Source organism: Mustela erminea, chromosome 18 (assembly GCF_009829155.1).
Source record: "Mustela erminea isolate mMusErm1 chromosome 18, mMusErm1.Pri, whole genome shotgun sequence".
Lineage (NCBI taxonomy): Eukaryota > Metazoa > Chordata > Mammalia > Carnivora > Mustelidae > Mustela > Mustela erminea.
Genome location: NC_045631.1, coordinates 6,305,743 through 6,427,638, shown reverse-complemented (window position 1 = coordinate 6,427,638; position 121,896 = coordinate 6,305,743). Strand labels below are relative to the sequence as shown.

Below are 121,896 nucleotides of genomic sequence, written 5' to 3'. Positions count from 1 at the left end.
GCATCGCTGCTGTTGAGAAACACAGTTAGAACCGAGTGTGGGTGAGGACACGGAGCAACGGGAACTCGTGTTTCAGGCAGAGGGAACTCGGTACAAGCACTTCAGAAACTGTTTCGCGTTATCTGCTAAGGCGTGGCCGTAGGCATACCCCATGCCCCAGTCATTTCCCATTTCTACAGAAATGTGCACCTGTTTGCAACAAAAGGTAGGCGCTAGAATGCATCCGCAAAATTTCTGATAGTCAACAATTGGAAACGATGGAAATGCCCATTAACGTAGAGTGGATAGGGACACCTGGGTGGCGCAGTCCTTAGAGCCTCGGCCCTTGATCTCTGGGTCCTGAGTCCTAGCCCCACGTGGGGTACAGCAATTTCTTCAATAAATAAAGTTAAAAAAATCAAAAGGAGCTCCTAAGTGGCTCAGTTATGAAGCATCTGCCTTTGGCTCAGGTTATGACCCCAGGAGCCTGGGGTGGAGCGCTGCTTTGTGGGGGATGGTGCACCTGCTCAGTGGAAAGTCTGCTTCTCCCTCTGCCCCTCCCCCACGGCTCATACACATGCTCTCTCTCAAATTTGTAAATAAAATCTTTTAAAAAAATAAAAAAAAAAACAAGCCAATAGAGCAGAGAAATGAAAGGTGATACACTCAGGTAGTAGAAAGCTATATGACAAGGAGAATGAATGCATTCACCCAACAGTGGGTAAAAACACAGACGAACCTCACCAGAAAACAATAACAACAAAAAGTGCTGAGTAGGAAAAGGCAGCTTTGGAAGAGTACTTTTCATTTGATTCCATTTATAAAAGCTCAAAACCAGGAAAAAACAAATTGATGGTAACAGAAGTCAGGAGAGTGGGTGCGGGCCCAGGGGGAGAAAGGTGTGCTAGGAAGAGGTCAGTTTGTCAGCCTGACCCCTGCAGCCCGTCAGCTGAACAATGAAGAGAGGTGAGAGTGGACAGGGGTTCTAGATCCTTCAGGTGGCTTATATTTAAGGGGTCTATAGTCCTGGTTTTCCTGGGACAGTCTTTGATATGCCCGTTGTCTGGCCTTCTGTTGGATAGAGCATTTGTCCCAACAAAAGCCTTCTGATCTAGACGATAAGTTTTAGGGTCATCCCTGCTGGACCCTGTCTCCACCCGACCCGGTTCCCCTTGGGAAGTGTCCGTGTGAACCCTTATCTATGTGGCGTGCCACAGAAGCACAGAGAGCTCGAATCCTGTCCTGGGCTTGGAACAACAGGAAGGACAGAGGATTCAGCACGCCAATCTGAACGGGGCCACGTTACTCAAAGAACCCCAGTGTCCCCCTGGAGACGCCCAAGCTGACTTTTTTAGCCCGGAGGTCCCTTGGCTGAGCATAACACCAAGGAAGCAAGACCACACTTTCTGAGGAGCCCTTTAGGCTGACACCAATAAGAAGTGGAAAGTCCCTAGACTTCCCTCTCGGTAGCCGTGGCTCTAATTCTCTGACCCGGGTGCTAGGAAGCACATCGGTCCATCTCAAACAACCCACGTTGGTTGAAACAAGATCCTCTTGTCTCAAAGGATATACACTGGTGTTCCATTTTTAGAACAAAAGCCAGGAACGGTGGGTCCTTCTTTCCGTTACTAGATAAAGGGCATTTCTTGACATTTGGAGCTGACGTGAGCTTTAGAATGTTAAAGGGGACTTGCTATAATCTAGGCATATGGGGAGTCAAGATTTCCACGTAGAGCCAGAACTGGAGGACGGTGGCTCACCGCCACGTAATGATAACCACGGATATTCACTTATAAGGCTGCTGGTGATGAGGACAAGGTGATTCTATTACTAGTAGTACTAGGGATGGTTACTTTTCTGTGTCAGTTGGACTGGAGGAAGGGATGCCCGCATCGTGGGTGAAACATTGTTTCGGGGTGTCTGTGAGGTTATTTCTGGAAGAGATGGCCTCTGAATCAGTAGACTGTGCAAACAAGGACCATACACACCAATGTGGTTGGATGCCATCCCGTTGGTGGCGGACCCAAACAGAACAATAAGCGGAGAAGGAAGGGGGATTCTCTCTCTCTTCTTGGGCTGGGCCGTCCGATTTCGGCAATCCTACGTCGGAGCTCCTGGCTCTCGGGCCAACCTCAATCTCTTATATCCTCCGAATATGGTAAATTCTCATTCATGTTCAAACCTTTGTCTAGGCTGTTCCCTCTGCCTGGAATGCATGCAATCCTTTTGCTGGGCCAACTGCTCTATCCAAGTGGTCTCCTTTGGAGAGTCCTTGACCATTCTCCCTACCTAAGATTTTATGAAACACCCTTCATCTGACCCCTACTACACGGGCATCCTATGCCCTTACTCCCACGTAAGCACTTACCAGACGATGTTGTCCTTCCTTACCTGTCTCCATCTCCAGCTGACAGCATTCTTGAAAGTGGGGTTTGCATGTTGGAAATCTACGGTTCGTGCCTCTTCAACACCTGTTCTCTCTTTTGCTAATAGCAGCTCCATGTTCCCATAGAAAGATCTCACTTTCTCTACTGTCAGTCCATGAGCTTCAAATGATCCCACTCCACTGCTCAGGGGTGGATGGGGGAATCCAGACCCTGTGAGAGGATGTGTACCTCATTCTCATGGCCGCAGAGATGGGGTCCAGGATGGGCCCACTGACAGACAGAGGGAGCGGTGAGATTTCTGCTGTGACTTAGGAATGCGAAACTCTCTTTTGCTGGAATTGGTTGCCTGAAGGATGTACAACTGGGGCTTCTCACCAGCGTGCCCTTCTTGCTTCTACATGGGGAGAGCCCACCAGAACGTTGAGTGGAGGAGGAAAGGCAGAGCCATAGCATTAAGCAAGATCGAATCTAAACGAGGGTGTGGGATCCCCCTCCCAGGGCTCCTTTCACGACAGCTCAGCTCCTGCACATGGTTTACACACTCACTGGTGGGGCACTGGCAGGAATGAATTGAGAGAAAATCAAACAAAGACTGAGTCTTGCTTGGGGAAGTCTACGCATATCTTTGATGCCCAATGGCTTCCGCGTTACTATTTACCTTGCTCAGTTGCTAAACTGATGAAAACGAGGGGTTGGCTGAGAGGCGTGTGTATATACCTTTATAACACATTTGGGACAGGAGGGTCTGTGCCTTTTCACAAAAGTCTCCGTCATTTTGATGTTGTCAGTACAAGTGAGATGCATACTGTTTGAGATCAGGGGCTTCGGAGATAAAGCATCTGACAGCTGGCTCTGTATGTTTCAGACGCAGAATCTTAGGCAATGGACTGAACCTCTCTGAGCCTCAGTTTCTTCATACATAAAATGGGAATAACAGTAGTCTCATGGTGCCGTTGCGAGAACGCACGAGACAGCACCGGTGAAAGGCGTGGAACGGGACCTGGTGTACCATACAGTCGGGGCGGGGGGTGAAAGAAAGCTCACGTCTTTTTCAAAATAAACATTTTATTTAAAAATATATTTATATATTTTTTTAAAAGAACACATGCCAACTTTGGTACTTTAGCCATTGCTTCTTTTCCTGGTAATCCACCTTTCTTTCTGGTAATGGATAGTTGAGCAAGGGAGACAGACGTGAACACAACACACAGCTCCCCCCAGAAAACACATGCCGGCTTTTCTGATTTCTTTGCAAAGTATGTCTTTGGGTTTCTCCGTCAAAGGGCTTCAAGCACCCTTTTTCCTCACTGTAGGCCCTCTGGAGGGGAACTCTAGGGAGCAGGGTGCTTTCTCTTCCTTTGGAAAACACTAGAATAGCATCCAAGTTCCCCATCATTATACTCCCTCTTTCCATAAACACTTTGGAGCTGTTAAACCATTCGTAGAGGAAACTCGGGTGACCAGTGTCCATGATGGGAGCTGGTGATTAAAGAAGCATGAGATGTTCAGGAGTTTGTTGGTCCTAATCCACTGGGGAAATCACCAGATCCTAGAAGCAGAATCATTACTTCTATGTTGTTGACCCTAGTGAGTCCTCTTACAATTTCCCTGGTAGAGGGTAGAGAAATTCTTCCCAGGTCTTTCCCTGTCTTGAAATCATCTTCTTGTGCATCATCTCAAGCTAGCCAGGAGTCCTCCAAAAATGTGGATTCTAGAATCAAAGTCAGCTTCCCTAACACAACCTGAATAGTTCCCGGAACTATAGGACCATCTGGATTTATAGGAGATTTGTAGGAGAACTACAAGAGAATGAAGACCCCCAGACTCTTTTTATTCTGAGTTGACTCATCCTTGACAGCAAACTGTGTGCCTGCCTTTGTGGGCTTAGCACTGGGAGGAATAAAGAGGGGGCGGCTGATTGCTCTTCTCCTAAGGGGCCTGGCTTACAGTGGGCACCCCTACCCCACCCCAAGAGTTCCTTTTGCAGAGAGAGCTTGTAAAGTCAAAGACAGGGACCAGAAAAATGAAGACTACACCCTCCACACCTTTTTTTTTTTTTTTTTTTTTTAATCATAGCAAAGGGTTTCTGATTTGAGGACTGGGAGATTCCAAGTGCTCTTGCTTGTAGGAACCACAGCTCAAGTCCCAGAACCTGAACCGTGGGTACACCTCGTCCGATTAGTGGTGGACATCTGGGAATGGGTGTGCTCGCCGCAGACCAGACGTCAAGGAATGGCCCACGGGGTGAGTTGACTTGATGTGGGAGTTTCAGCCAGGTCTGTGTTTGTTTCTGAAGAGTTGGTGGAGTTTAAACGGATCTTGAAAAGGACTGTCTTAAATAATTGGGAAAGGGTTTTGTTTGTTGGTTTTTTTTTTTTTTCCAGATCAGAAAGAAATGCCTTTGAATGGCAAAGGCCACCAGTGCAGAGACCCGTGACTATTCAGACGGAAACTCTCTTGGCTTCCCTCTTTCTTTTCCTCCCTCTTTTGCTCCTTCCCTCTCTCCCTTCCTTCCTTCTTTCCTTCCTTTCTTCCTCCCCTCCCTTCTGTCCTGCCCCCCTCCCTCTCCTCCTTAAAACAGAACGCGTGCGTCTCAATCATACTGTTAGAAGCAGGGCTGCCACGAGTGACCACTCGCTTAAGGAGAGCATGCGCACAGATGCATTTTCTGACTGCTGAGTAAGCGCGAACCCACGCGGCCGCAGCGACGTTGGGGTTGGCTGCGAACTCTGTTGGGCCTGCTTCGCCACGGGAGTCCCAGAAATCTGGAGAAAACCACGTGCGGCTCCTTGCAGCTCTGAGAGTGTGAAGAAGCTGGGACGTGGCCACCTTCAGTCGTCTGCGCGCATATCCCCCTAGTCACGCCCCACTGGTCTCCAGAAAAGAGGACGCACTCAACGGTTTAAAAAGTACTTAAAATAAAAACTCCCGCTAGCAGATAGATGACTTCGCGTGGTCTGATTCACTCGGTGCAGCCGACTGCTCCGAGTTTCTTCCAGGTATCCCTAGTTTTATACCGCAAGTGCCGCATCTGACAGATGGGGAGAGAGAGAGGGAATCGGTGTGCGGGGCCTGTGGGAGGGGGCTGAGACCAGGAATCCAGGGGTCTGCTCTGTGATGCGTGTGCAGTGCTGGTAACATCCTCCCGGCGTCTCCAGACAAGTGCACCGTCTTAACAAAGCACAGCGGCCTCCCAACCAAGGCCAGTCCTTTTGCTGGAAATAGCCCGAGTAGGGGACCCTACGAGTTTGTTTTCCAAAGGCGGCAAGGGCGCAAAAATAACATAAAGTCGTACAACATGGCACATGAAAAAGGTACTGACTGGCAAGCTTCATCCAGATCCTAATAAAATGTCAACATCTTCGGGACCAACAAAAGTGAGGAATGTGTTAGAGTTTTCTCCTTCCCAGGAAAGACGGGTAATGCTTCCCTCTCAGCTCCTGGTTCTGATGACTGACATAAGAGAAAATGGAAAGAAAAAAAAAAGAAAAAGTACAGTGTGGATCTCTCAAAGCAGGGTGCTGATCAAGGAATGTCAGAACGGTCTTCATGTCCCTCTGATGCTTTCCTACAAGAGACGGTGTTCACCGTTCCCGGCAGCTAAGGGTGAAGCTGTTGTGTCTCTTCACGTCCATAGTCCTTGTCAAGATGAGCATGGCCATGGTGAGCAAGTGGCCGTGAGTCACGGGGCTCGAGCTGTCAGTCATACACAGAGAGGCAATGTGGGGTCTGTTTATGAATCAGGAACTCATAGTAAGAAAGGCCAAGTATCATTTCACATCAAGCTGGGGCTTAAGGGCTTTGGGTAGAGAATGCTCTGTAACACTGCGTACATGTAACATTGTGTAGAGACACAGACACATGGCATGGATACAGACACGCATATGTCTACACACATATGCACCCCTACCCCCCACCTTAGATCTGCCAGCGTTTCAGAGTAGCGGTCCCCAAAAACACTCTGTGTTCACACATGTTTACAAGCTAACAATGGAATGACTTCTAAAATCTTTGGTTTATCAAAAAGAGAACTTCTAGAATCACAATGTTTTTGGTTATCTTCTCTGTAAGTGCACAGTGAATATTTCTTTTTTTTTTCTTTTCTTTTCTTTTTTTTTTTTTTTAACAAAAGAAGAAAACAGTGCCTTAAGTGATTTAAATTAAACAACACAACAACAAACCAACCAACCAACCAGCAATAGCTACTCTCTACGGCATGCACTAACGAAACGGTGGAGCCACAGTGAATGTGAGAGAGACCGTCCTGCCCTTCGAGTGTTTCGACTTCCGGCAAAAGCACGAGGTAACGAGGCATGGGAGACCATTATTTTTCTTCTTTCCCTCCTTTTTCCATGTGCAACTGTGTTTCTTTTCACCGGCCCAGACCTGCCATCCTCTCTCCTCGCAAATATCATTCAGATCTATCTTTACAACGTAGTGATTTCCAATTTCCCCCAAACCACCCAAATCACTGATTGCTATATAAAATGAGAGCGGAACAAGGTTTGGGGGTGATGGGCCATGTCGCCAGTTTGTTTGTATTTTTCCCACTCCAAGGACATTCTTTTGACTCCCCACCCCCCCACCCCCCCAGCAAATGATGCTATACGGAAAATGTGTTCTCTGGGAGAACCTGGAGTTTGGTCTTTTAAAAATATGGCTTTATTAGGAATGTGGCAGCTTTTTAGAGCTAAGGAGTCCTCTTGATGTTGGGGCAGAAAAAAACGTTTCAAAAGAGGAGCAAGAAAAGATTGGTATTTTGAAAGAAAAGTGGGAGAAAGAAAAATGGAGGTGGACCCCCAAGTCCCTTCCCCCCAAAATAGCTGGACCCCCATAAATCATCAACCTGTTGTAGGAACCCCTGGTATTTATTCTCATGACATATGAAACAAGGGTTTCTAGCACTATCTGAATGATCCCTGGTACGGCTTCCTGAAGCTAGAGATAGCCTTCCCAACTGCTCATGGGGTCACCTCCAGTCCTTGAAACTAAAGGGGGTTGTGTTGGGGAACCTTCCATGGCAAGAGGTTTGGGGTTTTGTTTGCTTTAAGGTTCTCAGCTGTTTCATGGTGTTTATGACCACGGGGACAGCAGGAGTGACCTGGTGACTGGTTGACCAAGAGGGAAATTCTCAGTGGGGTTCTGTGGACCAAATGTGGGTTCGTTAGCCGTGACCAAATAGTCCCGGGTTCCTGGACTGGAACCACCTCAAGAGGGTAGCTTTGAGGCCGAGTTGATTCTCTTTCCCTGGGAATGGATGGGTTCTGTTCCTCTCTCCTACCTCGAGAACCTAAGAGGGGCCTGACTTCTGTTTAAAGACAGGGAGGGAGGCTGGGAAGCAGTCTCCACCATGGGTCTACTCTCACGAAACGCTGATGGTTATGCTAGAATCCCTGTACCCCAGAAGAGCCCCACTTCCATTCCGCACTGTGTCTAATAAACCCATGAGAGAGGCTTCCATGATGTGAGACTATGCCCGGACAATGCCCGAGAAAAATCATGGGCTACAAAAATATTGGTATTCGAAAAGGCAGTGAATTTTTTTTTTTCTTTTTGGCATTTCTGATCTGAGAAAGCACATCTCTGAATGCATTGCTGAAATCATTGAGAGTAACTGACTGCGATTTGCTCTCGTTGCTGGTCACAGACATCTCCACTGTTTCTTTGCAATTCCCTCCTCCTCTTTTTGGACGATAGGAATGCATTGGGGGATTGTGTGTTTTTCCCCCCATGAAATTCCCACTGGCCTCCCTTAGCGCCTCTGCCCAGGCAGTCTACCACTGCTGTAAGTGGAGGTCCATGGGGGAATTCAGATTGAGATCCGTGACATCCAGGAAATCAATGTTGAAGATGCTGGGGCCGCCCGTGCCGAGGGAGCTAAAGCTTGGCGTGGAGCTTGGTGGCGTGAGGTCCAGCCACTCCATGGTCTCCCAAGGAGACTCGGTGAAGCTTAGCTGTAGCCCACTGCTGTCCACGGAGGAGGGGGAGAACTGAGTCTGCATCGGGGACAGGGGGCCTGGCAAGATCTCATGCGTGCTGAACAGGTCTTCCGCAGCCTTCCCAGAGAATCCATCCATTATCCCATCGAAAGGAGGCTCTTCGCTCCCGATTTTCAGCAGAGCGACATCACCCACCTTCCCTAAGGGGCTCTGGGAGTTTAGTAAGACTTCAAGGTGCTCATCGCTGTCGGCGCCGTAGTGATCGAAGGAGAGGTGGCCCCCCGAAGAGGAGGGTTTGGGCAGGGCAGCTGGGGAGCTTCGGGAAGACCCAGGTATCTTGGGGACTTTTTGAAGACACGAATGATCGTCTCTAGCATCAGCTGGCATTTCTGTTGGCAAAACACGATGGGAACTGTTAAACCATTTCAGTTCCGCCATAGGGATCTTCGGGAGGAAGGAGTCACGCTTAGACACAAGATGGACATGTGTCTCCGGCTGTCATCCAGTCTCATCCCTAAAGAGCCCTATCTGTGCCCAGTTCTCCCTGGTTTCTCCCCAAGCCCCTTTTTCTGGAACTTCCACTCTGATCCAGCAACCTCGCAAAGCAGGTGCCTTCACCCGCTCCTTCACTGACACCTGGCTGTCCCCCGAGGACACTGCATCCTCCTCACACCCACAGGCGGGGCTCATTGACTTCAGAGCCAGAAGAGGAATCAGTCACTGGGTGCCATGCCATGTCACTTTCCGACTGTCGGCCTGCCTCCTCCTCATGGCTCCTCAGTGGTTCTGAGGGTCACTCCACTCTCCCTGCTCAACCCGCGTCTCCCAGTCTCTCTCCTGCATCCAGTGAAAACAACTCCCCAGTTCCCTGCCTTTCCCGCTTCAGCTCTTGTCCTTCCTATGACTTCAGCATCCTGGGAAGTGACTTGACTGTCCACTGGCCTCTAGTGCCTTGACATCCTACCCCCCCACCTCAATGGGTTCCTCCATTCCCACTCTGTTGTACACCCTGGACTCTGTCATCCCCAAATACTACATCCCCCTGAAAGCTTAATCTCAGGCACGATCTCTCGCTCTCTGTCCTTCCCTCCCATCCCTCTAGTTCATATATGAAGCACCCCACGACAGCAGTTTCTTATCCACCTGGGGCCACTCCAACCTACTGACTCTACTTCGTTCTCCAGCCATCAGTCCCCCTGGCTCTGCTCCATCATTATAGCTGCTGTCTTATAAATATTCTCTATCCCCTGGCTCTTTTCTCCTTGTACCATACTCCCTTGGCAAAACCCCACACCTAGGGACACCTGGGTGGCTCATATGGTTAAGCTTCTGCCTTCAGCTCAGGTCATGTTCTCAGGGTCCTAGAACTGAGTCCCGCATTGGGCTCCCCCCTGCTCAGCAAGGAGCCTACTTCTCCCTCTCCATCTGCCTCTCTCCCTGCTCACGTTCCCTGCCCCTCCTCCAAATAAGTAAAATCTTAAAAAAAAAAAAAAACCCACACCTGGATAAATCTTAGTTCCAAAAGAAACATGACACAATGGAGCTGACTGGTCTCACTTTAGATGTATGACAACAGACCTACCAATTGCACTTAATATAACCTAGCGTCCTGTGTTTCTCCAGAAAATTCATCTGTGATTGATTTATAACTGTCCTCAAATGATGTTTCTGTCCTCAAATCTCCTATGCTCCCCTCCAGCGCCCTTACCTTTACTGACCTGACCATATAATTCATTAAAAATAGAAAGGTGTCTTGGGGCATCTGGGTGGCTCAGTCAGTTGGGAGTCCCACTCTTGGTTTCAGCTCAGGTCCTGATCTCGGGGGTGTGAGATGGGGCCCGTGTCGGGCTCTGCCTTCCGCAGGGAGTCTGCTTGTCCCTCTCCCTACCCCACTGTTCCTCTCCCTGCTCGCTCTCTTATTTAAAAAAAAATAATACATATAAGGATGTCTGATATCACCCTCTCCTCTTTTCCATATAAAGATACATCAGCCCATCTTTTCCTTCTTCCTCTTGCTATGAGGGAGGAGCTGCCAGTTCGCTCGCCTGCTGTGCGTTCTGCCTTCCCTGACTCACAGGCTCCACAAAGGTTGGACTTGGTCGGAGCAGTACTGAGCCCCGGACAATGCCAGGCCCTGCCTTCTCCGAACTTTCAAGGTTGTTATCGAGAGGCTCAGACCTGAGGTTTGTTTGTTTGTTTGTTTTTTCCCATCTACATGTTCTCCCTACACGACCTTATTCATCTATGTGGTTTCAGATTCTGGGCACCTACCATGTAATTTTGAAAAAATAAATGAATGACTAAAAAGGAGGCAAAAGCAACATGTCGATCTTTATCTTTTCTTTTCTTTTTTTTTTCTTTTATGGTCACAAGCTGGAAGGACATCTAAGCGTGAACGGACCATCCAGCGGGAGGTCAGGAATTGAATTTCATTTTGAGTAGGTAGCACAAAACTTGCTTTGTCTGTTCTCCTCTTCTTCTTCTTCTTATTAAGAGGATAGGGAGATTGGGATTAGAAAGGCAAAGAGAAATGGAACAGCAAGGGAAAAAAACTTGGGCAAATACACCACAATGAGGATGCAAACTGGTAAAATGATTGGTGGTCCAGCTCGGAGGACAGAGGGACAAGGTCAGGGAGGAATCCCCCACTGGGCCTTCTTTCATCTGCTCCAATGTGGACGGCGAGCTCACATGAAGTGACACTTGACCCCCTCTTGGTTTTTGGGTCTGACTTCCAGCGAACACCTGACGTTGGTCCTAAGGTTCACTCCCCAGAGCACGAGCAGGTGCCGACCCTCCCCAAGGGCAAGACACAGGCGGTCTTACCTCCACTTTCAATGAGGACGTCCAGGAGCTCATCCATCTGCTGGCTCCGAGTCATTTGCTGTTGCCAATTAAGAAGAGGGGAACAGAGAAGTGAGAAGGTTGGCCCCCTCTTCCGCGGGAGTGCGTCAGAAGCAGCACGACGGACTTTGCGAGCTAGGTTTGGTTAAGGCGGGTTTTCCCCCTTAATTTTGATAAAACACAACGTAGAATCTACCGTCCTCATCATCTTTAAGCACACAGTGTGGTGACATGAAGTACGCTACGTTCACATCCTGTGACCGTCCCTACCATCTGCCTCCGGGACTTTCTCATCTTCCCCAATGGCAATGCTGTCCCCACGAAACGTGAGCTCCCAGCCCCTGGCGATTACCATTCTGCTTTCTGTTCCCATGAATCGGGCGACTCTAGAGACCTTGGAGAAGTGGGGTCACTCAGTGTATTTCCTCTTATTACTGGTTTACTTCACTCTGTAATATCCCCCTGTGTCCCCCATGTGTCAGAATCGCTTTCCTTGTTAAGACTGACTAGTATTGGGGGCGCCTGGGTGGCTCAGTGGCTTAAGCGTCTGCCTTCAGTTCAGGTCCTGATCCTGGGGTCCCAGGATCAAGCCCCTAGTTGGGGCTCCCCTCTTAGCGGAGAGTCTGCTTCTCCCTCTGCCCCTCTTCCCACTTGTACCCTCTCTCCCTCTCACATAATAAAATCTTTTTAAAAAGACTGAGTAGGATTAATTGGATGTATTCACCACATCTGGGCTAACCATTCATCTACGGATGCCCCCCAGGTTGCTCCCGCAGTTTGGGAATAATGCCGCCGTGAACAGGACTTGAACTTGCTGACCGCACGATTAAAGCCCAGTGTTCATCTCAGATGGGGAAACTCCTGGAGGAAACAATCCAGCACAGGAGAAGGGGAGAAGGCAGAGTGCGCCCCAGGAGAGCCCTTCAGAGTGAGCTTGGCGGGGAGGCCTCCACCCCAAGAACAAGGCTGCTTCTGCTTCTTCTTCTTCTTTTTTTTAAAGATTTTGTTTATTTATTTGACAGAGATCAAGAGAGCCCACCGTCTTCTCTGCCTGCCTCACACACCTGCTATGCACACCCAGCACCTTTTTGCAGTGGCCCATTCTCACCAAGGGGCCCCCAACGCACACAGTGTCGCCATCTACGAACTACATGGAGGTGAATAATGAAAAACAAGATCCATTTAGGCAACCTGTTTCCCTCCAGAAAACAAATCTTCCTAAGGTACCTGTTTGACGGCATCTTCATAGGACGGAGGCTGGGTTATCTCTGGAACGGTTGAAGTGGACTTGGAAAACGTTGGGGATGGAATGGAGAACTTTGGCCCCGTCTTCTCAGAAGAAGAGTGTAAACCAGCCATCTGTGGGGGTACAGTGCAGAGAAAGAGAGTCAACTCGTGGGGTCACAGACGGTACGGCTTCTGTTTTATAAACTCCAGGCTCGAACCTGGAACAACTGATTGGAGGGGGAACAAAAGAGAGCTAGGGTTTAGAAAACAACCTGACACTGACAATGGTACACATCATGGGTCTTCTACGGACAAAGGCACATAGCATGGGCGCATCGTGGGCGTACCCAGAGGCATGTTAGGATGGGAAACTTACAGACTCCTTTCCCCCTCCAGGATGAACCCTCTTCGGTTAGGAGAAAAGCAAATAAAGTAAGACTCCAGTCCGATAGGAAGAAGTCCTTCACCCCAGGAATTCCCAGAGTACTTACCCCCCCCCCCCCCCCCAGAGCATTTCACTCCTAACCAAGTGCATTTGCAGAGAGGGGGAGCCGTTGCCGGGCTATGTCTTCAGGAACCAGCCTCGTGTATGGTGAGTGCTTTATGAAGTGTCCAGGCCCTTTTAGGGCACCCACCCGTGATTTCCTCCTGCTGCGATGTATGACCTCCTCCTTTTTCCACCGAGAGTCTGCACTGTGACTCGCTTTGGACCCCCTCATTTGGAGGACAAGACCACAGAAGAGGGAAAGAGGCAGAGTTTAAACCCTTCTCCAGGTGCCTACCTTTTGCTGGACCCCTGGGCTTTTGGGACGAGGGGTGCCCCCAGCACCATGACTGCTGTCTGCCTGGGCTCCAGAGAAAGGGGGGTGGAGGCTGGAGGGCTGGGGAGAGAAGCTCGCAGGCTGGCTCTCGTGCGCCCCTGAGTTCTGGAAGGAAGAAACAGCCCATGAGGCGGCCTCTGCTAACACACTTGAGAGCTTTTGCTGAGACTCCTGGCCCCTTCCCTGGTATCTTATGTTTTCAACTCTCCCTAGATCCCATGACCAGTCTCCAATCTGGATTCGTATGCATCACCCATTGCTCAAAAGCCTTCCATGCCTCCCGTGCAACCACAGCATAGGGTCTGCACCTGTAACCAGTGTTCTAGATGCTCTAGGGTCTGCACCTGTAACCAGTGTTCTAGATGCTCCAGGCTGGGTACCATTTCCTTTAAGAGCGTGAATTCTATTCATCCCGCCCCAAACCTCCCTCTGCATGCCTTGCACATCGGACCTCCCTATCTTTCCCCACATAGAATGTTCTTTTCCCGACTCTCGTTTGTTAACACTGCCCTTCTCATTGAGTCCCACCCCTTTGCAAAAACCTTCCTGCCCTCCTCCCCCTCCAAAAGACCTTCCTAGCCCTTCATGACCAAGGTGCTTCCCCCGCCTTCCCCAACACTTCGTGCCGCATATGACGCCAGAAGCATGCATCAGGCATGTTACTCTACATCGCTCTTTATCCTTTTAACTTGGAACTGTTCGTGTCCCCAAGGAGTGCTCTGTAAGCTGTGAACCCCTGCACAAATGCTAGTTCTTCATGAGTACCCACATCGTTGGGATGGTCTTAGGGTCCCGAGCTGTGTTTCCAGAACTATTTTTACCTTTGTTGCCTAGGACACCGGAATGATGATGAAGTAAGCTTCATCAACAGGGATGATAACCCTTGGGACATCCCATTCCCCCCCCCCTCCCCGCCCCGGGGTGCCCACTCAGAAGCGGGCGTCATTCACTTGAATGTGCTGTCTGAGGCTGTAGAAACAGATTCCCCTTGTCCAAGGCCGCAGGCCAGAGAACATTCAGTGGGAAAAGGGCACGCCCTTTAGCATCAGAAAACCCTGGGTTCCTGTGACCCTGGGCTCCTGGGTTAACCTCCTCAAGCTTCACTTTCTTCCGTGGTTAAGTCAAGAATAGAGAACTAGAGCTCATAGGGTTGTGACAATTAAGGAGAGGACTCAGAGGCAGGCCTCTCCATACTGGTCACCTGGCAGGATCCAATCCTGTGGATTTTCTTCCCATTTCCTCCCTCGTGAGGTAGATTTGAGAACTTGTGATGACGAAATTTTCTTTCTCAGAGAGCCTTAGGTAGACTTTCCTAATGATTTTTTAGCTTCGAGGACAAGGGAAGTCTCTGATGATCCCCCGGGTCGAGTCTTTGTACTAGTTGCTCCTGTAAGCCATCCCTACAACGCCTCTCATTCAGCTCCAGCCACAGTGGCCTCCTTTCTGGTCCCTGAACATCCCACCCACGACTCCCACCTCAGGGCCCTTGCCCTTGTTGTCCTTCCGTTGCCTGCAATGCCTTCCCCCCAAATATTCACCAGGCGCGCTCCCTTACTGCCTCCGAAGATTGGCTCAAATGGCCCCAGACCTTTGACTTAAAGTCGCAAATCTGAAATGCTCCATCACCACCCCTTCCCTGCCTTTTCTCCGTAACATCTATCATCCTCTAGGGGGCGCCTGCGTGGCTCAGTGGGTTAAGCATCTGCCTTCGGCTCAGGTCATGATCCTGGGGCCCTGAGGTCCTGGGATCAAGCCCCACATGGGGCTCTCTGCTCTGTGGGGATCCTGCTTCTTCCTCTCCCCCCTGCTCGTGCTTTCTCTCTCTCTAAAAAATAAAATCTTAAAAAAAAAAAAGATCTACCATCTTCTAATACATTATACATTTTACATGTTTATTTTATTTACTGTCTATCTTCCCAGGAGAAGAGGGACTTTTGTTTGGTTAGTGCCTGGCACATTGTAGGTGCTTGGTAAATATTTGCACTCGGCACACCATTAATGGAGATAATAGTAACTTTCCGTTGGCGCTCTTGATAGACTGGTTTGGCCTATGGTAAGGCTTTACGCCGAGGAGTCCCAACAACAGGGGATGGCAATCTGGCCCACTGCCTGTTTTTATAAATAAAGTTTTATTGGAGCCCAGCCACGTGCATTCCTTTACAAGTTACAGTTGTCTATTCATGATACAAGGGTCCTATTGAGTTGCCAGACTCAGGCACCCAGGGCCCACAAAGGCAACACGTTCATTTTCTAGCCTTTTACAAGACAATTTAGCCAACCTCCACCTCGGAGAAGAGAGTCCCGTCTACTGCCAAGACCAGAGGCTGCTTTGGGCTTCTGGTAAACCCTGCCCATTAAAACTCCCAATGTCAGCTCTTCATCCTTTGCCAGGCCACCCACCCACCCACCCCACTTGCAGGAAGCTGGGTGCTGGCTGGGGAGGGGGGGCCTGGGGGCGGGACCTCTTACCTGTGCAGCGCACACCTGGCTGACAGGTGAGGCGATCCTGTGCCCTTCCCCCGGGGCGCCCGAGGAGGAGGGCAGGAAGTAATGGTTGTTGGGTGACGGGGGCAAACTGATGTGCTGCGGGCTTTTGACAGCGCCCAGCGGCGAGTGCTGCGGGGAGCACTGGGGGCTCAGGAACGTGGAAGGCAGCGCGTCACTGTGGCCCGAGGCCTCGGTGCAGGGAGCAGGCCCCAGGGGCCGGCGCCCGGCCGCTTCGCCCGCCTGCACTTGGCCCTCGGCCCCCTGGCCTTGCCTCTTCCCGGGTCTCTGCTGCGGCGCGAAGGGGCAGCTGGGCACGGCGTCCTCCTGCTTGATGGGGACGGCCAGGAAGGGCGGCGGCTTCTCGGGGCCACCGGCCCTCTTGTGCTTCTGCAGCTGCATCCGGAGCTCCTCCACGTGGCGCTGCTCCTGCTGCAGCTTCCAGGTGAGCTCGTTGATGACCTTCTGCTTCTCCACCAGCATCTTGTCCTTCTCCGAGTCCCGCCCGTCCGGCTCGGGCGCCAGCGAGCCCCCGCCCAGGCCGCCCAGCAGGCTCTCCTCGGCGCACGCGTGCACCGGCGACGGGTGCAGGCAGAGGGACGGGGACGCGTCGTTGAAGGTGTCGGGCAGGGACCCCGCTCCCGACAGGTCGGACGAGGCGGGCGAGATCGGCGGGCTGGAGCTGGTGCTGCCGAAGTGATAGAAGCCATTGGACAGGGCGCCGGCGGACGGGGACGACTGGTAGCCGGGCAGCGCGCCGCTGGGCGTCACGGGAAAGGTGACGGTCGTGATGTCCCCGAAGTTGGCCACGGGGTTCCCCGCACAGTCCTGGAAGGGCCGCAGCCGGTCCATGAGGGCCGTCTTGGTGCCTGACACGGGCAGACCCCGGATTCGGAGCTGCTGTCTCAATTCCGAGACCTACAGAAACCAGGGCGCGGTTAGTGGCTGTTCAAGGTCAATCTTAAAAAATATTGTTACATTTGCTCTAAAACATCACCGGTGGAACTGCACAACGTCCGCTTTTCTATCACTCGCTTACAATTCCCTCCCCTCCCCTGGGGCTCGATAGGGTTTTGCACCATGCTTTTCTGTACCGTGCTTCCCCTGCACGATCCGGGAATCCTACAAAGGGACAGCCCACTTGAAACCACATGAACATAGAGGTCGCCTACCCTACCGGCTTCCAACCCCCACTCTGGTCCTCGCCCCATTCTGTAGGTGAGAAGACTGATGTCTGCCGGGGTTTAGCCATCAGCTGGCGACCAATCATCCCAAAGCACACTGGGTCTTCTGCTCTGAGGCCACTGCTCACCCTCCCAGGTTCGCTCTGTCCTCTGTTCTCCAACTTGAGCAGGTGCAGGAAACGGGCCATGTGCATTTTTAACAGGTTCCCAGGGAATGTTGGTGCCACTGGTCCCGGGACCCAGTTTTGAGAACCATGGTTCTACATTAACACTTAGGTCCTGTTTTTTGTTTGTTTGTTTGTTTGTTTGTTTGAAGCTTTATTTGAGAGAGCGAGCGAGCTAGGTTGAACCGGGGGAGGCGCAGGGAGAGGAGGAGAGAGAGAATTTTAGGCAGATTCTCCCAATGAGCATGGAGCGGGACACAGAGCTTGATCCGACCACCCCAAGATCATGACCTGAGCTAAAACCAAGAGTCAGAGACTCAACCGACTGAGCCACCCAGGCACCCCACTTTACGTCCTAGTTTTAATAACGGGCTAGATGATAGTCATAGACTGAGAAAGAATGTAATGGAGGGAGTCCCTCAGTTCAAATCCTGACCTTGCCTCTTTCCAGTGCAGAGACTGCTCTGTGCCTCGGCTCCCTTTCTGTAAAATGGAGACGGTCATACCGACCTGATATGTTTTTGTGAGGCCTGAAACGGCTCAACGGTTGTAAAGTGCTTGGAATAGTGTCTCGCAAATGGTTAGTGAGGTGTAAGCGTTTGCCATTATGATGTTGATTCACGTGTGATAATTTCATCCCTGCATTTTTTATAATATTCATAAATGATGAGCTATAGCTATCTAAAAATAGCTGTGCTATATTAAAACTAAATTAATGGTAGTGCCTATGAATGATGGAATACCAGAATCCATGTACCCTGATGTTACATACGAGAATGAATAATTGCTGATGGTATATCACTTTTTCTTGATTTTTAAAATTTATTTGGGAGAGAGAGAAAGAGAGAGAGAGAGGGAGCACGAGCAGGGGGAGGGACAAAGGGAGAAGGGAAAGCAGATTGCCTGCTGAGCAGGGAGCTGGATGTGGGACTTGATCCCAGGACCTTGAGATCATGACCTGAGTGGAAGTCAAACATTAACTGAGCCACCCAGGCGCCCCTGTTTATGGTATATTTTTAGGTGAAAAATAGCTTAAATTGCTTAATTCTATTTTCCTAAGAATTATATAAGTTTATATGTGTGTATATATTTAAATGTATGCTTGCAGATGAAAATATGTGGATAAAGATAGACTAAAATGTTAACAATGGTTCTCCTTATCTCTAACACCCTAAATAGGTCACAGAAGACATTACTTTTATAACTGAAACAGGAAACATTAAATATCCAAGTGTCAATAATTCCATAAAACAGCTAGAAGAATGTATAGGGAGACAGCCTTCTGATATTCTGTACGGAAGGATCTTTTGAGCCCAAAAGCAAAGAAAGCTATCCTAAAAATAAGACAAAAATAAAAAATCCCTCTAAGTCAAAAACACCAAAAAGAAAATGCAAATGCAGATAGCAGTGTCAGACAGAAATAATCACAGGACAAGTAATAAAGTGTTAGTAAGCTCGATGTACCAAGGTTGCTTTAACAAACCCCCAATATAAACCAACACCTCAAAATGGATAATGGGTGTGGTCAACTTGTCACAAACAAAAGATGTATTTTTAAAAATTTATTTATTTGGGAGAGAGCGAGAACAAGAGGGAGAGAGAGAACCCAAGCAGGGGAGAGGAGCAGGGGGAGACAGAGAAGCAGGCTTCCCGCTGAGCAGGGATCCTTATATGGGACTCGATCCTAGGACCCCTGCGTCATGACCTGAGCCAAAGGCAGACACTTCACCAACTAAGACACCAGGAGCCCCTTTTATTGGCCATTGAAAAAAAAATGTATCTTTTGTGGGCACCTGAGTAACTCAGTCAGTAAAGCATCTGCCTTTGGCTCAGGTCATGATCCCAAGGTCCTGGGATCCAGTGCCGCACTGGGCTCCTTGCTCAGCAGGGTGGCCCACTTCTTCCTCTCCCTCTGCTGCTCCCTCTGCTTGTACGTGCTCTCTCTGTCAAATAAATAAAATCTTTTTTAAAAGATTAAAAAAATAAAAAATGGCCAATAATGGACATGTACCAGCATTAGTAACCCAAATAAAACAATTACGGACATATTTTTGCACTCATGAAATTGACAAAGGAATTAAGAATACTTTGTGTTAGGGAAGTAGCAGCAAAAATAAGCCAATAAAAATGTTTTTTAAGAAAGTTCCTTAAGGGATGCCTGGGTGGCTCAGTGGGTTAAACCTCTGCCTTCGGCTCAGGTCATGATCTCAGGGTCCTGGGATCGAGCCCCGCATCGGGCTCTTTGCTCAGCAGGGAGCCTGGGTACCACACCCCCCGGCCCCCGCCGCCTGCCTCTCTACCTACTTGTGGTCTCTCTGTCAAATAAATAAATAAGATCTTTAAAAAAAAAAAAAGTTCCTTAATACCTTGCTATTTCAAGTGTGGTCCTTAGACCACCAGCTCCAAGGACATCTGGGAGCATGTTAGGAATGTGGACACTCGGGCCCCCTCCCCACAGCTACTGTATCAGAACTTGAATTTTACCCAGAGCCCCGGGTGATCCAGTGTGTATAGTCATGACGGATAAATGCCTCAGCCCACTGCTTCTGGCAAGTAGACCGGCATAGACGTTCAGGACAGAAATTTTTACAATATGTATTCTTTGGCAAGAACTTTAGTTTTTTTTTTTTTTCTTCTTCTTCCTTTTTTTAAAGTAGGCTCTGTGTTCAATACAGGGGTCGAACTCATGACCCTGAGATCAATACCTGAGGTCAAGAGTCAGACGCTCTACTGACTGAGCCATCCAGGTGCCCCTGGCAAGAACTTTAAAAAAAGTTAATATGTTTCGGTTCAGGAATTCTACTCCCAGGAATTTAGCCTGGAGCAGTAATCGGATACATTAAAACAAATTTATGTACAAATTATATATATATATATTTTTTTTTTTTTAAGATTTTATTTATTTATTTGACAGAGAGAGATCACAAGTAGGCGGAGAGGCAGAGAGAGTGGAGGAAGCAGGCTCCCTACCGAGCAGAGAGCTTGATGTGGGGCTCGATCCCAGGACCCTGGGATCATGACCTGAGCTGAAGGCAGAGGCTTTAACCCATTGAGCCACCCAGGCGCCCCACAAATTATATTTTTAATAGCAAAATTGGAAACCAAGTTAAGTGTCTGACAGAGGACTGTTAACTAGGTGGTAGAATGATATGCTATGAAAAATAAAAATTCCAGGATTCCTGTGTGGTTCAGTTGTTTTAAGTGTCTGCCTTCAGCTCAGGTCATGATCCTGGGGTCCCCGGATCGAGTCCCGCATCGGGCTCCCTGCTCAGCGGGGAGCCTGCTTCTCCCTCTGCCTGCTGCTCCCCCTGCTTGTGCTCAGTCTCTCTCTGACAAATAAGTAAATAAATGAATAAAGAAAACCTTAAAAAAATAAAAATTTCATTGAATATTGCAAATTATGAAAAATGCTTATGATATATTAAACAAAAAAGCATGCCAGAAATTCATGTTCACAGGATTACCCTAGAGCAATAATTTTTAAATTTTTTTCAACAATAATTTTTAAAAGAAAACATATCCACCTGTATTTTAAATTTATAGGGAAATATAATCTGCAATGCTATCTGTGGGTCAATTATCTTTTAAAATACTCTTTACTTCTCCCTACACTGTTCTCTTTCGACAGTAAATAATCACTTTATAATCATTTAAAAGGTATTTGAGGATTACAATGTATTACAATATAAAAGGGTTACAAGTCACACTACTGCAACTGGTAAATATATCAGCCCCCTCTTCATCTTTCTGGCACCGTCTTATCTTTTTTATCCCCCCCCCCCAGATTTGCTGGTTTGAAAAAATACAGAACAGCAACTCATTATTGTTTTAAATTTGAATTACTTAAAATTAATGAGTTCTACATTTATTTTTAGAATCTGCTCTGGCACTGAATATTTTAAGCTACCTCATTAAATAATGCAATTCATATTTGCACTCGGTTTACCTTACATTTCAGAGTATGACGCTGTGTGGGCTTGCTGGAGACAAAGGTTTGTATACATCTCTTTCCTACACTCCCTGGTGTTTTCACCGCCAATCACTCTTTCAACTGTGTATTATGGAAAATGTCTTTCATACACAAAAGTTGATGAAAAAAGTAGAATGAACCCCTTGGAGCCATTCACCAGCTTCAACAATGATCCATCTGTCCAATCTTGAGTCATTTATGCCCCAAATCCCTTCCACTATATTTCTTAAATTATTTTGAAGCAAATCATATAATGTGATCTGTAAATATTCCAGTATCTTTCTCTAAAAGATAAGTGCCTTTTATTAAAAAAAAAAAAAAGATAAAAGACCATTATCACACCTGAAACACATGAACAACTATTTCTTAATATCCATTATATTTTTCCAGTTTTTAAATTTCCCTTTATTTTCTGTTTCTCTCTCTCATGCTCTCTGGCTCTCTGGTTTCTTAGAAACAAGAGAAAAAAAATCCATATACTGGATTAGCAAAGAGAAAAAACCATATACTGTGATGTTACCATCTATAACTTAAAGGAAAAAATGGTTTATTCATTTGGGGGAGAGAGAGAGAGAGAGAGTGAGTGAGCTGGAGTGAGGGACTAGGGCAGAGGGAGAGAGAGAATCTTCCAGGTGAGTGCGTGGCCGGACACAGGCCTCCATCTCACCCGGAGATGGCGACCTAAGCTGAAACTAACAGTCAGATGCTTAACAAACTGCGCCCCCATGAGCGCCCCCCCCCCACCATGTATAACTTTTTAATGAAAAACCAAACTCTTCTCAGTGCTTTTCTCCTTTTACTCCTAGTCAGCAAAACATGAGCCTTTGGGGAGAATATCTACTTTTGATACCTTGTCTTTCCGATGACCTGTTTTAAGGGTCACCTTCATTAGTTCCTCCTGTGTCTTCCTTTTCTATAAAGTATGGTTAATCACCCACTTCCTTTATTTCTCTCCTTCTTCCCTTCCCACTCTTTCCAACTGCTCTCCTTCTGTCTCGTTCTGCCTTGTGGCTTCAACCTGCCCCACTAGGCAAACGATTCAAAATTTCTGTGCCTAGGCTGACAACACAGTTGAGCTGAACTAGATCGGAAACTGCACGGACACTAGCTAGACTTTTCCCTTTGGTCGTCCTGGTGGTACCTGTGACTCGGTTTCCCCAAATGGAATGCATCTGCCAACATCCCTTCAGATCAGCTCCCCATTCTACCCTCCCAATGTCTGCCCCTGGTGTCACAATCCCTGGTGACACCTCTCCCCGAACACCTGGAGGTCAAGTCCAATGAAGGTTTCTCTGTCGGTCCCTCCCCTTTTCCATCCTCATTTCAAGTGACAGTAGCAAAACCTTTGCGATCACTCAGTTAAAAATAGAACTACTCTCCAATCCAGTAATCACACCACTGGATAGTTACTTAAAAAATTATAAAAACAGGACTTCAAAGGCATAGAGGCACCCCTGTGTTTACTGCAGCATTATTTACAATGGCCGAATTACAATGGACTATTACTCAGCCGTAAAAAAGAATGAAATCTTCCCATTTTGCAACAACATGGATGGAGCTAGAGAGAATTATGCTAAGTGAAGTCAGTCAGAGAAAGACAAAGACCATGTGATTTCACTCCTATAGGGAACTTAAGAAACAAACAAAATGAGCAAAGGAAAAAGAGAAAGAGAGAGAAACCAAGAACAGACGCTTAATTATAGAGAACAAACTAATGGTCGCCAGAGGGGACGGGGGACGGGGGACATAAGTGATAGGGATCAAGGAGGGCACTTGTGATGAGCTCTGGGTGTTGTACCGAACTGTCAAATCACCATATTGTACACCCGAAACTAATATAACACTGCATGTTCACTAGACTGCAATTTAAAATAAAATAAAATTAAATTAAATTAAATAAGAAAAAACAAACAAAAAATCAGTCCCTTAAGGCCAAACCCCAGTTTTCTCATCTTATAGGCTGGTTCACTTGCACAGCATTTAGTCTCTTTTTTGCGGGGGAGGGTAAGCACGACATTTATTCACTTAGCGCATGATCTCAGTGCGCCGTGTGCCGGTGGCATGAACCGTGAACTCGTGACTGACCACCATCCAGACTGGACAGTGTGCAGCCCACGCAGGGAAGTGAGGCCGTCAGGATAAACGTCATCTGTCTCCTGAATTTAACTGCAGACTTCCCACTTTAACTTAAAATACACAAATCAGTGTTACCCGAGAAACTGAAACTAAATCCTATGAGTTTACCAAACTTATTTATGCTGTAAAGGTTCTTTGGCTTCTACACAAGGAGATGTAAGTCTGTTTTTAGTGGTCAGCATTCTGGATTGACTTGTGGGCTCTGGACACACCAGGCAAGGTTGTCAAATGACCAGACGAAACCGGGACGGCGTCTCCAGGTTGGGGAGAAAATGCAAAGAGTCTTTTTTGCGTGTTAGCCTGAGTCCTGATAGAACTAACCTATTTCCCCCACTTTTCTCACCTGTGCTATTGGGGCCAGCTTTAGGTTTATCAACAGTATCTTTCTTCTAGGGGCACCTGGGTGGCTCAGTCGGTTAGGTGTGTGACCTCGGCTCAGGTCGTGATCTCAGGGTCCTGGGATCGAGTCCCGCCTCGGGCTCCCTGCTCCTCAGGGAGTCTGCTTCTCCCTCTGCTCCTCCCCCGACTCATGCTCTCTCTCTCTCAAATTAATAAAATCTTAAACAAACAAACCAATCAACCCAGTGTCTTTGTTCTATACAGCATACCATTTTTGAGCTCAAAAATTATCTAGGATGATCATGAGTTATGCCTTATTTATTTAGCCTCTTGGAGGTCCTGATTTTTAGGTTCACATGTAAAACCTATCTTGCAGGGTGAAAAATGGAAGCAAATCTACACAGCATGGTCGACTGATGGTTTACACTCAAAAACTGGCAGCTGCTAACCCCATCATTTCCTAGTACCGACACTGATCTATTTTGACTCCAACCAGCCCATCATTCTGAGCATGTGCCCATCGAGGAAACCACCTTCGGCCACTCTGCTAGATGGCACATCACCTCTGGACGATGTTGTCTGAGATCAAGGCAACTTCCGATCTACCTGACCCCGAGCTCCCATCGAAAGGTAGACAACTTTTTAAAAACAAAAACAAAAAAAAAAATTTTTTTTTCCAATGTGGGGCTTGAACTCACAACCCCGAGATTAAGACCTGAGCTGAAATGATGAGTCAGATGCTTCACCAACTGAACCACCCAGAAGCATCCAAAAAATCTTTTTGCAGGGAACCTGGGTGGCTCAGTTGTTAAGCGTCTGCCTTCAGCTCAGGTCATGATCCCAGGGTTCTGGGATTGAGCCCCGCATTGGGCTTCCTTCTTGGCAGGAAGCCTGCTTCTCTCTCTCCCCCTCCCCTTGCTTGTGTTCCCTCTCTCTCTGTGTTTCTCTCTGTCAAATAAATAAATAAAATCTTAAAAAAATGTTTTTATTAACTGTGGTTAAAGACGTACAGCATGAAAACATCCTTTAATCACTTCTAAGGATACAGTTCAGTGGAATTAGTAAATTCACACTGTTTTGCAAATTTCACCGCTGTCTCCGAAACATTTTCCTCATTGCACGCAGAACCTAGGTACCCATGACACACTAACTCTCCGTTCCTCCTCCCCTCAGTCCCTGGCAGCCACCCTTTGACTTTCTGTCTCTTTGAATGTCTCTAGGTCCCTCGTGTAAGCGGATTCATAGAATAGTTGTCCCTTTGTGTCTGGCTTCCTTCGTTTAGCATATTGTTGTCTGGGTGAGAGCAGCTGATTTTATACCGTCATGGATTTAGGACCTGCGGAGTGGAGGGTGGGTGGCCCGCTGTTCTGGAGGGCATTCCCAGAAGCTTGGCCGCCTTATCCAGCCTTACGGAGGCTACGTTGGGACAAGCTCAATGAAACCCAAGCATTGTGATTCCAAGCGCAAGGGACAGAGGAACGCGATATCACAACCCAAGATCCATTTCATGGGTGGGTGTCAGCCACTGGTAGCCAAAGAATTAATTTTCTTTCATATGAAATAATCCCCACCGCCACCTTTCCCCCAAGGCAGATAATGGCTAAAGGCTGAGAATGGGAACGGAGGGTGACAAATAAGGACTGAGAAAGCCTGGCCCAGTGAAGACCATGGGGAACTATAGGAAATTGGCTTTTTGGGGACAAGCGATAAGGTCCTTCGGGGGAGGAGAGAGTAACAGGTGGGTGGAAAGCAGGTGTATAGGTGGGATCACAGACAACGGAATGAAGCATCGAGCGGAGCAGGTGTGCTCACAGGTTAGAGGAGACAAAGGCACCGCAGTCGCCTTCAGTTCTTTTGTACGTACTGGAAGGATAAACACGTCGGTTGTGAGCGCTGTTCTGGAAGGCGTTAGGTTCAGCTCAGAGCCCAGGGTCCATCCCAGTGAAGGGACATGCCTGAGGTCTGTGATCCAGAGGAAACTGCTCCCCCACACCCAGCACTGAACGCGTCTCTGTCACATTTCAGGGCCGACGTTCTCAGACTCGGGGATTTCACAGAACCGCACGTTATTTCAAATTATGCAGCCGACACTGGGTTACCAACATGTCATCTTGTTCCCCAAGACTCACATCCTTCTTTAACAATACCCCTACTTAACACAAAGAAACAAAAGTCTACCAGCCACATTCAACTTCCGCCCACTGCTGTCATCATTACCAAACAGGATCTTTCTTTAGTTGCGGAACATCGGGAGGAAATAAATACTTTGAATAAAGATCTGCCGCGGTATGCTGAACACACTCAGATTTATGAAAAGCCTTTTACATGGTTCTTTTCTCATTTCACCAGAGACTGGTTGACGTTCATCATGGAGCTGACTGCTGGCTTAGAACATTCTGGAAGCCCACATCAATCTTACCGCTGCTGTGTGCGCTAAGTTCTGCCATGTATATACGATTCCATCGGGTTCTCACAAGCACCCCTGTATGCAAATGAGCGACCCAGGAGGCAGAGAAATTAAGAAACTAACCCGAGGCTGCAGAGCCAGGGAAAGAGCTGAGTTTCCGGAAGCCCGGGGTCTTCTGCTTTGTGAGTCGGGGCAGGGGTTCTCAACCACAGCAGTTAAATTTTGTCATCTACTTGAGTCTCCCCCATAGCTTCTCCCTCCCAATGTCTGATTCAAGACATCAGTTGGGGGAAATGTTAAAAAGCTACTGATGCATTTGTTGGGGCGCCTGGCTGGGTCCGTTAGTAGAACAGGTGACTCTTAATCTTGGGGTTGTGAGTTCGAGTCCCACGTTGGGTGTAGAGATGACTTACAAATAAAATCTTGAAAAAAAATCTACCGATATATTTTTTGAAAGATAGGAAAGAAGGGGTGGAGGGAGACGGGGAGGGAGGAAACCACACCATATCCTATACCTTCAGATCATCTAGGTTTGATGGCAGCGGGCCAGGTTTGAGAGAAGAGACACCAGTTTGTCCAGAAAAGCTGTTTTTGACAGGAGACAAAGGGGTATTGCTCAGTGGTGTTGAAGTAGAGTTTGGATTTCTGACCATCTGTTCATTTGGCTCCCTGAAAAACAAACAGAAAAGAGGCACTTAAAATACAGCCAAATAGATATATGGGGGTGTAACGCCATGATTTACAATAAGAAATGACACATTTGGTCCTTGTCCTTCCTTCTGGCACAGAGTTCCTAAAGTCCTCGGAGTCTCCTAAGTGACGGGAGCCACGGGGGTGTCTTCTGTCATGCAGGCGAGGTGACTTTGTGAAAGCCCCAAGGTCACCTAAGGATGGGGGCCGGATGCCTGAGAACCAGCCCTGTGATTTGAGCTGGAAACTTCCAGTCCTACCCCCTGGCCCCTCGGGAGAGGAGCCTGGCTGGAAGTTGGGTTGTTCACCAATGACCAATGGTTTAATCAATCAGGCAGCCCTGCTAACACCTCAAAGAACGGAGTTCGGGGTTTCCAGTTGGTGAACCCAGGGAGAATGACGAGAGTGTCACACTTGGGGTGGCGGGGGCAGGGAAGCGCCTCGCCCTTTCCCCATCCCTTGCCCTGCGCATCTCTTAAATCTGGCTGTTCCCGAGTAACATCCTTTTATAATAAACTGGTGGTCTAGTAAGTCAAGTGTTTCTCTGAGTTCTGGGAGCTGCTCTAGCGAATTAACGGAACCCGGGGAGGAAATCGTGGAAACCTCTGACCTATACAGCCCAGGCCACCAGAAGCCCAGGTCACAACGTCTAGGCTTGCGATGGGGATCTGAAGTGGGGGGAGGTGGGGGTAGTTTTGTGGGACTGAGCCCCTCACCTCTGGGAGCTGATGCTCTCTGTCCAGGCAGATGGTACCAGAATTGAGTGGAATTGCAGGGCGCCTGGCCGGTGATGTGGGGAAAGCTGCCCGCCCCCCCCCCAACACTGGAATTGGGTGGCCAGAACTTTTAGTGGGTAACTTGCATTTATTTTTTATTTTACTTTACTTTATTTTATTTTAAAGATCTTATTTATTTATTTGACAGACAGAGATCACAAGTAGGCAGAGAGGCAGGCAGAGGGAGAGGGAGAAGCAGGCTCCCTGCCGAGCAGAGAGCCCGATGCGGGGCTCGATCCCAGGACCCTGGGATCATGACCTGAGCTGAAGGCAGAGGCTTTAACCCACTGAGCCACCCAGGCATCCCGGGTAACTTGCATTTAGATCAGGTCACGTGCTAATGGCCTGCAAGGATCCGGCAAGAAATCAATCAGCAGGAGAGGCAGGTTGAAGACACAAACTGGGCAGGCTCAGTGCCAAGGGGCAAGTGACACTCCAGATGAGTCCCAGGGAGACAGGAGGGAGCGGTAGAGACTCTGGCATAGGGGAGAGTGTCCTGCGGGGCAGGAGTACCCCATAAAGCATGGTTGTATTCAGCTCTCAGCATCAGTGCCCACACAACCTGAGGCTGAGCAGACACAGGTGCAGGAACCCCCACCCCAACTTTAGAGTTGAAGGGAATGGCCATTTGAAAGGTGACTGCCATGGGAGTGTCGTGTTGGGACCCCCAGACTCAATCTTTGGGGCTGGCTGTCACTCAGTCACTCAGGTCTGTTGCTTCCTAAAGCATATGGGCCAGGCAAATCCAAGAAACAGAACCACCCTGACACGGTTTCTCCTCTCGTCCACGATTCAGTCTGAGAGCGCTAATCCTTTCTCTTTTCCCAGCGATACCTCCTCGCAGGGCTTCGATTTCCTTGCTTCCCCCCGGCTTTCTGCTCCTGAAAAGGTGGGCATGGTTCCTAAGTAGAGCCCTATTCTAAACCTACCAGATGAGGACGGGGCACCATCGGGGACTTGCTGGGGTCCCAGGTGCCGGCCCCGCGTGCCTGGGACACGGAGCAGCCCTCCCCAGCCGGCCTCTGCTTGCCCCCGCTGCCCTGGGCCCTCCCGACTCACTTGAGCTGAGCTTGGTGAATCCCCGGGTAGCCGAGCCGGTGCTGCTGCTGCTGCTGCTGGCTCAGGATCTGGAGCTGCAGGAAGAGCTGCTGTTGTTGGAGCAGCCGGGCGTAGGCCGAGTCCATGGGCGGCGGGGACTTCTCCGCCTTCTGGTCCGGCGGGATGTACTGGTGGTATTTGAGCTTCTTCACCTTGGGCTTGGGGTCCTTGGGCTTTTTGTGGCGGTTCTTACTGTCGCTCAAGGACTTGGACTGCAATAGGGGGGAAGAGATGGCAGGTGCTTTAGGTGGGGGTGGGGGGTGGGGGCGGCTGGGTGTCATGGCTAGATCGCGAGGAGGTTCTGCTGTAACGGGCTTCGTCGAGATACAACAGAGCAAAGGCACAAAGCGCAGTGAGATCTTGGGGACTGAGGCTTACCTACTGCAGGTGCCTCACTCTAGAGTGGGGAGGGGGGAATATGACTCTCAGAAGGGGCTCCAGGAGCATCTCCCTCCCAGGGCAGAGTAAGACGGAAGCCGGGGTCTCGGCTAGGAGGCGTTCCTCGGCTAAAACCGACAGACGGACACAATCTGATCCTGAGATGGAGTTGTGAGGGAGTTCCTCCCTCCGTATACACGAAATCACCTTTAGTGAGACACTCAGTAAATTGGCTTTATGAAGGACATCCCCTTGGGTGAAATTAAGCTTGTCTTTGATGCGGATTTTTGCAGATCTGGGCGGAAAAGTAAGATAGCCTCTCCCTCCCACCACCACGTCACATATGGATGTAACCCCAGGAACTGACAGCCTCTGAGATCATGATACTTGACTTACCCTGAGAAGGGTCAGTGTCCCCCCCCCCACCCCCCACCCCCCGCCCTGCTGCCCCCGGGGATCCTTCTAGAAAGATACTAGAGACATAAGGACAGGTCTTAAAGGATTACACCTATACCTGTAACCTACTCCTGAAATCAAAAGGCCTCCCTATTTTAGGAGACAGTAGACCATGACTGTCATCAGCTGAAAAAAAATCTTAGTTTTCCAGCCCTGACTTTAGGGAAGCCTGATGGATGTCTGACAAGCCGCTTGAGAATTTGGGGCAAGGCGCAGCGGGAGCCGTGATACCAGCGTCGTCCACGAGAGGGAGCTCCAGAACACCTGGCAGGCAGGTTCCCACGGGGCAGCTTCCCCTTTTTAACCACAAAACGCACTTCTGAAAAGTGACCTGTCCAAATCGGTCTACAACTTCCATTTCTCTGACTCAGCGTGTCCTACCCCCGAAGCCTGTTCTGTGTTTTCTCAAGGAGGCTTCTTCGCGGGAAGCATTAAATACAGAGCACAAGAATCTCCACATGCTTGGTGGTTCAATTTCTCCCCCTCCTCCATCGATTAGCATTCTGGCTAATTAATCAGTCTTCTGGGCTCCCGGGGAATCTCCACGGGGCTCCTGCCATCAGCCCCGCCCTGCTTTGTTCGAGCTCAGCGTCTTTTCCCATCTCACCCTAGGACTTGCCTCCTTGTCTGGGGAGCTGCAGGCCAGTTAGGGATGGGAGTTCTCTCTCCATGTTGCCTTCCTACAGGGACGCTGAGCATTCCAGAAGTTGCTCCAGCTGGACCGCTTTCTTTGGAGAGCAGAAGGCAAAGCCTACAGAACCCACGGGAATCCTGACCCCATGGGCCTGTATCAGTCTATACTCTTTTTGAAACCAGAATCTACAAGGTGGTAAGTTAGTCTTTTTGATGTTTCTCTCTCTCTCTCTCTCTCTTTTTTCTATTTTCTGCCTAGAACTGCATGGCCAAAGGGAGGGGAGCACATTCATTTCTCTAAAGCAGAGATGAATACAAGATGCAGTGGTTTCAAATCCAGGCACAGATGCGTAAAGTAGGTTAGTGTAGTGCAAGAGGGCATGGTGTGGTCTGTGGCTAAAGGTCTGTGACTTTTTTTTTGCAAGAAGGCATTCTGATTCAAACCTGCTCGTGCCCTGGGCCTGCCCCACAGGGCAGAAGCCTACAATCTGTTTGCCTGCCCCACAAAGACAAAGTCCCAAACCCCCTCTGTCATAGAAGACCGTTCGCCCAACCGCCTGACCCCTCCCACCCAAGAGCTTACCCCTCCCACCTCTTTTCCTTGTGATTTCCTGCTGCCTGCAGTTCCCTCCTGCACCTGCTACCTGACTCGGGATTCTCCTCTGAGTCCGGCTCACACCCCAGCTTCCCCGAGAAGCCCTTCCCAATTCACAGTGAGGTCTCTCACGGGCAGTCTCATACAGCGTTTTGGGGATGTCTGATAATGGTCGCACCGCAGCAAGCCTTGCTCAGGGGCTGGGGGAGACTGAAGTCCAGCCCCTCTTCTGCTTCCTGCGCTACTGGCCCTGATGGAGGCGGTGCTCCGTCCCTCCCCCCAGAAAGGGGACTCTCATTCTCTATTGTGGTAAAACACAAGTAACAGAAAAAACAAAACAAAACAAAAAAAAAAACAACCCAGTAACTATTTTAAAGTATAAATGCACGACATTGGGCAAGCTTCATCACTATGTAGTTCCAGAACCTCTTCACACCCCAAAAGGATACCCTATATCCCAGGAAGCAGCCTGTCCTCATTCTCCTTCTTGGGGTCCCCAGACACTGCTCCTCTGCTCTCCGTGTCTGTGGACTTGCCGGTTCAAAGTGGTTGATAGAAATGGAATCCTACACGATGAGGCCCTTCATGTCTGGCTTCTTTCTCTCAGCATCATGTTTTCAGGCTCATTTCTGCAGCCGGACTTCATTCCTCTTTATGAGTGAGGGACATCCCATTGTGCAGGCAGGCCACACACGGACCCATCCTTCCGCTGATGGACACCTGGGTTTGTCCCAACTTCTAACTACTGTGGCTAGTGCTGCCGTGAATATTCACTTCCAAGATCTCGTTAGAACACCCGTTTTTCAGTTCTGTGGAGCATATACCTAAGCAGAGGAAATTCCGGGTCCTATGGTAATTCTGGGTTTAAGTTTTTTGAAAACACCATGCTGTTTTCTGTAGTGGGCGCTCCATGTGTGACAGCTCCAATCTCTCCACATTCTCACCGATACTTGGAATTTTCCAGGATAGCCATCCCAGCGGGTGTGAAGTGGTATTTTGTTGTGAGTTTGAATTTTGTTTCTCTGGTGACTAATGACACAGAGCACCTTTTCGTGTACTTATTGGCAATTTATTTATCTTTACTGAAATGTCTATTCAGTTCCTTTGTGGCCCATTTTTTCTTAGTTTCTCACAGCACTGTATGGGTTAGTGGTGGCTGTGACACTCGGACTATAGGCTTCTTGAGTGCAAGAATCATGGTGTGTGTGTGTGTGTGTGTGTGTGTTAAGATTTTATTTATTTTGAGAGAGAGCACAAGTGAGGGGGGAAGGGCAGAAGGAAAAGGAGAAGCAGGGTCTCCTTTGAGAAGGGAGCTCGATGGATGTGGGGCTTGACCCCAGGACCCCACGATCACGACCTGAGTCAACGGCAGACACTCAACCTACTGAGCCACCCAGGAGCCCCAGGAATCATGTTTTACTCAGCTTCAATATATACCTTCTAGGAGCCTACACTGTGAACCTGTGAACACCTTTCCCTTACGTAGGATTTTACAGTTTTGGGATATTCTTGTGCATTCTCTCAGTAGTCTTATAGGTACCTTACGACGTCAATAGGGCAGGGATGTTTCCCCCGAGCTGGGCTGCTTCCTTCTTTGAGAAGCCCTGTAGTCCTCGCTTCCTTTAGAGATGATGAATAGCAAACAACCGTGAATTCATAGACAACGACCCGTCAGCAGGGAGACTGGCTCTCATGGAAATGACCATTCCCGCGAGATCAGTTAAACGCGTCAATCCTGCTCTTTGTTGAAACTGACCTGTCCTTCCTCTGGGTGATTATCATGCACTGAGGTTGCAGGAGGTACTCACTTGACTTAGACAAAATTTAAACACATTGGAAACAGTAACAAAATGTCTCCTTGGACCCGACAGTAGAAATTACGTGAGCCATCTCCTTCCTCCAACGGCCGTGAGCAAAGTTCACCGACAGGTAATGTCAAAGCTGCGGGGCTGAGTGAATTGCAAATGAGGTTTAAACCACTTAGGGAGTGAGTTTGAGGCAAGATTCAGGGACGTTTACAGGAAACTGAAAGTCCTGCCATCCACTTCTGTGTATATGAGTGTAGTGGAAGGGATTCTGAGACTCTTACTTTAACACCGAATCTTATGATCTTTTGGAAAAGTTTTCATGAGAGACTTCTCAGCTGGCATTAAGGGGTGACCCTGGAGCTGAGATAATTTGCCCCAGACTGATGAGGAGTCATTTGGGAGAGGGGCGCCTGGGTGGCTCTGTCATTAAGCACCTGACTCTTGATTTTGGCTCAGGTCATCATCTCATGGGGGCTCTGTGCTCAGTGGGGTATCTGTTTGAGATTCTCTCTCTCCCTCCCCAACTGCTCCTCCCCTCAACTCCGAAGAAAGCAAAACAAAGCTAGTAAGTTGTTTGGGATAGAATATTATGAAGAACACCAAACGATTACGAGCAGGCAGTTAATTAGTAGGAGGAGAGAGTTCTTTGTGAACTAATAAGTATAATGCAGAGGAAAGTTAACCAAGAATCGGCTATGATGCTTATAGTCTACTGTGCAGACGACCCCTCCCTTTATCTTCAAAGGGAGCTGGGCTTAAATGATTGAGGTATTACATGACCCAAAGCCTTCAGGTCTGCTTCCCCTGCATAAAACCCAACTCCTCCCCGCACCTAAATGATGACATTTACAAATCCTATGTGTGTTCCCATCAGCTGCGTCTTCCTCTAGGCTGACCTTATGAAGTCTTTTATGTCAGGCACACATGGGCTGAGCTGTAATTCCAAGGAAATGCAAGCACGTGGGTTTCTCTTCTGCAGGAAAGACCCATGGCCGTGTCTGCACAGATTAACAGACTCTTGGTCCGCATACATGCATGGCGCCTTTCTCCTCTCCTGACTTGCGGTGCTCCCGGTAGGCTGAGTGACTCTCCCCCCTGACTCCCACTGAACCACCACACCTAGGCCCAAAAGCTCTGCTCCCAGCTGGCTCATGGAGCGAGCGGTCAGGCAGGTGCTGGGGGGATGGTCTGTCCCTACCTTTACGGCAGCGTGCACAGTGATCGGGTTGCCAAGAGGGCCGAGCCCCTGCTTCCCCGTGTCTGACTGGCTGCTGGGCTGGGAGGCTGAGTCTTTCCTGTCCTTTTCGGAGCCAGAAGAATGATCCTGAAATCCAAATTTCAGCATGAGTCGGATGCAGGAGGAAAACTGTAAGACGCAGAAACAGAGTCAAGTCCTTTCCTCCCTCCACTGCCGCATACATAGCTCTGCTGCTCCCGTCTGCACTTCATGTCCAAGTCCATATCCAAGTCCATATCCAAGTCCACATGACCTCCCCGAGAAAAGGAATCATTCATATATATATGATACAGTATGATAGAACATGTCAACCAACTCAGGTCACTTCTGAGAGCTAAAGGGGTTGTCATGCATCATCAGTCCAGAAGACAAGAATAGAAATGGCCTGTTCGACACCATCCCAGACGGCTGGTCCCCCTGTGAAGGGTTCCACCTGTGACAAGGTCCACCTGTTGGACTTGCTAAGGAGACCGATAAGAAACAGAAGAGGGAGGGAGGAGTCGGTGTAGGAATCTGGGGGGGAAAGTAGGACCAACCAAACAAACAAACAAAAAAAACCCTCGATAAAAATGGTGTTAGCACATGGACGGAAAATGCACGCGTATGTGTATATATGTGTTTCTGGGTATGTATGTTTGTAAACGTGCATATGTGCATATGTATGTGTTTATTTGTTTCTATGTGTGTGCATGTGTATATGCATGGGTCTGCATATACGTGAATGTGTGTGTATGTGTGAGTTTGTACATGCATGTTTACAGGTATGTGCATGTGTGTATGTGTACAGATATGTGTGTTTATGTATATTTACACACACATATGTAGTTGTACATGTGTGCGTGTATACGGGGGTGTGTGCAGGTAGTGTCCTGAACAGCCTTTAGGAGAGACAGGTTTCTGTATGCGGAGGACTGGGGAAAAAGAGTAATCTTCTCCGTCCCTCTGTCCCTCTTAACCGTCCCTCTCCAGCAATCCGATCCTGTGACCAAGAGGGACAGGGGACGCACGTGCTCTCCCTCCTGGAGATTCTCTGCCCTTTCCTGAGCCCTGGCACCTGCAAAGTCCTGGAGAACCCTTTCCCCTCCAGCCTCAGTGTCCTGATCCGCTCACTGGGGCTTCTGGGTGTAATGACAAAATGGTTTTTGCCCTGAGCCTGGCATTGCCCCAGGCTCATTCCCTCTGACCCCTTCTCCTGGCTGGGTGAAGCAGAAAAGAACTTGTCTTCTCCTGAACCCATTCTTCAATCAGAAGCTGAGGAATTTACCCTCAGAATAATAGATACGAGAGATCCGAAATACTGTTTGCTGTTATCAGAGAAGCGGGGCTGCGAAGGCTGGCTGTGGCAGGCAGAGGGAACACGCTTCCATATAACCCAGGCACAATGAATGTGTGGCTATTTCCGCTCTGTTCGCTCGCGGCTTCTCCCAGTCCACACCGTCTCCTCAGCGTGCCAGCTTCGCTCGCTTCAAGGTGTGCAGAAGGGCAAGACGACGGCTAGGAAGTGGCACGGTTTCCAGAACCGGTCTCTGCCGTGAGCACTACCCAAGCTGTGCCTGATACCCCTCTGGCAATGTGCAGCGTAAGCCACGTTTCAAACACAACATCGAATTTCAGGGCACCCCGAAATTCCCGTGAAGCTGGCAGGACCCGACTCCCTAAAAGGGAGGCTCTCTGCAGCGTCCGTGGGTAGGAGGAGGACACATCTTGCTGCTACACCTGTGCAACTCCTTCCCCCTTGTGTATGTGTGTGCATGTCTGTATGTCTGTATGTGCATGTGTGTTTGTGTGCATGTGCGTGTGCGTGTGTGTGTGCACATGCCCACACAGATCTCCTCCTAGGGGCTGCAGGAATACTATCACACAAGGCTGCTAGGCTGAGGAAAGCCCCACCAAGCTATGCTCAGACTGGGCTGGAGGTGGACCTGGCAGTGGTTCGGCAGGTAGAAGTCTGTAAGGGAAGAACCATCTCGGGGCTCCCTGCCATGCAGCCAATCAGCCCTTCCTGCTCTGCCCTCCCCAGGACCCTTAGAGATTCCTCCGTGCGTGGAAAGCCTGTGGGCTTTGAAATCGGTCCTGCTCTGGCACATTCTATCCGGGAGATCATCATGACTCATCTGATCTCACGGAGTCTCTTTGTATTTGTCCATAAATTTGGCAGATAAAAGGCATGCACTTGGCAGAGCGGACACTGCAAGAGTAAGTCAAAGGGTTATAGTCCCGAGGGTTCTCTTTTGGGGTCTTCTAGAGGTTTTGGCCACCGCACACAGATCGCTGGACTGGATGGGGACAAAAGAGGCATGAGGTTCGAGTGCCATCAAGAGACATCGTAGGGGTCTCTATACAAAACCAAGGGTGGCAGTGTGCTTTTAAGCCTGTGAAGACAACACAGGCTGAGGTGGGGTTTGTTTACCTGGACGGGCCCCAGAGGACCTGCCAAAGGGGTCTCTGAGGCTTTCGTGTCTGCAGGGGATCCCGCTGATCCCTGGGGGTCTTCGCTCCGAGCCTGGTCTGGAGAAAGCCCGTCACTGCTGCTATCCTCTTCGAAGGCAAATGCATCTGCCGATTTGGAGAAACTCACCTGGTTACCTGATGGGGTAAAACCCAAGAATGGGGTCAGTGGCTAAGGCACATCGAAGGGCTTTCTGAAAATGCTTCGCTGTGTCCTCCCTACCAGGAGTGCACACATCTGTCTCCTTCGATCTGTTTCTAGTGCAAGGTAAGAGCGAAGACAGGTTTTAACTTTATGTGGCATCTCCTCGATTTACTCCAAATGGGAACTTGTGTTTATAAAAGGGACATGTCCGGCAGGGAAGAATGCGGGGTGTATTAAAGGTCTCCCATCGCTTGTTCAAGTTTATCTTCAGGTTTATCTGTTCCTGCCCATTTTTGGTGTGAGCCCGGTTCTCTTTCTGAAACACAGTCAGGGAAGAGGAAGGAAAGAAAGGGGCTACTGGATACAGGACGAGGCCAAAGGAGATCGCAGTGGGAGGAAGCCCGTCTCCCTCAGGTTCTATGAGACACAGAGCGGAGATGACAAGGGGCCCCCAGCATCATGTTCAAATACAAAGCAGGGCACACAGCGCACACTGTGTCGCAAACTTCGTTCTTTGGGATAAGCCAGACCTGCTACTGAGTCTCAATTCCTAAATGTCAGAATTACCTCTTGTCGCCACGGTCACAAACCCCCTATCAACGAACGCGTGGCTGTTTATAAAAGTCATAAATATGTCCCAGAAACTGCAGCGTGATCATATTGTTATTATTATTTGGATTTTCTTTGTATACCTCCTATCTCTGTGTCTATTTTGGAAACCCTCAACAGCTGGAAAGGCAGAAATTCTTCCTGAGCAGCCTGCGTGGCCTTTGGAGGGGACCGGGTTCATCGGCTTGGGGGAAGGGGCTATCTAATCAGGTGGGACTACAATGCCATCTTTATACGTCCCTTATGGTTTGTGTGTGTTTTTTGTTTTCTTTTCTGTTTTGTTTTTGAACATTGCCGAACTGTATCTGGCTTATTATCTAGCTACTCAGTACACGATGTGCTCAGGCCCCAGAAACGCTTCTGACCTGATCCCAGGCTCGGCTCTTCTAAAGGAATTTAGGTATTATCAGGAAGTTTCCCAGCCCGGCAATCTGCAATCACACGGACAAGAACTTTTGACTCCTGCTTTGGGCAGATAAGAGAGGGGGGCTTTCGCGGTGGAGATTGGAAAAGTAGCAAGGAGTGGCAAGAAATGGAACAAATGTGGGTTGGGGCTTGTCATCACTACCACTCCTGGTCTCTGTCACGGACCCTCCAGACATCCAAATGTCAAAGCAGGAAAGAGCCAGAAGGGACACGGCAGGTGGAAATTCCAGTAGCTGCTCCCTCCGCCCCCTGCCCTGGGCACCCCACTAACCTGGAAGGACTTGGGGACCAGCCTGGCTGGTCCACCCCTTCGAGGACTGTTTTTAAACTCGTGATTGCTTTTCTGTGATGGCAGGCGTAATAGTTACTTACCAGAACCCCTCATACCGTAGGAAGATGCTTAACATATAAATCCATCCCACTTCCTGCTAATGATTTGGTGACTCTTCTAGATCTAGTTCTATCCATGTAACAAAACATACACACAGGTGCGGAATATTTCACTTACACGGGACTTGTGAAATATACCTTCTGAAACTTGCTTTATTCTCGTCACAATGTTATTTAGAGTTCTTTCCTTGGGAGCATGCAGAGATAGTCCTCTATTAATATATATATATATATATATATATTTATGTATATATATTTTGGTAATAGCTACACAGGATTCCATTGTATTGTTGGAAACTTTATTTTTCTCCTGTTTTCAGAGGTGTCCTTTTCTAAAGCATAATAAAAAATTTGAAATAAGAAAAAAGTACAGAGAATAATGTAAAAGATTTGTTTACTGATTACCTGAAATAAATACATTTTAGCCTTTTTGGATATTTACATCAGCAACCCATTCGTTTCCTGAGAGAGGGGTTTCCTTCGGTATTTGATAAATGCCAACTTTTTAGTTGGAGATCGGGGGTCACTCTTCCCCCCCTCCAGTACTCTCAAACACTCCCCTTTCTATTTTAAGGATCAGCCTTACAGCCTTCTCTTCTCTTACAGGGGACCCTGGGCTCTACACATACACCTTTATTTGTCACTGAAATTTCAAGTCCTACCTCTGCTGGTGGAATTAAAGGCTTGGTCCCTGTTCAAAGGCTTACCATGTTATTAAGGGCCAGGGAGGTTGGTGGGGGACCTTAACCCCCCCCCCCCCCCCCCCCCCAGAAATCACAGCATCGTGTTGGGTGTGTCTGGCACATGCCCTGGGACAACATCACTTCCATCCTCAGAGAACCCTTCATGTGAGTGTGTTGGTCCCTTGGGGCCAACAGGGTCAGGGTCCTGCAGGACAGGACCCTCTATCCGAAAGCTCTATCGTATTCTCTCCTGACTTCCCCCAGTCTAACTGGATAAAGAGCTTCTCCATGAGAGCTGATACTCCAGGGGACCGCGACTCCCCCAGCCCACGGACCCCCACCATCTCACCCACACCCATGCCGAGCATCCCATCGCAAATATGCCACACATCAGAGGAGGTTCCTTGAATCGCAAAGGCGTCCGAACATTCTAGCACGTGAGTAGGACACTTAAAAGAGGCAGGCAGGGAGAGAGAGGGGGAGGATGGTTTCTTATCGGCAACATCCCACTTTGTGTCAAACGGAGCGATGACAAACGATAAGAATATTTTTCTTTTTTGTTTTTTGGTTTTTTTTGTTTGTTTGTTTGTTTGTTTGTTTAACCAGGAATTTACTTAATGGTGGTGATAGTAACAAAAAGCATCAACTTTGTTGGGTCTCATCGTGGTCTTGTGAGTCAGAGGAGGGCTCATTTCCTCATCACTGTTTTGGGGACGAGGACATATAAGGTCTAACGCCCCATCGTATAGGGACTGCGCTGAGACGGCAGTGTGAATGCTCAGAGCCACCAGCAGGGGGAAGGCAAAATCCACTACCCTCCCTGGAAAGCATCACGTGGCAGCCTGCGCTTCAGGGAACACCCGCTGGGTAAGGGAATGGGGGAGGTAGCAGAGAAAATGCCCCTCCTTTTCCTGCACACAATGCACTGAGGATAGCTCCAAATTCCACAGCATTTTGTACTTGAGGTTTTGTAAGGGACTGATGGTGACACCAGGGTCGAGGACGCAGAAGCCGGGACATTCAGGGGAGGGCTTTCCCTGGCTATTTTGTTCCCATCCAGCTTTCCCACTGTGGGAGAAGGAGAGAAGCGGAAGTAAAATCAGATGTGATGCCGAGAAGAGCTGATCTCCATGGGTCACCACTGGGGACATTTGTCAAGGACTAGAACCACCTGGCCAGTGCCGTCCAGGACAGACAGAGGAGATCTCAATGTGGAGAAGGTCCAGGAGACTCTCGGAGGCGGCAGGATTGGGTTGAGTGTGAAATGACCACCAGCCATGGACAGGACGACACAGAGGGGGGAGACATACTTGACCTTCATGGCAGGGCGGGGGGGGGCGGTGGCAAAAGGAAAGTTAATGGCGTGGTGAACAGCAGAGTGGCAATGGGAGGAGAGGAAGAGATCCCCCCGTCAGGGGACAGAATTATTTTGGGAGCCAATCCCTGGAGAGACACAGCTTCCAGGAGTCTACTTTAATCAAGTGACAAGCAATCATTTAAAGAGGTTTTTCTGCCCAAGTCAATGGAGAAGCCATGCGTTCATGGAACCTCATATAGGGAGTTGTTTACACCTGGGTGAGCCAACAGAGTGAGGTTAAGGCCCCACACAGAACTCCTGCTTGTCTCATCTCTAAAAGGCCCATGTGCCAGGTCAGAATACACCATTGAGAACCATGTTATTGTGTCGACACAAAGACCCTGCCTTGGGGGCCCCTGCCAATCGCCACCATCTCGGGCTACAAGTGGCTTGGATTTGTGACCAAGTAGCTTTAGAGTAAGCCCCCACACGGCTGCACTCCCACAGCTCAGTCCCTTTTGGCAGGAGAAACGGAACAGCAGAGAGGCGCGGGTAGCCAAAGGCAGTGGCTTCCTTTAGGGATGATGAATATGGTGTCTGTTAAGCGTGGTCAGTAAGAACTTCAGTTCTGGCTTGGTTTGTTTCTTGGTCCTGCCCCTTCAGTTCTAGTGTCTGCTGGCAAATTACTGAACCCCCGAGAGCCTCAGTGTCCCCACCTCTAAGATGAAAACAGCAGCCACAGTTACCTCTCCAGGTTTTAAGGATTCGAACAACCGAATGTGCAAAGCACCTCACCCAGCCCCTGGGTGGGCAAGCCTTCTGTCATCCCTAGCCAGGGTGATGACGGCTACGGCCTTTGTCAGGAGTAGCTGCTTGTCTCAAGTTTGCCATTATCGAAAATAAATAAGACCACCCAGGAGGCAGCTAGTCCTGAGGTCAGCTTTGCAAAGATCAGTGCAACTCCGGAGCTGGAAAAACTGATTTGTCCTCCCCGGGACCAGACAGTCCCCGGAAAGGCTGCTTGTCACGCCCTCTCCCTCCTGGTTCAAGCCAGGCTCACGTGGAGAGGCACAAAGGTCGCCTTATCACGCTGCCTTGGGAACAGCCGAGTCTGCTGACTTTGCGCTGTGACCCTGGGTCTCCATTCCAATCTTCCCCAGCACAAGGCTCCCTGGGAGCCGCTGGAGTGCGGTGTGCTGGCTATTGTCCCCACAGACATGTCAGGCCGTGCGGTGACAAGGACCTGCTTTGGGAAGCCCTGACATCATCCTCTGGCTATGACCACGGGGCCGGCTCTGGGCACTGGCCCCTGGGGGATGTGGACCTGGCGACACTGAGCTTTCCCTGTCCCTCTTGGAAGCAATTAGATGAATGAGTCAGTTGTACTTTCTTTGCATAAACATTTAAGATCCCGAGATTAAGTTAGAGAGCTGGAGTCCTGGGTACCTTGCTGCGGGAGACCACGAAGCGCGCTGCGGAAAGGGACCTGGCTTGCTTATCTCCGTACAGGATTGCTCCGTGCCCCGCAGGAGAGCTATTTCCATTCCGGCAGGCTACCTCTTAATGCCCTCTTGGAAGAGACTGAAGGAAAATCCCTTTCCAAAGGGACAAGGAAATAGCTATGGTTTAAATGTGGCTCTTGTGGAAAGATATTTTAATACAGGGAAGACATCCCCATCTCTAGAGGATAGATTTTACCTTCCAACAAAGACAGAACCTGCGGCCCTTGAAGGGGATCGGAGGCCTTTGCTACGGAAATGGGGTCAATGGATGTTCCCAGGAAGGAGGATTCCTTGTCCTTCCGATTCCTGGCTGTTCAGCAATGTGCCTTCAGCTCCGGTTGTAACCTTGCTGCTAGGACCACATGAGTGGAGACAACACCTTAACCCTGAGAGGACAAAACCTGTGTTAGAGCTCGAGGTTAATTCTCGAGGGAGGAAAGATGGTCAGATATGTGAAGATACTTGCACGGTGTTTTGCTTCCCTTTTGCAGGACCCCGACCTGTCTGAGCTCCCTCTCAGGGATGTAGCACCTGTCCCCAGCCAGCCACAGACTCCTCCGTGAGGCGGCTAGTGACCACTTCAATGGGCAGCAGACGCCCCCAGCACAGAAACCTGTTCTTTACAGGTGCCTCATTGGGCCTCTTTCCCCTAGGATCACGTGCACTTTTGAACCAATTTCTCCTTCTGGAATGATGAATTCTGTCCACAAGAAAGTTATGCCAAAGCAAACTTTTTTTTTTTTTTTTTTAATGACAAAGCAAATGACTCTACCATCTGGCTTAGGGCTGTGATTATTGTCTATTTGCCTTCAAATAAATGATCAGAGCCTAAGGACTATCAGCATCTCTGAAGGATGGGGATTCTTAGTAAATAGGGATTGTTTTGTTTTGCTATGAAGTCTGCACCTGGGGGGTGGGGAGTGTGAGTGAGTAGAGGTGAGTGTAGGATCTTTTGGAAAGTGTTGAGTGACAGCTGTAAAAGGATGTCTTCCAGACGAGTTCTTTTGGACTAGAAATACTGCTCCTTATGTTAAAGGGTTATAGTGACACAAAGAACTAATTTATATTTGATGGCTAGATTGTATATTCTGGGTTACACGTTCAATTTTTTTTTTTTTTTTTAAAGGAGCTGAGTAGCTGACTTGGGCATTCCGCTGGCTGCCTGGGTCAGACCAAGGGAAAGGTGAGGACACTTTCGCAAGGAGGGTTTGTCTATTAGAGCTGAGAACCAGCATCCTCCCACTGTTTGGAAAAAACCAGGAAAGCCCACAGGGCTTGTGTTTCACTCAAGCAGAAGCCAGACCTCTGGACAATAAATAGCTTCTGTGGAAGCTTCCAGGGATGCTCCTGGCAAGTGAAGAAAAGACTCCAATGGCCAGTGAGAGAATTAAGCTAGGAGTCAGCTCCTGGGGTCTCCAACTGAGGGATCTTTAAGTAATAACGACCCTACAGCAGCTCAAGGGGGCCCACACCAAAGTCCACTATGTAATTTCTGCTCTCCTAAATCCTCAGGCGCCTGTAACATCGGATTTGGTGTTTTGTTTCAGCATTCTGTCTTGAGAGTCTGGGGCAACTTAGGGGTTGCGATATGGCGATTTATAATAAAAAATATACATTTAGAGTTTGTCTCGTTTCTGGCACAGAGCTCTGGAATTTTCTACGCGATGAGAGCCACAAAAGTGTTGTTTGTTATGTTAACGAGGTGGCTTTTGGACCTCACCTGAGGATGGGGCTGGGGCTGGGAAAATTTTCAGTCCCACCCTCTAACCCCCAGGGAGAGGAGAGGTGGGCTGGAGCCTGAGTTCATTCACCCTTGGCCATCCTTCTAATCAGTCATGACTCTGGAATGAAGCCTCCATTAAAAACCCAAAGGGATGGGGTTTGGAGAGGTTCTGGACTGATGACCGTGCGGAGATTTGGGAAGAGTGGTGTTCCTGGAACGCAAGGAAGCTCCTCATCCTTTCCCCATACATGGCTGGTCCCCTGTATCTCTTCCATCTGACTGTTACTGAGCTATCCCCTTTTATAATAAACGGGTGATCCAGTATGTAAATGGGTGTCCTGAATTCTGTGAGCTGCTCTGGCAAACCAGTTGAGTTCAAGGAGGGAAGATGAATCTTGGATTTGCAAATGGCAGGTTGATCAGAAGCCCAGGTGACACGTGCTTGTGACTGGTGTCTGGAGAGGAAGGTGATCTGGCAGGACTGAGCCCTTTACCCCTGAGATCTGATGCTGTTTCAGGTAGTTCAATTAAGTTGAACTGTAGGATGCCCAGCTGGTGTCCTGTGCATTGCTTGTTGGAATGGGCGACACCCCCCCAACCCCACGTTGGAAGGGGTCGCTCAGACCCCTTTAATGGCTTTCCGAGAAGGGGAAAAAAGGAATCAGGGACATACTCCTCTGAGACGTGCCACGAGGAGGCCCAAGCCTTCTATGGAAGTCAAATCAGGAAGCCAAAGCAATCCTGAAAAGGAACAAAACTGGAGTGACCACAATCCCAGATTTCAAGATATACTACAAAAAAGCTGTAGTAATCAAAACAGTATGGTACTGGTATAAAAACAAGACACATAGCTCAATGGAACCGAATGGAAAGCCCAGAAAAAAACCCACACTTAAATGATTAATTAATCTTCTTCAATAAAAGAGGTAAGAATATGTAATGGGAAAAAGACAAAGACTGTCTCTTCAACAAATGGGGCTGGGAGAACTGGACAGCTATGTGCAAAAGAATGAAACTGGACCTGCTTACACCACACACAAAAATTTAAACTCAAAATAAATTAGGACCTAAAGAGACCTGAAACCAGAAAAATCCCAAAAGAGAGCTCAAGCAATCATTTCTCTGACATTGGCCATAATAACATTTTTCTAGATCTGTCTCTCCTGAGGCAAGGGAAACAAAAGCAAAAATAAACTACTGGGACTTTATCAAAAAAAAAAAGCTTCTTCACAACAAAGGAAACAATCAACAACCTACTGAATGGGAGAAGATATTTGCAAATGACATATCTGATAAAGGGTTAGTACCCAAATATATAAAGAACTTATACAACTCAGAACCAAACGATCAAATTATCCAACTAAAAATGGACATTTTTCCAAATAAGACATCCAGATGGCCAACAGACACATGAAAAGATGCTCAACTTCACTCATCATTAGGGAAATGTAAATCAAAACTACAATGAGGTACCACCTCACGCCTGTCAGAATGTCTCAAATCAACAACACAAGAAAAAACAGGTGTTAGTGAGAATGCAGAGAAAGGGGAAACCTTCAGGCACTGCCGGTAGGAAAGCAAACTGGTACAGCCATTGTGGAAAACAGTATGGAGGTTCTTCAAAAACTTAAAAATAGAATTACCACATGATCCAGTAATTCCACGACTGGATATTTACTCCAAGAATATGAAAACATGAGTTCACAAAGACATATGCACCCTGATGTTCATAGCAGTAGTATTTACAATAGGCAAATTATGGAAGCAAACCAAGTGTCCATCAGTAGATGAAGGCATCAAGAAGATGTAGTGTATATATACAACGGAAGATTACTCAGCCATAAAAAGAATGGAATCTTGCATTTGCAAAAACATGGATGGAGCTAGAGGGCATAATACTAAGGGAAATAAGTCAGAGAAAGAGAAATAGCATATGATTTCACTCATGTGTAGAATTTAAGAAATAAAACAAATGAACAAAGGGGAGTGGTGGGAGACAAACCAAGAAACAGACTCTTAACTATAGAGAATGCACTGATGGTCACCAGAGGGGAGGTGGGTTGGGGGTGGATGAAAGAGATGAAGGGGATCAAGGGGACATTAATCATGATGACCACTGAGTCATCATGTTGAATTGCTGTACTGTATACTTGAAACTAACATAACACTGCATGTTAACTCTATGAGAATTAAAATTAAAAAACAAAAAATTGGCGAGGCACCTGCGTGCCTCAGTCATTAAGCATCTGCCTTCGGCTCAGGTCATGATCCCAGGGTCCTGGGATGGAGTCCCTCATTGGGCTCCCGGCTCAGCTGGGAGCCTGCGTCTCCCTCTCCAGCTCCCCCATGCTTGTGTTCCCTCTCTCACTCTCTCTCTGTCATAAATAAATCAAATCTTTTAAAAAATAAATAAATAAAATTTTTAAATTTAAAAATTAAAAAAAAAAATCCCTTTGTGTATTGGGAGAAGTTCTAGATCCGTCTTGGGTTGGGCAACACTCGGTCTTTCCTAAAACCAAGAGGAAGACCATGACCAAGCGTTCTGCTCAGAGTCGGGCAGAAACATAGAAACCAAGCTACAGACACAGCTGGAAAACCTAAGCACATCTGGAAAAGCACATGGAGAGAGGATGAAATACACAGGAGAACAAGCCAGAGGGAAACACTGCCCTGACTCACCGCTTCACCACGGGGAGGGCATTTGATCACCAGAAGCGACAGACTGTAGAGTGGGCTCCATGGCTAGTCTGTGAGCTACTCTCTCTGTCTTTCTGACACTTCATATGAGGCAATCACGTTGCCCATAAAAACCATTATGCACATGGAAAGATTATTGCTATATCCTCCACCTCTTTCCATGGCCGTTTGCTCCCTTCATCTTCATGGTCTCCCTACTCGGTCTTAAAGATCACTGCCTGGGAGCCTCCTAGCTCTCCTTGCTTTTATGCAGCCTCCATTCCTCCCAACGACCCTCTAGCAGGCACTCTTGATTCCTTGAACGTTGCACTACTTTTATTTTTACATTACCCTTTAATTAGGATATGTAATTTCTCATTATGTGTCTGTTGACTGCCAGTGTCTCCCAACTAGAACATAAGCTCTGCTGAAGCAGAAATGTTCTAGTCACTGCCATATCCCAAGCACTCAGAATAGTGTCTGACACAGAGCATACTCCATAAATAGTAAGTGAAGAAATATATGAATGGAAAGACAATCTTTAGTCCATTGGTTTAAATGATCGTACACGCGGAAGTCTCCTAGATCTGTAGTTCTAGATCAACATTCTCCTGCATTCTAGTTTGATAGAACCCCATGTTTACTTAGTCCCTTGCCTTTGGATTTTCTATGGGCCCCTCTAAACCCATAGTTGAAACAGGAATCCATCATCTCTCCCCATATCTGCTATTCTACTCATGGCCCCCATATTGATAAATGGCCACCATTGACCCAGTTGCCCAACCTAGGTGTTATCTTTTGCCTTCCCTTTGTCTCAGCTGGTGTATCCCACTGATCATGCAGAATCAATTTCCTCTCTGAGTCCCTCTTTTCCATACCCCTGTCATGACTCTCATTCATGCTTCCATCAACTTTCCTCAAACAACTCCAGCCACCCCCAACAGAAGATAGTACTCTGGCACTATTTCCCATCTCCTGAGTCCACTTTACATTGAAGCCAGAATGATCTTTGTGACTCTTGTCCATTCCCTTCAGAGGAATTGGAATGTAGAATGATGGCTTTCCTGCTCTTTTCTTGCTCAAGTGCGAAGTCGGGAGATCAGAAACCGGACTCATTCCCTAATGTACTGTCAGTGCCCGGCTATTTCTTTACATAAGTAAAAAACCAAATCCACCATGAAAAAAGGCCCCAGAAGGTAGGTATTGGTGTTGCTGGGGTTTCAGAGAGGAGCAACTGAGGCATTTGGGATTAAATCGCTGCATGGCTGTGTGGTCAAAGTCGCAACGTCCTGCTCTGAACATGAGAGCAGTGGGTCCCACAGCAACTGTACCTTCAGGGAGCTTCTTGCTCTGCCTGTTGTTGTTGTTCTTCTTCTTCTTATTATTATTATTTTGCTAGCCCTCATGTTTATTGCTTTCTACCCATTTCCGCTGACCACACTCCTGCTCACACACCCTCCAACTCCTTACCTGAAGGAGGGCCTGTTGTTCAACCTTCCCTCTGCCCCCACCTGTCCCTACTGCACCCGAAACACTCTTGACCCTCAGCTCTGCTCATGGAGATTCTCCTGCTCAATGACCGTGACGAGAAGCAAAATTGAATGAATCCAAGTAGAGACCAGAAACCAACAACCACCAAAACAAATTCATGAACTGCTTCTTTGTAATAATAACCAATTAAAAAGAAAGACTTTTAGCAAGTGTGATGATAAAGGGAGGCAGGGAGGGAGAAAAACGCACAAATCAACAAGGCATGGAAAACCAGAGCAGAACCCCTGATCGAGGGCAGCTTAGAACAACTGTAAGCCAAGACTTTATACAACGTTAGGCTAACAATAATTACTCAGTGGAGTAATGAGAATTTTTTTTTTTTAAATACAAATTTTAAAAGCACCTGGATGGCTTGGTGGGTTGAGCGTCCAACTTTTGACTTTGGCTCAGGTCGTGGTCTTGGGGCTGTGAGACTGAGCTGCACATTATACTGGAAAATCACCATTCGGCCGGAAAAAAACCTTCCCCGGCCATACATGCTGTTTTCACGATGGAATATGAGCAGAAGTGTTGTGTTTCTTTCCAGGTGGAGGCTTTTACAATAGGTCCATGGGCCTTTCCATTCTTTCTTCCCCCTCACTGGCTAGATGCAGAGGATGAGGGAGCTCTAGGGCACAGGCTGACGAATTACCGCCTGTGAGCCTGCCTTTGTAAGTTAAGTTTTATTGCAACGTGGCCATGTCCACTTGTTGACTTATTGCTTATGGACCTTTTCACACCACAGCAGCAGAGCTGAGTAGTTGTGATGGACAGTTTAAATCACTCAGCCTATCTACTGTGTGGCCCTTTCTTTCTTTTTTTTTTAAGATTTTTATTTATTTATTTGACAGAGAGAGATCACAAGTAGATGGAGAGGCAGGCAGAGAGAGAGAGAGAGAGAGAGAGAGGGAAGCAGGCTCCCTGCTGAGCAGAGAGCCCGATGCGGGACTCGATCCCAGGACCCTGAGATCATGACCTGAGCCGAAGGCAGCGGCTTAACCCACTGAGCCACCCAGGTGCCCCTGTGTGGCCCTTTCTTAAAGAAAGTTTGCTGTCCTGCTCTAGGAGACAGGGGAGCAGGCAGACCGAAGGGGTCTGTGTGCCGGTAAAATCTGCCATTAAGGAAAATCTCTTCTGGATCATTTACGAACAAAATGTAAACTTGCGTTGTTAAGCTGCTGAAATTTTGTGGTTGGTTTAGCTGCTACTATTATCCTACCTAATAATAAAACAGATGCAAATCTCAAATAAAATATCAGATATTTCCAGAAAAGAATTCTATGTAGGATTTTTTCCAGAAGTGCAAGGTGATTAGAAAAGAGAGAAATGCCGTATTCCTGGGTCAAAGAAGAAAACTCATGCGATCATCTTTCTCTGCATGTTGAAAGCATTTAAAAATTCAGCACCCATCTTATACACTACTCTTTTGTAGGATGGGGTAGAGAAATACTTCCTTAGAATACCTATCTACATACCAAAAGCTAGTACCATATATAGAGATGCATGAGAGAAGAAATCCCCATTTGTGACAGAAACAAACAGAAAAATAAATGTTATCAACCTACCCAAAACATAACATATATATAATAATAAAATACTGATTAAATCCCTGGCAATGTGCAAATAGAGATAATTTTCTACTATGTAATATGTTAATAATTGCTAAAATGCATTGTTCATTATACAGTATGAAATGATATAAACTATGTGCTTTATATAATTCATATATATAATTTTATATAGTACATACATCTACGTATAATATAGATTTTTATATATAATAAAGTATATGTTATGTTTGTATAATATATTGTACACTTTGTAATTCATATAAAATTCATATAATTCACAAATATATAATTTGTAAATAAAACATGAAAATTATATATAATTTGTATGTTATAAATATACTGTATATGGTTTTTTAGGCAATGCTAAGTATATAATACATTAACAAAAACTTGGTGTTATTTTCAAGTATCAGGCATGCACCAAGGCAGAATAAACAAAGCGAGAGAGAAATTTTCATTTGTAGGAGACATGATGGCGTACCTAGTCAGTTGAAGATAAATCGAGAAATTATCGGAATGACTGAGAAACTCTCCAAAGTTAAAAAATTAATGAGCAAACTCAATACATTTCCTACGCGTCAGCAATAATTAACATGACTTTACTAAAAAACAACAACAACAACAACAAACAAAAAAACACACAAAACCTTACTAAGGGAAATGAAAGATCGCTTGAATCCGTAACCTCTGGTTATGGAGAGGACTCTGGGACAGTGACCCAGGGCAGGACTCCTGTCCCGTGAGAGGCCCCGCCCCCAGGACCCGTGGTGCCCCAGAGCCTTGGCTGCCCTCAGATCTCAGAGCACAGAGGGACGTACGCTGTGGGTTCTAACTACCTTTTATGGCCTCCTTCACAGCAGAATCCACGGGGAGTATGTTCTTCTCCACCAGCTCCAGTGGCCCCGGCCGGAGGGCAATCTTTTCATTGAGATCATCTGCGAGACGGGCTCTTTTTAGCTTCATCTGAGCGGTTGGGATGGATCTCTCAGCAGTGGAGCCTGCGGGGTTGAAACCGGAAGAATCAGTGCTACCGATCGGATGGCAGCTTTGGGTTTACTTTTTGCTTTTAGGCTTTTGTATGCGCACCCTAAATGAATGTTTCCATGCAATCATGGTCATTTCACATGGATTAGCAGCAAAGACCAGACACTTCCAAATAAAGACAAATCGAGGGGCCCGAAAGAGTTAGAGAAACATGCTTTGCACCGATTCTTGAAAAAAAAAAAATGCAATTTGGCAATTCTGTGGATAGGCAGTCCCTTTGACCCTAAGCTGCAGCACAGGGATGCCCGTCCTGTCTCTCCATTGCCTGGCATGGACGGAGTCTGCCAGATAATTACCTATTATTATAATTATTTGCAGTAGTATTACTCCTTAAGGTTTGGTGATGTTGGGGATACTAACGGACGCCAATGTCAAGGTCAACTGTAAAATTAAAAAAAAAAATCCCTTTGAAACAGTTACTTAATAAAACGGGGGCATTTTTAAAAATGGAGTCCATCCGGGGGGTGGTTTCTCATTATTTGGACGGCGCTAAAGGTCTCTGTCAAGTCCTGAACCACCCATATATTCCTCTCCTGATTACTCCCTGACTTATTTCTATGTAAGAACATGGAGGAGAGCCTGGTTGACCAGTTGGTGCTGTTCAGACAGACCTGTCAGGATTCTAGCTTTACTCTAGAAGAGGAGATATTTACACATTTTAGGTATTTACTCTAGAAGAGGAGATATTTACACATTTTAGGTATTTACTCTAGAAGAGGAGATACTTACACATCAGCCTCCCAGCCCTCTCGTTCTATTCTCATCAACCCACTCACCCAGACCGCGTGTCTGGCGGCTGATCTAGAAATCTCCACACGGGAGCGGTCTCGGGATGTGGTATGGTTGCAACAGGTCAGGTCTGATCTAAAAGCTGTCTCTGTAATGCACCTGACACGGGGTGGGCAAAACATCAGTACTGTGGACCAAGCGTAGGTGGGCTGAGACTAGGTCCTCTCCGGACCTCCTCTAACGTCCCCTCAGGTCATGGCAAGGGCTTCTCGCTGGGTCTCCTGGCTCAGGGGTCTTGCTGATTCATCCTGTGCCTCATTTAACCTTGAGAAAACACTCCTCCCTTGAAACCCCCGCACAGCGCTCCTCTGTCTCACTCTGGCTGTGCCATGAATGGAGATTCCCCATCCCCAAAGGACTACTCCAGCAACCCTGGTCCTTCCCTTCTGTCCATCACGTCTCACCGAGTTCACCTTTGTACCTTTGTTTAGTTTCCTCAGCCTGGAGAGCTTCCTACCTGCTCCCCAACACAAGCCCGGCAGCCTACTCTTTGAGTCTCAGCACAAAGCTTGTTCTTACTTGCCCCTTTTGCTGCGACTGCCTCTAGCATGTAACAGCCAAGGCTTATGCCGCTGCTTCCAAAACTGGACCACGAACCTTTGCAAAGAGGGGTCATTTTGCATCCAGCAGATCCTTGGTGCCCGAGGGCACTAATTCCCAATTTCTCTCTAAAAGAGAGAGGATCCCATGGGAACCAGTAGAGTCATGCAATTGAACAGGGGGCCATGGGAGTTCACAGCCTATTTTAATTCCAGATGGTGATGATGTAACATTTCTCATGCCTTTTTTTTTTTTTTTTTTTTAATTAAGTAGGCGCCATGCACAGTGTGGAGCCCACACGGGGCTTGAACTCATGACCCGAGATCGAGATCAGAACTGAGACCCAGAGTCCAAGGCTTGACTGACTGAGCCACCCAGGCGCCCCTCTCATGCTGTTTTGATTGTAGTATTATTACATACTCATCCCTCCTAAGTGTGGGAAATACTCAAAGAGTATATGAAAGACAATGAAAGCATCGAGAAGCTTCCCTACTTTGAGTCAACAGTTTTTAACCATTTGTATTTATTGTTAGGGCTATGGATTCCTTCCTTCCTTCCACCCACCCTCTCTCCCTCCGTTTCTTCCTTCCTTCCTTCTTCTTTCTTTCTTTCAAGATTTTCTTTTAAGTCATCTGCACCCGACGTGGGGCTCCAGCCCACAACGCTGAGATCAAGAGTCCCACGTTCCACCAACTGAGCCGGCCAGGTGGGTGCCCCTGGGCTCTGTTGTGGGTTTCTTTGTTTTGTTTTTTTCTTTTTTAAATCACAGAATCGGACTACAAATATTGTTTATGTATATGTTTGTTCATCCCTGAATCTGACCATAAATATGGCTTTGTTTTCGAGTCTTCTTCCCTGAACATCCTTTTCTTATTATATCCTCTTCCTTTTAAAGCCTCATTTATAGTGTGGCTGCGAGGCATTCTGTTGTACGGACCCTGCGTCCTGAATTCAGCCTGTCCCCCAGTGTGGGGACATTTCGCTGCTTTCCATGCTTCAACATCAGAAAGAACCCCTCCGTAAACATCACTGTATATGCATTTTTGTACGCCTGGTTATTTTCTTTAGTTAACGTACCAGAGGTTCATTACCGGCTAAAGGACGGACACACGGGGAAATCTGGTACACGGCCGGGAGAGACATGCACTCAGGGAGCATCAGGAGGAAGCAGAGCTGAGATCAGCCTCTACCTTCCTGATTTGATTGCCTCCATGGCCCTCGGGTGACTCAAACGAGCGCTCCAGAATAGGAGGGGACGTTTATCAAGAAGACATAGAAAATAAGAACCTCTGGCACATGAACACCGTGGCGGGCATTCTGGGTCAGCTTGGGTGTGGGCTCACCTTGGAGTATGTGCATATTAACCACGTCCGCGCGGTGGGGCCTGTTTCTGACCTTGTGCTTGAGGGAGTCTTCAGTCTGTGGGTATAAACACAGAGCACGTTCCACTAGCGACCCCACACGGTTGAACTGCCCCATTTTGACTTTAAAAGGGCCTCGATTTCTCTCAAAGGGGAGAACAGTCCTTGTTTTGACAAACAGGACTTGCCAGTCTCTCTGGTTTCCTATGTTTTGATGCAGGAAGGTTTGCAAGAGCCTCGCCAGTAATTTTAAGATGGAAAAATCCAGTAAAGAGGGAAGAAGTCCGGATCCCCACCAGGGCTGCGCACTGAAAGGCCCGGCAGGCATGTGCTAACAAAACATTAATAAAGTTCCGATGATACAAAGTTGGTTGTATCTCTAGTCAATTCTATTCCTCGGACTCTTAAAACAGCCGTGAAACTGACTAAGGTTAGAGATGAAACGTAGCCCGAGTCCATCTAGGAGAACATGACTGCCTACTCCCGCTTCCAAGGACGCACCTGCCTTCTCTCTTAGCACCTGAGAAAATGTAATCTAGTTCTGGGTTTTGATCCCACTCTACTGGATCTCCTACTGGACTCCCTTTCAGGAGTGACTATGAGGATGTACAGAGCTCAGCTCCTTTCTCCTCCCACGATGTAGCTGCAAAATTAGAACTCATGGACAAAGAAATCCCAGGAAAAAGGCACCCCCTCTGCATCTCCTTCTCATACAGAGCTGATGCTGGTTAAATAGTATTTATTCTATTATTGATAAGTTCAGTTTGCAGAGATCTACTATGAAGGTATAGAGTATATGCCAATACCTCCTTCCCCAGCCCCGATTATGTTAAACAAACTAAAACAGAAAGAGACATAAACCCAAAGCCTTTTGCCTTTAGGTACCTGCCAATCAGCCTTGTATTCACAGACCCTACCTTAGTAGTACATTGGATTTTTAAAAAATCTGATTGTAAGAAAGGGCTAGAAGGCTTTCCAAAGTCTGTTTGCCTTCTTCAGTGTCCTTGCCACGATCTTCCCAACATCGGAAAGACTGGGGACACTTTCTTAAGCTAAAAAATAGTTTCAAAGCGAAAGGTGGTCAATCACCTTTCTCCAGTTTTCTGTTTGTAGGAGTAGGATCCCCTGTGGTGTGGTGGGGGTCTGGGGAAGAGGGCCCATGTATCAAGTTTGTGGTACAAATTCTGCCTGCTTTAGCCAAAGCTGAACACTCAGAGATCCATACCCTGGAGTCCCAAGTTCAGAAAGAGGGCAGTTTGAAAAAAAAAAAAAGAATTTTACCTTGTCACTATCCAAATGTTTTCTTTGCTCATGGAACTCAGTTGGATTTTTCAGTGCTGCAACGGAAAGACAGGGACGTGAGCAGAGGCGGGCTAGGGCACTGAGCAGCGAAGACAGGATATGCTGGCGTGCTTGCTGAGCTGTGCAGAGGACGGACGTGAGCGCCTTTACTAGGCCACAAGCAATCGAAGAGGAGAGGCCCCGGAGGACACCAGCTTCCCTGAAGCCAGAGGATACAGAGGGGGGTGGAATTGAGGCCGAAAACAGGAGCGGCAGCAGAGGCAGACGTGCGACAGGAGACAGGTGGTGGAGACAGGGCATTCCGAGATCCTGGGGAGGCGCGGGGACTTTTGGGAGGCTGGACACAGATCCGGAGTGAGGGACAGGGGCAGAAGGGGTGCTTAACACCCTTTCCCGCTTGGCCCTGCCCCTGAGTGCAGAAGTCTGGGTGGAGGCTGCGGGCCATGGCGGGGGGGGGCGTCCCAGCCTGCAGGGAGGGACTCGAACTGGGGATAAGGTCCGTGACGGGTCGGACGGGAACATGCAGCTAAGGGTGCTGGGTGAGAAGCACAGAATCAGACTTGGAGGGCAGGAAGGGGCCCTGGAGATGGTGAAATGAGCTCCTGCCCTGAACAGGATGTGGAAACGGAGTCCACAGAAATCTGCTGACTTGCTCGGGGTCACACAGTTAGGGCTAAGAGCCTAGGTCCTCTGACAACTTCACTTCTTCCAAGGTGTGCTGTTGAAAACATTAGCACCCAAGAGACCACACCCGGGTCAGCCAGAGTGCACAGCAGCCTGGAGAGCCTGGACCCAATGCTGCCTCCGACCTCCCCTCTTCTTCCTGCTCTCCACCATGGTGGGGAACCTCTTCCGACTAAGCAGAGAAGCAGAACATCGTTGGGCAAATTCCGCATCTCTTATGAGCTTTCCTGAGCCCCTGAAACAATCATTCCAGAGCCAAAGACAATCAAATCTGCATTCTAAGTGATAAGGTTGGTGAGAGCTCAGAAAGCCGCATGGAGTACTTTTCTGAGTTGCACGTCTGGACAAGCTGATGAACCACAGGATGCAGCAGATGTCCACCTGTAAGTGGTGGGCAATGAACTACTCCTCCAAGGTTTGGCCAGCTTAAAAAATTGGGTTTCTGGACAGATCGGCCACTTGGAGGTGGACCTGTGTGAGTCTTGTTCAGTCTTTAAGGTAAATTCTAAATCTGAGCACAGATTTCAGGAGCGCTTGCTGCACATCAAGCAAACGGCACGGCAGTCCTGGCAGCTGGTTGACCACCATATATCCTCTACGGAGGGTACAGCTTGGGAAGCCACTAAGGCGTGCTCTCTCTCAGTGTTCCTGCCTCAGGGGACCAAAGGAGTGTCGGGCCGAAGGTACGTGCTCAGTAGTCCCAGCTGGCTGCCTACTCCCTTCCTCACTTTAAGCAGAGATTAAGGGGCTTCCCTTCTTATAGGAAAAATAATGGAACTTGCTGCTTGAATATCACAGTTCCCATTGATCAAACATGTTTCTCTTTGCTGCAAAATCTGCCATTTCCAATGCCCCTTTGCCCATACCCTCCGTTCGTCCCTGCTCAGTAGGGAAGTCATCCGGAGAAGTCATCTGGCTGTCCTAACTCACTGCTTAGGCATTTTCTCTGATTCAGGTCGGGTCGCCACTCCTTGTAAGGAGGCTGCATTTGATCACGGTTGCAATTTATATTGGTGGTGTTCTGAGAGCAACTCCGGTATCCCCAGGCAACCAGAGCCTCCAAGTCTGCTTCAGGTCCAGGGGGCCCTGGTAAATCTGTACAGTCAGCACGGAGAGGTCTTCACCTCTGTCCGAAGACCACAGTGTGGTGGTCATCTAATTTGGGATTTCGTATTGGTGTTGCTCTCATCACTTACATTCTCCAGAAGGAAATGATCTTTGTGTGACTATATTAAGTGGTTAGAAAGCATTCACACATCCTTTTCCTTAAGCAGCAGCCTTAGGAGAGCAGTAGGAATCCATCCCACAGTATCACTTACATTCCAAACTCAATTGGTTTTAATGGGGCTTAGGAATTAGGAGGAATTTCTCTTGCCCCCTGGGGCTCTTTGGTTCCTATTAGCAGAACTTATTAATTGTTCGAAGAAACAGTGCATTTCCTGTATCTTAGCCTTGGAGGGCTGCAATTCATCGCTTCTTGGTGTTAATCACTTGTGAACTGATTTGCACGGTCCAGGTCTCTGATGCCAGGAGCACAAAGGTCTTCTGGAAACTTCTATCTCAGAGACACAGTGGGAGACGCTATGTCCATTTGGCAAGGACTTGGGAAGAAAGCCAAAGAGGTCCGCACACTGCATTTTACCACACGCTCATCTCCCCGGGGCATAAGGGATGTCATATGGGGTGCTGGCTTGGGGTCACCCCACGGAGAACCATCCTGCCACGGCTCTGTGACTGACATTTGCTTTTTCCATGGCTCTAGAGAATGTGGGTTTTAGCCAGCTCCCCTGAGGGCCAGCAAAAGCCATAATGCACCCCCCCTCAAGTCGGCTTTTTGGAAAATACACAAAAGACCTCTTGCCGCCAGCCTTGGGAGTATCAAATGGCAAAATTTTGTTTTGGGGGATGTTGACATTGAAGATGGAAAAGGAATTTGGATTTCTAAATTGAAAAAAAAAATAAGTCAACGTGATTTCCAATTAAACTATGGTTGTAAATTCAGTCAGCCACACATCTAACTTGCTCCCCGCCGGAGGAAGATTAATCACTTCTCACAAGGGAATTCGTGTTCTCGCCTCAGCATTTAGTTACGGCCTCGTCCTATTTCAGTTCTGCAGTTCCAGCTAATTTGGGTCAGCTGTATGTATAAACATTTGCTTACGAGAGCTCAGAAAAAGATCCCAAGGATAGAACAGGCCTTCAGCTGTCCTCCGCTCTGGACCCTAACCTCATGCCTCCAACAGGAGTCTGGGAAAAGGAGAACACGGGCCCTGGGGCCACTGAGGCATCAGTGAAGGGGACGGGCCAACCCTCCAGCACAAAGCGGGGGATGGAGAGGGGGAGCCCGCTGTTGGTCAGCTCGGGGCCACAAAGGCAGGGCCATGCCTGCCTACTCTCACGGGCTTGCTCCCTCCAGGCTTGCAAGACAGAACCCAGCAACTTCAGGATTCCAGATAAGGACAGACATGCAGAATCATAGGGCTGGTGTCCTAGGGCAGCACCTCGAACAGTGGTTCTCAACACATGGCCCCCAGACCGGTATCTTTAGTCTCACCTGGAAGCTTGTTAGAAATGCCGAGGCTTGGACCCTACCTAGACCTCCGCAACCTGACCCTTGGGGGTGGGTCCCTGGGATTTATGTTGGAACATGCCCTCCTTGCTGATCCTGATGCCTGAGTTTGAGAACCACTGGTCTGGAACCCGCCAGGGTGGTGCGTCCTGATCTAGGGTCCTCTGGAACCTGGGAGTTCCAAAGGAGAGAAATGAATTTCTAAGACTAAGTTTCAGCATTTCAAAGAGCCAAAGGAAAAAGGTCTGTGTGCCTGGAGAAAGGCTGATAAGGCTAATGTAACAGTCCCTTTTCCTTGTGGCTGCCTAGGAACGTAACAGCGTGCCTTCGTGATGGTTCTCTCACCAAAAAGCATGGACTGTTCAGTTTAAATGCCATTAATGAATCAAAAACGGATATATGGGTTCCTCATTCATGAATGTGGGGTTCTCTGAGGCGGAGGGTGGAACACAAAACAGTTTCCAACACAAAGGACCCGTGGCAGCGTGGAGTATAATGAAAGTCGTCTTGGGTGACTAAACATTTGGGAACTACCCATCTTGGCTCTGTCCCTGCTTTGTCTCCTCAGACACGTGCGAGAGTCTCCCACCTGTATAGCAGGCTTAGTAATGTTGGTCTTCTGTCTGTCTCACTTAGAAAGACAAACTAGATGGTGAACGGTTTTCTTCCGAGCAGATGAGATGTGCTCTGCTTTGGGAAATGATGTTCTCTCTTAGGCTGTCGACTAACTGCTTACTAAGTACCCAGAGGACAGTCCCAGGAGTCTGAAGAACTTAGCCTTGTCGGCTCTCAGACCTGGCTGCACACTTGGGAGAGGTTCATATGTGAATGCTCCGGGATTTCTACGGAGACTCTGAAAGTATGCATGTTGTGGCTGTCTTCCTAGTTTCTAGGGCACGAGGAACCCAAAGACAGAAGAAGGAGAAAGATAACATTTAGGATTTTGGACAACTTCCCCCCGCCACTACCCAGTATGGGCTCGCCATGGAAATCCAGAGTGCCTTGGCCTGTCTCTGAACTTGAGAGGTTAGACAGGGAGGGAGGAGGCAGACAGATCAAAACCCTCGTGCCATGTGCTGCTCAAACAGCCAAGAGTTGTGCGCCGGGTGCTGGAGGAAGCAGCCAAGTCAGATGGATGCACAGAGAAGAAGAGGGAAGACTTTGCATAGTCGACTTCTCAAAACTATCATGAAGCTGCATGTGGTGTGGTGGAGGAGGGTGCCCAGTCATTCTTGCTGCTACCCAGGAGAGATACCACAGAGAACTCGGGGATTTACCAAGGCTTTGCTGTGGCTGGGATTAGTCTGCAAAACAAATAAGGTGGCACCGTTCATAGACAGCTCGTCGTAGCTTTCCATTCATTTACACTGATCAGATCATGGACGCAAGCTGCCCGGATGGTTCATTCTGGCCAGTGGCGGCTTTCTGGAAGTTTCCGTGGAGACGCCACAGCTTCTCTGGGCCCCCGGTCTACTGCACTTCTCTTGTTCTCATGTTCCAGGACCACAAGCTACCTGTTTCCTCCTCTATCTCTCGCCTGGGTTTTTACAGATGAGCCCCACTTTACTAGCAGAGGGAGAGGGAAAGAGGAAGTAGTTCCTTCCTTCTTCGGTCCCCTCGGAGACTCAGTCCCATGCATTGGTGTGATGTTTTCCAAAATCGCTGCTCGGAACAATCAAGCAGGGGTGATCTGGGGCCCCTTCCAGACGGTAAGCATCTGAAACGGAACTCACGTCTGACTCCTGCGCTTCCCCCAGGGCCTTCCTCACAGCACAGGTCAGAACACCACTGAATTGCTACTCCACAGAGCTCATTATCCATCAGCACTGAGGCCTCCCAAGGGGTTGGAATAAAGTGGTGTTGTTTTGGATTCCACCAGGAGAGGGATGCCCAAGGAAAAGAACTGTGGTGGAGAAAATCTGCACGAGAAATGGCGAACAGATCCAAGCCCCACAAGTCAACAGGGAAGGAGGCTGGTTCTGTCCTAAAGCCAGGAGAAAAACAGAGAACACAGATGTCTTTTGAAGCCTTGACCCCACAAGGGAGGGGCAGGGAAGTCCTCCCTTTGAATCCTGGCTGGCGGTGGCAGAGAAGGAAACTTGAACTCTCCATTTCGAGATTTGCAGGTGGGATTCTGGAGACAAGTCCAAGCAATAGTTTCTTAAAGTAATATTTCTGAGCTAATTATGAGAGGGTATTTCACTGATATTTCATGACTATTCTGACAACGTGAATTCTATAGTGGTATTATAAATGTGAAAACAATCTTAGAATCTGGCCAGGTCCCATGTTCCTGGTCCAAAACACCTCTTTCCACTATTGAGTTGCTCTGGGGCCACTGTGTTGGCCTCGGAACTCTGCCGTTCTTGACTAAATTCAAGGAACAATGAGTTTATATTCATTCAAAGCATCTGAAAGGGGAGATCCCAGACCCATAAAGGATATAAGTGAGAAATAAGTAAATGCCAAAGGGAAGTAATTAAGGGGGGTTAATTTTGGTTGTGGTGGACTGTTTGTTACTTGTCAGTAACTTTAAAACCTGCAGGATACATGCCCAAGTAGAAGGAAGGAGTTAAATTCAATCCACTGAGACCAGTTCCACTAGTCAACAGAAATTTACACATGGTTCATTTCATCAGAGTCAGGAGGGAGAGAAACCTTATTCTTTCATCATCAATTTGATGTGCAAGTGACATAAGATCTACCACAAGGCTAAAGCAGCAGAACTTTTCCTTCACTCTTGGTCATGGTGAGGCGTACATGAGGACAGAAAATCGGACGCCATTTTGTTAAAACCATTGGGTTTTTCTTGGCATTTCCACCTACGTATATTTTTAATTTCCCCAGATTCCAACTGAATTTTGGGGCCACAAAACGCTTGAGGGAAACCTAAGAATTGCTTTTAAAGTCAAGCAATTCCTTTGGCATCTCTGAAAAAAGAGTTCTACACGGGGCCGGATGCCTCTGCAGGTTCTCATCCCAGCTCTGCCACAAATAGGAGTAGCAACGCCTTTGAGATTTAATCTAATGGAAAACTCAAGATGAATTCTGCCAAAGGATAGCAGGTGTTTCTGTGGACTGGTTAAAAACCAGTGATCCAATGCAATAATAGCACAGAGACAAGGAACACTTTGCTTGGCCATCAACCTTCCATTAAGGTGGTTTATGACAAGCTTTCAAATCTGGGGGGCAGAGGATTGCAGTTATTTCAAATTTTATGGATAAAGTGAGCTTGTACTCATAACTATGTTAAAAATTCCACCTTGAATTACACTTCTGTGTGTTTCCTATCACCTCTTCCCCTAAAATTTTGAGTCCACCCAAGGGACTGTCTTGCTCACTGTTGCCTCTGTGGGGCCCGGCACACTACTCTCTGTCTAGTCTGGTTTGTAACAAAATTTGTTGCATTTGATTGGCTTGATAGGACCCCAAGTCCGCTGGCTCTCCTTTCCTTCCCGATTGCTTGTCTTGACACATGCTCTGCTCTGCATTTAGAGGGCACATTTAATCTCTGGTTGGATTGACAAAGTGAACCAACTCCGCCCCCAATCTCTCAGCAGGGGGAAGATGCGTCTTGCGTCTAACTTCCTGAGAAGAGCTAAATTGCCGAGGTCTGTCTGGGCTGGGCATGCCTTGTGTTCCTTCGGCAGCTTCAGTATTTTTCCACAGCAGAATCTACACCCTCAGGAAGCCTAGTTGAGAGGAGCAAGCTGAAGACTTGGGAAAACGGATGACACTTAATTAACCTTTATCATTTTGCCGAATTAAAAAAGAAAAAAAATCATTTCGTTCTCATAGGACTTTTTTCTCCAGTAATTATCTTAATGGTTCAATGGACTAAGGAAGCAAAATTTCTGTCGAGCAGGGTTTTGTTAATAGGTACACTATTTGATTCTGGAAATCCCGGAGGACAAAATACCATATTCCCCCAACCCCCACTGGACCCTCCTCCACAAACAGACATTGAATTTAAAAAATGCACATAGAGGTGTTATTTTAAAATATACCCTAGGGCTCATTCCTAATTTTCTTAGGTGTTTTTACGGATTCTCAGAGATTTAACCCCATAAACCTTAAAAAATGAAAGGGGAATAAAGGAGTTTAATCTCATCCAAATGCTAGCTGCAAGACGCAGGTTCAGAGTACTTCTGTGACAAGTCAAGCTATGTCATTTGTGAGCAGCCTGGGCTGACTGAGAGGGACTGGTTCTCTCTACCTCACGTGCCTTTCCAGAATCAAAGGAAAGAAACCCCAGTGGGGGAACAGATGATTCTAATAGTGCCCAATTACAGGTGCTCCTCACAGACTTGAGGATGTGGGCACAGACTATGGCCCTCTGAGAGGATCTTGCTGGAGCTACAATCTTCTACTTAGTGAACAATTCTTCTCGGTGATGCTTAATCAGGTCAGATTTTATATGCATGTAGGGATTCTGAAAAAGACCGGCCTGCTCAGCTTTGAGTGACAATGTACTTATCTGACCGGAAGTCAGCAGACCTTTGTTCTCTCCTGTTTTTAGCACCTCCGCTAGTGGGCTGAGATGAAACAGACCACCCAGGCATGACTGTATGGGTTCTCACTACCATTGTACACACTGTGCATGCAGCCTTTAAAGCGCAGGCGGAGTGGTTCTACTATTAAAGTCACCTGCTGTTTACTGTTTGGAGGGCTTAGCCATGAACAAAGAGCTATTTTTGAATTATAAAGGAAAAGGCTTGAAACATTCTCAGTTCTGTTCTGGCTCTGGGGCACGGACTACACCTAAAATTGTAGACCTTGGGTCATGGGGCTCCAATATTTATTACTAACCGCAGGATATTTGACTGGGCCAAACTTTCTGCCTGTTGCCTGCCAGACTCTGCAGTAATAGTCATGATGAATCTAGATTACTGAAAAGTGTCATTATGGGTTTTGATTTCTAAATTTTGTTGGGGAAGGAAGTTAAAAGGTATGACCTACAGGAGCTTGAACTCTGACTTCATTCATTTGGGGCCCCCTTCCTTCTGGTCCTATGGATAATCAAGAGTTAGATTTAATCACTAATTTTGTAGGAAATTTTAAATTTATCTACTAAAAGATATGATAATCCTTCTTCTTTGACCCCAATTATGGCCAGTGATTCAATATTATACCATTAATGCTAGAAAGCCATTGGTTCTCAGTGTCCCAGAAAGGAAGCACTCGATAGCATTCAATTAATTGTGGACTCAAGTGCCCCAAACAGAATGGGAACCAAGGAGGTAAGAGGATGGACGTGTGACTGATGCTTCTGGAAGAACAGGGATGACATTCTAAAAGGAAGAGAGGAGTGAAGGGTGCCCACAGTGAACTATGTTTACCCCAAAAACAAACCCACCCGTGGGCATTTCAGCTACAACCTACGTCATGAAAGGGAAGCCCTTGCAGGTGGATAGTTCTGGGGCAAAGCATCCAAGGTCTGGGGTTTCTGCTGACACTGAGTCTATGAGGATCTTGGGGGAGACCCATCTATACACTTAGGCTCAGTGACCCCAGAGGTGCTTTCCAGCTCCCAAATTGCATGGTCCCCTATAACAGATCGGTGAACGAGAGACACAGCTACTCACGTGGTGTTATGCCTTGTCCGGCCAGCTGTTCCTGGGTCCTCCTCTGCTGAAGTCGTAACTGCAAAACTTAGAAAAGAAAATGTTAGTTTGTAAGTTGGGCTGTGTATGACTGTAGTTGTTTATATTTACATCAGAATTTTTGCCAGCTCTTCTCATTTATTCTTATCTTTTTAAAGATTATTTATTTGTTCATTTACAGAGAGCGAGTGCTCGTGCAAGGCGGGAGGGGCAGGGGAGGAGGAGAAAGAATCTCAAGCAGGCCTCACACTCAATGAGGAGCCTGACTTGGGGATCGATCTCAAGACCCATGAGATCATGATCAGAGCCAAAATCAAGAGCTGGATGCTTCAATGAGCTGAGCCGTCCAGGCGCCCCTCGTTTTATTTTTAGAACAGTCCTGAACTTCTGCAGGACCTACGCTTGTATTTCTGTTACGGACGTGGAGAAAGAAAAGAGGAGAGACCTCGAGGGTGTTGCAGGGATTTGCAGGAAGACGGTAACAAACCGGAACTGGGAACACTCCTCTCCTCTTCTGAAGTGAATGTTGTTCCCAGGGGACTATGCTCCCTGTCTCCCTATTCACCACCTCGCAGATACACAGCAGCTGATTCTGCTGGGAATTCACCTGCGCTTTCAAAAGGGAGAGAGAAGGAAGAAAGCAACAGGCTTTGGAGTCTCATGCGGTTCAAATCTCATTTCTAGCCCCTTCAAAAGGTGGACAACCCTGAGCAAGCTGCTGAACCTCTCTGACCCCTGGTTCCCTCATCTGTAAATGGAAATGAGAACAATGCCTGCTTTGAGGTTTGATAAACAATGTGCGCGAGTCACTTAGCGCAGGGCCTGGCACAAAATAATGCATCGATAAGCAGGGGTATTATGAGCCTCCGGGACCCATTTGGAATTTCAAAGACATACTACTGGAATCAGGTTTGCTTAGAAAAGTTAAAATACTGTAAATTCTTTGAACTTTATATTTTAAAACTTTGTTGCTATCCATAGCACAAACAGATTATATATATCATATACATACAAATAGTTTAAAAAAAAACTATACTTAAAATTAGGAGTGTAGCATTTGTGATTTTCTCCAATTCCCTCCCTACTTTCCCCCTAAAAATTCTATCTTTGGACACTTAGCCTCTCCCTCATGGATGTTCCATTTCCTCGGGGAGATTCTTCTTCCTCTTCTTTTTTAATTAATTAATTTACTTGAGAGACAGAGTGAGAGAGAGAGCTCACATGTGGGCTGGGGGAGGGACAGAGGGAGAGGGAAAGAATCTCAAGCAGACTCCTTGCAGAATGCAGAGCCTGATGCGGGGCTCGATCTCACAACCCCGAGACCATAACCTAATCAAGGATTGGATGCTCAACTGACTGAGCCACCCAGGCACCCTTCTCAGGGAGATTCTAAGTTTACCATCTTGGCCCCAGCATTTAAATTGCTCAGAATAAGGATAGAAAGATAAAATGTTTACAAAAAGGGGCATTGGTCTAATCAATTTATAGTGAAAAGAGAGAACAAAGAACTGCCTTTAAAAAGAGAAAATTAGGACACCTGGGTTAAGCCTCTGCCTTCAGCTCAGGTCATGATCCCAGGATCCTGGAATTGAGCCCCGCATCGGGATCTCTGCTCAGCGGGGAGCCTGCTTCTTCCTCTCTCTGCCTGCCTCTCTGCCTACTTGTGATTTCTGTCAAATAAATAAATAAAATCTTAAAAAAAAAAGAGAGAGAAAATTAGAATGGAGAGAATTAGAGAAAAATAAGAAGGCTATGTGGGCTGACTTTCAAGTTGATTTAGTATCTCAGAGCAAGGCCTCAGAGCAAATACAGTCACAATACTGAAAGAGCAATGGGGAAAGATAATCTTTTAAAGTGGTGCCATGGTTTTGAATTGGACGCTCATCAATCTTCTTCGAGAGACAACAGAGTTGTTGAATTGCTTTTAACTATGTTTGGTTGCTAGACTGTGCTTCGCCATACCCTCGTTTTACTCCAAGTTAGGACTGGACAATAAAGAAGACAAAATAAATGAAAATGGTATGAGAGTTTGTTATGTAAGCCCTCCTTCAGAAGAGCCCTCCCACTAATAAAACCTGTAACCTCTGAACAAAATATGAGATATAACTACCTGAGGATTCTGAACTGGAAACAGAATCAGGCACCTTGTTGAAACTTGGAGTTGAAACTTGGAGAAGTGATTTGCATGGGGTGAGTTTCCTGTTTGGGGGAAAACTGAGGGTGACCTGGAGTCATAAAGTGGCAGGTCCCAGGCAAATAAAACTCTAATGGAAAACATGCTCATCTTTCTGGCCAGAGAAAGCAGAGAAAGGTACCTGGACAACCATGGCTGACCATCATAGATTGAAAGGGACGTCATGTAGGGGGAAGAGCTAGAGAAGGAAGGGATCCCCTAGCTATGGGTATGAACTCACCCAAGTTTCAGGTTGATCCCTTCATGATGTTTCCATGGAGCAGACTCAAAGCAGCACAGCAAAGGTTTAAAATTAAACTGAAATTTGAACCTCTGCACACATAGACCAAAAAGGACTTAATGTTTGGATCTACCTGGACTGTGTACTAAAACCAAACCAAACCAAACCAGCATTCTCCAGAGGATTGTAAAAGAACTCAGAGTTTATGTAACATAAGACAGAATGTCTAGGATACAATCCAAAATTACTTTACACACAAAGAACAAGGAAGAACCAGGAAAATGTGACCCATTTGAAACAGAAAAAACAATTAACTAATGTTAGCCTTGAGATGACCCAGATGTTGGAATTATCATACTAGTACTTTAAAGTAGTTATTTTCTTTCTTCTTTCCTTCTCCTCTCCCCACCCTTCTCCTTCTTTTTACTTTTTTTTTGGGAGGGGGAGCGTGGAGGCGCAAGGGAGAGGGAAAGAGAATCTTATGCAGGCTCCACATCCAGCATGGAGCCCAGCTCAGGGCCTAATCTCACAGCCCTGAGATCATGACTTGACCTGAAATCAAGAGTTAGATGCTTAACTGACTGAGCTACCCAGTCACCCCTAAAGTAGTTAATTTTCAACTATGTTCGATGATGTAAAAGAAAACATGCTTGAAATAAATGGAATGATACAAAATCTCAGCAGCAAAACAGACACATAAAAAGAAGACAAAATGGTAGAGTATCTGAAATAAAAAAAAAATCCATGAATGAACTTAATAAAAGAAAAAAAAATTAATAAAAAAGAAAAGGATAGTAAATAAATAAATAAATAAATAAATAAATGAAAAAATATTAATAAAAGAAAAAATATCATGGGCACCTTGGTGCCTCAGTTAGTTGAGGGTCTGACTCTTGATCTTGGGTCCGGCCACACAGTTGTGAGTTTAAACCTCCAAAAGAATAAATATTAGAGGGAATGAATCAATAAACTTGAAGATAGATCAAAATTAAGAAGATAGAGGAAAATGATGGAAAAAATAGACACAGAGAGCCTCACGGACCTGTGCCACAATATCACAAAGTCTAACACTGGCTAATTATAGTCCCAGAAAGAGAGCAGAGAAATAAATAATGGCCCCAAACTTTCCAAATTTTGTGAAAGACATAAATTTACAGATTCCAAAATGTCAACAAACCCAACAGACATATTCACAGAAAGCCACACTTAAATACACTGTAAACTAATGACTAACCCAAAGATAAAGAGTAAATTCTGAAAGTAAAACAACACATTATATAAAGGGAAATACTGATTCTCAATCAGAAAGCATGGAAGCCAGAAGATAAAACAAAAACAAAATGCAAGACAGAAAATAAAAGTCAACACTTCATAGGAAATGTCCTTTAAAAACAAAGATAAAGTAAAGATGCGTTCGGGGAAAGAGAAAGTGAGATCATTTGTTGCTAGCAGATTTTACTGTAAGAAATGCTTCAGGAAGGGCACCTGGGTGGCTCAGTGGGTTAAAGCCTCTGCCTTTGGCTCAGGTCATGGTCTCAGGGTCCTGGGATCGAGCCCCGCATCGGGCTCCATGCTCAGTGGGGAGCCTGCTTCCTCCTCTCTCTGCCTGCCTCTCTGCCTACTTGTGATCTCTGTCTGTCAAATAAATAATAAAATCTTTAAAAAAAAAAAAAAAAAAGAAATGCTTCAGGAAATCTTCAGGTTGAATGGAAATGAGAGCAGAAAGAATCCTGGATATTCAGGAATGAATAAAGAGTATCAGAAATCATAATTATTTTTAAAAAAATTTTATTTATTTATTTATCAGAGAAAGAGAGCACACAAATTGGGGTGGGGGCAGCAGGCAGAGAGAGAGGGAGAAACAGGCTCCCCACTGAGCAAGGAGCCTGATGTGGGACTTGATCCCAGGACCCTGGGATCATGACTTGAGCCAAAGGCAGACACTTAATGAACTGAGCCACCCGGGTGCTCAGGAATCATAACTGTGATAAATATTAAACTTACTTATAACTAAAGTCGGTAATAAATACTACACTTACAACTAAATATGTAACTTCGATAAATACTAAAGATACTCCTTTTTCTTAAGTTTTAAAAGAATGTATGTAAGTGTTTAGAGAAAAATTATAATATTGTCTTGTGATGTTCCTAACAGATGTAGATATAATACAGATTAAAACCATAACAAAGAGATATCTACACTTTACATATAATGGTATAATACTTGCTATAGGTAGACTGCAAAAGATTAATGAAGAACAACTAATATAAATACAGAGAGAAGGAATGCCTCAATGGTTCAGTCAGTTAAGCATCTGACTCTTGATCTCAGGGTCGTGAGTTCAAGCCCTGTATTGGGTGTGGAGCATACTTAAAAAAAAATACAAATAGCTTAAAAAAAACCCAGTAAATTAAAATGGAATACTAAAAAATATTCAAACAATATGAAAGAATGTAAAAAGTAGGGACTATAGAAGCAAAAAGTAGAGGGAAAAACAGAAAACAAACATTAAAATGGCAGAAGTATAAAAACGTTAATAAACCTTCAAACTAAAAGGCAAAGATTATCAATGGCAATAAAAATTATAGTCATACAGTGTCTCCTAGAGACACACTTTATATACAAAGACTCAGATTGGTTGGAAGTAAATAGATGGGGGAAAAATAGAGCATACAAACAATAAGCATGAGAAAGCTAGATCGACTATACAGTACCAGATAGAAGAAACTTCAAATCAAAGAGTACTATTCAAGATAAAGAAGGGATATTTCATAATCATACAAGGGACAAATCATTAGAGGACCTGGCAATCATAAATGGACAGCCATCTCATAAAATCCTTAAACAAATGAAGCAAAACCAGGCAGAATGAAACAGATAAATAGACAATTTCAAAATCATAGTAGCAGATTTTATGATTCCTCTCTCAACATTTGGTAGAACTAGATTTAAGAAAAATTACTGATGACACTGGGATTGGAACAATTACCAGTCATCTTGAGTTAACTGATATTTATAGAGCACTGTGTTCAATAATTTTAAATTTGCCATTCTTTTAAGGTTCACTTAGTATTCACCAAGATGTACTAGGCCATAAAACAAGTTTCAGTACATTTTTTTGAAAAGATTATACTCAAAAATAGTATGTTCTCTGATCACACTGGAATTAGAAATCAAAAGCAACATGATATTTAAGGAAAATATGTGGCAATATACTTCTTTTTTTTTTTAAGATTTTATTTATTTGACAGAGAAAAAGAGATGGTGAGAGAGGGAATAAAAGCAGGGTGAGTGGGAGAGGGAGATGCAGGGAGCCCGAGGTAGGGCTCGACCCCAGGACCCTGGGATCATGACCTGAGTCAAAGGAAGATGTTTAACTGATTGAGCCACCCAGGTGTCCCAAGACGGGAAGAAAAATTTAAAATCAGTGACCTAAGATTCTACCTAAAAAGCTAAAAAAGATGTATGCCCACAGCCAGGAGAAGGAAGAGATAGTAAGTATTAGAGCAGAAGTCTTCAAAATAGAAAGTAGACAAGTAGCAGAAAATTCAGAGCCAAAATGTGGTTCGTTGCAAAGACCAACACAATTGATAACCCCCTACCTAGACTTACCAAAAATAAGAAAGAATAAATTGTACCAATGTCAAGAACAAAAAGATGGATTATAACTACAGACCAAACAGGATATTAAAGGATTAAGAAGGACTTTAGGAGACTATCATTAACAATTTTGTGCCAATATTTTTGACAACTTCTGGATAAAATAGAAAACTTCTTAAAAGCTACAACTTCTCAAAATTAATACAAGAGCTATAAACCTGAATAGCATTATATGACTGAGTAAGTTGCATTAAGAACTTGCCCCCTTAAGAAACACCCTCCAGACCCAGATGGCTTTACTGGTAAATTCAGTCAAAATATTGTGATTACACTTAGTTGTTTTCCAAGTTGTCCATCAAATAACTTCCATCTTCTACATGTCACATCAATAGTAAATAAGAATCCTCACCGATTTTGTATTTCAATACTGTAGATCTTAGTGCAACAGATGGAAAGAGTTTATAGAGATATCCTGTCATTAAAATCAGCCATTCTGAAGCATGTCTCAAGTGCTCTAAACCTTAAGCTATTCTGACTTCGATTGAGTTAGATAAAGGCAGCAGAAATGGAAATGAGAAAAAATGAAAAACATTTTGAACAAAAAGAACTGAAAGAATCTAGTGATAAAAGGGAGGAGAGAAATATGGACAGCTATCAAAGGGTCTTGATGGGATCTTCAGTTATGCTGTAGGAAATTTAAGAACTCCCTGATGTTATCTGTAACTATGCACTTGGACTATGTACTTACGTAATTTTTCTTGGGAGTGGGTCCATAGCCCGTGCCAGATTCCCAAAGGGGGCCAAGGCCTCCAAAATTTAAGTCCCACTAATCCAGAAACTTGAAGATCCAGGGTTTTGAGAGCATGCATTAGAGTTAAGTTATAACGATGTTGACAAAGAAGTCTGGGGAAAAATGATTAGTTTAATTTTAAACAGTCTGAATCTTAAAAGTCCCAGTACATTATCAACAATGTTTCTGATATGTAACTTGAAAACTGGGCTGAAGAAAAGCTCAGGGGTCAGGCCTGATGTGGGATACTGTCTCCAAAGAAGGGGCCGTGAAAACTTGTATCAGAATTCCTAAAAAAAGAGGGGCAAGTTATCCGAGGAAAGGAAAGATAAAATGAAGATAGGAATAAAATTGACATTACCAGTCAAGAAAGAATAACATTCAAAGGAGCTGGTAAAGGGCATGATTAGTTTGGGGTATGATTAGTTTTGAGTATGGAATGTGGGGAAATCATTGTGCTACCTGACATCGATCATTTCCCTACTCATCCCTGGCAGATCTTCCTGTTAAAAAGATCCTTCATCATTGGCAGATCTTCCTGTTGAAAAGATCAAAGGCATTATTCATCACATCCCTTCAACCTTTCAATAAGTATCTGATGGCCCGCTGTGCGAGAGACTGGCTCGTTATCAGCATAACTGCTGAATAGGACAGGTGTTTACCACTCTCCAAGCCATAACTTCCTAGTTGGTGAGATAAATACTTTTTCTGGGTACATAACCTTTTTACTCCTTTTTGGTTTTTTCCCTACTTTATTTTCCCTTCTCTAGGTACCATCCTTCTTTTGGAACGAATTTGTCTCCCCAGAGAAGAAGCTGGTCTTCGGAGCTTTGTTAATTTGTTCATTTGTTAATTCCCTGAAATTGCACTCAATATGCGTGTGTGGATTGGGTTGTGCCTTCTTTCAGATTTTAGGAAGTCTCTGGGACATCCAGAAGTTAAGCACCATCGATTGCGATCTAGACTAGATCATCTCACATCTTTTCTAGCAGACTCTCTCCTTACAGTGCACTTTACACATAGTATCAGATTAATTTCCCTGAAACTCTATTTCTGTATAGAAATCATTTCTGTTGCTTTGTGCAGTATCCTTCAGTGGCTCCTGATTCTAGCATCCGAGATCTTCTCCACAAGCACTATTCCCACACAAACTCTCTCCTCCTGTTTGGTCTGTTTCTACGGGAGCCCAACACCTACCAACTGTATTTACACACTTTGTCTCCGATTATGATATCCCCGCAGGGGGGATCTTGTCTATGGTTTGAGGCTAGGCTATAATTTTAATTTATTCCAAAGAGTTGACAAACTATATATCTGAAATTTATTACAGAATTTCCCTTTGTCCACTGCTTTGTAATGTCACTTTGTCATTTACTAAAATGCTGATATTAGCTATGATCTGTTTCTAGGTGCTAAGTTCTAAGGTATACTAACTTATACTTTCTATCCTCCTCTTTTTTTAAAAAAGCAAAAGTAGTACATGGTTCCTGATTCCTAGAAATAACAGATATAATAGCTTTAAAAATCTACACCTGCCCTGGAAAAGACGAAGGGCATTCCTCAGTGGATTGAAACTGTTAAGTAAACTTTGGGAGGTAAACAGAATATGGGATTGGATTTGAAAAGTACATCATAAGACACCTGCAAGTGAGTGGTAGAAGACCTTGCCCAGCCATCCTCCTTGCCCAGGAGCAGAAGGGGGTATTAAGCTCCCTCTCACAGGGTTGTTAGATCGGGTACCCAAAGGTTAGTCTCTACCATGTCCTGCACCCTTCCCCACACTGGTCAGTCTCCAGGCAGGAACGGCCAATATGGCATCTGGGGAGACACAGGAGTGGACTCCGGATTGTTGGCAATAGCCAAGAGGGTCAATAACCCTTTGTTGCCTGAAACCAGCTACTAGTCACCCTGTGCCTCTCCCCTAGTCCCTCAAATCAGATCAATGCACACACATCAGCAACGTATCTTTCCCCCTGAGGCTGTGCTCACCTGTGCATCAGACAGTCTGACAACTTTCCAAATAAGGGTACAAGGTGAGGGTTTGACTGAGAATCACCTAACCTGAGAAGAATATCAGCACCACAAACTTAGGATCCTAAATGTACAACAGAAGAACATACTTAAGGTCACAGTGTGAACAAATGAAAAGGGACTTTTCTCAGAGATAGGCAGGAGATTTTCATTAATTAAACATAAAAGGGGCACCTGGGTGGCTAAGCATCTGCCTTTGGCTCAGGTCATGATCTCCAGATCCTGGGGTCGAGCCCCATGTTGGACTCCCAGCTCAGTGGGGAGCCTGCTTCTCTCTCTCCCTCTGTCTCTACCCCTGCTTGTGCTTTCTCTGTCTCTTTCTCTCTCAAATAAACAAATAAAATCTTTAAAATAAAATAAAACAAACTGGGGGAAGGGTGGGAAAAAATAATTATCACCTCACACCCATTAAAATGGCTATAATTAATAAAAAAAAAAAGAAAGTTACAAGAATTGGCAAGGCTGTGGAGAAACTGGAACCCTTGGGAACTGCTGGTGGGAATACAAAATGGTGCAACCCCTATAGAAAACAATATGATGGCTCCTCAAAAAATTCAAATAGAATTACCCTAAGATCCAGCCATCCTGCTTCTGAGTACCGAGCCCAAAGGAGTAAAAGCAGAAACCTGGAGAGATGCTTGTACTCTCATGTTCACGGCACAATTATTCACAATAACCAAGGGATGGAAGTGACCCAAGCGTCCATCAACAGATCAATGGACAGACGACATGCTGTATACACATACGCTAGAGCATTGGTCCGCCTTCAAAAGGGAGACGTTGTGATACCTGCTAGAGCACGCATGAGACTTGACGACATTACACTGAGTGAAACGAGCCGGCCACCCCAGGACAAATGCTGTGTGAAGTACTTCAAGTTGTCAAACCCACAAAGGCAGAAAATAGAACGGTGATTTCCAGGGGATGGGGCCAGGGTGGGGGAAGCCTTCAGAAATTACTGAAACTCTAAGGATGGAGTTTCAGTTTTGCAAGACAGAGAGCGCTCTGGAGACAGATGGTGGTGTGGTTGCATGACAATGTGAATGTACCTAATCTCACTGGACTACACACTTAAAAAACGCTCAAGATGGTACATTTTATATTAGGGGTGTTTTATGAGCACAAAATTAAATTACAAAAATAAAGCAAATGTTGAATAAGGTTATAGTCCATTAAGATAAACGCCAGTGGGTTGCTGAATATTAGAAAAATACAGTTAAACATTAATTACTAAGCAAGGAGATGAGCTGAACGGTTCTCTTAGAACGTAATACAAAGGGATAAAAGACTGGAAAAGCTGGAACGCCCAGGTGGCTCAGTCAGTTAACCGGCTGCCTTTAGCTCAGGTCATGTTCCCAGGGTCCTGGGATCGAATTCTGCATCAGGCTCCCTGCTCAGTGGGGAGCCTGCTTCTCCCCCTCTCTCTCTGTCTGCCACTTTGCCCACTTGAGCTCTCTCTGATATACATAATTGAAGAAAATAAAGACTGGAAAGCAAAATCAGTATGTACTTAATTTACACACATTGCAAACTAGAGAAAAGCTTCCAGGAAAACAAAAAACAACAAACTTATTCCTACACTAGAGCTAACTATTATTCATGTTTGATTCATGTACTTGAGGTCCTTTTCCCTAGATGTTTTTGTGGGATCCCATTATAAATCCTTCTTTTCCTAACTGAAAGGACTTTTTATTTTATTTTATTTATTTATTTACTTAGTAACACATCACAGATATGTTTCTGTATCACTTAATACCCTTCAAAAGACACTATTTTGGTAGCAGCATCTTCCATTTTTTTGGTTATTCTGTATGTTGTTGAACTAAATGTCTACTATTAAATATTTAATTCCTTTTCCAGTTTTCTGTAACAGTGGACACTCTGTAGTCAATTTAGGGTAACATCGTCAATATGACTTTAGGATACACTCCTAGAAGCGGAACTATTTGGGCTCTGGACGTGTCAAATTTGAAAGCCTGTGGTCCGTGAGATAAACAGCTCTCCTGCAAGGTGGTTCTGATTTTCTTCTCACGAGTGACGGGTGGCAGGTTGCCCACCGCCCACTGCCTGGCCACTCTTACCATGCTGTATTCCTGCTCTCCACCAAAGCTGGAGGCCTGGCTGCCAGTGAGTGCTCCAAGCCTACAGGGAATGACCAGACGGCCAAGGCCAGGAGGATCCTGGCAGCAGACCTAACTCGTCCCTGGCTGGCTGCTTCTCCAGGGCTGGCTGAGCTCTGATGCTGGAGGTGGGAGCTGAAGGACCACCTCCATTTTGGTGGCTGCTCCCTGCTGCATGTCAGGGAGTCCTGACCCTTTGGGCAGAAACCTTGCACTTGGTGAAGCAGGCTTTCCCTGTGGGCACTGCTGCCCCCGGCCAGCACTGGCCCTCCTTCCTGAACTGCCTCTGTGTGCTTCCCTGGGCAGTCCCTCCCTCCCTGCTTTCAAGCTGGCTGGAGCCTTTCATGTCCCCAAAACTCTTGGCAAATGTCCACTGATCCACTGTAACTAAAAATACTCTTAGCAGAGGGTTGCTTTTTGGCCCAAGCCTCCCCCACCCCCCACTCCCACTTCTAACCACCTACAAGTGACAGGCATTCATCAAGTCCTCTCTTCACTTCCTTGGAGGCCATACGATTATCTTTGATGGGTGAAGGGAAGGACGTTCTTAGAGTCTCTGTCACCACAGTATGTTCTCTAATGGTTCTGGCTTTGGGGCGTCAGTCTTTCATAGCTTTCACAACCAAAGCATTTTTTTTTTTTTTTTTTTTTTTTGCCTTCTTTTGGCCTTTGTCAGAGTTGGGAGTCACGTTTGCACTCTAGTTGCTCCTTTCCTGAGAAACCCTGGACTCTCGATTCTCATTTCCTCACCTGTCTGGCTATTCTTATCTCCAGGACTATGCTATTTAAGTTACTGTAGACTTACGATAGGCTTTCAGGTCTGATACAAAGAATCTCCTATTATCCTTTTAAAATAAATATTTGGGGACTACCCTAACCAGTCTCCCTCCATGCTCCTCCCAAATAAACTTTAGGACCAGAGTAGCAAGCTCCATCACCACCCCAAACACCCACCTCCTGCAAATAGTTTCCTTTACTATTTTGTAAAGTGTGAACACCATCCCGTTAGAGCAACAGCCCCCTGGTCTGATGATGATTAAAGAATACACAGAAACAGGGTGCCTGGGTGGCTCAGTGGGTTAAGCCACTGCCTTCGGCTCAGGTCATGATCTCGGGGTCCTGGGATTGAGTCCCGCATCGGGCTCTCTGCTCAGCAGAGAGCCTGCTTCCCTCTCTCTCTCTCTGCCTGCCTCTCTGTCTACTTGTGATTTCTCTCTGTCAAGTAAATAAATTAAAAAAATCTTAAAAAAAAAAAAAAGAATACACAGAAACTTCTGGATCAAGTATAGGACAAGACGGGAAATAGGTGCCTATATGCAGCTGGGACCAAGCACCCGATTCCAGAATGGGAGCTGGAATATCTTTACACACCATTGGGTTGCAACCAGAACGTATCACTCCCCTGTGCCCAGGAGAGGAAGCATGACAGAGCAAGGGAGTTGGGAGTGGAAAACAGAGACCTACCTTTTTTTTTTTTTTTAAAGATTTTATTTATTTATTTGATAGACAGAGATCACGAGTAGGCAGAGAGGCAGGCAGAGAGAGGGAAAAGAGGAGAAGCAGGCTCACTGCTGAACAGAGAGCCCGATGCAAGGCTTGATCTCAGGACCCTGGGATCATGACCTGAGCTGAAGGCAGAGGCTTTAACCCACTGAGCCACCCAGGGGCCCCCAGAGACCTAACTTTGACTCCACCATGCCCTGTGACCTTAGACAAGCCACTGGAATTAAGAGTCCTAGCCCTCTCATCTGTATACAGCAATCCTGTCAATAATAAATCCTCAGAACCTATCTCACGGTTGTTGAGATGGAGGTAAGGAGTTAGCCTTATACAAGGCTGTCAAGTGCCTTTCTGTGTTAAACTGATGATGACAACTTCAGGAGAAAGTCCACCTGTTTGGTGCTGGTTACAGAAGCTGGAGGAGAAAGGGGAACCATTGTCAGTAGGAACAATAACGTGTAACCTTTAACAGTCCTGTTTAAAGGTAGCGAGTTAGCTACTTTCTAAACTACACGAGGTTGTCAAATGCCTTTGTCGTGCTGCCTAAATGCTGGCCAGGCCAGGGCTCCAGGTGGTGGAAACTGGGGAAGAGGAATCTGGAGGAATCTTACACAGAGTGCCATAAAGATACAGGGTTGGTGCCATTCATTGAGGGAGGTGGGAATGGCGGGAGTGAAGAGAAGAAACGGAGTTGTGAACTCCTCACAGAGCAGTTCTGGCCTTGAGGGAACTGAAAAGGGCCAGGGTCTGGAACAGAAGCTTTTATAGAAATTACCTCATTGAAACCTCCTGCTAATCCTATAGGACTATAAACTATTATTTTATGTTGCAGCTCGTAGGCCCAGAGGGCACTGATATCTCCTGCAAAGCCATGAAGTTATGGAGGGAGGGAAGCACATTTCACACACACGTGACTTTGGACTCACGGGTACGATTTCCAAATGGACCCATGTTCTACGTTACGTTTTAATGTATTCCCCCATTTTGGGGGGTTTCTTTCAGATGAAGAAGAGGAGCCACTATAATGTGAGGCATACACTTTATGCTACCTGCCACCTAGGTACCCATAGCATAAGGGACCCTCGGCTCAACAGCATTGCCCGAAATGTCTCCATAGCAACAGTCACACAGGGCACCATTGCCTCTCTGGAGCCAGCAGGCAGCTGCGTGACTATCCTACCTGACCCAGGTGATGGGCCCTGCTGAGTCCCTCATTAGCATGAGGCTCCTGAATGATCCCAGGCTCTGACGGCATCACACAGAGTTGTTGCCATGGTTTTGGTGAGAAGTATTGCTTTTCTGAGGGTTGCAAAACACTTCATGTTCCAACCCCATGCTCGTTCATTCCTGACAGAGTGGAAAAAGTGTCTCCTTGGCTGAAATGTTCCTCTTGAGTCCAGCCCAAAGATGACATTTTTAGGAAAGTTTGAGAAGAATCCTGTGGCTGTTACTGAGTCACGATAGAGTGGAAATGGATCTTTTCTATTTAAAGAGTTTTGTGCTACTGTTTGAAAATGTCATATTGCTAGGGAACGGTGGAAATAGAAAACTTTCCATTTGCCATCAACAAAGAAAGATCGTTACTGAATGAAAAACAATGGAGTGGAGGAGAAGTTTTTTTACCCGCCTGACTGAAGTGATAGGTTGCTGGAGTTGAATTTAAGAACGTGAGTCTCAATTAGCTATGGTGTTCTAGAAAGGGATCATTCATCTGAAATCCAGCACATACAATTCTAGACCCCATTCTGCTACGTCATAGTAACTACTTCAGAAAGGTCTCAGAATCTCTCCGTATCTCAGTGTCAATTTAAATAAAAGAAGAGATTAAATTGATCACAATGTCCCCCATTTCCTTGATATTAAGAGTCACCCGGAGACTAAAAGAAACCCCTCCATCCACTTCTTTGGTCCCTTTCCTGAAGATTATAGTGCAGCAGGTCTGGGATATAGTGGAAATATATTTTAACAAACCTTCCAGGTAGTTCTGAGGAAAAAGTAGGTTTCAGAAATAGAAACAAGCAAATATAACCCGCAAAAACACGAGACCACGTTTTTATACCACTTTGTATCTTGCTTTTTCACAGGAAATATATGGTTACTTTTTGTGTGGGTGTATATATATTTATCATTTATGCAGGTATCATTTTAATGGCTACATAGTATTTCACCATGTTTCAATATCTAATTAATCCCATTTTATTGTACATTTCATGTTCATTTTCTCCAGAAATGATAGATTATTTTGGATTCCTACGAGGACTATTGGAGGGCCCCCATTTCACTACATTCATGTGAAAGAAAACTCCAGAGTGTAGTAAGCTTTGCTAAGAACAGGGCAGGGAGGACACTCAGGAAGGAAGCCCGTATACATCTCCTGTCTCAATTTTTGGAACACAGGGGACTTTTGACTTTTGTCAGTTGCAACTTGTCAGTTGCACCTCTGCCACCTCCCAGAACACATCCTTCTACTTTGGACTGGAACAGAGATAATGTAGCATCTGGTCACTGGACAGCCAGTCATGTAGTAGACAGTTTAACTCTGTCAGCACCAATCATAATTTCTTCAAAACAAGTTATGTAACCTTGGGGTTTTTGCCTTTATAAGCCTACTCCCTGCTCATGATTTGGAGCACTTTTGAGTTTGGTTCCTTGCAATTCCTAAGACCCCCAAATAAGCACGTTTGGTCATTTTTATAGACTCTTCTTGATCAACACCCTTATTAACAATGAATGACATTATTGAAGAAGAAAAAAAGCTTTGCTAATGTGATAAGTAATAATGGTATCCCATTACATTTCTTAGTCAAACGTGTTTTCATAGGTTTGTTCACTATTCCTATCTTTTCCTATGTGAATTGCCTGGTAACATTCTTTGCAAATGTTTCCATTTTTCTTCCTTATAGATTTGTGAGAGCACATTAAATTTAGTCCTCTATGTTGTAAATTTCCCCTGGTTTTAGTTTGCCATTCAATCTTGTTTGTGATGATTTTGGCATTTAACATTTCTATAGCAATCCTTTTAAAAAACTTATGAATTCTATCTTTGGTATATACTTAGATCTCCAATCCAGATTATATATTCACTTATATGTTTTTAAATTTTTCTGGTTTCTGTTTTGAATCTAACTTCACATCTAACTTTGCAATACATCACATTTTAGTATATAGGATTAGAAAAGGCTCTAATTACTTTTTCAAATTGTTAACTATATAATAAGTATATAATTCTATATATAATTGATATATAAATGATTGATCTAATTCTATATCAAATGGATTTTCAATATCATGCTTGTCATATAATACAGACTTGCATAATCTTGAATCTACTCATTTTTATGCATTCTTTGCTTTCTGACCTCAATATTTTTGTTTTGTTTGGTGGCAGATGGGGTTTATGTGACGTATTAAATATCCACTTTATAGGGTGTAGGAGTCTAATTTGGGATACTTTGAATCCCCCAGTTACACAAGCCTAGTTCAGATCCTTGAAACCAAGCCTTCAGAATACAAGGTTTTAAGGGTCCAAAAAGTGGAAGTCATGTTAATGTTTAACATGCAACAGTTAAGGGAAGTTTAATCCAATGAAATTGGAGTGTGAATCAATTACGAACGCACTGAGGGTTTTTTGGGCAAAGAGAAACAGGCAAAAGAAGAGGAAATAAGGATGGAAGAATGGTAGAAAGAGGAAGTAAAAAAATAAATGATGGTAGGAAAACAGGTTCTTTTTTTTTTTTTGACTGTGAGAGTATTTTTGTGTATAAATATCAGTTCCAATGAAGACTACTAATTCATGTGTATTTGATAGAAAATGAGAGTGGTGTTAAATCATGCCACACCAGGTTCTACCCCACAAGGGACATAAGAGGCCAAGTGTCTTGGCAGAAGCGCTGGATTTATAAAGCTATGCCTTTGGCCATTTCATGGGTTATGCGTCTCCCTAGGCCCAATATTGAGGGGATTCTAAGGAAGGTAGGGAGAGGAGGACGGGAGAAAGAGGAAAGCAAAAACAAAAAACAAAAAGCAAAGAAATGAAACCAATTTTCATATGAAAGATTTGCTGTAAGGATTTCAGAATGAATCTGTGCTCAACTGTTTAATTTAGAAGCAGGAAACTAGGGACCAGAATGATGAAGCTATATTTCCTCCTCTAATAAACAGGGTTACTACCCACCCAGGCTTCAGTTTGGGCTGTGTTGGTAAACCTGGGGAGTCCCACTGAAACCTGGAAATCTCTCCTACTTTCGTTCAAGGTGGAATACAGCTGCTTTCTCCTCCATTGGGTCGAGGACACTTTTCAGGGCTTCCAGCAACATTACGGTCCCCAAATAACACTAGGTATCTTAGTGTTTCTCAATTGTTACTTCTTATTTGTATTATCTTCCATCGAGAACACTTCCTGGGTCCAAGAAATTATTATCACCCAAAGCTGGGACCTCTGTGTTAACCTTGGATTTGGTCCATCTCAAGAAATCATCATGGCTAAGAACATCACCCTAACTTCTTACTTCTCCCATCCTGCCACGGATATGCTGCCTTCTTAATACTGTCAAATTATTCATACTTGATGGAGTTTCTGTCCTACACGCCTTCCCCTGAACTGTTTGTTCCTACTGAATCCTCCATTTTTTCTTATGCTGTTTCTGTTTGGCCTCGCTTGGCTTTTGGTCAGCAGCCCACCTGCTACCCTCTCTGTGAGGGTTGTATTTTGTAAAGCTACCACAGGAGGCATGGTCTAACAAGGTTCTCTTTTTGAATCCTAAATTAATTTATACTCAAACTTTATTAAAGTCATAAAATAACTTCCTTATTCTAGAGTTAGTAAGTCAACTGTCTTTAAGGAGGGGCAAAATAATTCTAAAATTACCCCCCAAATAGTGCATGATAAATAAAACATGTGTACTCACTATACCAACCCTAGATTCCTCACCCACAGAATCACTGTCCTCTCTTTCAGTGGGCCACGATTTCTAGTCCCTCTAGAAATGCCTCTGTCTTGACTATGCAGGAAGGTGAAAAGAAGCCTCCCGATTTTGCTGAGTGAACTTAAAGACTCCTTCCAACACCACTTCAAAGTAATAACACAAAGGAATCCACCTCTTTGGGTCCGAGTCTCCTAACCCAGGAAGGGAAGAGAATTAGGTGCTCTAAAACTTAAAAAAACAAAAAAACAAACAAACAAAAAACAACAACAAAACACCAGAAACCATTTTTAAGCTGAAATCTTACATGGAGGGAAAAAGAATATAGCACAGGGGCAAACGATAAAAGCAGAACCTCTCATGAAATGTCAGAGCTCCGTGAAGCAGAGTTTGAAAAATCATTGGATTGGATCATCCTAAAATCCTTTCCAAATTAAATGTTATTTTTATGATTTCCATCTAAAAAAGTCTCCAGCCTCCTAAGACATATTGCTTAGGAATAGATGGGAGTGATTCTATTCAGGAGGAAAGGAGTGAGGGGTGGATTACGGTGCCTCATTGAACTGAGAGAACCCCATGCCCCAAACCATCTTGGTCCTTGGAACCTTCCCTGCAGGATGGTGAAGGCTTGAGAGCACAGGAAAGTTCCCGATTCCAGCCGAGGACCAAGCCCAGATCCCTTAGCAACAGCTGCAGAGGGAAGCCTCCTTTTACATCAGCAGATGGTGGTGGGCCTTCTCAGCTCTACGGCACCTTCTTATAATGGATTCCTGGCTACTATTAGAATCTTCTGGACACTGTCTAGCAACCAGCACCCCTTGGTAACTAAGGAGCAATCATTCTGTCAGACCCCATGATTGCTGCTCGTCTTATCACTGCATACTTTTTCCATTTTCTGCATAGAGGATACTCCCTGTGTCTAAATGTAAATCCTTTAAATAATTTGTATATCAGAGGACAGATGCCAAAATCCAGAAATTCACAGAAAATCAAAGTGAGTTAGTTGTATTTTAAAAATAACCTGCATCTGTAACCAACTTTTGTATGCTTTGCATACAAAATACCTAGGGATAGTGATTAGAAGGTCACCCAACGTTCTGTCTGCTGCAATAAATCAGTGTGACATTCCGAGTCTCACAAGAGTTCAGGGGACAAGGCCTTATTCCTCCAACTACGTAACTATGCGACCTCGGTCAAGACACTTCACCTCCAAGTAGTTTCTTCCTTCATAAAGCAAGAAGGATGAGCTGATGATCACACAGGCTCCTTGGGGTGCTCACATCTCATGACCCTTGGCTTCATTTTTGACCAGGGTCTTTGTATGTCTCCAAGCCCAGACCTCTGAATCTTTTCCTAATCCCTAGAGTTTCCCCCCATGAGCTCACAATATATTTCTTATAATAGTTCTTAGCGTTATGTTCAAAGTACAGGGCAGGGCTTGTAAGACCCCAAGGCAGGACACAGGTTCTAAAAAGTCAAAAATACAGGGTCCCCAAGTGAGCCTGTGGTTGGAAATGACAAATTTCATTCATGCGTCTATCGGCCAATTCCGTCTCTCTGAAAGTATTTAACAGTTCCTTGCTATTTGCTGGAGCATCTGTAGACCCGCAAGATGAGACACGGTAACTCAAAGCATGAATCATCTAGTGGGGAAAGAGACGACACACACACTTGAATTAGATAAATAAAGCCTTAGGCCACAGGTGATTCAAGAATAAATATTCACAGAAGGCTACCAAGGGTAGAACTGGACCTTTCCATTTGCAAGGGAGAATCATGGGGAGATGATGGTTGACACAGAGCATTCTTGGCCAAGGGAGTTCCCAACATGCTTACGAACTTGAATGTGGGATAAACGGAGCATCCCCACGCTCAGTGGGGCTCTGTGCTTGGCCTAACACAGCGCTCAACACAACCTGATATTGCCTTCATTTTTGAGCAAAGGATGCCATGCTGCCATTTTGGATGGAGCCCCACAATTTATGTCGTGTCTCCCAGAATACCAACTAGCTCAAGGAAAAAGATCCTATCATGGACTGGTAAGAGATGAAACTGAAGAGGGGGTGGGGATTCAAGGACAGATGTCCTTAAGTGCTGGGACGAAGTGTTTGGACGTTATCCTGTAGAAGGAGGCAGTATGGGCTGCTTTGGGCAGCAGAGCAATATGGTAACATTGAGATTCCAGGATGACTAATTTTGTGCTAACACAGATCGGGGAGACAGGACTGGTTTGAAGACTCTTCATGACCAATGGGTAAGAAAAGGAAGTCCAGTGATGTGTAGTGGGAATGGAGAAGAGAGGAAACATTTGAGAAGCAAGTGGATTACAATTATTATTCTGTCTTGGTAATAAATTAAGGGAAGATGGAGAGACAGAGAGAGAGAGAGAGAGAGAAAGGAAGGAATTAGAGTATTGGTGTTACTATGGCTATCGGTAGCCAAATTATAGGGCTACCAGGAGACTTGGGGTAACACTTCCAGTCAGGTGGATGGACACCCTAACACAATTCATTCATGCACTTCATTCCTTTCATATTTATTGGTCACCTAACACGATGCCCAGGCACTGTTTTAGACACTAAAGATCCGGCTACAAATAAAGCTATAATGAACTCTGTTTATATGAATTTTTCGGTCTAGGGAAAAACAACGAGGTAAAGGTTAAGCAAATAGTTAAAACTGTGGGCATGCTGTACATCGTTTGGGAAACAGAGGAGGCTTTTCTGCCTCTTTCTCCTAAGAAACCTAAACAAATCAATAAATGAAATTGTTAAGCCTACAACCCTGAATTTATTTCGGGTTCATTTCCTGAAGACTAGGCATGTCTCATGTCTCATGTGAGAAGGAAACATGCACAGTAAAGTTACTGCAGGAGGGAGAAATAAAAGAACAATCCAGAAGCCAATGATACCTCTCCTTTTATTCATTTTCTTCCAAATGGTTTTCCACTGGGTTCTTACAAAGAAATGCTTTTTTAAAAGCTGCTAGAGAAGTGGTTTTTCTGCAGCTAAGATGTTCCCAATGGGCCGTCTCTCTCCCTGTTCACAGCTGTTGTTCCCAGGATGGGCATTGACCCAGTCACACTGTGCTTGTCCTGGGAACTTTGGAAATCGGATGGAGAGACAACAAACTCGGGAGCTTTTTTTAGGGGGATGTGTGGCCATTGTCAACTGTGTGAACTGGGAAAATGGTGCAGCTGGCTGATGGAGAGAGTAGAATGCTGTGTGGACAGGAGCCACAGACCACGGCCTGCAAGTGTTCCCGTCCCCAATTCCAGCTGATTTTCCCCCAAGTCTCAACCGCTGAGTTCTGTGGCTGAGTTCTGGGAGACACCCAGGTATCTTTCTAGTAAGCGCTTCTTTTTGCTAGAGCTTGTTCAAGATTTCTGTGATCCGATTCTAATTTCTTTTTTTTTTTCCAACAGAGGTTTCCTACTGATGAATGTTGAGGGAAAGCATCCGAGGTGGCCGATGTTATTGGTACAACAAAGGACAATTTTGAGATCTGTTTTTGAATCGTGTTTTATCAGCCTGAACTCCTCAGAGGGTGGACTGAGAGCTCGTCAGGGGGCCTAGAGATGCACACCCCAGAGCGTGACCTTGGTGGCCCAGAACCTGATTGACACATGTCACTTCAAGCATCCTGGGTGGCTGTTTACGTTGTGTCCCCTCTGTACAGCGTCAGCCAAAGACCACAAGCCCTGGACACAGCAGAGCAGCCCGCTGAAGACTCTTCCCTCAGGAAGAGCAGCAGCACACACCAAAAACTTCACCCTTGGGGCGCCTGGGTGGCTCAGTGGATTAAGCCGCTGCCTTCGGCTCAGGTCATGATCCCAGGGTCCTGGGATCGAGTCCCGCATCGCGCTCTCTGCTCAGCAGGGAGCCTGCTTCCCTCTCTCTCTCCCTGCCTCTCTGTCTACTGTGACCTCTCTCTGTCAAATAAATAAATAAAATCTTAAAAAAAAAAATTCTTAAAAAAAAAACAAAAACAAAAACTTCACCCTTGACTTTAGCCGGCTGGACCTTATGCACAACCCATGACTCTGGCACTTCTGTCTTTACAGACACTGGACATCCTTTATCCTGTTGACAAAGGGCGCCGGGAAGCTGTTGGCCATGGTTGGTCAAGCAAGAAGACTCCTGGAGGTTCTGGGTCCTAACTACAGAAATCAATACTGTGGGTACATTAGAGATACAACTCTCTTTTTCTTGCCCAATGGGTGCCCTCCCACACACACACAAAAATCCCTTCTTCCACCTGGCAGTATCCCACTCTGGGCCAGATCTACCCTTCACTTGAGCAGTCCGAGTCACTTACAGGGCTGGCATGTCCTTCCTTGGGGGTACACAGCTATCAGACTGCCTGGGGAAGAGGACACAGGGCTGCCCCTGATGTGTCTGGCCAGGAGAACGTGGCCGGACATGCCAGGTGGCCTATGCTATTCCTGCTCCGATCCTGGCCATGTTTCCCAAATAAGGCAGAGAGCCAGGACATATTTTTGTGTGTCCTGATGCCTGAGCACACTCTGCTCCCTGCCTTCTGACTCCAGGTACCAATAATAACTACTCCCTGGCCAAGCCCGGCCCTGTGTGCTGATGCACAGCCAAGTGGCTGCAGTGACCAAGAAGGTCAGAGGTCCAATGGGTCTACCCGTTAATTGATGGAAGCATCCAGAGAAGAGGGGGTCAAAAGGATGACTGGGTTACCGATGCAGCCCTTTGTGGTCTGGGGTGGGGAGAGGTGAGCCTGGGGTGGGCTGGGGTACCAGACTGGCCTCAGTAGCCCTCATAATGAGCAGGCATGTAGGCAAGAGCCTGCGACCAGGCACACACTATTCCTTCTTAAACCTAAAACAGCTTCTAACTCTGGTTCCTTTTAGAAGCCTGGGAGAAGGCATTCAGAACAGCTTCGAGCCCTGGGCATTCAGAGGGTAAAAATCAGGAGAACAGTCAAACTCCAAAAGACCAAACTCAGCATTGCCTCACGGTTATTTCAATGATCAAGCCTCGTGGCTTGGTCCAAAGGAGTTTTAGAAAGATGTCTGTTCACACAAACACCGCGAAGCTATTCTTTCCCTAAGCACCACACTCAGTTTGTCCAAACATTTGAAGAAGACTAATTCATGCCTCAAAAGGAATTCTCTCTCACTCACAAAGCTGCCAGGTTTGGGAACTGAAGGCTTTGCATGTTACAATAGCTCAAGACACCCCAGGGACGAGGAAGCCGGACCTCCAGTGGGGCTCACCATGTCACGAAGAGGGCAGAATCACAGTTTGTGGGCTCTCCTGGAGGATGTTTGAGAGAGTCGGGTGGTGCAAGCCAGCTCTGGCCAGTTGGTGCCAGCAAGAAGCAGAGCAAGGAACAGCGGAGCCCATATGGGCTCCGAAGCCAGGGGTACAAGCGTCCAAGTCCCACCTGTTCCATTTACGGGTCGTGAAATCTTGAGAAATTTCCTGAAGGGGCTTGTATTTCTTCCTCTGTGAGTCTGGGGGTAAGCAGGGGGCGACTACCTCCCGAGGGGATTGTTGTTGTTGTTAAATTAGCACCTGCTACACGCTCAGAGTGGCGCCCAGCCAACAGTGGGCACCGGATACTTCTGGGGTGCCTTATCAGGGCTGCAGCCAATCTCCTCAAACCCTGCCCCCCGCCGTGTCAGGAGGACAGGGGGGCTGCAGGGTCCCGCTGTCCCCAGAGCCACCCCACAAAGGTCCCTGCTCAGCAGCAGGAATTTTTCCCTCCATCACAAACAGGTCCCCGAGGCACAGAACAGAAACTCGGCAACTGACATAAACAATTTCAAACAATAATTTTAGAAGACAGATCGTTCCATTTGGGCATCCAGATCCCTCTCGGAGGCTTTCCCCACTTGTTTATGTATTCCATGGCGTGAAGCCACGAGTGAATTAAGCAGACAGCCTGCACACTCCCGGGACGGCGGGAGCAGCATGCGGGAGAAACATCTTGCCATTTGACCTGCTTTCCTTGAAAGCTATTGCCGAGGGAGGTCCTTCAGAAAAGGGCCTCTGGTTTACACCTCCTGATGTCCACCCACTCACAGGGAGAGGTCACCAGATCCGAGGCCTGGGGATCCAGGTTCGAGTCCTGCTCTGCCATTTCTCTAAGCATGTGAATTGGAGGAGCTAATCAACCCTTCCCGGACCTTGGCTTCCCATCTCTACAAGGAAGGTATTATTCCTCCCGCTTTCTGTTACCCATAAGGAAGGTACCATGACACCCGATGTATAGCAAATTGCAATAATCCGACTGAAACTCCTTCAAGAGGGGTAAATTACTACAGGGGTACTAACAAGGTCCACAGAGCTGTCCAGGGACCCCTGGAGAACTGGTAACAAAGGGAAAGTAGGGCCTGGAGCAAAGGGCGTGTTTTAGGAGGGCAAAGAAAAGGATTTCTCCCCCAGATGAAGAGGAAAATTTTCATTCCACATTGCTAGAGTCTCTGATGTCTATTTCAGTTCTTTTGAGATCGCGAGTGATGCCGGTGACACACTAGTCTAGCACTTAGAGCACGCACGACTCTTCTGATTACAAAAGAAACGTGTGTGCGTTAGAGATAAACGGGAAATGTGCAAAAGTCCCAGGATGGAAGCAAAATCACTGGTAGTTCACGTGTTTAATGCCTGCCCTGATAACCTGCCAATATTTGCCTTTCCTTCTTCCAATTCACATATGTGCACATATATGCAGGAAACATCTATTCTACAATTTCTCAAGAATAGAGACTTGATAGTCGAATAGTAGGATATAGTAGGATAGTAGGATTGTCGAATACTGAAGCCTCTTTCTTGCCCTCTAGACAGCTTCCCACCTCATTTGGGATCCTTCAAAAGGACCATCTTTAATGTGCACTCTGTCCCATGGTGAGTGGATTTAAATGTTCTCCTTTGGTTGAACATTCCAGGTTTCTCTTTCAATCTTTCTGCAGCAGACAGAACACCCCAAAGACGGAATCTTTGACCTTTCATATGATATATGGAGTCTATAAATACTTATACAATAGACAGTACAAGACTATACCTTAAAATATCATACTATTATATATATACATATATATACATATATACATATATACATATATAATATATATACATATATATATAAAGTGCTACATATTAAGGGTGATATAGATAAGTATATATACAAAGACACGTGAGTATATACATATTATATATGTGTGTGTATATATATATACACACACATATATACTTTACATCTCTCATTAATATACCAGTATCTTTCAAGTTTGGAAAAATAATAAATGTGGATACAGTACATTTTTTTTTAATGTTCCAAAGTAATCTTAGCCCTGCTCTTAGACACAAGATTTTGACGCAACCAGACATAACATTTAGAACATTTTCTGTGTCTGGGACATTCCAGGGTGTCAGGCTCTAATCTATGTGTTAAGACCAGAACCTTCTGCAGAGGCTGGCATTCCACTGAGTCAGAGGTTCCTCTGCAAACCCGAGGCCCCATCCTGTTCTCGACTCCCAGCCAATAGTGTGCTCCGCTTGCTGAATTGTCCCCTCTCCTGATCCAAAGCCCTTCCAATCCGAAGGCAGCGCAGGTGGCTGCTCTGTACAAGAAAGCTTCAGGCCGGGGGAACACTGGGTTGAGAAAGCCACTGCCTTCAACACCAGGCACTTGCCTCTCTTAACACTGCCCTGCCCCTGCCAGCACATTCCTCAGGGCGATCGTATGGCAAACTTGATTCTGGGGGCCCAGATGTGAAAATCTAATGGTTCTAAATCTACTGGGAGACCTTGAGCAAATTTCTTAAGGTCTTCACATCTCCTCATCTGTACAAGCAGCTTTGCGACCTCCCAGAGTTGGTATGAAAATAAAAGCATATGGACTGATATGATTTTGGGGGGGGGGGGTTAATGCACCATAAAATATATGTGTATATATATTATATGTATATGTAATGTGCTCTGGATAATATAGTATATGGTATGTAAAACAGACTGTTTTAAATAGTCCACGAGCTCTGTGAGCCTCAAATTTTGTTCCCTCTGGAGCGAGCTCTTCGTCTAGGTTTTATTTTTAGACAGAACAGTATTTTTTATTATAAGAGCATAGGATCTGGGTTCTCAGTAGTGCCTGAAAAACAGCCATGAGCCTTTGCTAATCCTTACAGCCAGTGGTAACCTTGCAGGGTCCCAGACAAAGCCTGGGGCTCTCTTCAAAAAAGCCTAAAGACCTAATCTGGACAATAACCACCCCTGTCCGGAGATGAAAATGACAAGAAAGCTTTCCATAGACAGTCTCTTGAAAGGGAGAAAATAAATGATAACAGTATCCAGAGCACTTTATAGACTACAGTGTAAATGTTACAATGATAATAACTCTTCATTTCTCTGAAACACAACCCAAGGTAACAAAGAAATGAGAATAGTAGCACATCTTAAGAGAGAGCCATGATCATGATCCCGGGGTCTTCGGATCAAGCCCCATGTCGGGCTCCCTGCTTGGCAGTTTCCCTCTGCCCCTTCCCCTGCTTATGTCCCCTCTCTATCTGTCTCTGTCAAATAAATTTAAAAACAGAGAGAGGGAGAGAGAGAGAGCGCCACAGGAAGCTCCCAGTTGTTGATTTAGAAACAATGATTTAAAGGTATTGTACAGGGTGCCTGGGTGGCTCAGTGGGTTGGGCCACTGCCTTCGGCTCGGGTCTTGATCTCAGGGTCCTGGGATTGAGTCCCGCATTGGGCTCTCTGCTCAGCGGGGAGCCTGCTTCCCCCCCCACCCCCCCGCCTGCCTCTCTGCCTACTTGTGATCTCTCTCTGTCAAATAAATAAATAAAATCTTAAAAAAAAAGTTATTGTACATTAACACACCATATCATAGTTACACTAACAATTAATATTGAATTGATATTCATCTGTGAATAAAACTGCTACAAATTATTACACATGGGCACACCCCTGCACTATGTCAAACACTTTTTTTTAAAGACTTTATTTAATTATTTGACAGACAGAGATCACAAGTGCCCTTGTGTCAAACACTTCTATGCTTTCTCACTAAAGCCTCACAGAATCTCCACGGGGAAGGCTTCTTTGTTGCCACCTCTACCAAGAGAGAGGTGGAGGTTCGCCTATAACCAGGAAGGGCAAAGCTAGGATTTGAACCCACAGCAGCCAGACTGCAGAGCCCACCCCAACAAAACATACATTTACAGTTTCCAATGCTGATTAACATGAGGGGCCATGGGTTTTCTGCCTTCACAGAGGAGTGAGGTTTTTAGGTTAAGTTTTTTGGGGGTGTTTTGTTTTGTTTTAGATTTTATTTATTTGAGAGAGAGAGAGAGAGAGCATGAGCAGGGAGTGAGGCAGGGGAGTGGGGGAAGGAGAGAAGTAGATTTCCCACTGATCAGGGAGAGCCCAACGTGGGGCTCGATCCCAGAACCCTGAGATCATGACCAGAGCTGGAGGCAGACATTTAACCAACTGAGCCACCCAGATACCCCTGGGTTATAGTCTGAATGTGAACATGCTTTAGGATTGGAGGGAATTTATCCAGAACTTAAACTGACCAGGTGCTCAGCCACCTCCTGGTCTCATTCCTCAGATATATTCTCTCTAATTGCCACTCCTCCTGTAAGGACCTATTTAACCAGAGGCTTCCATTAAGGTTACACAACAGCCTTGTTTAACACTTAAAATGTCCCTGCTCCCCTTCCCCCAAGGGGACTGACTTAAAAACAAGTCCCAGAAACCAGCACCAGCTGCAGGTAACAAGGCCCAGACACAAGGGTGGGTCAGGCCAGGTGGAGACATCGATCAGTCAGTCGGGAGTTGCATACTGTCTCCCTAGCTACCAAGGAGTATGGGGCGCGCCCTTTGGGAGCCTTTTGAGCGCCAATTCTAACCAAGGTGTGACAGGCTAGGTCAAATGTTTACTGTAGGGTAAATTGTAATTCAGTTGGTCACCTAGCATCACTGTGGAGTTTCCTGTATGTGTTACAATCTCATTGGCCACCTGTGCGCGGCCAGGCCCGACCGCATGGCCTTTGCCCTTAAAAGCTAGACTGTGAAACAGAGAAGGGTCGCCCTCTCTGTAAGAGGCATGGTCCTGGCCGGTCAGTTTGATTCTTTTTGATGCTTGGCGCGAAATAAATCTTTGCTTGACCTTCGCTCCTTTAATCATGGCCCCTTTTTTGGGGGGGGGGGCATAATACTCCAGGACTTAAATAAACAAACAGTGGTCACTGCTAGTTGATTTATTACTGAAGTAATTCCTGGTTATTATAGCAGACCTAAGAGACACTGAATAATCAAACTAAAGAACATGGGAATATAGAAAGAATATAAGAAAAATTCAACATTACTCCCAATCTTACCACTTGGAGATAATCATCTGGGGGATGGGTCTTTCTCAGCTGTTTCCTATGCATATAGTTCAACACTTTGGGTATGTTTGTGATGTGTTTTGATTCCTAATTTGTGGAGCTTAAAATACTTCAACTTTCCAAAGTATTTTCTTTCAAAACTGCCTGTGATCAAGAAATGAGTTTGAGATTTGACATTTATTGATATTTCAGTGAGTGTTGTGTTGGGGGTGGGCACAGTTAAAATCAAAACTGTCTTCTGATATTCTAGGTCATGTCAGAGGCTTAAAATACATAGTCAGTTTACTGTTAAGTGTTCACATCCTACAAATCCCAAGGTGAATGTTTGTCTATTCGATTAGGTTTACAGAATTGTGTTTTCTTCTACCACTATGATGATGTCAATTTCCCTTTAGATGCTGGCATATTTAAAAATTTCTCAGGGGTGCCTAGATGGCTCAGTTGGTTAAGCATCTGCCTTAGGCTCAGGTCATGATCTCAGGGTCCTGGGTTCAAGCCCTGAGCCTGGAACTCCCTGCTCAGTGGGGGGCGTGCTTCTCCCTAACCCTCTCCTCCACCCCCCAGCCTACCACACCCGCTCACTCTCTTTCCTGTTCTTTCAAATAAATAAAATATTTTAAAAACATAAAAAACTTAATTTCATAGATACCAATACATTAAAAGATTCAAATGATATATATATATAGAGAGAGAGAGAGAAGATCTTCCCTCCTCCTAGCCCTGGGTATCACTGTGAACAGCGTGACTTATAGTCTTACAGATTTTTGTCTGTGTACTTATACCTATTTTTAAAAATAAAAATGCAAATATGCTGCCTGATTGTTTCAGTGTGTGTGTGTGTGTTTTAAACTAAGTGTATGTCTTGGAGATCTTTCCATGTCAGTTCATATAGAATTTTATCATCTCATTTTTGCTTTGCACTGCATTTCACCATATTTCGTGAGTGTAGCATAATTACCCACATCCTCCACTGACAGAGGTTTATGCTATTTCCATCCTCTTTGACATTATAAACTGTGATGTCCTGAAAATCCCAGTACATACAAGCATTTCTTTCAATTAGATGCCTTATTGTATCTTGGTGGACAGTGAGCTCATTTAAAATTCAATAGAAACTGGCAAAATCTATCCCTCGAGGCTTTTAGATGTGCTAACTAAGGGGATTAGGTGTCTGTTTTCTCCACGCTTGGAAAATACTTGATGTTATCGATACTTGGCATTTTTGCAGATCTGATGTTTGAAAAAAAATGTTTTCAATCTGCAAGTTCTTGAGTGTTAGTGAGTTGAATATATTTTATTTGCTTAGTGATGATTTTTTTCCTTTGAATTCTTCTGCTCTTTAGGTTGTGGACTTTTAATCTTATTGTTTATACAAGTCCTTTTAATAACTTTGAAAGTGTTTTCTTTCAATCTACTGTTTGATTTTTAAATTTCTTTTGCTGATTTTTTTCCCATGTAGCATTTTAAACTTTTTAAGTGGCCAAAAACATCAATTTGTATTTCTCTTCTGGCTTCAGTAATATGCTTCAGAAGGTGTGTCTTACTCCAAGATTATAAAACGATTTTGTTTTCTACTAATATTTTACAGATTTCTGTAGCTCTTTAATCCACATGGATTTTTTTAAAGACTCATAAAATAGCTGAATTCATTTACTTTCAAAAGGACATCAATTTTCCCAACACTTTCATCACATACGTTATTGCTAATTTGAATAGCCACCATTATTTGTTTAATAAATTGGAGATTAGGGGTGCCTGGGTGGCTCAGTGGGTTAAGCCTCTGCCTTCGGCTCAGGTCATGATCTCAGGGTCCTGGGATCGAGCCCCATATTGGGCTCTCTGCTCAGCGGGGAGCCTGCTTCCTCCTCTCTCTCTCTGCCTGCTTCTCTGCCTACTTGTGATCTCTGTCAAATAAATAAATAATAAATCTTAAAAAAAAATTGGAGATTAAATTCTAAATTAAATTAGTTTAGTTAATTTAGTTTAATAGAGATTAAATTCATACATATATACATAAAGGTGTATATGTATGTGTATACACACACAATTCTGATCCACTGATAATGTGTTTTACTCCTAACATGAATTACTATATCTATATATGTGTGTGTATCTTTATGTGTATATATCTTTCCCCCCCAGCTTTATTGCGGTGCAATGGACAAAACTGTAAGGTAAGAGTGCATGCGTGAGATGATGGTTTGCTGTGCATACTCATTGTGGAAGGACACCCACCACTGAGCTAATTAAGAGGGCTCTCCTTTTAGATACTTACCTTCATTTCTTTGGTGAGAACACTTATGTTCAGGGCTCTTAGCAAATTTCAATCATACACACAGTGCTATCAACGACAGTCACCATGTTATACGTTAAATCCATAGACCTGATTCATCTTATTACTGAAGGTTACTAGCCTCCGAATTCCTCCCACCCTCCAGCCCCTGGCAACCACCATTCTACTCCCTGGTACTAGATATTTCTTTTATAGCTATGTTTAGGGTCTTGAGGCAAGCCTACTATTGTTGGTGTTCTTTTTTTTTTTTTTTCTAGATTTATTTATTTGACAGAGATCACAAGTGGAGGGGGGGAAGCAGGCTCCCCACTGAGCAGAGAACCTGATGCGGGGCTCGATCAGGAACCTGAGACCATGACCTAAGCTGAAAGCAGAGGCTTAACCCACTGAGTCACCCAGGTGCCCCTTTTGGTGTTGGTTTTTAACAATTTCTTGAATTTCTGTTCTCAAATTGAGATTTAAGTAGTCAGCTTTCATTTCAAGTCCTAACATTCTGGGAGGAGGGCATGCATAATTTATCCATTAACTTGTACTAGAAGCAAGTCTCTTGATAAATCACTATTTAGGAAATCAAGGACAAGAATGGTAATTGGGAGTATGTCTGAGCTGTCATCCAGAATGAAACATGTTAAATCCACTTGGCCGAGTGGGCATATATGTTGGAGGGAGGGAAGGGTCTCTAGAGGGTAGGGTTGGGGAGTAGGAGGAGAGAGACAGCTTTTAGGCTACAACATCAACGGTCATCCTGACACAGTGGAACCGATGGCATCAGATGTGGTCTACATCAGGTATTGGGTTATGTTATGCTGACCAAGGTACTTTGAGCCTCAACTTCTTCATCTATAAAATGGGGATAATCACAGATGTCCCACAGCATTCTGTAAGGACTAAATGAGATCATAACAGTGCTACAGATAATAGGTTCTCATTAACTCTTCCACCTCTTTGCCTCTCCTTTGATGAGGCATCAGTCCTATGTGGTAGCACGTGGTCCCCAAAGACCAGATCACACAGAAGTTCCCAAAGGTATCCTTTGACTGTGGCTCCTTTTCCTTCCTATTTTAGACTGAAAAGGTGTGAAAAGCTTACTGAACACCAGTCATCGCTGAGTAAGTACCCAAGATGACTCTGAGCTAGTTCAATTACAGGGGCAAGTATTCACTGCCATATGGAAATTGGACTTGGGTTAAGCTTGGTACATGGCTGGTGCTCTAGAAATATTAGCTACCAAAGTGAATCACAAAGATTCCCACACTTGGATACTTAAATGATGAGTATCCTATAAGACAATTAAAAAGGCTATGTGCATTAAGATTTTCACAGTAATGTTACTTAAAATATAAAAATTATAACTGTCTTCATTTTCCAACCCAAGTGGGGAAGGTTTAACAAATTCCAATATACTCACTTGATGGACTTTGAAAAAATCTTCAAAACAAGAATGTGTTACTACATAGCAGCTCAGAAAACAACTTATGATATCATGCTCCCTGATTAAAAACACTGAGCATAAACTTATGTATATTCTCACTGTAACTTTATAAAAATCTTTATGCATCTGGACAAGGACAGGAAGGAAACACAAAATAGTAAAAACTTTTAAAGTATCGAGGAGATTACTTTTCAATTAATGTTGAATAGCATTTTCTCTTTCTGGCCTGTTTTGGAGCCTTTTCACCCCGTCTGGAGCTTGAGTACCAAAAAAGTTCCACATGGAAACTGACCTCAGGCAGAGAAACCAGCCCCACCAGTCCTGAGGAGAACAAAGTCAAATGACTTCCGGAAGAAAGAGTGTTTCGGGAAATAGGAAAGTCAGAAAGCTGTGGGCGACATTCCAGTCACTTCTCCTTATCTGTGAAAGGAGGATATTCCCTGGGGCCACCTGACTTTGTTTCCTAAGAAATGGATGACTTTTCACTCAAGGGGCTGAGAAGGGGCTCAGGGGGCAGAGAAGAATGAGATGCAGATTGAGGGTAGAAGACTTACTTAGGGGATGGACCAAACCGGGGTGCCAGCAAGGGGTGCTGGGCAAGACATCTAAGTATCTGAGAGGTTGTGGGTCCGCGCTTCATTGCTACACCTACCGAGGGATGGCTAAGTCTCCACACATGAGCAAAGCAGTTATATACACTTTACAATGTTACAGTAGCGTAAGTCAGTATTTCTGCTGCTAGCCTGCTACTGCTTCTTTAATCTAAGGTGGCTGGATACAACAAACCTCCACTAGAGTGATCGAAATGATAAGAGAACTACGTACTCCAATAGCATCTATGGGGAGAAGGAAAAATGTATCTTCCATCAACCAATAGGAGAAAAGGAAGAAATTAGTCTTCCTTCAGTGGCTCCTGAGGGCACTCTGCTGTGCCCAGATAGATAGAAAGATACACACATACATACATACATACATACATAGGTAAAGTCAGGAACAACCTTATTTGTTCTAAATTTCTGGGAATAAATAACATTTGCACAGCATTTGGAGATGCTCATATTTTACCTGGGAATAAGATCTGAAACTGGTTAAGTGAAGTTTGACTTACTAGTTCTCCTGGAGGACATCAGCATAGAAGTTAGAGCAGATTAGTCATTAAAAACCACCAAACACTACCTGTTTAGAAAGCTGAACTTCTAAGCACAGAAAGAGGAAGGCTGCAATACAATTACTTGGCTATGAGTTTTGAGGGGGTTTTTATAATCCTATTTATGTCCATCGAAAGATTTTAACTCTTCCATATTTGTCTCTGATGCAATTCATGTCACCAGGTCACATTATCCCTTCCTGTATGGGGACAGGGACTTATTTCTGTACAAGAAACTATTAATAATTTTGCAAAGGTCTTTCCCTCACAGATGGCATGAATCATTTTATCAGTATGGAAACAAAGGCCCAGGGAGCAGGGTTGATTCCCAGCCAAGGTCATGGAATGAGAGGGAATGTGATGGGCTCCCCCCCCTCCCACCCCCTGCCATGGCCTTGCTCATGGGAGAGCATGAGTGGGCCGGGGAAGGCAGACACCTGTGAAATGCACCTGCTGATTCCTCCTTCCGGATCTGGGCAGAGACGCAGGCTAGCTGGTCACCATCTGCTAGATGGCCAGTGAGTTCTTGCTAGTAACAGGGAAATAGAGGTGACGAAAGATCACCTTATGCTCTAGCATCTTCTAACTCACGTTTGGCTTCCCTGAAGTATACAAAGGTTGGACCCTGAGGCTGAACACTTCTAGGTTAGCAATGTGCTGGTTTCTCTCCAATGTAATTTAACAAGATTAGTCCATCCAATCTGGTTCAATCCAACTTGACTAAGTCTTCCTGACATGCCTGGAAAAGATGAATGCTACTCTTTCTGGTCTTGAAAAACTTATTTTTTTTTAAAGGACCCTGGGCACACTAAATTGGACTAATTACAATGATTGATTCATATTATATTGCTACATAGGATCACTAAGCCCTGAATGAACACTGCTTAATTAACTTGCTTAATAATAAATATACAGGCACCCACTGCTTAACCTAAGAACTCCACCAGCAACTGGCTCTTTACTTAAGGCTATACCCTACCTTCTCACCCAGCTTCCCTTGTTAATTAATTATTCCCCACAGGAACTACTTTTCTGAATTTTGTATTTATCTCTCTCCTTCTCTTGCTGTTCTAGTTTTAATACACAACACCTATGCCTAAAAATATATAAAAACATGGATTGCTGGGGTGCCTGGATGGCTAAGTCGGTTAGGCATCTGCCTTCAGCTCAGGTTATGATCCAGGGGTCCTGGGATCAAACCCAATCTCGGGCTCCCTGCTCAGCAGGGAGTCTGCTTCTCTCCCTCCCTCTGCCCCTCCCCCCTCACTCATGCTCTCTCTTGTTCTCAAATAAAATTGTTGACTTTTATTGCTTTTGAATAGTCTTCAGGGGAAGAATAAAATGTATCTGTAACACACACCGAATGGTGCCCTCCTTACGCTGATCATGGTTCTACATGCTGGGGAAGAAAACAGCGAAACAAACTAATGAACAAAAATTCTGGCCTCTATGGTGGACAAATAACAAACAAATAACCAAGTCACAAGTTTAATACACCCAATTAATGATAAGAGCTATGGATAAAAAGAAGACGGGTGGGTGGTCGGGGCTCTTGCCCCAGTAATGAAGATGTGAAGGATGGCCGTCCAGTACGAGAGTACAGCTCACACAGCTGCGACAGGCGGGAACAGCAATGGGCTCAAGCAGGTGGCCTGAGCCAGACCCCGAGTGTTCCTTGGCTTTTAAAAAAAGACTTTAAATTCCCATTTAGGAATGAAAATGCACTCATCGTTTAAGGTCCTGCCAGTTGTGTTCTCATGCGGATTTCTGCACAGGCACATGCACAGGGAAAGGGAAGGTCGGCTCTAAGATTCCATGTTAGGATGGGGAAGGTTTCTGTCCTGCTCCCCAACTGTATACCTAGCCCCCAGCTTCTCGTAACATCCACTGCAAGGGAAACGTGGAAGACATAGCTGTCGAATGAATGAATGAAAGAATGAATGAATGAATGAATGATATATAACTCACACAGAGCATTTTCCAGGTCACCTGTGAGCTTCTTAAGGACGGGGTTATAATCCTACAAAGATTATCCCTGGGGTAGGGAGCAGTGAAGCCTGATACCAATTAATAACAAAGATCCAAGGAGAGAAAGAGTGAGTGGGCATATAAGCAAGCAGCTAGGAAGGAAAACCATCAGAATGCTAACCTCGGGGGTGCGGGGCAGGGGCGCAGGACAGACGAGGGATAGACCTGCCAGGAACCTACCTATGGAAATCACCCTATTAAAGAATTCACTGTTGCCAACTGTGAGCTTCTCTGTTCAGGGCAGAATTTTCCACAATGTGTTTATCCAGCTAAACCTGCCCCATGGGATGCTGTGTAAATAAATAACTAAATAAATGTGTGAAACACGTTTGGGAATCACTACTTTTTAAAAGTTCACAGTATAGGGCACCTGGGTGGCCTCAGTGGGTTAAGCGTCTGCCTTTGCTTCAGGTCATGATCCCAGTGTCCTGGCACTGAGTCCCTCGTCGGGCTCTCTGGTTGGCAGGTAGTCTGCTTCTCCCTCTGCCCCTCCCTCTGCTCATGCTCTCTCTCTTTCTCTCTCAAAAATGAATAGAAAAATCTTTTTTTTAAAAAAAGTTCATACTATACATCAGAACTAGTAAGGTCTTCCAGAAATCCTGCAGTTAAAGATACATCATACTTGTCTCCCTCTTGTTACAAATGTCATATCCCACAGATGTTAAGGCCCCGGAGAATCCGTCTTCTGTGGACCATGGTGGGGAAAACAGTGGGACTGTGGCCATGTAATCCATAGTAAGGGAAAACTTCTGCAGAACAAAGTCTGCAGAACGAAGTCTGCAGGACAGAGGGATGGTGGAGGTTAAGGAAGGTGGGAATGCTATATTAGAAGGTGGGGATCATAAACGGAATAAAGTGCCCCTCCCCCAAGATGTCCACATCCAAATCCCTGGGACCTATGAATATGTCACTTCACATGGTCTTAGGGATTGCATCTTGCCCCTCCCTCTCCAAATTCATATGCAGAAGCCTTAAACCCCAGTGGCATGTATTTCCTTTGGGAAATATTAGGTGTAGATGAGATCAGGGGAGTGAGCCCTGCCAATGGGACTCTCTTGGGAACAAGAGAACTAGAGAGCTCACCCTTCCGCACCCCTAGCTCTCTTCTTTCTTTCTCTTTCCATCTACAGCCATGATAGTCCCCGTGTCGTGTGTCTAATTATTCCACCCAAAGTTGTGGATGAAATTCAGCTGACCTTAAAGGAGGGAGATTATCCTGAATGAGCCCAGTGGAATCACGAAATTCTTATATGTGCAAATGAGAGAGAGACTTGAAATTGCTACACTGTTGCTTTGGCAGAAGGCAGAAGCGACCATGAAGCAAGGGACCCAGGCTCCTCTAGGACCTAAAAGTCAAGAAAACAGATTCTTTGGAGTCTTCAAAAGGAGCACGGCTGTGCTAACACCTCGATTTTAGCCCAGTGAGACTCTTCTCAGACTTCTGACCTCCGTAACTAGAAGATAATACATATGTGCTGTTTCAAGCCACTAACCTTGTGGTAATTTGCTACAGGAGGCGGATACCACCGTTATTGAGAAAGGAATTAGTGGCAAAGAAAGAATTAGTTCAGCTAGGAGCAGTTTGTAACGGACGCCCAGAGTGAAAATCAGCCCTACGCTTCCTTCTATTCTGCTTGCATCCAGGAGAAATTCCTGAAAGATCTTGATAGAACAAGTTTCCCCAAATTTTAAAAATAACCTCCTGGTCTTTTTCGATAGTAAGATGGAATTGAGCAGTTAAGATATTTGCACTCAAGAAGACTTCACAGGAAAAAGTAGTCTTCCTCGAAATAGTGAAGCAACGCATGCGCACATGAACAATTATCTTAGATTATTGTGTTAATTACGAAGACGACAGGTGTGATTCATTGATTCCTTCAAGAAATATGTATTGAACACCTACTGTATGTCCAGATCCCTGAGAACACAACAGTCGCAAAACGTCACGATAATGGTTTTATGAAGTTTGTCGTTTTCAAATATTACAAAAATACTCAAGGCCATTCCCTTGGGGGAAAAAAAATCAAATCTTAGGGCTGGAAGCAATTGCAGATTAAACTAGTACAACAGAGTCAGCCACTGCCTCTCCAGTTCCTGCTTTGCATGTGCTTTGGGTTCTTTTGGCCGCGATCCCAAGTCTGGGAGTCCTTGCACTTGAGCACCAATCAGCCTGTCTGCTGAGCCCCCTCACCGCCCCTGCCCCCGACCCCCACCCCCAGAGCAGAAAGCCCAGAGAGAAGCTCCCATGTTCTTTCTCTGGCTTCCACCCCAGGTGACCCAGCACTCATGTTCCTGGCACCCCCTCCTCATTCCAAGTCTCCTCTTTCGTGCCTAACATGTGAATTTTGCATTTTGAGGCATCGTTGGGCATCCAAAACCTCGAGAGCTTGATGGCGTAGTGGGGGGCTGGCACAGAGAGTTGGTCAAAGGTTGCTCAGTTTGAAGGTAGGGTTGCCAGAGAAAATACAGAATGGCTAGTTCATTTTGGATTTTCAGATAACAGTATGTCCCTAATTTGGCAATATGCTAAAAAATTATTCATTGTTTATCTAAAATTCAAATCCAATGGGGCATCTTGTGTTTTTACTTATTAAATCTGACAGCCCTAAATTTGTGGGGAAAGGAGGCAAGATCATGGGTTTGCCTTTGCGTGGACTGTTTGAGTCAGAAGAGGAGACAAAAAGCCAAAGAAATATGGCCGTTCTCTTGAAGGGAATCCATGAATGGATCTCTCTCTCCTCTTTTGATTCTTTGTGCATTGTGTGTGTTTGTATGTGTGTGTGTGTACCCACAAGTCGGATCTGAGGTGTGTTGACACAAGGATTATGATATTGATGGTAACGGGTGACAGAGATACTGATCACAGATATTGACAAAACAAGTGAGAATTTTTAGAAGGTAAAAAAGTGATCAGTCTAAAAGTAATACTACTTACTGCATTTATAGAAACTACCATTTATGTCCAACAGCTACACAGCCCCATCACAATTTTGTTTGCTCCCAGTTTTTGTGCGTCTTCATAAAACCATAAAATGTTACGAAAGGGTCTGCGGGATCACCTAATCCAAATCTGACATTTAAAGGTTAAGTAACCAAGACTCGGAGAGAGGAAGTGACCAACCAGGGATCGTGCCCTGTCATAACAATATTTTTCGAGGGCTTACCACGTACCAGGCATTTTTAAAATGCTCTGCTTTTATCATCACATTTAATCCTTGCAACCGCCATATAACAACCGTTATTCGGATAAAGCAAATTGCGGCAGAGAGAATTATGACATTTATCTAAGGTCAAGGTTATACAGTTGGAAAATAGAGATGCCTGCAAAACACCCAGCTAGTTTGGCTCCAGATTCGCACACTCAACCATGAAACCCCACAGCCTCTCAAGTAAGAGGAGTTTATATCATTAAATATGTTAAAACATGCAAAATATCCCAGTTTATTGCTCCAGATTTGCACACTCAACCATGAAACCCCACAGCCTCTCAAGTAAGAGGAGTTTATATCATTAAATATGTTAAAACATGCAAAATATCCCAGTTTACTGCTCCAGTAGCAGGATTTTGTCCTTAATAACAAGGACACATGAGCATAGTTTACAGGAAGCTGGTTGGCATATGCTCACTTATAAACAAGCCCACACACATGGGACGTTTTGCTGTGATCAGAGAACAATTTAGTTGCAATTATTTTTTGAAATAATTTTAATTAGACACATCACGCCAAGGTCTACCAGCAAACCCAACACCGTCAGTGGGACAGAGTTTTACGAATTTACATTAGGAGTAGCTCCTGAAAGCAAAGAAGAAAAAAGCAAATGGAGCAGAAATGAAAACAGAGAAGAGGCTTTCCCAGTCACTGTTAAACACAGAATAAAAGATGTTCTCTTAGGAAGAGGCAGGCCCTCTTTGCTATCAGGCTGCTTACCCAAGGTCTGAGCTGGTACAGCCAGCCAGACTTGATGTAATTATATCCAGGAAGAATCATCGAGGTCTGCAACATGACATTTACTTGGTTTCACATGCTGCTTGTTGTGTGTGTGTGTGTGTGTCTTTCAGGAGATTATCAGCCCCTTGTATCTCCAGTCACCAAAGTGCTTTGTCCATTTCTAGCCCCCAGTTGGGCTGTTTCTCAAAGCTGGAGAATTAAGCATGCCTATATCTGTGTTGATATCATGTCTTCCCCAAGCTACCCTTTCCTGTGATGCAAAAGTCTGTCCAAGCTTAGCAGAAAAGAAAAGAAAAAAGGAAAAAAAAGAGAGAGAGAGAAAGAGAGAGAGAGAGAAAAGAGGGAAAAAAAGGAAGAAAAAGAAAAAGAAAGCGAGTAGGCAACTGGAATTCTCAGAAGCCCCAGGCTCCACTAACCCGCTAAATCAGGAATTAGGAATTCCCTCTCCTCCGCTTTCCCCAAGGAAGGATTCCTTGATGAGTTTCCTAAGACTGCGGTGCAGTGCTCCTACCAAGTACTTCAACTCCTTTTAGAGACAAACCAGCCCCTCCCCTGCCCCTTCCATGGACAGAGCCAGGGTGCATCCCAAAATGAGCTTAGCTTCTTGCAAAAACCAGTCTGCATCTTCTCTTCTTCAGAAAGGTGGCAGTGTTGCCCTGCCGTTTTGACCACATTACACAGCAGAGGCAAGGTCTCTAGCGGATTAGCAGGCCAACCAGCGCACCTCGCCAGGGAAAGGAGAGGAAGGACATCATCCGCTGTGGAACCCAACGCCTGGCAGGTTCACCCCGGAGCCTCGGCGCACCGAGGCTCGCGGCCACGGAAACTCTTGAATGGTCATCTCCCTTCAGCAGTACAGAGCCTTAGAAAACCCCCAACAGACCCCACCGATTATCTAAGAGCCAGAAGCCTCTAAGGAACTCCCAGATGACCCTTAACTTTCCAACACCCATTTTTGAAACACGAATCCCAAGCGAAAACACTTGGTGGTCCCATTTAGCAGAGCTGCGGAGAATCATCGTAAAGGAGGCTGGCATCCTACCATCGACCACCTGTTACCGGGAACGTTCACATAGGAGTTCTCAAAGTAATCCACCTTCTAAGTAGGAATTCTGCCATTTATTGAGTGGTTTGTCGCCGCTTTTATAAAACCAATATTACACACATTGCTGTTGAGAAAGAACTTCAGGGGGCGAGCGTCTCCCTGTCTAAACGTGGGGACCCACATGTTGATACCTTCCATGGGCGCCTAGACCAACACTTCATGGCGAGCGGCTGGACTTCCCGGCTCTACCTACCACTCACCTTCACTCCGCGTCCTCTCTGAGAAGTTTCTGTATGCGCCACTAACACAGAAATTTGGGGGGGGGGGAAATTCTCCATTTATAAATATCAGATGGTTTGGGAAAAAATATTTGTGGCACTGGACTTTTTTTTTTTTTTCTACAGTGATGTCATCCTAAATACTTGGTGTGCTCCAAATTTGCTATTTTTACTTCCCCCAAGTGACTTTTTTGGGAAATACATTTGTTTGGATTAGCTACATTTTAAGTGACCCTGTATCTATTAATACACAGCGTCAGGTTCATCTTCTCAGCAGTTACAACTGATATTATGTAGCTCTCCAACTTGAAATCCCTTATTTGTTCATTTTCAAAGTCCTTCCTTTCCGATGGACCCCTCCAAAATTTCTATTCACAGATACAGAAAAAAAATGAAATAAAAACAAACAAAAATCACATCCAACATTTCAAAGCACTGAAAACGGAAGACATTTGAGTTTCCCGCACCCCCCCTCCCCAAACCCCAAAGTCAAATAAAAGTCTTCACTTTCAAAAATGTGCTTTGGCGGGGGACAAAGTGGAAGGAGCCACGGGCGGCTTTGGAACACTGGTTGGGAAGCGGTTGTGAGCTGCAGAAGAGGAAAGTTAACAAGAAATGCTAAGCGACTTAGCCCTACCTGATCTGAATTTGCTCCTAATCAGCAAAGAATGCTCAGACCCCAGGAGTGTCATGTTGAGCCTCAACGAGCCGCTGGTCCCTTGGCCAGACGCCCCCTGTTTTCCACCAGGAACGGGCTCCCGGGAGCCCAGCGGAGCGCAGCTAACAACCCAGAACGCATCCAACTCTCCGGGAGCGCCCCTGGGTGGGAGGACCGCGGCAGCCGGCGGCCGAGACCGGTGTCCCCAGGCAACCGGCGGCTCCCCCCTCGCTGCGCGGGGCTAACTGACTCCTAGCCGGCGGGACCCTCCTCCTGCGCCGAGTCCGGCCGGCCGCGGCGGCATCCCAGGCGTGCCCGGCTGATGTCATAGGCTGCCAGCGACCGCGGAGTATCGCCACCACGCCTTTATGAAGGGCTCAAGTTTGCCACCCGATACTTTTTTACTCCTGACAGCGGCTCAGCCAATCAGGCGCGGCGAGCCCCGGCCGGCGGCCGCCCGGGGGGAGCGGCGGGAGCGGGGTCCCGGCCGGCAGCGGGTGGGCGGTGCGCGGGGGCGCAGGGGCTGCGCGGGGGTGGGTGCGAGCCTCCCGCGGCGCAGGAAGCGCGCGCGCGCGCACGCGGGGAACCCAGCTGGGCTCCGGACTCAGCGCGCTCCCACCTTCTCTCCGCGTTCCCGGGCCTCGGGGGCGCAGGCAGAGCCGAGCGGCCGCGGGGAAAGGGAAAAGCTTTTCATTTTCCCGGGGTGGATGCGCGGATCCGGCCCGGGGACGCAAGGCCTTCCGTCTCGGGGAAGACACAGCAGCGGAACGGACGTGGGGGGGCAGGAGTGTGGGACTCAAGGAGGGAGGGTCTCAGGAGCGGGGGAGGGGGTCAGAGCTGGGGTCGGGCTTAGCTTGCAAAGGCTCTAGGCTTTTCCTACGCGTGAGTCCCTCCTTCGGGGAAAAGTCTATTCTGAAGCCCCAACGGAGTTACTGGACGTCTAGAATGTGCCAGGGGTTATAAGCTCTACCTGATCTGAATTGGCTCCTCATCACCAAAGAAGGCTCATCGGGGAGTGCAACAGGCTCTGCTCTCAAGAAGCTCACTCAGTAGGTGATGGCACTGAAAATAAAACCGAAACTGTACCTACATGATGTTGGGTTGAGTTGATTTATAACCTTCTACACGCATGGGCCCCAGATCTCCTGGATCACATACGTAATTGCTTAGGACTCAGGAGAACGCAACCCTTAAAAGGTTAGGGGGTGACAGGTGAAGACCTGATAGGACAAGCTCCTGGGACAACTTCTGGTGTCCTGAGTTCAGACCTCTGCTGGAATGCTCTGATCCTTGACTCCATTCTTTGGATCAGACCAGTCCTTTGTGCACAAGTCTTCTGAGCAAGGAAGGGCCCTGCCTGGGTCAGAAGGGAGGCAAAGCAATCCCAGCCGTGTTCCCATTGGGAACTGCATCCTGGCCGTGAGAGGGTGTCCAGGCAGGTGGAAGGTACTGGAGCATCTCAGTGACCATGTTCCATTTCCACACAGTACACAGTGTGTTACTTTCCTAGTTCTGCAGTAACAAAATACTGCCAGTTCTGTGGATCAAAATGATACAAATTTATTACCTTGCAGTTCTGGAGGTCAGAAGTCTGAAATGGGTTCTCACAAGCTAAGATCGAGGTACGGTCAGACCTACGGTCCCTTCTGGAGGATCTGGGGGAGAACGGTTTCCTACCCCCGTTCCAGCTTCTTGAGACCAACCATGCTCTTTTGCTGGTGGTGCCTTTCTCCCATCTTCAGAGCCAGCAGCGGTGCACACTAGCCCTTACCCATCCGGTGACTCAGATCTCCCAACCCCCACTTCTGCCTCCCTCTTCCTTGCTTTTAGGATGCTTGTGATTACATTGGGCCCCCCTGGATAAATCTGATTGCAAGGTCAGCTGATTGCCAACCTTAATTCCTTAATTAATGGTACCTTCATTCCCCCTTTGCCGTGGAGTGTAACAAATCCCTAGGATTGAGACGTGAGCAGTGGGGAGGGGAGACATTATTCTTCCGACACAGAGTGACCCCCTTCCTCCTCCTAGCGTTCCTGTCCTCAGTCAAGCCCCAGGCTCCTGGTCTTCAATGGAAAGAGGTCAAGAGGCTGGGGTTTGGGAACCCAGGACCCGGGAGCCTGGAGGAATGCCAGTGACTTCGAGCTGCCTGTGGTCGGGGAAGAGATCAGTGACATAGGGAATGTTGCAAGGTGATCCGAGTAGAGAAAAAACACATTAAAACGAAAACAAAAACAAAAACCCCAAACAGATTTTCCTCCTGAGGGCCGTAGGGCTGTGAAGAGGTCCACGCAACTTGGCAGAGAATTCTTTTTCAGCGAAAGTTGTTCATGAAAACAGCTGGAGCCAGCATTGAAAGTAAGGGTCTGCGTGACCTAGGGGAGTTGGACAGGAGCGCGTTGTTTTCCCTAAGCTGGTCTGACAGTGTGTGTCTGTGTGTGTGTGTGTGTGTGTGTGTGTGTGTGTAGGGGAGCTTGGTTTCTTTTTTGAGTGAGTTTGGGAAATGCTAGTCACCAAAATGTCAATTTTCCCATCGCAGCCCAGAGTTGCTGACGTCTGCCCGCTGAGATTTATGTCCCCTACGGTGTGGACTATCTCTGGATATAAATATGCTCTAATGCAAGCTCATCCTTCCTCCTCCTCCCTGGGCAAGCATTTTTTTTTTTTTTTCCTTTAAAGAAAGCAGTTTGGAGAGGCTGTTCCCGAGGGGAAAAGATCTCCAAGCAGCTATGAGAGCAGCAACGGGATGCCACCACACTCTGTCCTACTATTTGACATCTTGGTGGCCTTTGTCCCATATACCATGCGACCCTGGGACTTCTGTCCCAAGCCTGTGATGTAAGATGGAGGAGGGACACGAGCTGCCTGTGTCAGGTGGCTCTTCATCCGACTCTGAGCTCCCTCTGTGACCTGGAGTGAGTTATCGAAGTCTTCGAAGATGGCAACTTCCAGTAACATGACGTTGGAAATATTTACTTCTAGAAAGGCAGGCAAGTTTAAATGAGATAGGACATTGTAGTGACCTGAACAATCCTCCACGGCGTGTTTTGTGTTTTAGGTCCCTCTCTTTACCTTCCCCTGACCTCTGATCATTCTTGATGATTCCAAGCAATCCCGAATCCCTGTGCTACGGCTTTCCTTTACTTCACCAAGGGTTATCTATGACTGGGTAACAAAGTACCACAAGTGTAGCAGCTTAACACAGCCCACATGCTTGCTATCTCACAGTTTCTGTGAATCAGGACTCTGGGCAAGTTTAGCTGGCCGGGGCTTAGGAGTTCGTGGGGCTGCCGTCGAGGCAATGGCGGGGTTGTGGCCTCCTCAAAGGCCCAGCATCCTCTTTCAAGCTCACGGGCTGAGTAGAATCCAGCTCCTTGCAGCTCGAGAGCACAGCGTAGCTTGCTCCATCCAAGCCAACAGAAGAATCTCTCTTTCACAAAAGACCCTTTTAAAGGACTCCTCTGATTAGGCCAGACCCACCCAAGATAATCTCCCTTTTAATGAACTCAAAGTCATATGATTAAGGAAACGTCATGGTATCTGCAAAACTCCTTGCCTTTGGCCAGATCACATAACCTAACCGTGGCCATGTCATCTGTCACATTCAAGGGCCCCTCCCGTGCTGAAGGAGAGACGGTTATTCAAGGGTGTAACTCGCTGAGACTCTGCCCTTCACAGCTGGGGTCCTGGGCCTGCAGCCAGCTGGGAGTGTTGAGTCTGGAAGCGTGAGTCCACCGCCCAGCTCAGGGTGGTCAACTTGAACCCCAACCCTGTGTGGACCTCCTTATGGGGCCACCTGGGGACAGGGGCTGGGTTGCAGGGCACAAGTGAGCAAAGGGACAGGTCACACATGTGGACCTCAGGACCTCCAGTTCTCTTAGCACAATCCCTCCACCACCCTAAGGTCATCCCTGTCCTCTTGGACCTCATCGTCTCCTTGTCCTCAGTGCCTGTCCCTGGTATCATCTGCTCTCTGTTTCCTCTTCTATTCTTTCACATGTCTGATGAGCAACTTGAGGGGAACATTTCTGCCTCTTTCATCCTTCCATTCAAAGTGTGTGTAGGGGTCCATGCAAGACACTTTGGCGAGGGTGCTGGTTAGACATACACCTTACAGGCGGGTTTGCACACTCCCATGATTCGACCAGTGATCGGAGAGAATGTGTTGGGGAGATGGGTGTCTGCAGCAGACCCGACACACAGGGCTGGTCCAAATGGGGCAGAGAGGACCTATAGCCTGGGCTGACCACAGCCGGACAGAAACTTCTTGCCATTCCCTCCGGATATGCAAACAAACTGAAAACCCAGGGCAAGACGTTCCATGTATTGGTTTCTAAAGATGTGAGTGACTAGTAGTAATTTCAAAAAACAAAAAACAAACAAAAAATACCAACTCTTAAAACACAGTGCAAGCCAACCAGGGGCCGATTCAGGATGGGGGACCTGAGCCTTATATATCTGGGTCAGGGTGGGGCGCTTTAAAAAAATGAGTGCCAAATCAGAAAGGGGATGGTTCATAAAAGTGTGGCTTTTGACCAAAATTGAGAAATGGAATCACAACTATGACTGTAGCATGGAAGACTCAGATCCTTCCGTCAACTGACCAGAAATGGAAATGCAGAAACGCTTCCTACTTGCATCCTGGCTTCCCTTCCGACCTGGAACTCTCTAGAATTCACAGCTATTCCCAGCACCCCCAGGGCCGGCGTCAGTGGGAGGAAGGACCCTGAAGCAGAAGCTTCATTAACCTCGTGGTAAATCCATCTCTGGGGCCAATAAAACATGTCTCCAAGCCGAATGAGGCCCATATGCTTCTGCCAAGAAAATCTGGTCTCTAAGAGGCTCCGTGACCCCAGGAACAAGAGTGAAATGCATGCTACCAAGTTACCAATTTAAGAAATTACCTGCTTAAGGAATATAGCCTCAGCCTGTCAATTTTGTTTCAGTTTCAATTCCAGAAGTATTTATTAACCGCGAACTGTGTTCTAGCCCTGCGGGGGTTATAAAATAACACAGCCATGATCCTGGACCTTCAGGGGCTAAGGATACAGAGGCCAGGCATTCCCCAACCCCCAGTGCACCAGAAATCCAACATTATTATTATGCTATCATCGGAATGAAATCTCCGATGGAACTCATGAGGGGTGGCCCTATGAATATAACCTGTTTTCTTTCATGAAAGTGAACGGAGAAGGACTTCTGCCTAAGTTAAACAAAGGCTTTAAGTTAAACAAAGGTAAAGAAAGTAGTTTCAGTTGGAAGTTATCCGTCACAGCTCCTCGCTCCTCTGCCTGCCAGCAGTGTTTCTCACCCTGTCCCCCTCTCTTAGCCTGTCTCCATCCTTGCTCATGCCTAAGGCAAGGGAATGCAATTCGATCATTCTGGTTTAAAGCCACTGAGCTGGGCCACGTTCACTAGAGGGCAGGGTCACTGCGTTAAGAAGACATGCATCCCTGTATTGCCTCTTCTTGGGCTGCTTCCTGGTTGCTGTTACTGTCGAGAGGGCGGGGAGAAGCACAGATCAGAAGCAAAAAAATGTGCATTCCGACATGTGTTAGTATTTCTTCAGCTAGTTTGCACTGGATTTATGCAATGACTGTGTCCTTGGGGGCGCAGGGTATATCCAAGAGGCTCGTTGCGCGGCTGTGACTTGCTTGCCCTAAAGAGTATGGAAGTTCGAGGTGCTCATGGTTGTCCTTCACGAGTGGATAGATGAAAATTTGTTTCATGCCAATTCTTCAGGTCCCCTCCATTTTTACCCTGTACTTGGAGGGCATATGATGATGAATAACCTTTGTCTTGGGGGTTAGGCATTGTTTCCTTTCTCTCAAAACTCTTGCCAAATCTGTATGTCAGCCTGAAATTGTTTCTTTACATCCTAGACCCATAGATGGGTCTACGTTCTAGACCAGATGCTTTCTACACTAGACTTTACAAAAAGAGCCCATATGTCCATCGACAGATGAATGGATAAAGAAAGTGGGTGGGGGGCACCTGGGTGGCTCAGTGGGTTAAGCCGCTGCCTTCAGCTCAGGTCATGATCTCGGGGTCCCGGGATCGAGTCCCGCATCGGGCTCTCTACTCAGCGGGGAGCCTGCTTCCTCCTCTCTCTCTCTCTGCCTTCCTCTCTGCCTACTTGTGATCTCTCTCTGTCAAATAAATAAATACAATCTTAAAAAAAAAAGAAGGTGTGTGGTGTGTGTGTATATATATAAAATTATTACTCAGCCATCAAAAAATGAAATCTTACCACTTAGAACGACATGGATGGAACTAGAGGGTCTTATGCTAAGCGAAATAAGTCAGTCGGAGAAAGACAATTTTCATATAATCTCACTCATATGTGGAATTCAGGAAATGAAACAGATGAACATAGGGGAAGGGAGGGAAAAATAAAATAAGATGAAATCAGAGAAGAAGACAGACCGTAAAAGACTCTTAAGTCTAGGGATCAAACTGAGGGTTGCTGGAGGGTTGGTGGGTCGGGGGATGGGATAACCGGGTGATGGACCTTAAGCAGGACACGTGATGTAATGAGCACTGGGTGTTATGTAAGACTGAGGAATCACTGAATTCTATCTCTGAAACTAGTATTACACTATATGTTAATTAATTGATTACCAAAAAAAAAAAAACAAAACCCAACAGGTACAAAACCTAAACTTACTGCTCCCTCTCGCCAAGTTTCCCTACAAAACCCACCTCTTCTCCTGCCCTTTCTATTGAATGAACGGGCAAAGTATTCACTTCATGTCTGGCTAGGGAGCTAGCCCGCCATCCACCCCTGCATTCTGTCCATCAACAACCTGCCGCCGTGCCGCATCCATTCTTCCGAATTCCTCTGGAATCTACCCCTTTAATTTGTTCCTGATGCCTCTTCCTTACTTCCAGGCCTCCTTGCTTTTCTCCTGGTTTGTTCCAAGTGTCTCTTGAGTGGTCTCCAGGCTACCAATCTTTCCCAGCTTCAGCCGGTTTTCTGTGATGTCATCAAAGTATGTACTAGCGATGACAAAGAGTTTTGCAAACCTGGAGGCCTTTCTCGGTTTTTCTTTTCCGAAGATGCTTCTTTTTACCAGAATGCCTTCTTTTTCTCGGTCTCCACACATCCTCCTTACAACTTCACAACCCAAGTTGTGACCTTATTCAGAAAACCCTCCTTGACAGCTCAGGCAGAGGATATTAAAGCCTCCTTGCTTTGCTACTCTGGTATCTTGCATGCAATTTTGTTATTGCATTTGTCAGGGAGGCTTATCCATTACTTTTTAACACAAAAATCCTTCTATGAGTTTACGGGCCCCTGGGGGACAGAAACATTGTTTTCATTCATACCCATAACGCACTATCTATTTTCCCTTTTAATTTTATGTTGCTAGTTCTCCGCATGACTCATCCTGTAATAAACTGCCCTTTGATATAATTTCTGATTGAATTATATATAGACTAGTTTTTCTGGTTTTTTTTTTTTTAAATCTTCTCTTCTGCAAAGAGTTTATAAACTTCTCAAAGGCCTTGGCTACATCTTACTATTCTTTATATTTACCAAGATGTCTTATACGGTGGCTTTCAAAGAGCAAAGAGTAGATGGAACAGGGGTGGGTGAGCTGATGCCTGGGAGGTAGGGACTGTTTTGCTCTGATTCACTCCATTCACGCTTTCCAGAGATGATGAAACCCCTTCTGGTTCATTTGGTCTGATCTGGGAGCTTTGCTTTTTCTTCAAAACTTTTTTTTTCCCCCTTCCCTTGGCAACTGGTCACATTCTGTTTTCCTAACTCCCCACTTTGCTCCGCTTCCCTGCCATCTCCCCCGCTCCCCAGAAAACAGAATGGAAGCCCATAAATCCCCGACCTGCTTCGGATGACCTGACAAGTCCTGTGTGCCTCGCCTCCTTAACCTGGGCCGCCTATTATGGCTAAGGAATGGTGAAGCACTACCCAGTGTGGGCAGGGTATGGGAGGGGCACGCAGTACTATTCAGTGAGCCACAATCATTCCAGAGGTTTCCAAACCTCTTCTTTAACTCATCGCATGTCTCCAGGGCTGTGAATAAGGAAGGAGAGTTCTGGGGTCGGTGGGGGCACTGTGTGGAAAGGTTATTTCCATCCATCTGAAAACACCATGGCCCACTCAGGGAGTTAGAACAGGTTAATTAAAACTGACATCTGACTATTAAAATTAGGACATTCCAAGTCAGAATGCCCAAAAAGGGAAAATTCCAAGTGCTATTAAAACCAGCTATGATAACAGTAAAGAAAACTCAGGATGGAAGCCTTGTTAACCAACAATACCCTTGCTTACTCATCTCAGGAACCCGGTGTCCAGTAAAAAGAAATTAAAAAACCATTCATGGGGTGCCTGGGTGGCTCAGTGGGTTAAGTACCTGCCTTCGATCAGGTCATAATCCTGGGGTTCTAGGATCGAGCCCCACATTGGGCTCCCTGCTAAATGGGGAGTCGTCTTCTTCTCTCTCTCTCTCTCTCCCCCTACTTGTTCTCTCTCTCAAATAAGTAAATAAAATATTTTTAAAAAATCATTCATTTTAGCCAAGGGCCAAGCACTGAATGCTTCTGCAGCAAAATTCCTTTTTGTGACTATTAAGTTGAATGGATATGTCAGTTTCATAGAAACTGACCCCGGCATCTCTCAGGAGATGTGTTAGGACAGGAGTTGCAACCCTAAATATGACTCTTCTCGCAAGCTTTCTTTCCTTTTCTTTCTTTCTTTCTTTCTTTCTTTCTTTCTTTCTTTCTAAGTAAATCAAGACAATCTTTTTTAAAATCGCAGCTCTGGATTCGCAGCAAAACTGAAAGGAAGGCCCAGAGATTTCCCATACACCGCCCCCGCCAACACACACCCGGAGGAGAGGTCCGTTTGTAGCAGCTGACAGACCAACGCTGACACATCGGAACATACACAGTCCAGAGTTTACATTAGAGCTTGCTTCTGGTGTTGTGCGCTCCACGGTTTTGGAGGAACGTGTGACGGCGCAGAGTACGCACCGTGACAGTATCCTAGAAGAAGCGTCGCTGCCCTAAAAAATTCTCTGTGCTGCCCTGGCTCGCCACCCTCCCCCTCCCGGAAGATCTTCCTGTTTCAACAACTGCACTACTTTTCTGCTTCAATTCATAGGGACTGGTGCCTTCTTGAAGCCCTTTTGCGTGTATTTGTGATCCTCCTAGTCCCCCTGAAAGGTACTGAAGACGCTTTTTTTTTTTTTTTGGGGGGGGGGACGGCTGGAGTAGTGGACTTCGAAGAGAGGAGCACTGAGTCACCGAGCTTGTTCCCCAGGTAGAAGATCAGGTCTTCTGGGCGACTCCTCTTTTTTAGAGCCTTTTTTAGCCTCTTCCTTTCCAGCTGATTCAGAAGCCTGCTCCTGTTTCCCTCTCTGGGTATATACGTGCCCTGCATTTGACAGGTGGGTTGTTGGGTTTTTTGGTTTGTTTTTGTTTTTGAATTCCTCTGGGTGGTCAGTTTTCATGTCAGGGGAAATTTAAACGTCTCTATGTTGCTTCCTGGTTCGTGCAGTATCTTCTTATGGCATGTTGCCAATTCCGACTTTTCCTCTGGAAAATTCTTTATTAGGAACTGACCCTGGTGCTGACCCATCCCATTAAAACAACAAACAAACAAACAAACAAAACACACACACACACACACACACACACACACAAACCAGGACTTTGTTACATTATCATGGAAAGCTAAAGAATGGTAACTGTGTGTTTAAGGCTTTCCAGTCTTGAGGCTGGAGTTATCTTCCAGCATGCCTGATAGAAAATTTGCAAGAAGGAGGAGCCTAGAAGAGTCAGTAGAATTTACGGGTCTGCTGATGGGTAGGGTTCAGAAAGAAGTTTATTGGAACATGGGGCTGTCGGCAGTATAATTCTTCCTTTGCATATAGGGGCAGTGGTAGCATGGTGGCTAATTATGGTAAAGGATGTGGTTTCTGGAGTCAGATGCCTACGTGTAATTCTGGGGCTCTACTACTTATTAGCTGTGTGACCTCAGGCAAGTCACTTAACCTCTCCATTCTTTGTGTCTCAGTTTCCTTGTTTACAAGATGAGGATATCTAGATCATAAATTTATGGAGAGGATTCAACAGATAGATATGTATAAAGCTCTTAGGACAAAGCCTGGCACGTGGGAAGCTCCCCTCAAAAAGGAGAGCCATGATGATGGCCATAATGATGGTGGTGAGACATGCCTCAAACAACCTATTTACAGGCAAAGGTAGGGTGCAGACAGGCTCATCATGTATTTTCAAGTGCTCTTCCAATGCTACATAGTAGCATCTGTGAATGGTGATCCTTTGGGAAATAATTGTTTTTTTGTGGTAGAAAGATCCAGAGCAATTCCAAAGCAGTGGCAAGGTCAGCATTCTGGAAACAGCCGCCAGGGACCAGGAACCAGACTGCCCTTGCAAGAAATCAGTGCCTCCTTCTGGATGGGTGTGGTACTGCAGGTGGGGGAGGGACCCCCCGACTTGCAGTTTTGCATTGGGGGACATCTGAGGTTTTTTTGTAGAGATTCCATTGGAAATATAAATGACAATGATCCTTCCTTAAGTTAACTGTAATAATGGAAACAATGGTACTCAGTTTTAATATCTTTTTTTTTAAGATTTTATTTATTTATTTGAGAGAGAATGACAGTGAGAGAGAGCACGAGCGAGGAGAAGGTGAGAGGGAGAAGCAGATTCCCCTGGAGCTGGGGGCCCGATGCGGGACTTAATCCCAGGACTCAGGGACCATGACCTGAGCCGAAGGCAGTTGCTTAACCGACTGAGCCACCCAGATGCCCAATGATACTCAGTTTTAAGTTTTGTTTTTGTCTTACTTTTTTTTTTTTTTTTTAAGATTCATTCATTTATTAGAGGGGAGAGAGAGAATGCTCGAGCAAGGGTGGGGGGCAGAGGGAGAGATCCCAAGCAGACTCCCCACTGAGCGTGGAGCCCAGTGCAGGGTTCAATCTCAGGACCCTGAGATCATGACCTGAGCCAAAACCAAGAGTCAGATATTTAGATGACTGAGCCACCAAGGTGCCCTTTTAAAAAGGTGCCCTTTTTGGCCCTACTTAAAAAGGAAAACCAAAAGCTGGAGACTAATACCTACTTGGGTAGAACTTTCAGAACTTAGAACTAATGTTCCTAAAAAGTTCTGTGTCCTCTTCTTTTTTACTGTTTTCGCTGTATTTGGGTTTGCTGACGGGCAATTTTGAAGACAGACACACTATTGTGCCTGCCAGAAAATAGAGCCACATGTTCAATGTTGATAGACCTAACCTATCATCAGAAAGTTTGGTGAATCTGGGCTACGACATACTTACTCAAACGTATGTATTTATATGTAGGTACAAATACATAACAGCATTGGCTAACATCAAGTGAATTCCAGGGATGTGAATGGTTTTGTTATCACATTTAACCCACACACTAGACTTGGGAAGTAGTACAAGTTTGTTACCATCTTACAGATAGGGAAACGGAGATTCAGAAAGTGTCCCATCCTTCAATAAGGGGCTCTACCCCAGGTGCCATATCTCAGGGACACCCCCCCACCCCCGCTCCACCTTGCTTTGGAGTGCTTCCCTTGAAATTTTCTAAGTCTTGTGGTCAGCAGTGCTACCTCGTCTAAGACGTCTTAGACGGTCTGGGACCCCTCCCTGGTCTCTATATCTCCTCCGGGGAGCTCTCAAATGCTCTAGCCCATGGTTGAGGTTGACCAGGTGTCCACAGAAGCTCTAGCATCAGAGCTTCAGTGGTCCATGGCCCCATGATCAGCCCTGATCACATCCTCTGACTGTTGTGTTATTAGTCTGCCAGAATCATGATGACATGCTGATTTTGAGTGACTCAAATTATTTATATGAGCAGGAGCCCTGCAAAAAAAAAAAAAAAAAAAAAAAAATTCCCCAGAGCCCCCATAACTCCTGTGGAGGGGGGAGGTGGGGAGGTAGCCTTGCTTAGAGAAGTTTGAATGAAATCATCCAGCTGGGTAAGGGGCGGGGCTGTTATTTGACTTTGGGCATGTCAGAGGCACTCACTTGTTCATTTTTTTATCTTTAAGATACCAGGAGTTGTGATTCATATATGTAAATTTTGCAAAAATGCAAAAAAATAAAAAAGGGCAAAAAAAAATTCCCTCAGCAGTACTAAGATGCTCAAAATGATCAAACAACCCTTCCATAGTTTTCTTTGGTTTCTGACCACCTTCCATGCTAGGCCTACCTTATATGAGAATATGAACTTAATAGTGTCCCCAGGTTTATTTATGGGACCCTGGAACTTCCCATTAATGGTTTGGAATGGTATTATGGCACCAGCCTTTAAGTCACTCGCATCAAGGGTGTGGCCTGGACCTTGAAAAGACATAAATGGATTTTCAGAAATGGCCTTCCAATCTTTAGTTGGAAATGATACCAACTCTGGGAACGTAGCAAAGGCATTTCTTATGTCCAACAAAAGCGTCACCAACGAGAGAGAGAGAGAGAAGAAAAAAATACAACACTTCTGTAAACATTCATGACAGTGGAATTAAAAAATTTCTGACATCTGTTTATTAAAGATTATAACTCACTTCAACATCACACGGAATGAAACCCCTTTAAGCAGATAATAAGCACAGCACGTTCTTTAGGATCATGCCGACGATAAAACGAGAAGACTTTACTATTTGTTATTTATCGGGTTGACTGGACAAATCATTCTTCCACATGTCAGCCTCAGAAAACTCCTTATTTTTCTCTCTCCTTCTTATAAGTAAAAACAGCTTAAATTTATCTTAATGCGCTTTGCTCTTTAAAAGCAACATTAGTTGGCGTTGGTGCGGAGGTCTCAGAATTTACAGCGAAGACACAATGTATGTGCGTTTTTATTTCCCATTAGTTTTGTAGAAGGGACACCTTTAGCTCTTGCCAATGGTGGACACTACTGGTTTTCTTTCAAAAAAAATTTTCCAGTGTCTATCAGAAATCCATTTGTTTTTCTTTATCTTCAGCCACCATGCTGGACCATACCAACATGCATTTCTTAGATGGTGTTAATAACCCCCTAACGATTCTCCCCAACTCACATTCTTGCCCCACTGAAGTCCACTCTCTACAGAGAGGCAGAATGATCTTTTTAATATAAATCCGTGTAAAGCACTCCCTTGCTCAAAACTCTCCAGCAGCTTCCTAATGCTCTCAGATACAACCAACCACCTTCTTGTGGCTATTCTGGATGTCTCCTGATGGCTTCTCTTTCCTCCTCCAGATCTTACTTCTTCTTCCTCTATCTCACCCTTCAGTTGGAAGGGGTAGGGGGTTGCACCAATATGGCATGCATTAATGGGATCCTTCGCTCTTGACTTGCTGGGGTATTCATGGGAGTATCAGCTTCACAGAAAGGTCTTCTCTGATCGTCTTACCTTAAATAGCCCACTTCTCCCAAAAACGCTCTACCAATGTCTCTGTTCTGTTTTCTTTCTTTCTTATCATTTACTATAACAATCTTGTTGAGTTGTCTACTGTTTTTGTTCTCCACTATGGTAATGTGAACGGGAGGACTCTTGTCTCTCCTGTGCCCCAGTGGAACCACCTCAGTGCCTGGAACTGTGCCTTGTACATAGTAGATGCTCAGTAAATGGTTGCTGTTAGTTGAATGAATTCTGTTGGACTATCTCATTTTACAGATGAGGAAGCTGTTATCCCTTGAAATGGCCCTTGTCTAGGTCTTCACATGGGGACCTGAACCAGGGTTCCTGTGATCTAGGGCTGCCTTTCTCAGTTTTTGAATTCCTGTCTTATTTGTATCCTGTCTTTTCTATAGAAAGGGGCCTCTTCTCTTTGCTATCTATTTAGCAGGTTTGTCTATTTTTAATACAATGAGTAATTTCTTCTAAAGCATGGATTTTCTACTGTGCATTTCCCCAATCTTTCTCTATTCTCTCTCTCTAATCTTTGACACATCCTATCTCCATGCCTTCTTGTAGCCAGGAAGCACCGACTGAGAGCTGATGTTTATTTAGATAAATGATGGGGGAAAACCATATTTACATGACAGAGCAACTGGGGAAATCAACACCTGGGAGATCTTTCAGGAAGTCGGGGCATCTGTGCACAAATGATAATAATCACAGTCACCGCTACTTAATCGGTGAGTACATGCTCTGGACCACAGGATGAGGTATTTTACACATAATTCATAAGTGTACACATAAATTCTTATCTATTCCTCATAGTAATCCTAAGGCCTATACGCTTTCTTCTCTCTTTAGGGGAGGGAGCTGATATTCAAGGAGGTTTCTGGGAAAGTGGCAGAGATTCTGACGTGAACCTCCTTCTTCCTACACCCTCTCAAGGCTAGTGAGGCTCCTGATAAGTCAGGAGATGGAGCTGCAGGTTACCCAGCCTCCAAAGTGGGGAATGACACAAATACCACCCTAACTAGTTCAGCCCGAGCTTAAGAAATCAGAGATGGGTGAAGAAGTGAAGCTGAAGTGAATAGAGTTGGAAAGAGCCAATTTGGGGCTCAGGGGGAAAAATTAGATCTTGAGCACCAAAAGTCAGACATGGGGAGCCAAGGCTCATCATAAAGATGGTGCATTCTGGCCTTATGATGTTCTGGCAGCTTTCCTGAAACCGTAAGAGTATTCTTTGGAAATGACATGGGGGAAGAAATGGAAATGGTATGGGGAAAAAAAATGGAAAGGACGTGGAAAAAAAATGGAAATGACATTAAAAAAAAATCACTTGATATTCAAGAAGGGTCTTGAGGAATTTACTGGCTGGACCCTCTGGAGGGAAGAGGTAAGTTGCCCCTGAAACATGGTGACTAGTTTTGGAAGCCTCATAAAGCAGCAATGCAGGACAGGGTTAGAGAGAAGCATTCAGAAAGTAGGAGCGTCTGGCAAAGAGGGACGCAGCCAAGCTGAGGGTGTGTGGCCTTTGACTTCCAAACAGGTGACTTCAGACTGCCACCCTGCGTCAACACTTACTTGCAGCCCAAGGTTAAGCATGAAATGTATTTTCTTGACTAGAGTCCCCTACCAATGCCCACTCTGTGTCCCAGAAGGTTCTTCTCCAGTTCACAAAAGGGATGAATGGCCACAAAGAAGGGTCAGGATGTTCCATCGAAGGGGGACCAAAGCCAGGTAGAAGAAACATCTAGCCATGAAATACTAATCTCCATGCTTCAAGCATCCCAAGGAAATTTCTTAATGTATCACCATGCAAGGGATGTTGTGCAATTGACCCTAACAAAAAATACTTCTGTGCTTTACTAAAGTCTACTTTTGAGCCGCCCAATGTTTTCATCATAATATTTACTTCTGGGTAAATAGGCTAAATTCTCTCATTCTGATACAAAAACAGAAAGATCAGAGATTGAAAATAAATAGATGACATGGCTGTTTAAAGATAATGTAGAATGTTTTCTAGCAGCGTAAATATTTGATTGTAAAACTTTCAATATGTTGTGTCTATTAACTAGTAATGTACAATATTTAAATAATTCGGCCAGCCATTGTGGGCCGGGGTCACTGGGGAGGACGTGGTGAAGGCGAGACGCCAGTTGGCGAGATGCCAACTTGCAGTCATAACACAACCCCAAGCCGGGCCTCAGGCACTATCTGTTCCATCTGGAGCTTTTTGCTCAGGACCAAGCCACAGCCAAGAGCAGAGGGTCAAATGGAACATGGGGCATTTGAAATTTCCCTGTCGCCTTCCATTGCTAGCGTTGTTTGCCTAGAGATTCTACGCATCATTTATATTTGAACCTTCAGATGTTCAACTCAGTTGGTACTCTTTGGCACGATTCTTTGATTTTTGTGTTTGGTGGCAGGGGAGAGGGGTGGACGTTTCTGGAACACCCTCAGGATTCAAGTGGAGTTACCTGAAAATCCACCCGCCCCACTGTTATCCCTGCCTCTCGACCTGTGTCCTCTGGCAAGGAACGTTCAATTTACAGTCGGGAGGCTGTAACTGGGAGCTGCAATTTGGGAAACGCTTTAAGCCCCCTGAATTTGGGCGTTTGTGAGAATCTTTCTGGGCCTCACTCTCATGAGTGTAAAATGGGACTCGTGAGATGGGTCCTGGCTCTTCCACTGGGCGGTGTGATCCTCATCACACATCACAAAGGAAAAGGAGACAGAAGAGCTAAAGGTATAAAAATCCTCTAAGGGGCTGTCCTCGTTTGCGGGACCGCCGGATTCGTTTCAGGGCGTACTCCTCTCTGTACAGGCTCCACGGTCTAATACCGAGCCCAGCACATCGCGAATCTCTTTACATGTTTGTAGATGGACTGAATGAGCATTGCTGGCAGCCAGCTGGCCCTCTCCCCACTCTGTTCTCCGAGGAGCATGCTCAAAGAGTAGGAACTTCCCAGGGCGAGGGACAACCAGCTGATCAAAGCCCACAATAGGCATTTTCAAGGGATGCATCCTGCAATCTCCAGAATCCTCAGCGCTCTGAATAACGCTGAAGAGGAGAGAGGCAAGGCTGCCCTGAGATTCCGGGATTCTGCGGGATGACCCGCCCTCGCTCCTGTCCTGGTAGCTTTCTGATGGTGATCAATCTCCTGGGTGAGGCAGTTCCCCAGAAAAAAGGCAAACTGATAGACAGTAGGGATTCGAGGATGGTTCATAAAAGGTAAAACACAAATCTTCAGTCAACAAATGAAAAGCATCTGCTGCTTTATTATTCAGAATAATTGGGGGGGAGTGCCTGGGTGGCTCAGTTGGTTAAGCATCCAACTCCTGGTTTTGGCTCAGGTCTTGACCTCAGGATCCTGAGATCAAACCCCATATCCTGCTCCACCCTGGGTGTGGAGTCTGCTCAAGATTCTCTCTCCCCCTCACCCTCTCCCTCTGCTCCTTCCCCTTGGCCTCGGTTGCACCCATAGGCACATACACACTCTCTACTTCTCTAAAAGAAAAAGAAAAAAAAAAGAGCTACATAGATAAAATAATTGGGAAGTTATTAATTTTATAAAGTGTTACAAATAATGCATAACAATCATCTTCTGTGTTCATCTGGTTAGCCTGGAGAGTACTTGAGAGTGCCCAGTCCCATCTACATAACAGGATTTCTCCCTCCCACACATTTTAAACTGCATACCCACCCTGCCCCCTTTATGAAGTCGTATAAAGGCATTCACACTGAGAGGTCTTTAACCTTTTTTTTTTTTTTTTTTTAGATTTTAAATTTTTATATATTTTTATAGTGGAAGAGATAGCCAAAGAGAACAAGAGCAAGGAGGAGAGGGAGATTGGGGAGCCGCTGACTGGGGATCCCTACGAGGGGCTCAAACCCAGGACCCTGAGATTGTGACCTTGACCAAAGCTGAGCGACCCAGGCATCCCAGTCTATAATCTAACTAGTGTTCAACAGATCACATATTCTCTCATGTCTGAATTTAGAACTGAGCTGATTGCACTGCGTACACCACTTTTTTTCTTTTATTACCTCACTCACTAAATACTGAGTGCCTACTCTGTGGCAAAATAGACATGCTACCTACTATGGAAGGCAAAGTGCAAGACACCGATTTCCACCTTTAAAGACCTTACCCTCCTTTTGGGGGAGAAGGAGGGGTAAAAGTCACACGCAGCAGAGTATAAATTTGAATGTGGGCACCTTCTTGGTGTTTGTTGGTAAGATCTGCATAATGCTGAGCATATGGCAGGCAATAAGAAAATACTTATTGGGTGAAAAAACTGTCATATTTTATTGGACCTCAGATGCACATTTTCCCATTTTTCACTATCACCAAAGAAGTCTCTTAAAAATCAGTGGAGGGACGCCTGCGTGGCTCAGTTGGTTAAGCAGCTGCCTTCGGCTCAGGTCATGATCCCAGCGTCCTGGGATCGAGTCCCGCATCGGGCTCCTTGCTCAGCGGGGAGCCTGCTTCTCCCTCTGCCTCTGCCTTCCACTCTGTCTGCCTGTGCTTGCTCTCTCCCCCTCTCTCTCTCTGATAAATAAATAAAATCTTAAAAAAAAAATGTAATGGAAAAAAAATCCCTTTAAAAAAAAAATCAGTGGAATGTCACACTGTAATTGACAGGGTTTTTTTTTTCTTTCTTGTACATACAATAATGATGTCTCTTACAATCAACAACCTTAAATTTGATGATATATGGCAAGTAATGATAGACGCAAGGACTTATTTAGGTGTTAGAATACTGGTCCTAATTCCTCGTTCATCGAATTTCTCTGTGGAGAAGCTAGACTCCCTGTATACTGAGACCGGGGCTGGGGCTGGCAGCAGAAAAGGCCCACGTGGAAGTGGGTGGAAGAAACTTTCAAGTGTGAAGGAAGAAATACACAGAGACAGAAAGAATTAAAATATGTTTCAGGGCTATTGGAAAGGTGGATGTTCCTGGGGAGTTCATACTGAAAATATACAACGTGAGCCTGTAAATAAAGGGTAGGATCATGGCAGACTGCAGAGAGCTTTGAATAACAGGCTGGAAAGTTGGGATTTCTTCTTGTGTATAACTTTTGAGCCAAGGAATAACATACTAAAAATAGTGTTCTAAGAGGATTAATCCATGCAGGGCAGATGGAAGTGTGCGGAACTGGAGGTAGGGAGAACAGTTAGGGGATTATTTTTGTAATCAAGCAGAAATATAATGAGAGACTATAATAGGGTTGTAGAGATGAGATTAGAGAACAAAGGTGAGGAAATCGGTGAACGATGTCTTTTGCATTCTATATCGTCATTTCTTTAACTCTTTCTACCTGCCTGGCAGCATTATGGTAAGGACTTTTAAGCAACATCTCACTTAGTATTCATATAGGACTCATATTATCTGTTACTTTCTTACTATCTCTTATTTTCTCCATTTTATGTCAAGGACACAGCAAAAGAAAGGTAGACACCCTTGTGTCATTGCGATGT

The 121,896-nt window shown here is 45.9% G+C and overlaps 1 protein-coding gene across 6 annotated transcripts; it reads right to left on the bottom strand.

Annotated features, from left to right (window-relative positions):
• Positions 1-6,907: 6,907 nt before the first annotated feature.
• Positions 6,908-103,460, bottom strand: MYOCD (myocardin). Of its 6 annotated transcripts, XM_032321445.1 has the most exons (15): positions 103,002-103,027; positions 62,427-62,492; positions 58,119-58,145; positions 53,568-53,623; positions 52,269-52,344; positions 49,389-49,550; positions 35,963-36,138; positions 33,514-33,639; positions 28,407-28,657; positions 26,397-26,550; positions 15,667-16,599; positions 13,159-13,302; positions 12,377-12,508; positions 11,132-11,189; positions 6,908-8,694 (listed from the first exon to the last, which is right to left on the bottom strand). In XM_032321445.1, the coding sequence occupies exons 5-15, from the start codon at positions 52,282-52,284 to the stop codon at positions 8,141-8,143; spliced, it is 2,706 nt and encodes a 901-aa protein (XP_032177336.1). In that variant the 5' UTR covers positions 52,285-52,344; positions 53,568-53,623; positions 58,119-58,145; positions 62,427-62,492; positions 103,002-103,027; the 3' UTR covers positions 6,908-8,140. The 6 variants fall into 6 exon arrangements, with proteins under 6 accessions (XP_032177336.1, XP_032177333.1, XP_032177337.1 ...); XM_032321442.1 differs by lacking the exon at positions 58,119-58,145 and having other exon boundaries at positions 103,002-103,460; XM_032321446.1 differs by lacking the exon at positions 52,269-52,344.
• Positions 103,461-121,896: the final 18,436 nt, after the last annotated feature.

Coding starts and splice junctions, on each gene's coding strand:
- MYOCD (XM_032321442.1), bottom strand. CDS start 103,056: ATGACACTCCTGGGGTCTGAGCATTCTTTGCTGATTAGGAGCAAATTC. Junction 16,600..26,396: donor CAAACCTAGATGATCTGAAG/GTATAGGATATG, acceptor TGGTTTCTGTAG/GTCTCGGAATTGAGACAGCA. Junction 8,695..11,131: donor CGTCCTCATTGAAAGTGGAG/GTAAGACCGCCT, acceptor TTTTGCCAACAG/AAATGCCAGCTGATGCTAGA.